The sequence below is a fragment of the Rattus rattus genome, chromosome 2, assembly GCF_011064425.1.
Source record: "Rattus rattus isolate New Zealand chromosome 2, Rrattus_CSIRO_v1, whole genome shotgun sequence".
In the NCBI taxonomy this organism is placed as follows: Eukaryota; Metazoa; Chordata; class Mammalia; order Rodentia; family Muridae; genus Rattus; species Rattus rattus.
In genome coordinates, this window is record NC_046155.1 from 153754120 (window position 1) to 153889595 (window position 135476).

General features: G+C 51.6%; 12 protein-coding genes across 23 annotated transcripts in view; 5 read left to right on the forward strand and 7 right to left on the reverse strand.

Moving 5' to 3' along the window:
- The first annotated feature begins 8901 nt into the window (after nucleotides 1–8901).
- On the forward strand, nucleotides 8902–37398 carry Sult2b1 (sulfotransferase family 2B member 1). The gene is made up of 7 exons (XM_032893614.1): nucleotides 8902–9071; nucleotides 24875–25017; nucleotides 31042–31250; nucleotides 32576–32702; nucleotides 32995–33089; nucleotides 36007–36187; nucleotides 37176–37398. The coding sequence occupies exons 1-7, from the start codon at nucleotides 9010–9012 to the stop codon at nucleotides 37379–37381; spliced, it is 1023 nt and encodes a 340-aa protein (XP_032749505.1). The 5' UTR covers nucleotides 8902–9009; the 3' UTR covers nucleotides 37382–37398.
- A 396-nt stretch (nucleotides 37399–37794) lies between these two features.
- Nucleotides 37795–45835, reverse strand: Fam83e (family with sequence similarity 83 member E). The gene is made up of 5 exons (XM_032893613.1): nucleotides 44486–45835; nucleotides 43563–43730; nucleotides 43190–43314; nucleotides 40112–40565; nucleotides 37795–38513 (listed from the first exon to the last, which is right to left on the reverse strand). Exons 1-5 carry the CDS (start codon nucleotides 44957–44959, stop codon nucleotides 38280–38282), a joined length of 1455 nt encoding a protein of 484 aa, XP_032749504.1. The 5' UTR covers nucleotides 44960–45835; the 3' UTR covers nucleotides 37795–38279.
- On the forward strand, nucleotides 41156–42083 carry Spaca4 (sperm acrosome associated 4). The gene has a single exon (XM_032893617.1). The coding sequence runs from the start codon at nucleotides 41621–41623 to the stop codon at nucleotides 42002–42004; it is 384 nt and encodes a 127-aa protein (XP_032749508.1). The 5' UTR covers nucleotides 41156–41620; the 3' UTR covers nucleotides 42005–42083.
- A 326-nt stretch (nucleotides 45836–46161) lies between the features above and the next one.
- On the reverse strand, nucleotides 46162–48950 carry Rpl18 (ribosomal protein L18). The gene is made up of 6 exons (XM_032893616.1): nucleotides 48819–48950; nucleotides 47643–47729; nucleotides 47338–47445; nucleotides 46939–47037; nucleotides 46504–46697; nucleotides 46162–46277 (listed from the first exon to the last, which is right to left on the reverse strand). The coding sequence occupies exons 1-6, from the start codon at nucleotides 48819–48821 to the stop codon at nucleotides 46202–46204; spliced, it is 567 nt and encodes a 188-aa protein (XP_032749507.1). The 5' UTR covers nucleotides 48822–48950; the 3' UTR covers nucleotides 46162–46201.
- Nucleotides 48951–49140: 190 nt separating this feature from the next.
- Nucleotides 49141–56776, forward strand: Sphk2 (sphingosine kinase 2). 4 transcript variants are annotated; one of them, XM_032893609.1, is made up of 6 exons: nucleotides 49141–49259; nucleotides 53292–53763; nucleotides 54423–54572; nucleotides 54679–54773; nucleotides 54856–54971; nucleotides 55253–56776. In XM_032893609.1, the coding sequence occupies exons 2-6, from the start codon at nucleotides 53358–53360 to the stop codon at nucleotides 56337–56339; spliced, it is 1854 nt and encodes a 617-aa protein (XP_032749500.1). In that variant the 5' UTR covers nucleotides 49141–49259; nucleotides 53292–53357; the 3' UTR covers nucleotides 56340–56776. The 4 variants fall into 4 exon arrangements, with proteins under 4 accessions (XP_032749500.1, XP_032749501.1, XP_032749499.1 ...); XM_032893610.1 differs by lacking the exon at nucleotides 49141–49259 and adding an exon at nucleotides 49795–49952; XM_032893608.1 differs by lacking the exon at nucleotides 49141–49259 and adding an exon at nucleotides 51841–52491.
- A 128-nt stretch (nucleotides 56777–56904) lies between these two features.
- Nucleotides 56905–61886, reverse strand: Dbp (D-box binding PAR bZIP transcription factor). The gene is made up of 4 exons (XM_032893615.1): nucleotides 61304–61886; nucleotides 60054–60464; nucleotides 58604–58815; nucleotides 56905–57399 (listed from the first exon to the last, which is right to left on the reverse strand). The coding sequence occupies exons 1-4, from the start codon at nucleotides 61440–61442 to the stop codon at nucleotides 57184–57186; spliced, it is 978 nt and encodes a 325-aa protein (XP_032749506.1). The 5' UTR covers nucleotides 61443–61886; the 3' UTR covers nucleotides 56905–57183.
- A 563-nt stretch (nucleotides 61887–62449) lies between these two features.
- On the reverse strand, nucleotides 62450–67599 carry Ca11 (carbonic anhydrase 11). Of its 4 annotated transcripts, none has more exons than XM_032893619.1 (9): nucleotides 67144–67599; nucleotides 66984–67058; nucleotides 66111–66253; nucleotides 64432–64617; nucleotides 64124–64219; nucleotides 63920–63992; nucleotides 63443–63597; nucleotides 63196–63361; nucleotides 62450–62578 (listed from the first exon to the last, which is right to left on the reverse strand). In XM_032893619.1, exons 1-9 carry the CDS (start codon nucleotides 67208–67210, stop codon nucleotides 62553–62555), a joined length of 987 nt encoding a protein of 328 aa, XP_032749510.1. In that variant the 5' UTR covers nucleotides 67211–67599; the 3' UTR covers nucleotides 62450–62552. The 4 variants fall into 4 exon arrangements, with proteins under 4 accessions (XP_032749510.1, XP_032749509.1, XP_032749512.1 ...); XM_032893618.1 differs by having other exon boundaries at nucleotides 64124–64252; XM_032893621.1 differs by lacking the exon at nucleotides 63196–63361 and having other exon boundaries at nucleotides 63428–63597.
- A 4452-nt stretch (nucleotides 67600–72051) lies between these two features.
- Nucleotides 72052–79033, reverse strand: Ntn5 (netrin 5; the record flags this gene model as incomplete). The annotated part of the gene is made up of 6 exons (XM_032895141.1): nucleotides 72052–72458; nucleotides 74099–74179; nucleotides 74572–74625; nucleotides 75060–75209; nucleotides 75380–75568; nucleotides 78364–79033. Coding segments are annotated over 6 exons (1551 nt in total), but the record flags the coding sequence as incomplete, so codon positions are not given.
- Nucleotides 79034–80827: 1794 nt separating this feature from the next.
- LOC116892133 (galactoside 2-alpha-L-fucosyltransferase 3-like) lies at nucleotides 80828–86515 on the forward strand. The gene is given in 3 exon segments (XM_032893622.1): nucleotides 80828–80924; nucleotides 85118–85336; nucleotides 85339–86515. Coding segments are annotated over 3 exon segments (1167 nt in total). The 3' UTR covers nucleotides 86190–86515.
- Nucleotides 86516–97118: 10603 nt separating this feature from the next.
- On the forward strand, nucleotides 97119–116511 carry LOC116892134 (galactoside 2-alpha-L-fucosyltransferase 2). 5 transcript variants are annotated; one of them, XR_004386917.1, is made up of 5 exons: nucleotides 97119–97850; nucleotides 106355–106462; nucleotides 106666–106725; nucleotides 107046–107084; nucleotides 109653–110316. XR_004386917.1 is itself a non-coding variant. In XM_032893623.1 (3 exons), exon 3 carries the CDS (start codon nucleotides 115140–115142, stop codon nucleotides 116202–116204), a length of 1065 nt encoding a protein of 354 aa, XP_032749514.1. In that variant the 5' UTR covers nucleotides 97518–97850; nucleotides 106355–106462; nucleotides 115138–115139; the 3' UTR covers nucleotides 116205–116511. The 5 variants fall into 5 exon arrangements, 1 of the variants encoding a protein (XP_032749514.1); XR_004386918.1 differs by having other exon boundaries at nucleotides 107049–107084; XR_004386916.1 differs by lacking the exons at nucleotides 106666–106725; nucleotides 107046–107084 and having other exon boundaries at nucleotides 97134–97850; nucleotides 106358–106462.
- A 4616-nt stretch (nucleotides 116512–121127) lies between these two features.
- Mamstr (MEF2 activating motif and SAP domain containing transcriptional regulator) lies at nucleotides 121128–125133 on the reverse strand. 2 transcript variants are annotated; one of them, XM_032893625.1, is made up of 8 exons: nucleotides 125096–125133; nucleotides 124448–124587; nucleotides 123971–124155; nucleotides 123569–123656; nucleotides 123206–123400; nucleotides 122456–122671; nucleotides 122310–122364; nucleotides 121128–122178 (listed from the first exon to the last, which is right to left on the reverse strand). In XM_032893625.1, exons 3-8 carry the CDS (start codon nucleotides 124084–124086, stop codon nucleotides 121895–121897), a joined length of 954 nt encoding a protein of 317 aa, XP_032749516.1. In that variant the 5' UTR covers nucleotides 124087–124155; nucleotides 124448–124587; nucleotides 125096–125133; the 3' UTR covers nucleotides 121128–121894. The 2 variants fall into 2 exon arrangements, with proteins under 2 accessions (XP_032749516.1, XP_032749515.1); XM_032893624.1 differs by lacking the exon at nucleotides 123206–123400 and having other exon boundaries at nucleotides 125096–125128.
- A 2707-nt stretch (nucleotides 125134–127840) lies between these two features.
- Rasip1 (Ras interacting protein 1) overlaps nucleotides 127841–135476 on the reverse strand; it is a 12279-nt gene continuing 4643 nt past the window's right edge. The window contains exons 5-12 of the mRNA XM_032893626.1: nucleotides 134138–134791; nucleotides 132229–132266; nucleotides 131912–132063; nucleotides 131692–131807; nucleotides 130462–130705; nucleotides 130168–130340; nucleotides 128965–129112; nucleotides 127841–128247 (exon numbers count right to left, since the gene is read on the reverse strand). Of these exons, the coding sequence (XP_032749517.1) occupies nucleotides 128048–128247; nucleotides 128965–129112; nucleotides 130168–130340; nucleotides 130462–130705; nucleotides 131692–131807; nucleotides 131912–132063; nucleotides 132229–132266; nucleotides 134138–134791 (1725 nt within the window). The 3' untranslated portion in view covers nucleotides 127841–128047. The remainder of the gene's footprint in view (nucleotides 128248–128964; nucleotides 129113–130167; nucleotides 130341–130461; nucleotides 130706–131691; nucleotides 131808–131911; nucleotides 132064–132228; nucleotides 132267–134137; nucleotides 134792–135476) is intronic.

A 135476-nucleotide genomic window follows, 5' to 3' on the forward strand; every position in this document is an offset into this window, starting at 1 on the left:
AATTGAACTCAGGATCTCTGGAAGAGCAGACAGTGCTTTTAACCTCTGAGCCATCTCTCCAGCCCCCCGGCCTTGATCTTAAGATATCCTGGCCTCAGCCTCCCAGGTGCTCCAGTCACCGCCATGCTCCACCATGCATCACTATTACAGGATCTGGGGAGATGGCTCAAGGGATAAGAGCGTGTAGCGTGTGTGCACTGCTCTCGCAGAGAACCTAAGCTTGGTTCCCAGCACCCATGTTCCGCACTGGTCTGTAACTCCAGCTCCAGGGGACCCAACAATCACTGACTTCTGGCTTCCGAAGGCACCTGCGCTCACATGCACATACACGGATGCATAATTTAGAAAAATAAAAATGTCTTTTAAAACATTATCATTAAGGAGCTCACTGTGTGGCCCTGGCTGGCCTTGAACCTGGGGAGATCCTCTGCCTCTGCGTTACAAGGCACGTGACACCCAGCCGAAGTAAAATCTTTACTTTTCTCTTTTTCATTTGAGAAATGGATGCCATCTGTAACGGACACACAGCTCTGTATGGAGTCGCAACTTCTCCATTTGTCCTCAGCCACAGCCACGCCAACACCCACTTTCCTTCAGTTCTCTGGGTCCCTCTAACCACAGGCCCTCCACACTGGTCGTTCCCTCTATACCTGTATCATGTCTCCAGTCAGCCACAGTCTATGTTCTGACTCCAAAAGTTGCCTTTTCCCAGATGCCCCCACCTAAAATTGTCTGGGTGCACAGCCCAGCCCACTCAGTCACCCTACGTCCTCTTCCACTATTGTCACGTGGTGTCAGTTTGTGTGACTGTCAGGTGTCATCTTTATCACCACTGCATCAGTAACGTGTGGCTGCCATAACAGGAGACATTTAAATTTAGTGAGGGTGGGTCTTTGGTTCTTTGTGTGGGGGGGGGAAGTTTGTTTACTTGCATCTGTGTTAGGTTATGTGCACATGAGTGCAGGTGTTCAAGAGGCCAGAAGAGGGCGCCAGACTCTTTCGGCTGGAGTCATGGGCAGCTAAGAGACACCTTACCCTTGCATGGACACTGGGAACTGAACTTGATTCCTCTGCTTTTAACTGTGGAGCCATCTCTCCAGCCTCACGGGTGGGGCTTTTGTTTTAAAGCAGGGTCTCATGTAGCTCAGACGGGCCTAGAAGTTTATGGAGCAGAGGATGACCTTGAACTCCTGATCCTTCTGCCTCTACCTCCTAGCTGGAAGTGTTTGAGTTTTTGAGATCAAGTCCTACTCCAGAGCTCTGCCTGGTATGGAATTTACTAAGTCACCCAGGGTGGCCTAGAATTTGCAGGGATCCTCCTGCCTCGGCCTTTCTGGGCCATCGTCCAATTCATTATCATTTCTTCCCCAGTCTGTCCAAGGGCCCTGGGCCAAGCACATAGCAGGTGCTCTGCAGAGCGTGCACTGAGTGCACAGTGAACAGGGAGAAGGAGGGAGGTGGAAGTTAGTATAACAGGTTTTGGGGAACCAAGGGCCAAGGAAGAAGTGGGGCTGCTGAAGGCGTGGGGGAGGGCGAGCAGGGATGGGCAGCCTAGGAGGCAAGAGGTGGAAGGCTGAGCCAGGAATTGGGGTGTCCTGTTCTCCCACTTGAGTCGCCTACGCATCTTTTTTTTTTTGGGCTGGGCCTTGCTGGAGACTCTGTAGGAAAAGAGAGGAGGAGGGGGAGGGGGAGGGGGAGGGGACACAGGGAGGGGGACAGAGGGAAGGGTGCGCCTAACTGGCAGGGCGGGTTTGGCTGGTCCCTCCATTTGGCAGAAGACAGGGCCAGGGAGAGGCAAGAATGGTACTGAGACAATTCCTGGGCCACAGAGTGGAGGAAGAATTAGCACCTTGATCACTTGTCCTGCTCGCAAACCCGAGTCCTCCCCCTACCCACCCCTGCGAAAATGCCACACCCACATCTGGAACAGGCTGAGCCAGTGTCATCTCTGGCACACAGGAAATTCCTCTCCCTCAGGCCTATGGATCTAGACCTGGCCTTTCCTGGTCAGATTCAGGAGTTCAAACCCTAGACCTCCTCCCTCAGACTAGACCCAGGCTCCCTGCTCTGCTCACACACTCACCTTTCAGTTAATCCTCACCTCTCCTGCTTTTGGCCTACCCGCCCACCTCTACCCATCTGCTCTGTGGCCAGGCAGCCTCTTGGGACCCAGGTTCTCTTGTTCTGAGACTCTCAGGGTTCACCAGCCCCGGTCCAAGCCATCCCTCTTGAGTAGTGACTCATGTGGGACTCCTATGTGGCCTTGAGCCCTGTGCCTCAGTGCTCAGGGAAGCAGAGCTGGGTGTGATCACTATGGAGCAATCAGGGTGGAGAGCAGGTGGGGTTTCTGCCGTACCCCAAGATGGACTGGCTGATTAGAGGAAGGACAGGAGGAAGAGGTGGGGAGGCCTAGCTTAGGGTGTCAGCTGCCTCCTCTTTCCCCACACGATGGATGTGAGGTCGTCATTTCCTCCCGTGAGGGACTGTGCAGTAGCTGTGGAGACAGTGGAATTCCCCCTTCCAGAGCTTGCCCTCTTCCCATCCATCTCCGGGATTGGGATGTTAAATGTCCCTTCTCATCTGTCTGAGTCCTGGGGCTTCAGATGCATCCCTCAGATCCAGGACCCAGACTCATTCCTGCCCTGTCCCACCCTCCCCCCCCACACCCCACTCAGATTCCTCCTCCCTGACTCAGGATTGGGGCCCCAGCCTCACCCTCTGGGGAGTCCCGCCTCTCATAGACTGAGCTCTCCTGGTATTTTTGGCAATTACTGGATTTTAATGGAAAGGCTGGGCTCTCTGAAGGTGACAATGGCCTGATTCTTTGGATACATGACCTCATGACCCAGTGACCTCCCTCTCCCACGTGTGAACTCCATCAGCAAAGTGGCACAATGGAGTGCTGGGGGAAGGGTCTGATGGCTCAACCAGAGGAAGTTAAGAAACAACACTGAGGTCTGTGCCAGGGCTGCCAACCCCACTGTCACTAGGGATGATCTGAGATGGATACCCAGGGCCCAGAATGACATCCCTCCCCAAGGCTCCCCTCTGTGACTGGAGGGACACCCCCTTCCCAGCATCTCTCCAGCCTTCACCTCAGCAGGTCTCACTCTGCTAAGCCAGTCAGTCTGTTCGAAGTTTCCCTCTACAGGCTGACTGTCCACACTGCTACCATCCTCAGTTGGTAAAAATAGCAGGGACACGGTGCGTGCTTGTTCAGGCGTCTACCCAACTTTACAGCCATGCATCTCCAGTGTTCACACTCACACGTGCACGTGTGTGTGTGTGTGTGTGTGTGTGTGTGTGTGTGTGTGTGTGTGGTGTGTGAGCTGTCTTCTCTCAGGAGCATCCACCTTTGTTTGGAGACAATCTCTGTCCCTATGACCTGGCGCTCACAGGTAAGAAGACTTGGCTGGCTGACTAGCAAGTCCAGTGTCTTATCTCTGTGTTGGGGTACACACCACCAACCCTGACTTTTTACCTGAGTTCTGAGGGCCCAAATTCAGGTCTTCATATGTGCCTAGCAGAAATGCTTTACACACTGAGCTATTTCCTAGCTGATCCATCACACAGCTTCTTCCTCCTCCTCCTCCTCCCCGTCCTCTTTTAAAGATGTATTTATTAGGGGTTGGGGATTTAGCTCAGTGGTAGAGAGCTTGCCTAAAAAAAAAAAGGTCCTGGGTTTGGTCCCCAGATCCGAAAAAAAAAAAAAAAAAAAAGAAAAGAAAAACAAAAACAAAAAAAAAAAAAAAAAAAAAAAACCAAAAAAAAAAGATGTATTTATTAGCTGAGCAGTTGTGGCCCACACTTTTAAAGCTAGGATTCCAAGGCAGAGGCAGGTAGATCTCTGTGGGTTCGAGGCCAGCCCGATCCCAGGACAGCCAGGGCTACACAGAGAAACCCTGTCATGAAAATGTCTTATTTTATTTTCTGTATATGAGTATTTTACCTGCATGTGAGTCTGTGTACCCCAATGTACCTGATGCCCACGGAAGTGCAAACAGAGGAGGAGGATCCCCAGAACTAGGGCTGCTGGTGGTTGTGAACGACCATGTCAGTGCTGAGGACTGAGTGAGCGGCTGGCTCCTCTTCAAGAGCAGCTTTTAACTGTGGAGCCATTTCTCTTCAGCTTGTCATATAACATTTAAAGCTCTGTGACCTTTTCGGAGACAGAGCCTCGCTCTGTACAGCCAAGACTGACTTCAAAGTCAAGAGGCTCCTGCTCCTGCCTCTGGAGTGTCAAATCACAAATGTGCAGCACTACGCCATGCTTCTAATTCCTTTTAAAATTATTTTATTTCTAGGCTTAGTTAGTTGTATTTGTGTGGCTTTGGACACATTCGTGCTTACCTCTGGAGGCCAGAAGAGGGTGTCAGATCCCCTAGAACTAGAGATAAAGGTAGTTGTGAACCACCTGACAGGTGTTGAGACCTGCACTCAGGTCCTCTGCAAGACCAGTTCCTTTCTTCCTTCCTCCCTCCCTCCCTTCCCTCCCTCCTCCCTCCCTCCCTCCCTCCCTTCCTTCCTTCCTTCTTTCCTTCTTTCCTTCTTCAATGCAGGGTTTCTGTGTGTAGTCCTGGAACTGGTGGTGGAGACAGTAGACAGGCTGATCCCGAACTCACAGAGTTCCACCGGTCTCTGCCCTCTGAACGCTGGATTGAAGGTGCACACCACCATACCTGCTGTCTGTGCTCTGACCAGTGAGCAGCCTCAGCCGTCACATCTGCTTTCTTAGAGGGGAGAGGTTGGAGGGAAAGCTCAGCAGTTAGGAGTCCATGCTGCTCTCACTGAGGACTGGGCGTCAGTCCCCAGCACTGGAGCCACTCACCATAGTGACTGTGTTCTAGAGGATCTAATGCTCTCCTGTCGCCCCCTTGATACTCCTGCACTCTGCACATATGGAATACCGGACATAGACGTACACATACAACTTAAAAATAAAATAAAAGTCTTAAAAAGTACTTCTGAAAATTGAAAGAAGATGGGTGGGGTTGGGGATTTAGCTCAGTGGTAGAGCGCTTGCCTAGCCATGGGTTCGGTCCCCAGCTCCGGAAAAAAAAAAAAAAAAAAAAAAAAAAAGATGGGTGAGGTTAATTTTGGAAACGTAATCTATTTAATCCAAAGTGTCTTGGATTAAGTCATCTCAACACGCAATCCATTTCAAATTTATCGAAGTAGTTTACAAGTCTTGTATTTTCAATTCCATTGCCTGATTTTCAGTAGTTTAACCAGCATATAATCTCACCAAGGTGCTCTGCTTTTTAAGTTACTTGAAAGGAATACGATGGAATATTTTTACTTTCTTAGCTGCATGAACTTCGGACCCAGGCTTAAACAGTCAGATTGCTCAAAGCCATGTCTCTCACCTGACTTGCTGTGGGCCTCTCCAACGATGAGCTGGAGTGGGGAGCAGTGACTGAATAAGGGATGGATCAATTTGGGTAACAGGTGGGTGATTAAGTGGATGAGATGTTGACGGATAGATGGATGGATAAGTCATGGAGATGGATGGATAGCTGTTGCATGTGGGTGGTTGAACTGATACATTGAAAGATAGATATCTCGGCCGGAGAGATGGCTCATCAGCAAAGAGCACTTGTTGCTCTTCCAGAGGACCCAGGTTCAATTCCCAGCACCCACATGATGGTTCACAAGCACCTGTAATCCCAGATCCAGGGAATCCGATGCTTTCTTCTGGCTTCCTTGGACACCAGGCATAGATGTGATGCCCAGACATACATGTAGGCAAAACACCAATGCACATAAAAAAATTTAAAGATCAACCTCTGAATGAATGGTGGTAGATCAATGATTAGGTGAATTAGTGCCCAGATGGGCAGGTAGATGGATGGATGGCAGGGGAGTGGATATGTGGATGGATGAATGAAGGGGTAGATGATGGATAGGTGAATGATTTATAAGTGGATGGATAGATGGAAGGCATGTGTGAATGGCTGAATGAAGTGGTAGGTGTGTACATGGTGGGTGGGTGTGTAAGTGAGTAGATAGGTGGACCGTGAGTGGCGAATGGATGTATGGATGGGTAGATGGATGGGTCAAAATATGTGGTTATCAGATGAATGGGTTGATGGATAAATAGATTATTAGATAGGTGGGTGGGTTCATTGGTTTATAAATAATTAGGTGGGTGGATGGATGGATGAGTGGGAGGATAGATGGGTGGGTAAGTCAGTGAGTAGATGGAGGGATTTTTTGATAGGTGGTTTAGTAAATGAATGGATGAATGGGCTTGGTAGGTATATTGGTGGGTAGATGAATGGGCACATGAGTAGAGAGATGCATCGAGGTAGGTAGGTAGATGAAGGGGTGGATAAATGGCTGCATTGGTCGGTGGGTGGGTGGATGGGTGGATGGATGGGTAGGTGGATGGGTGGGTGGATGGATGGATGGATGGATGGGTGGATGGGTGGATGGATGGATGGGGGGTTGGATGGATGGGGGGAGGGGTGGATGGGGGGATGGAGGGGGTGGGTGGATGGGTGGATGGATGGATGGGTGGATGGGTGGGGGGGTAGGGATGGGTGGGTGGGTGGATGAGTGGATGGGTGGGTGGATGGGTGGATGCATGAGTGGATGGGTGGATGGATGGGGGGTGGAGGGGGGGTTGGGTGGGGGGGGGGTGGGTGGGTGGATGGGTGGGGGGGGTGGATGGATGGATGGTGGGTGGATGGATGGATGGGTGGATGGGTGGGTGGATGGATGGGTGGATGGGTGGGTGGATGGATGGGTGGATGGGTGGGTGGATGGATGGGTGGATGGATGGATGGATGGATGGATGGGTGGGTGGATGGGTGGATGGGTGGATGGATGGTGGATGGGTGGGTGGATGGATGGATGGTGGATGGATGGGTGGGTGGATGGGTGAATGGATGGGTGGGTGGATGGTGGATGGATGGGTGGATGGGTAGGTGGGTGGATGGGTGGGGTGGTGGATGGGTAGATGGGTGGAGGTGGGTGGGTGGGTGATGGATGGGGGTGAGTGGATGGGTGGATGGGTGGGTCATGGATGAGTGGATGGATTGGTAGATGAGTGAGTATGAGGGGGTGGGTGCTTATGTGGATGTAATGTGCAGATAATGATGGGTGGACAGATGAGTAGGGGGTGGTTGTGTGGGTAGATGAGTGGATCCATATATGGACAGATGTGTGTACATAAATGAATGTGTGGATGGGTCAGGTGGGTTGATGAGTGGGAGGAATAAATGAGTAGGTGAATGGGTGTGTGTGAGCGGGTGGATTGTGAATGGATGAATGGATGGTTAGATGGATGGATATTAGTCAGCTTCCATTAATATAAGAAAATACTGGAGGCAGGCAATTAAAAAAAAAAAGGTTGGTTTGAGCTCCCAGGTCTGGAAGGGTCAGGTCTGAACAGTCATGCGTGTGGTTTCCTGCCTGCATCCCTCACTTCAAGTGTGAGCAGAGTTCTTTGTCCTGTTGATGTGTCTTCCTGTCCCAAAGCCACCTGGATGGGGGGGGGGGCTCCACCTCGGTGACCTAATCATTTCCCAAAGGCCCCACCTCTCTACACATTGAGGTTGGATTAAGTTTCCAGCCTCCTAATACCAATGACAAAAGACTTTGGGGCTTGAACTCTTCAAGAGAAGAAATTGTATTCGCACTGTTCGTTGGGGGTGCTCCTCCAACCAGGTGCTACTGTCTTCCCTGTGTCCAGATGCCCTCAACTGCCACTATGTCTGCGGCATAGTGGCCTCCCTCAGCGACCCTCCCATCTGTCACTGCTTGGCAAGTTCCTCTGTGTCCCTCTTGTAAGCTCCGAATCTGCCTACTGCCTTTCACTTGCTCAGACCCCTGCACCCATGCCCTGCCACTTGGCAGTGGGCGACTGCCCATCAGCAGGCCCACAACACTCTAATCCCTTCTTTGGGAAGGTAGTCAGAGCTGACACCCATGGGGCAGGCCTGTCCTTGTGAGGTAGGTGATAGACAAAGCATTTGGAAAAAGTATCTCTGCCTTCAGGTTCCCACTGTCTCTGTGTCTCTCCCTGTTTCTCCGTGTCTCTGTGGGCTTCTATCTGTCTCTATCTCACTATGTATCTTTGTATCCCTGACTCTCCCTGTCTCTGTGAGCTTCTGCCTCTCTCTCTCTCACCACGTGCATACCTCTATCTTTCTCGCTGTTTTCCCTCTTCCTGTCTTTGACTATCTCTGTGTGCCTGTGTCTCTCTGTCTCTCTCCCTCTTTCTCTCTGCCTCTCTCGTTCTCTCTCTGTGTCTCTCTCTGTGTCTCTCTCTGTGTCTCTCTCTGTGTCTCTCTCTCTCTGTGTCTCTCTCTCTCTGTGTCTCTCTGTCTCTCTGTCTCTCTCTCTCTGTCTCTCTCTCTCTGTCTCTCTCTCTGTCTCTCTCTCTCTCTGTCTCTCTCTCTCTCTGTGTTTGTCTCTCTCTCTGTCTCTCTCTGTCTGTCTCTCTCTCTCTGTCTCTGTCTCTGTCTCTGTCTCTGTCTCTCTCTCTCTCTCTCTCTCTCTCTCTCTCTCTCTCTCCCTGTCTCTTTTCTTATCTCTGACCCTAATCCCTTCGTCCTGCCCTGGCTGCATCTCTATGTCTGTCTTTTGTCTCTCCCTCTTACAAAATCAACCCACGAGGTGGATCCCGCTCTTCCCCAGCATGGCCAGTGCTCAACACAGCGGCACCGGGACAGGAGTTACTTGGCAAAAATTGCAAAAGAGAAGGAAGGAATGTGTGAGCCGCTGCCCTGAGGCGGACAGCCAAGCTGGGCTGTGGTGGCCACTCGGGGTACAACCGGAAGTCCCCACTGCTGGCCCTGGACTCTGGTCGTATGGAGCCTCCACCCTCGCCCTGGGAGGGCACCAGCCTCTCCCTCCCTGCCGCCGGCAGGAGGCGTGGGCAGCAGCTGGGAGAACCGGCTGTGCCCCTCCCCTGGGCCGGCCTGGTAGGCACCTGGCACTGGCGGGCGCGGCAGACGCTGCGCACCTGGCCCCGACGCCCGGCTAGCTCCTGCCCTGCCCGCCATGGACGGGCCACAGCCCCCGGCCCTATGGGGCTCATTGGAGAACAGTGTCTCCGAACTTAGGTGAGGTGGCCTGCTTGCCAGGACCTGGGGAGGGTGGGGACAGGCTCTGGCTGTGAAGGGACTCTCATTGGATATAGTGACGGGGATGCCTCTCTCATGCTCTGGTTCTTCTGTCTTGGGATGGGGGGCAGGGCCTTTGCTCACCTAAATTGGGTAAGGGTACCCGGGAAGTCTGGTCCAGAGAAGCTGCAAAAGGCTAAGGTTGCTGAGTCAGCTGAATCTCGTATGGCAACTCCACCTGGGAGACAGCAGGGAGCATGGGATGCTCAAAGACCGGAAAGTGACTCTTGGCCGCTGAGAGAGATTAGGGCCGACTTCTTTCCTCATGTAGCCAATGTGCATAGTTCCTCTGTTTCTGGAGATGAGTCACTCAGAATACCCACTTATCAGATGGAGAAACTGAGGCTGGGTAGGAAAGAGTCCTGATCACAGAGCTCTGTCTTCTGGCATCTTTGGGGCCTTTCCACACCCCACTCCTTGACTTCACTTCTCAGCTGAACAAGCAGAAACCCAGAAGGGAATGTAGCTCTCTCCTGTCTCACAGTTAGCTGCTGACCTCAACATCAGCCCTGGTATCTTACACTCTCACCCTGCCCTCCCATGACCTTCTGATACCCTGAGCTGTAAGGAAGGGGACAGCTAGGTCCTGTCCCCACCTGGGTTGCTTCATTCCAGTACTGTTCCAAGTCCTCCCTTCCCCTGCCTCAGCCAAGAGCCAGGGTGTGGAGAGGCACCCTGGAACTCAGACTCCAGGGACCAGTAGCTGAATCCCAATTGCTGTGTGACCTAGTCAAGCTTCCCAGGATCTCTGGGCCTCTCTGTAACCCTCACCTGACCTGACACCCTTCTCTGCCTACTTGTGCCACCAAGTCCCTGGAATGCCCTCTGCAAGTGACAGTCACTTGCTCTCTCTGCACCTCAGTATTGCCACCCAGGATTTAGGCTTAAGTTCAAACCTGTGACCCCCACAGTCCTGCTCGACACTTTCCCTCGTGTCTCTGCGGCCTGTCAGTCCCCACACGGACCTTCCCTATGCCAGACCTTCTCATGGCCGGCATCCCCTTCTAGAGCCACTCCCCTACCTCCCTGACCCCAGAGGTCCCAGAGCTGCCCCACCCATCCTGACAGCCATGCTGGGACTCCGTAGCACCCAGGTGCCTCCAGGCCCCACCCCTTTCCCCAGCACTCTCCTCCCCACCGGCATTCCATTCACCCCAGGACTTCAGGGTCACACCCCGCTCTTCCCTGCCCCAGTGCCTTCTGCCTTCGCACGTACAGTTTTTTGATTCTGTAGAGACTTAAGTAAGGTTCACTTCTAAACCCCAAACACCACTGACCCCAGCTGGAGCATCTTCTGTGGCTCCCCAGCACCCAGGGCAATGGCCCCCGAAGCTGTTTTAAGGTTCAGAAGAGTTTTGTTCAGAAGGAACGAATAAGTAATAGAAATTGGATCAGGATGGATCTGGTTTGAGGTAGAAGCAGGTCTGGGCTCCCCTCAGCCCTCTTTTGATGCATTTGAGCAATCTGAGCCCCTTGTGGCTCTCCTCGCCCTGCAGTGGGGCGTCCTCCTGTTTCTTCCTCTACCCGTGCCCACTACCCACCTCAGGCAGGGCCTGTGTGCTTTGCCCTTCCCCTTCCCTGGCAACCTCTGTCCTCTCTTTTATTGGCCAAATGTTTCTTGGGGCTGAAGATGTAAATGTGAATTTCAAACCTCAGTTGTTTATGGTTTCTGGATAGGATTGAGAGTGACGGCCCTTTGAGCCCAGATTGCTACGGTCCATCTTCAGATCTAGTCTGTCCTGGGCTCCATGACATCCTGTCATGGACAGGGGCCGGCATAGGAAACTCATTAGAGCAACGGCCAGGAATGAATGGAGAGAGATTAAGAAACCTTTGATCTTGGTGTGAGTCAGGTCTGCAGGTGGGGCGAGGTGTGGTGGGCAGAGGGCATCAGCAGAACCCCACAGGGCAAAGAACAGCACCTCATCCTACCACACCCCAGAGGCAACACGTGATTCCATTTTAAGTCTCCTAAACAAGAACAGGTGAGCCATTATCTGTTCCAGATTATGGGTCATGTGATGCAAACTGTCCAGGATTTAATTTGGGCTAAAGGACTGTCAGCAAGATTCAGCCCTTGGAATGTTCTAGATAATGGGGTTGGTTATGCAGCAGTGTGCTTTAAGTGAAGGTATCTCTCTCAGCCTCACGTGGACCTGGAGGACAGAATGGCCCGGGGCCATGGCTCAGGCTGAGTGCACGAGGCCCTTGATGCAGCCAGGCATCCCAGAACTCTGAGATAGAGGTTGGATGGAGAACATGGTCATCCTTGTCATAGTGAGGTCAAGGCCAGACTAGGTTACATGAGGACTTTATCCTTAAAAAACTAAAACAAGGTGGCTGGGCTGGGTGGTGGTAGTGGTGGATGCCTTTAATCCCAGCACCCAGGAGGCAGAGGCAGGCAGATCTCTGTGAGTTCAAGGTCAGCTTGGTCTACATAGGGAGTTCCAGGTCAGACAGGACTACACAGAGAAAGCCAGTTTCGGAGGTGGGGGTGGGAGAGACAGAGAGACAAAGAGAGAAAAGGAGGAGGAGGAGGGTTGCCTAAGGTCATTCAGATGTAATTAGTGTGAAGTCAAGATCTCAGTCACAGAAAGCAAAATGTCTCCTGCCCTAGATTTGGGTATGAAGAAGGCGGGAAGGAATGGGGCCTGGAAGGACAAAGGCCTCTCTGGCCAGGAGGCTCAGTGAGCATTCCGCTGGGAAGATCCATACATGTTGTGGAAAAGAACTGAGACAAGAACCAGAGAAGCCACTGGCTTGTGTGCCTGAGCTCAGAGAAAGCTTCCCGCCCAGTAATCTCTGTTGGCTGCTTTGGTTTTTTTCTGGTGCTGGGTATTGAACACACAAGCTACACAAGTGCCCTACCGCTGAGCCACACCCCCAGGCTGAGGGACTCTAGGTGGGGGCTCTGCCACTGAGCCACATCCCCTAGCCTTCTCTTTACAAAATTTGTACCATGTCTGTTTGTGCTCTTGTATGGGCTTGTGAATGTCACACCCATGTGAAGGTCAGAGGATGACTTTCTGGGTTGGTTCTCTCCTGTTATGCTGGTCCCAGGGATGGGACTCAGGTCATCAGATCGTGCCCCAAGGGCCTTATCCCCATAGCCACTCCACTGTCTTTTTACTTCTTAGTTTGGGACATAGTCTTAAGCTATTCAGGCTGGCCTTGTACATGGAATCCTCTTACCCCTACCTCTAGAACAGTTGGAATGTCAGGCCTTCTGGCTAGTTTTTATTATTTTTTTTTCCTGGAGCTGAGGACTGAACCCAGGGCCTTGCGCTTGCTAGGCAAGCACTCTACCACTGAGCTAAATCCCCAGCCCCTAGTTTTTTAATCTCCAGTTTTACATCTCAACATTGGGGAGATCTCACAGACCACATAGAACTGGGCTCTCTGCTCAAGGAGCTGTTAGAAAAGTTTTAAGCAATAAACACATGTCAGAGGTACCTACCTAGGGGTCGAGAGGCAAGTAGAGGCCCCTTGTTACCAAGGGTAAGAAGCAGGAGATGCTCATAGCCCAGATACCCAAGTCAGTCTCCTCTGTCATGCTTTATTGTCTCTCAGGGGACAGGGACTGGAGAGTGGGACATCCCAGTGTGAGGGCTCATGCTAGGAGGAAATGTGGGATCCAGCAGACCTTAGTAATCAAATGCTGAGCCAACAAGGGGTATCCTGGTAGCAATGAGATCTGAACCAGAAGCCTTAAAGAAGGGACCAGGGCCTAGGCACTAAGGACTGGGTGCTCTGAGCTCTGAGCTCTGACCAGACTCCAGGGATAGATGGCTCAGAGAAGCTGCAACTGCTGTTAAGTGGGTGACACATGCATGCATGCGCACACACACAAGAATGTGGGTGCCCGCAGAGGTCAGAAGACTTAGATTCCTCAGTCTGTAGCCATAGGAGGTTGTGATCTGCCCAGTGTGGATGCCCAGAGCTAAACTTGAATCCTCTGGGTGAGCAGTGTACTTCCAAGCACCGAGCCATCTCTCCATTCCCAGTTTGGGTTTTTTCCAACAGGGTCTCACTCTGTAGCCCAGGCTGGCCCTGAACTATGGCAATCCTCCTGCCTCAACCTCCCAAGTGTTCGGAAATAACAGCAGTGAGTTGCCATTCTTAGCTGGTTTTTCCTACTTCCTTTTCCAAATGCCGGTAAGCCCACTTGAGCCCAGAAATAGGAGGCAAGAGGAGAGAGAGAGAACCAGGAGCTGATTCGGAGCACACCCCAACCAGGCCTGCTCACCGGTTCACTCTGTCTGTGCAGGGCCAACAGGACCTTCCTCCACCTTTCCTTCTTCTCTTTCTTTCTTTCTTTCTTTCTTTCTTTCTTTCTTTCTTTCTTTCTTTCTCTTTTGTGTGCATTTCTGGATGTGATGTAGGCACATGTGTGCACATGTGTGCTGGCATGCCCACCTGTGCGTGTGAAGACTTGGAGACTACATCTTGGTAATAAGACTTTCCACGTGTCTATCTAAGCATGTGTGTGTGTGTCTGTGAGTGTATGTGCATGTGTTTGTGCAGGTGACATTGGATACCAGAAGAGGGCGCCAGATCCCTCATAGCTGAGTTATAAGAGGTAGCATCTGCCTGCTATAGGTTCTGGAATCCAAATTTATGTCCTTTTGCAAAAGCACTAAGTACTTTTTATTACTGAGCCATCTCTCTAACTCCACTATTTTATTTTTCGAGACAGAGTCTCTCTTACAGAAACTGGAGCTCTCCATGTCGATTAGATTGGTTGGTCAGAGAGTCCCAGGGATCTGTTTTTCTCTGCCCTACCACAGCAATGAGATAAGGACACACACCACAGTGGCTGAGATATGGACACACACCACAGCTCTGAGATACAGACATACACCACAGCTCTGAGATACGGACACACCACAGCTCTGAGATACAGACATACACCACAGCTCTGAGATACGGACACACCACAGCTCTGAGATACAGACATACACCACAGCTCTGAGATACGGACACACCACAGTGCCTGACTCATGGGGGCTGAGGATCTGAACTTAGATACTCATGCTTGGACACAAGCATGTTAGCCGGTGGGCTGTCTCCTTAGCTCCAACCGTCTTCCTCCCCTTTGCTATGTTAGGTGGGATGAAACCCAAGGCTTCCTGCACATCACTACCATTGAACCACACCCAGCCCCACACTCACGGATTTGAGGCAGGGGCATTGCCACTGAGCTTCCCCCGCAGTCCCTCACTATGAAATTCTGGTCAGTGCCTTTATCAACACCTTGCTTATTTAAACTCAGGTAACTGTCTCTTTGACACCAGGACTAAAAACGCGCTCTGAGAGCTCCCAGCTGTCATTGCAGCATATAGGAAGTGTAGGCAGAAGGAGTGCTGTAAGCGGAGGCTAGCCTGGGCTACAGAGACCCTGTCTTTAAAACAAACAAACAAACTAAACTATAAATTAGGTAGAGTTACTCCTTCCCACACTGAGCCCGAGCTCTGTAGTGTGTGCTTTCTCTGTCTAGTGACCTCTCAGGCATCTGCTCTGCATGGGGAGAGGTGCCATTTGCATTTTGATCTCATTGAGGTCACGGCTGACAAGTTGGCTAGGCCTTGGCTGTTCCCAGGCTGCTACTAGAGCTTCCCACTGTCAAAACTTTTGCTAAGTCAGTAAGGGGACGGGAAAGTCAGAGCCTCTGTCCCCTGTCCCTGTGGTCACATTTCCAACGCTCAGGAGTCACATGTGGCTGGCAGCTGTGGCTTTTGATGGTGTGCTGTGCCTGTGTGATGCTCTGTACAATCAAGGCACACAGTAGGGGTTGACATGGGAGAGCATATCAGAGAGAAGTGGAAAGAGCCCCGGGCAAGAGGCCACTAGGAGATCTGGGGAGGTAGAGCGTGGAGCATTAGGGAACAGACTGAGCCCGACAAAAGAGGGTGGGTAGGAGGCCTTGCAGGCCCTTCAAGGAGACCGAAGGTCTGAAAGGACAGAGCTGGGAGAACTTTGGACCAAAGGTATGTCTCTGTCATTTGTCACTCCGTATCTCGCAGCCTCTGTCCTCCTCTCTCAAATGGACCAACAATGTGAGGGTTGTACGTCAATCTAAAGGAAGTGTTCCGTGCGGCCAATCAGCTGCTGGAATTTAAAACACCATTTATAAATTTTTGTTTTGCTTTGTTTTATTTTGTGGCAGGTTCTATAGCCCTGGCTGTCCTCAAATTCAAAGCAATCCTCCTGCCTCAGTCTCCCGAGAACTGGGATTGAAGGCCTGTGTGACCCGGCCTATGACTATTCCCTTTTGTGTCTTTAACTAGAGTACCCTCACATTCTGGCATCTATACAGAGCCCTTCTACAGGTAAGGGCTGTAGAAATTTTAACAAATTTAGGAATTTCAATTACAAATTTACACCTTTCCCTGAGTAAAACCAGCCAGACACCAAGAAGTAGCTCTTAGGATGACATTCTATAAAGTCAGGGCCAGTCTCATTCACCCTGGAATGGAGAATAGAAAAACAGCAGGGGCCGTCAGGACTGGTGGGTAGGGAACCTACATGTTGCCTGGAACGTCCTGTCTCCTGACCCTGGCTTGTTAAATTTACTTTGATGGGTACCATTCTTCAAAATGAAAATGCTGTGTGTGTGTGTGTGTGTGTGTGTGTGTGTGTGTGTGTGTGTATTTATTTTTATTTCATATGTATGGGTGTTTTGCATGTATGTATGTCTATGTACCATATGTGCCTGGTACCTATAGAGGGCATCAGATCCCATGGAACTGAAGTTATAGATGGTTGTGAGCCACCATGTGCGTCCTGGGAATTGGACCTGGGTCCTCTGGAAGAGCAGCCACAGCTCTTAACCCCTGAGCCACCTCTTTAGCCTGGAAGAAAACTTTTAATTAAAAAAAGAAAATGACAGGTGTGAATGGGGTATACTTTGCACGGCTCAGTGGTAGAGCCCTGCTTAGAATCCCCCAGTGAGGCTGGAGTGTGACTCAGTGGTAGAGCTCTGGCATAACCAGAGCCCCGGGTTCAATCCCACTATTGCTTGCCAGTGGCACACACAAAGCATACAATACACATACACACAACACACACATGTACACATGCAAGTACCTACAAGCATGCATACATGCATGAACACACACAACACAGGCACATGTATGTACTCCACACACATGTATGCATGCACATGTGCACGCATGCATATAACACAAGCCCGTGCACACACAGCACACATGTGCACATATACACACACACACATATACCATGTATACACACAACACATACAGGTTTCTGTCCTGAAGCTCACGTGACGATGACCTCGGCAGTTGCTCGCTTATGAATGCATGGCTGTGGGCACGTGTGCGATCTGCAGTTAGATGTGTTTTACAACTTAAAGAGATTTGTCTATTTTGGGTAACACTGGGGATTGAACCCAGGACCTTGGCATGCCTGGCCAGTGCTTTACCATCAGCCATGCCCTGCCCTTCTTTTACTTTATGTTTTGTGTTTTGAGGCAGGGTCTCTCTATGTAGAGCAGGCTGTCCTAGAACTCTCAGGGATCTACCTGTCTCTGCCAGCCTGGAACTGGGATTAAATGTGAGTGCCACCGTGCTGGGTACACCATGCTGGCTCCTCCTCCTTCTTTTTGTTTTGCATCAGGATCTCTCTAAATTTCACAGGCTGGCCTTGAAATCAAGCTCCTCCTGCCTCGATCTCTCATGAGGCTGCTGTGGTAATAGGCTCGTCCCACCAGACCCAGCCTCATGCATTTTAACCTGAGGCACATGGGCCAAGACCTTTGACCCCCACACATTCCTGGCTGCGGGTGACTAAGGTCAGTTTGTTTCCCAGCTTCTTTACAGCAGACATTTATGTAGTGAATTTCAGAAATGGAAAGGGTGTCATCTGAGGATACTGACAAGATGGAAACACACCAGGAATGGTGGCACATGCCTTTAATCCCAGCACTCAGAAGTCAGACCTCTCAGTTCCAGACCAGCCTGGTCTACAGAGCTAGCTCCAGGCCAGCCAAAGCTACACAGAAAAAGTTATGTCTGGAAAACTAACGCACAAACAAACAAGATGAAAACCGGTTTCTGTGATGGACCGGCTGCAAGCGCTTTGCTGGGTGCTCATTTCCTCCTCTTGGCTCTGGCTGATCCCTGCTGCAGTCTAGATCTTGTGTGCTTCACTGGGTTCTTGCTCAAGGTCATCCGTGTGCCCCTACATTTCAGGGGTGGGGCCGTGGTTGTTTGTTCATGTAACAAACACTACTGCCCCTCACCCGACTCTCCACTCTCCCTGTCCGGAAGGTAGCACAGGTTCCCAGCTCCTTTATTATTGTGGAAGGTTCACTGAAAGAAGGAAAACACACAAAGAGAAAAGATACTAAGTGTCAAGTGGTGGCCAAAGAGTAAACAAGGTGGAGAACAGCCGGGTGGTGCTGTCTGAGCCGGCCATGCATCATAGAAAAACCGGGACTGAATCTCCCAGCGAGGGTAAGCCAATGTCGCTTCAGTAGATTTGCTCTGGCTCTGGCTAAGTGTGAGTCATCCTGCCGAGTGGAGTTGGGGACGCTGGCACAGATGCACTGGATGCAGAAGGCAGCGTGGAGGTGAGCAGGGATGTGAGGAAGGACGTCTGGCAGGCAAAGGCTGGGCGGCTGGACTTTGCTGTAAACACTGGCCATGATGTAACTGGAGCTGGCTCAGGCTGGGGGACTCTGCTGAGCTAACCCCAAGGTGAATCAGCAGAACAGCCTGGCAGCTGTGACAGTGGGGGCTGGCTGAGCTAGGGCTACAGTTCCCAGACATCAGATGCCACACATGGGTCCCTCTGAGACCCCACAGCTTCTTCCTCATCCTCTTAGGAGTTTCTATACATCACCGCCTCAGAGGGGTGCCTCTGACCTCCTGTGGCCAAAATGAAAATGTTCTGTTGCAGAGCTCCCTGTCTGAGATTAATCCTATCTCTGCTCCCTCCTCCTCTCCGTCCTCCTCCTCCTCTCCTCCCTCCTCCTCCTTCTCTCCCTCCTCCTCTCCTTCTTCCTCTATTCCCTCCTCTCTTTCCTCCTCCCCTCCTCATCTTCTCCCTCTTCCTCTCCCTCCTCCCTTTCCCCCTCACTCCTCCTCTCTCTCTTCTGTCTCCTCCTCTTTCTCATTTTCATTCTTCTCTTCTTCCACTTCCTTTATTATGAGACTGGGTCTGGATTTGTAGCTCAGGCTGTTCTTTTTTTTTTTTTTTCTTTTTTTCGGAGCTGGGGACCGAACCCAGGGCCTTGTGCTTGCTAGGCAAGCGCTCTACCTCTGAGCTAAATCCCCAACCCCTCTCAGGCTGTTCTTAAACTTGCAAAATTCTCCTGTCTCAGACCCACATCACTTTCTGCTCTTTATAGTGACATCGTTTGGAACTGTCTGAATCAATCCCAAGGACAGAAGGTGCCATTGGGATTTTCAGTGTTCTTAGAGCCCCTGACCTTTGGCCAGGGCTCATGATATATCAGTAGGTGACTGGCCACCCTCTGGTGCAGGAGCCTGACATATCTTTGGCCATTGCTCACATGAGGGGAGGTAGTGAGGTAGTGGTATGGTGAGGTCCCTTCTCAAGTATCCTGAATAGACAAGAGAGTCACAGGCAGGCACTGACCATCACTGTAGTAATGGATGTCGGGCGTCTTAATAGAGAGAACCACAAGCTCGGGATTTGGCTTAGCTGCCTAGCATACATGAGGCCTGGGTTCCATGTCCAGCAGCACATAGACCTGGTGTGCACCCCTGTAATCCCTGCATTAAGGAGCCAACAGCAGAAGGATTGCCAGGGATTTGAGTGGAACCTGGGCTACTTAGTGAGGCCTTGCCTCAAGAAACAAAACAGCCGTATAGTACAATCAATGTCGGAGGAAGTGTGTCACACCTCAGGAGATGTGACACACTCCTAAAGCCCTTCAAAGGCCTCGGGCTTACCCATCTTCTCCCGACTGCCTGCACTGTCCCATTGTGCCCTGCTTACCCGAGAATGTGGGTGCATTTGCCTCCTGTCCCTAGTGGTTCAGCCACTGGCTAGAAATCCTATGGAAATGGGTGTGCTCTGGTGGGAGCCGGCTCTGTGCAGAGCCATCTCACTCTGTGATTTCCAGAGCTGCTGTCTGTGGTTCACGGTTGCCTCCCCCAACACCTTAGCAGCACAGAGGCACCTTCTCATCTCCTGTTGTCCACTGCTGCTTCACTGGGAGTTCGTGCACGAGTGTTTGTGTGTGTGTGTGTGTGTGTGTGTGTGTGTGTGTGCATGTGTGTGTACCTGTGTGTGTCTCTGTGTCTCTCTGTGTGTGTATATATATCTGTGTGTGTATCTGTGTCTGTGTGTGTATGTGTGTATCTGTGTGTGTATTTGTGTGTGTGTCTGTGTGTGTGTCTGTGTGTGTTCAGGCGCACAGATGCATGGACAAATGTGAAAGCCAGAGGTTAAGTGTGGCTGTCAGAGGAGTCACCCACCATTTACATATTTACATACATATTCATGTGTGTGCCTGTGCGTGCAGCGGCTTGTGCTCATAGGTCAGAAGACAGCTTACAAGAGTCCGTACTCTCCTCCACAAGAGGTTCTGGGGATTAGACTCAGGTCCTTAGGCCTGGCAGGCGGTGGCTTTACCGCTGAGCCATTTTGCCAGGTGCATCTACCTTCTTTTGAGACAGGTTCTCTCAATGAACTGAAATACTGCTGATTAGAGTAGGTTGGTTGGCCAGTGAACTCCAGGGACTGCCCCTCCCAGTGCTGGGATTACATTACATGTGGCAACTGTCCCAGTTGGGGCTCTTATGGCAACGCTGGGAGTCAAATCCAAGTCCACATGCTTCTGAGGCAAGCTCTTTACTGGATGTTTTGTTTCTCGTGGTTAAACACCCAAGAAAAGACGGTGTTTTACAAGCTTTGCTTATGTTATACTTCATTATAACGTAAGTTATAGTGCATTATTATAGTGCATTAACTAGGAGATAATTATATTGATCCTTACATTGACCAGCTTGTGGCACTGACATTGTGGTGGGGCTGGATACAGTATGACCAGGGCTTCTCTGGACAGACTCGGTCAATTTTGTGTCATCCTAATCTGTTGGGTTCACATCCGCTCTGCCCTCCATGGCTGTGTGATGTTAGCCAGGTGGCTCAGCCTCTCTGAACCTCCATTGTCTCCTCTATAGGTCAGGGGGTCATCAGAAATCTCACAACATCGCTGAGTGAATCCACTAGGTCGGGGAGGACCATGTGCAGAAATTCCTTCCCTTCAGTGGACACTGATGTGCGGGTGGAAGTTTTCTCTCCCTAGTGCAGGCAGTGCTGGGAGCATTTTGGAGACATTAACGAAAGAGACAGAACCTAAATAAATAATTGAGTCTGGAGAGATGGCTCAGTGGGTAAGAACATGGCTGCTCTTGCTGAGGACCGGGGTTCAGTTCTCAGTGCCCCCCCCCCAGAGTAGCTCACAACCTTCTGTGATTTCAGCCCCAGGGGATCTGACGCCCTCTTGTGGCCTCTGCAGGCACTGCAAGTGGTGCTCAGCTAACACAGGAAGGCAAAACATCCATACATGTAAATCAATTAATATAAAGAAAAAGTTTCTTCACTGTAAAGCCCCTGGACAGAGAAGACATCCAGAATATATGGCTTGATTACCTCCACTCAGGAGATCTGAAGCCCCAAGCACTCCAAAATCCAAACCTCTCGTAGAGCTGGCATGATACCACGGGTAGAAGCTTTGGCTTGCCTGACCTCGTGGAACCTGTCAGAGCCAAAACATGGAGAAGTGATGATGTTGGATGTGACGCCTCTGAGGCTGGGGAAGGTGTGTGGGAAGTGTCTGTAACCAGAGTTTAGACTCAGGACCCTTTCCCAAGGCACCCAATGTGTGCTTTAGCAGGAAATACAAAAGCCTTAAAGTAAAGCCTCTGTGAGCCCCATCCATGGTTTGGGTGAGGTGAGACAATATTCAGCTTAAGCTGTGTGAACAGAAACAAATCAGAAGAGGACAAGTGTGTGTGTTAGTGGGGGGCAGCTGTGGAGCACATGTGGCCAGCCTGTTGTCCATCCGGTGGCCTCCATAATATGTGTAAAACCCTACAGCAGGATCGACCCAGCACAGGAGGGGAAACAAGGCCAGTGGGCTGGGCTGACAGAGATGGTGGCACAGAGGGACAGAGCAGATGGGGGTGCCTCGCGGGTTCTTGTAATAGCATGGTTACCTCCTGTCGGTAACCTGAGGTTTTGAACATGGGAAGAGCAGAAGCACCTGGTCCTGGACGGTCCCTCCAGGTGGGAAGGACCCTCCCTGGCCTGCAGGTGGGAAGAGCTGACTGTGGGAGCCTTGGCGGAGGCAGGATTATAACATGATGACGGCAGCAGACTAGGCCATAGGCCATGGTGGCTTTCCTTCCTTCCATCTGTCTCCTGACATGGAACCCTGTCCAAATTCAGCCCTCTCCCTTCTCTACCATAGGAACTGAGTTGCCTTCAGAGGATACCAGGGGAGACAGACGCATCTGTGACTGTTGGCACAGAGAATCAGGAAGGCACAAGACATGAAACCCAAAGAGGCTGTGTGACCCTAGGGGCGATAGGTGTTAGAGAAATGGACACAGCAGAGGGGAGAGGCCAGGTGGGGGGCAGAGCTGGCCTTAAGTAGGGGATGTGGGGGTCTCACAGGAGGCTCAAGAGTGCCACATCCTGGCTGGTGAAGTCCCCACAGTACCCAGGGTTGAGGGCACAGGAAAGGGAGGGGACACAAGCACTCAGGGACATTTCTCGACTCTGTCATTCATTTAGACATTCCTCTATCCGTTCTCAAATGTGTCTGTGTGTGGATTCATCCATTCCCTTGTTCTTTCATCCGCTCGTTCGCACATTCGGCCGTCACTCCCTCTCTCATTCATTGCCTCACATCTGACTTTGAGTGCCAGCAGCCCTGATTCCCTGCCGCTTGGCCTCTCAGGACCTGAGCTGCATTCAGAGATTTTTTTTTTTTTTTAAACTGGTGGAACAGTGGGCCAGGTGTCCATATTCATTTACTTACTTATCCAGGAATGATTTCAGGGTGCCTAAGGGCACAAGATCCTTCTGTGGAAGGTGACTCAGTTTCCCACTCCAGTAATGAGAAAGAAATAGCTCTCTCAAGGAGTTGGTGAGATCAAAGACTAAACCATACCTGGGGCTAACCACCGAGTATCTCTTAAAAGCCCAGCACTTAAGATGTACAAGCTCTTATAATCCTCATAGCACTGAAGGCTTGAAGTAGTAATTATTGCTGTCTGCTTGTGATAGGTGAGGAAACTGAGGCTCAAGGAGGCAAGGCAACGTAGGCTTTGCCATGGGCAGGCCTTCTCCATCTAATCTGCCTGGTAACCGTTGACCTCACTGCTCCTGTCTGTTCAGCCAAACTGCCTGGTAACTGGTGATGTCACAAATTCTACCTCGGGGTTCAACCTATGGAGAAAGAAACCTGATAACATCACTGAAGAAATGTAGTATCTAGAGAATTTACAACTTACAAGACACACTGCCCTGCAGGCTGGTCTGAACAGGGCCTTGCTAATACTGGTCCACTGCTGTACAAAATGGCTATTTCTCAGATATCTCAAGTTTATGGGATATGAGCTTCCAACCAGGCTGTATGCTGACCACTTACAGCCAGCCTCCTGCCTTTCTTCTCCATGAAATTTAACCAACTTTGATACAATGCTTTCTCCATGTTAGAAAATGCTATGAGGTGGAAGGTATTATACCCATATATACACCAAAAACAAACAAACAAAAAAAAAACCCAAAACCAAAAGAAAACAAAAAAAGCAAGGCATAGAGAGTGTCCCACGGTGAATATTCCTGAATGCTTATCCTCCATGTGTCTGAGTTTTACCTCAGAACCAAACTCTCATCACCAACATAGTTATTATTGCTGCTCTAGGGTCTAGTGACACACCACACAGTCATGCCCATCCCTCACTGGGGGTTCTAGGCAGGGGCTCTACCACTGAGCCACACCCCCAGCCCCTCACTGGGGGATTTTACACTGCAAACATTCCTGCTTTCTTTTTAAGATGCATCTTAATGTATTTATGGGCATATATGTCTGTGTGTGTGTCTGTATGTCTGTGTGTGTGTCTGTATGTCTGTGTGTCTGCATCTCTGTGTGTCTGTATGGGTGCTCACAAAGACTAGAAGAGAGCATCAGATCCCCTGGAACTGTAATTAAAGGCATTTGTGCCTTATATAGGTATTGTAATCAGAACTTGGGTTCTCTAAAATAACTGTAAGTGCTCTTAACTGCTGAGCCATCTCTCCAGCCCCTCCTTTTTGGGGGATGGGGTCAAGACAGGGTTTCTCTCTGTAGCCCTGGAACTCACTCTGTAGACTGGCCTTAAACTCAGAGATCTGCCTTGCCTCTGCCTCACAAATCCTGGGACAAACGGCAGGCAATGCCACCACTTACTTCCCAGGGTCTCCCTATACTTTTGGAGTTGGCCTTTAGCTTTCTGTCCTCCCGTCTCAGCCTTCTGAGTCTTGGGAATGACCATCGTGACCCACTGGTCTCTCTCATAGCAAGGTGTTTTAAGAGCAGTTGGTGACAACCACAGTTCTGTCCATCTTAACCTCCCTGGGAGAGGAGGGACCTGAGAAGGCCACATGCAGAGGGCTTTAGCGGGACACTGATGGCATTCAGTTACTACACAGTGGTGCAATGTGGGAGTTGCTCCCCAAGATAAGGTGACATGCATCCAGGGACAGAAGCCAGGACGCTAACCCGTGTCTGAGAACACTCGTCCCACCCGTCAAGGGAGTGAAGCAGATGCAGCAGCCAGAAGCCAGGCTGTTCTTAGGGGCTTCAGTGGGTGCTGCTTCTTTGAAATGAAGCAATGTGCTGTGGTTTCTTTTGCCCTCAAAACATGAAAGCAAGGGTTGTAGCTTGGTGGCAGGGCGATGGCCTAATGTGTCAGCGCCAAGACTCAAGCTCTGTCACTGAAGAAAAAAATCATTAGATAAAAATGTGTCCTAGATGAGCCTGGTGGCCCAAATCTGTCATCCTAGTTACTTAGGAGGCTGAGATACAAGAATCAAAAGTTCAAGACCAGCCAGAACAACTTAGAGAGACCCTGTCGCCAACAAATTAATAGAGGGTTGTGGGCGTGGCTCAGTGGTAGACCCCCTGCCTAGAATCCCCCAGTGAGGGGCTGGGGCATGGCTCACTGGTAGGACACTTCCTGTACCATTCTGAAAGGTCTCGGTTCAGCCTTCTCTTCGGAAACTCAGTTCCGTGGCTGCGTAAATGCGTCATGGCTTTGGGACAAGCAGCTAGATCGTTTTAGCTTCTCAGTGAGTCATCGTGGGCTCTCACATGGGCTCTGCAGCGTGCAGCGTTGGCGGGGCACCTGCCACCTTTGGCTTGGGTTCCTCATTCGGAAAATGGCCTGAAGACGTGGTGTCGCCCTCCAGGGTCGGGATGTGGAATAACACAAGGAGGAGAGTTAGCCCCACTTTGCAGACACGGAGTATCCTTCCTCCTACCAGCTGCGTGGCTTTGGGCCTCCCGCCGCTGCGCTCAGCTTCTACACCCATAGCGTGGGGATAGCAGACATGACATCATGGGATTGTTGTGGCGGAGTCGAAGCGGGTCCACTTTTCCGGTGGGCACATGAGGCTCAGAGAAAGGACACTCCTCCCTGGGGTGGAACTCCTGCTGACCTCCTTGTTCTTCCTTACACCTGCCCTTCCCTCTCTTACAGCCAGAAGCTGCAAGGTGAATACTTCAGGTACAAAGGCATCCCCTTTCCAGTCGGCATGTACACACCAGAGAGCCTCAGTCTGGCGGAGAACACTAGCAATGTGCAGGACGACGACATCTTCATCGTCACCTACCCCAAATCAGGTACCTGTGGTGCTAGCCTGGGCTCAGGGAAGAAGGGAGGAGGGAAGGGAGGAGCCTGCTTTGCAGAACCTGGGAGCTTGTCCTCTGCTGGGAGCACCTTCCTTTGCACTGCGCCCTAAGTCCCTGCTCCAGGGAGACTCTGAAGGTCTGCTAATCTAGGGCTGCAATAGTGTCCCCAGACCTTCTAGGTCCCCTAAGCCTTCACAGCATTGAGTGCCATCAGCCACGTGTGGTTTGGTGGGTAATTTGTTCGTTTTTGTCAAGACAGGTTTTCATGTAGCCCGGGGTTGGCCTCGAACCTCTGGTCCTGCTGCCTCAGTGTCTCAGGTTCTGGGATGGCAGTGTGTGCTGCCAGGCACAGCCTCATTGATTAAATCTCTGCTTGCCCACTGGAAGCTTGATCTGGCTCTCTCTCAGAGCTTTGTCTGCCTTGGCTATTGCTTGTTCTCTGAGCCTAGAACCATGCCTGCTGTGTAGCACGTTTGTGGAGGATGTCCCGCCTCTCCATTTCCTTCTGAACTCACACGCAGAACGCTACTCAGTCTTCACAGATAAGGAACGCGAGTGAGCTTCCTGCTTTTCTTTTTTGTTACTATAATAGATCACCTGACCAAAAGCAACTCAAAGAAGAAAGGCCTGGTATGGTTCGCACTTCCAGACCACAGCCTATCATAGAGTGAAGTCAGGCCAGGAACTCAATCAGGAATTGAAACAGAAGTCAAACAGGATCCTGCTGTGACTGCCTTGCTCCCTATAGCTTGCTCAGCTAACTGTTTATAAAACCCAGGCCCCCTGCCCAGGAGAGGCACTGCCCAGAGTGGGCTGGGACTTCTTATACCAATTAGCAATCAAGAATATGTCTTTAATCTAAGCACTAAGGAGGCAGGGGCGAGCCAGGTGAGCTTGATCTACATAGGAAATTCCAGGCCAGCCAGGGCTACATAGTGAGACAAATAGTAAATAAACAAGAAACATAGTTAAGGGGGCTGGAGAGATGGCTGAGTGGTTAAGAGCACCGACTGCTCTTCCAGAGGTCCTGAGTTCAAGTCCCAGCAACCACATGGTGACTCACAACCATCTGTAATGGGATCAGATGCCCTCTTCTGGTGTGTCTGAAGACAGCTACAGTGTATAAGAAAGAAAGAAAGAAAGAAAGAAAGAAAGAAAGAGACATAGTTAAATAAACAAAAAAAAAATATAAAAAGAAACTGTCAGAAACATGCCCTCAGACCAATGGACACAATTCCCCAGCAGAGACTCTGGGTAATTCCAGGCTGTGTTGGCAGCTGAGGGTAACTGGGAGAGCTGGCTACAGTGGTGCACATCTGTAATCCCAGCATGTTGGAGGAGGAAGAGGACCAGAAGTTAAAGTCACCCTCAGCTACAGACTGGGTTTGAAGCCAGCCTGAGGTAGTAAGACTCTGTCTTTAAAACAAAAAACAAGGGGCTGGAGAGATGGCTCAGAAGTTAAGAGCAATGTCTGCTCTTCCAGAGGTCCTGAGTTCAATTTCCAGCAACCACATGGTGGCTCACAACCATCTATAATCAGGTCTGGTGCCCTCTTCTGGCCTGCAGCCATACATGCAGGCAGAAAGCTGTATGATATATACATGATAAATAAATAAATAAGTAAATAAATAACAAAAAAGAACAAAGGGGCTGGAGAGATGGCTCAACAGTTAAGGGCACTGAGTTCAATTCCCAGCAACCACATGGTGGCTCACAACCATCTGTAATGGAATCTAGTGCCCTCTTGAAAGCTGTATGATGATACATAATAAATAAATATTCAAAACAAAAACAAAACCCTGACTCATCCTACCTGCCCCAAGTGTGAACCTTACAGACATCAGGCTGAGACACTAAAGGAATTACCTTGGGCCCTTAAAATAGCCATGCTTGGAGGAAAAAGCCACTAGGGAGGGTAAGTTAACAGGGGCTGCCTGAGGAGAGAAAGGAGGGCATTTGTTTAAGGATTACAGTTTCTGTTGGGAAAATGACAAGCTTTGGGGGGTGATTATTGCAAAACGATGTGGTTGTATTTAAATTAAATTTAGTGAAGTCACCACTAAAGGGCTCCAACTATAAACTGGTCCCAAGAGCATAGAGAGGCAATAGACACAGGAGTAACCCCCACCCTCTATAGGGAAAAATACGCACACGCACACGCACACGCACACGCACACGCACACGCACACGCACACGCAGTCATGAATTGGGGAGTGGGACTTCTTTGCCGTCTCCAGATTCCGCTTCACTGAGATGTCTTGGTGGAGGGTTCTTGTCATTGTGTATCCCCTAAAAGGCTCACAGGTCACCAGTGGTGACACATGCAGAACAATGCAGAACAATTATATTCCTCTGGCGCCCTCTCCTGGTCATTGATAACTGAGAACCGTAGCTAGAGCTAGGGAGAGCCCCAAGCCCACTGAGGCTGAGCCTCTGACTCCAACTCCTTTGCTGAAAGGAGGATTCAAGGGATTCAGACACAAGGCAGTGACATAGGCCTACTGTCTTTCCTAGGCCAGAGTCTGAGGAAGGAGGACCCCCAAGGCCAGTCTAGACAGTTTAATGTGAATATGTTGTTGTTGGTGGGTTTTTGAGACAGGGTTTCTCTGTGTGTAGCCCTGGCTGTCCTGGAATTCATTCTATAGACCAGGCTGGCCTCAAACTCAGAGATCTGCCTGCCTCTGCTTGCGGAGTGCTGGAATTAAAGGTGTGGGCCATCACCACCCAGCTACTTAATTTAATTTTAATGTTTCATGACAAAAAAGTCAAAAGAAATAAGATGTAGGGGTTGGGGGATTTAGCTCAGTGGTAGAGTGCTTGCCAAGCGCAAGGCCCTGGTTGGTCCCCAGCTCCAAGAAAAAAAAAAAAAAAAAAATAAGATGTAGCTCCAGACCCTGCCTAGAATCCCCCAGTGAGGGGGGTCTGGCTCAGTGGTAGAGCTCCTGCCTAGAATCCCCCAGTGAGGGGCTGAGGCATGGCTCAGTGGTTGAATACCTGCCTAGTATTTCTGAAATTCTCAACTCAATCCCTCTTAATATAGTCAGACAGATAAAAGACAAAACAAAACAAAAACCCCAAAAGTAATTGGTCAGGTGTACTGCATTTAATCTCAGGGCAGAGGAGGCAAAAGCAGGCGATTTCTATGAATTTGAGGCCAGCCCAGTTTGCATAGTGAGTTCCAGGACAGCCAAAGCTACATAGTAAGACCCTGTCTGGAAAAGAACAATGACAAAAATAACTAAATAAGGGCAGTTAAGTGTCTTACCAGGGAAATGCACTTGCTGCCACGGCCAACAACTCAAATTTGAGTCCCCAAACTCACAAAACGGGCTGAGGGGTAGAGACAAGTAGACCCTGGCGACTTTATGGCCAGCCAGTTTAACAGAAATGGTAAGGTCCATGATCACTAGGAGACCCTTTCTTTAAAAAGAAAGTAGAGAGTTATAGAATATACAGTGTTTCCTTATGACCCCCACACACTCAGAAGTGGGTAAATCTTAGAAAGGCATGCAGGTACCAGAAGCACGACACCTTCAAAGGCTGCAGCCTGTCTTTTGCTAGTTTGTGGGATCTTCTTTCTTCCACCCTTCTCCACTCCTTTACTTCCACTCTTTCAGCCCCTGACACTAGATAGGAGAGAGAAAAGGACAGAGAAGAAAGGAAAGAGCTCCCTGTATAAAGTCAGGGATCCGAAAGGGGTTATTAGTGTTAGACTACTTCCTGCTGATATGTAACATTCCTTGGGGCAAGTTAGATCTTTGCCATCAGAATATCTAATTTCTTCTTGTTTATAATTTGCACATGACTACTTAACAAACCACAAGTAGCAACCAGCAACCCAAACTGCCTCTCACAGCTCTAGAATTTATATACCCTCTAAAAAAGTCCACAGAATTCCAAATGTCACACAGTCTCAGAAACTATCTGCAGCTGGCAAAATCACACCCCTGCTAGAGCACGAGGCAAATCACAGTCAGCTGCTGTGAAGCAGCCCCACCCATGTCCTACACCTGGGATTAAAACAAAAACTCTCTCTCTCTCTCTCTCTCTCTCTCTCTCTCTCTCTCTCTCTCTCTCTCTCTCTCTCTCTCTCTGTGTGTGTGTGTGTCTGTGTGTGTGTGAATTACCTCTGTGAAAATTCCACCTGCTCATTGGGCTGCAGTCTGTCATGCAGATGAGCAGAGATAAGCAATAGGTGATACACAGGGCTGATACAGCAGTGTCTACTCTGCACATGCCCAGGGGCCCCACAAACAGCCAGCACTGGTGAGCAGAGTAATAGTTCTCCCAGAACTGGAGTTCCTGGTGGTTATATTTTTTAATTTTATGCATATGGGTGTTTTACTGCCATGGATGTCTGAGCATTATGTGTGCGTGCACGTTACCTGCAGAGGCCAGAAAAGGGCCAGAACATAGCCCGCCCTCTGCTCCCCCTGCCATAGTGTGTGTGTGTGTGTGTGTATCACAAAGCGTGCACGGGTCAGAGGACAACCTGTAGGAATTGGTTCTCTCCTTCTGCTATGTGAATCCTAGGACTGGAATTCAGGTCATCGCTTGGCCGCAAGTGCCTTTATCCTCTGTGCCATCTTGATGGCCCTAAACCTTTTTTTTTTTTTTTTTTTAAGACTTTATTTATTTATTATATATGAGGACAATGTAGCTGTCTTCAGACACACCAGAAGAGAGCATCAGATCCCATTACAGATGGTTGTGAGCCACCATGTGGTTGCTGGGATTTGAACTCAGGACCTCTGGAAGAGCAGTCGGTGCTCTTAACCACTGAGCCATCTCTCCAGCCCCAGCCTTCTTTCTTTTTAAAGAATTTATGTGGAGATGGCCAGAGTTAAACTCCAGCAACCACATGGTGCTCACAACCATCTGTAATGAGATCTGATGCCCTCTTCTGGTGTGTCTGAAGACAACTCAGTATATTTATATACATAAAATAAATAAATCTTTTTTTAAAAAAAGTAGTTTTTTTTCCCCCCTTCGGAGCTGGGGTCCGAACCCAGGGCCTCGCGCTTGCTAGGCAAGCGCTCTACCACTGAGCTAAATCACCAACCCCAAAAAAGTAGTTTTTAAAAAATAGAATTTATTTAAGGGATGCTAGAGAGATGGCTCAGTGCTTTAGAGCACTGACAGCTCTTTTCAATTCTGACCAACCACATGGTGGCTCATAAGTATCTGTGATGGGGTCCGATGCCCTCTTTTGGTGTGTCTGAAGAGAGCTACAGTGTACAGTGTACAGTGTACTGCATAAATTTTTTTATTTTATTTTTTATATGAATGGGTGTTTCACATACATTCATGTCTGTGCACTGTGTGTATGCATTGCCAACAGAGGCCATAAGAGGACGTCACATCCTCTGGAGCTGGAGTTACAGATGGTTTTGAGCTGCCGTGTGGGTGCTGGGAATTGAACCTGGGTCCTCTACAAGCATGGTCAGGTCTCTCATCCACGCAGCCATTTCTCCAGCCATTTCTCCAGCTCCCTTCGTCAGTGTTCTGTTGCTGTGAAGAGACAGCCTGACCAAGGCAACTCTGATGAAAGAAAGCATTCATTGGGGTTTGGTCCATTATCCTCATAGCATGGAGCACGGAGCATGGTAGCACGGAGGCCAACATGCTTGAGGAGAGTTCTACAGCCAAGTCCTCAGGCAGCAAGGAGAGAGAGACTCACACCGTGACACACCTCCTCCAACAAGCCGGCTTCTCCTAACCCTTTTGAATGGTGCCTTCAACTCTGTGAACCTATTGGGGGCCTTTCTTATTCAATCACCACACTCCTGGTCTTTTGCTTTCTGAGATAGGGTTTCAAACTGTAATTCAGACAGGCCCGGAATTCCAAGTGGTCCTCCTGCCTTAGCCTCCAGGGTGCTGGAATGACACTCATGACCACCACACCTGGCATGTCCCCTGCCTCGGGTCCTGCTCTCCTAGCTGGCTTCAGATTGCCACCCCCTCCCCGCCCTATCCCCTCTTTGCTCCCACCTAACCTTCCTGTTCTCCTGGTAGGCACCAACTGGATGATTGAGATCATCTGCTTAATCCTGAAAGATGGGGACCCCTCGTGGATCCGTTCGGAGCCCATCTGGCAACGTGCACCCTGGTGCGAGACCACCATAAGTGCCTTCAGCCTTCCAGAGCGGCCCAGCCCCCGCCTCATGTGCTCCCACCTCCCTATTGAACTGTTCACGAAGGCCGCCTTCAGCTCCAAGGCCAAGGTGAGGTGGGTGGGCTGTGGGTAGAGGTGTAGGATTAGCATGTGGCCCTTGGTAGGCCACCTTTTAAAAGGGAGCGGACTCTAGGCTAGGTGTGGTCATGCGTGCCTGTCCTTCTAGTATTTGCAAAGTGGAGGCAGGAGAGTGGCCATGATTTCCAGGTCCTCCAGGGTTACAAAACAATACCCTGTCAGACAAACAAATTAAGCTGGCCAGTGGGGGCTCACACCTTTAATCCCGGTGCTCCGGAGGCAGAGGCGGGGGATCTCTGAGTTTTAGGCCAACCTGAGCTTACAGAGTGAGTTCCAGGACAGCCAGGACTACACTGAGAAACCCTGTCTCAAAAAATAAAAAAGACAGCCAGTGGTAGAGCACTTGCCTAGAAACCCTGTCCCCAAAAAAATAAATAAAAAATAAATAAATAAAAAATAAATAAATAAATAAATAAATAAATAAAAAAAATAAAATAAAATAAATAAAATAAAAAAGTGGGCTGGAGATGGCTCAGTGGTTAAGAGCTGCAGCCCAGAGGTCCCCTGAGTTCAATTCCCAGCAACCACATGGTGGCTCATCTGGCTGTCTGATGCCCTGTTCTGGTTGGTCTGAAGACAGGGTAATTTTAAATAAATAAATCTTTAAAAAAAATAAAAAAAAAAAAAACCACAACTTGAGGGAAACAAACTGCTTTTGATACTGTTTTGTTTTTTGGGTTTTTTTTTTTTTTTTTTTTTTGGTTTTTTTTTTTTTTCTGTTTGCTGTTGTTTTCCTGTTTTTGTTTTTTTGTTTTTTGGGGGTTTTTTTTGTTTGTTTTTTTCAAGACAGGGTTTCTTTCTCTGTGTAGCCCTCCCTGGCTGTCCTGGAATTCATTTTATAGACCAGGCTGTCCTCAAACTCCCAGAGATTCCCCCTGCCTCTGTCCCCCCCAGTGCTGGGCTTAAATGTGTGCACCACCGCTGGCGCCAGGTTGATGCACACCTTCGATCTGAGTGCTCAGGAGATAGAAGCAAGAAGATCATCCTTGGCTAAGTAGTAAGTTCAAGGCCAGCCTGGGATAATACAGCAGTGTTTTTTTGTTTTTTTTTTTTTTTTTTTTTTTTTTTTTTTTTTTTTTTTGTTTTTGTTTGTGGGGACCGAACCCAGGGCCTTGCTCTTGCTAGGCAAGCACTCTACCACTGAGCTAAATCCCCAACCCCTACAGCAGTGTTTTAAAAAAACAACACAAAAGACTATGTTCTGCCTGCAGTCTCAGAAGAAGGGGGCGAGGCAGGCCGCCTCAGGGGCAGGATCCTACTGTATATGACTCTCCTCCACTGTCTGTCTGTATACAGGTGATTTACTTGGGCCGGAACCCCCGGGACGTTGTGGTCTCCCTCTATTATTACTCTAAGATTGCTGTACAATTAAAGGACCCTGGTACACCTGAACAGTTCCTTCAGAATTTCCTCAAAGGAGAAGGTGAGGATGAGGAAGGGAAGAGTCAGAAGAAAGAAAGCTGGGGAGGGATGGGATGAGCAGAGGTAGATGCAGGGGGCAGGAGACCAAGACAGAGACCAAGAGGCAGAAGAGCGGAGCTATGGTCCCTTCTCTGCTCGGGGATGGATGGGGCAGGGGTGGACTGCACAGACAGGAGCTGGCTAGGGTGGGTCTCTAGCCCTGGCTGAAAGGCTCCAGGCAGCCAGGACAGAGTGGCCTGCGCAGCCTGGTCCTGAGAGCCATGTGGCCCTCACACACCCTCCACTGCCTGCAGTGCAGTTTGGCTCCTGGTTTGACCACATCAAGGGCTGGATCCGGATGCGGGGCCGAGAGAACTTCCTGTTTATCACCTACGAGGAGCTGCAGCAGGTTTGTCTGGTGTCTGCCCTTGGCCCTCCTCCCTTACCGAAAGCTCCCGGACCCCTGCCAACTTCCTACCAGTCCGTGTACCGGGGGAAACAAAACGTGTGGAGGTCTGGGGATGGCGAAGGCAGTGACAATAGGCAGATGGAGCAAATGCACTCAAGATCAGATGGGATGGCCACAAGACAGCAACAGAGGAAAAGCAGCCAGGAGAGTCTGCAGCCAGAGCAGCCAGTGCAAAGGCACTGAGGAAGCCGCCTCCTCCCCCTCCCCCCTTCCTCTTCCTTCTCTTCCTCCTCCTGCTCCTCCTCCTCATCCTTCCTTCCTCCTCTCTTCCATCATGCTAAGTCTCATGTAGCCAAGTATCTGAAGACGACCTGTTTCCCACTCCTGAGATGGCATCAAACCCCGGCCTCCCTGACTGCTAAGCACTGTCTCAAGTGTGCTGTGCTCCAAGACCATCTCCCCGACTCAGCCTCCCCAAGTGCCCAAGTGCTGGTATTCCAGGCGTATTCCGTACATGTCACCCATTTACCCTTTTCAGTCTGGGGGACTGAACCCACATTAGGCAAATGCTCTACAAATGAGCCTCAACTCCAGGTCCTCACTGGGAGATTCTAGGCAAGACCTCTCCATCCTTAGCCCTTGTTTTGTTACGTTAGGGTCTTACTACGTCTCCCAGCTGACCTTGAACTGTCAACCCTCCTTCAGTCTCCAGGGACTGAGGTGACAGGCTTGTGTCGCCAAGTCTGACTTCTAGAGACCTGCATTTTGTAGTCTTGGAATTACAAACCGGTCACCACCTTAGGCTCTCAGTGTATAGGGCGTCTCCTCCTCAGAACCAGGGAAGAGGGTGGCCCTGAGCAGAGCGGTGAGGAGTGTGCCTAGCCCTGAGTACTGTGCCCACGCCAAGCCCGACCCGGCTTTGTCTCAGTGGGAATAACTAGCTGGGGTCTGAGTAAGGGCATATCACATTAGGAACAAGGAGAGCCAATACCTGGCACCTGCAGCTGAGTACCGGTGAGGGCCTGCAGGCCGCTGCTCCCAGAGGAGGGGAAGGAAGGGATCAGAGGCAGAAAGAGGCGGGTGGCACGTTCATAGCCAGCCAGAGCTACATAGAGAGTCCCTGCCTCAAACACATAAAAGACAAGACAAAACAAAAGGCAATAACAAAAACCCAAACAGTAAAAGAAAAAGGCCAGAGAGAGGGCTCCGCGGGCAAGAGCACAGCTGCTGTTGCAGAGGACTGGGCTAAGGTTCCAGGCACCTGCACGGTGGCTCACAACTGCCTGTAACTCCAGTTCCCGGGGATTTGGTGACCTTCTGTGGCCTCTGCAGGCCACATGGCACACATACATACCGGCAGGTAAAACACTCGTATGCGTAGTTCTTTTTAAAGATTAAAAGAGTTACACATTGACTCATGGTGAAGTCGCTTTGTACCAAGCTGGACAACCTGAGTTCAATCCCCAGGTGTGGAAGGAGGGAACTGACCCCTGCCGGTTGTGTCTGACCCCCACACGCACACATAAACAGAGCGTACACACACACACACACACACACACACACACACACACACACACTATTTTTTTCAAAAGTATATAAACATATATATTAAAGTGGCAGCAGATCGCCCACTCTGAGCTGTGCAAATTGTAACTTTTTTTAAGTTTACCCTGGTAAACTTGTTATCAGCAATGTTCAGAGGGAAGACTGGAACTTTAGCACTCTAGAGTGGACTGGTTGTTTGCCTAAGACAAGCACAGCCTGCAGCCCCCCCATTCTATCCTGATAAAGTTCTTCTGACAGCACGGTCTAGAAAAGGCTTTAGCGCCATGTCTCCCTCCCTACAGTTTCTCAGGTTTTATTCTCCAAACCAAAAACTGGGCCATGGAGCCAAGCACAGCTTCTGGGCCACTCCTGGGGTGCACGGCACCGCCCACATGTGTGTTTCTGGGACAGGCCTGCGGCTCAGAGAATAAAGGGTTATGAAACCAGGAATGGCCTGGAAAGGCAGGCTATGGGACTGTGCCGTGACCAGCTATGGAGGGCGCGGGATGCCGTGACCGGCTAAGAGCTGGATGCCGTGGATGGCTGTGAGGTTGAGGGGACCTGTGGGGCTCGGGGGTCAGAGCTTCCAGTCTGAGCGATGAGGCTTTGAACCTTGCTGTCTCTGGACCTCTCTGTTCTCTGACTAGGGTGGGACGTTTCTTACAGATGTGAAGACTTAGGTCCAGGGACTCGAGCCAAGTGTCATGAGGAAAGCAGCAATTGAGTTTATCAGTGACAAAGGGCAAATCAAGAAATCTTGTGCCAAGACCTGAGGGGAGGACAGCATGGGAACAGTGGTACGGGAGGAAGGGGTTCATACCAAACCACTCTTGAAAGCCAGGCCTGGGGCCACTCTGTCCCATGTCCTGGGAAGCCACTGGCTCATTAGAGCCAGGGAAGACTTGGTGGAACCAAGGAGGCAGAGGCAGATGGGCTAGGAAAGGGGCTGCAGAGGTGAGGGTCTCCCTTGCAGAGTGGCAAGGGAGAGTGTGATCCAGGATGGGGATGCTGGGGACACAGAGATGAGGACATACACAAGAAGACAGGCAGACGGGAAGGACAAGGATGATGATGGACAGGCATCCTGACTGAGGCAGACAGGGAAGGCTAGGCTCCAGAGACCAGTGCTGGGTGTACGGGAGGAGCAGAGCAGGTCTATCCACGGTGTCTGCTTCAGACACAGCGGCGTTCTCTGTAAGCTGATTCTGCCAACCTACACTCCCCCACCTCCTGCAGAACCCTCTAGAACCCTGGGGAACAGGGAGACCCAACACTTTGGCTTGGAGGTGGGGAAACTGAGGCAGAGTTGGGAACCACTCCAGGCCAAACAAAGTGGTTCCCACTCCACTGACAACCGCTCTTCCTACCCCAGGACCTGCGAGGCTCCGTGCAACTCATCTGTGAGTTCCTGGGCCGGCCACTGGGTGAAGAGGCCCTGAGCTCTGTGGTGGCCCATTCAGCTTTTGCTGCCATGAAGGCCAATAACATGTCCAACTACACGCTGCTGCCGGCCAGCCTGCTAGACCACCGCCAGGGGGCGTTCCTGCGCAAAGGTACCACTGTGTGCTTCTAGCCAACCTCACGGCTTCTCTGGGCCTCCATTTCCCCAGAAGCCATGTGGAGCGTATAGGGCCACCTAGACCTGTCTTCACTCTTAGCAGGAGGTCTGGTACCGCCCGCCGACCTGCCTCCATCTGGACTTCTCCCTGGAACAAAGCAGGGCTCCAACAGCATGAGTTTCAAGTCCCCAGAAACCTTTTATTAGCTAATGCCCAATGCAGAATAATTCAGTGCTTGCCTCTCAGTGCTAGACTTGAGGTCAGCCTGGGATACTAGAGACCCTGGCTCTAAACAGAACAGGACAACTACCACACAGGATCCCCAGATGATTCAAGTCAGTCCCTCGTCCCCAGATCCTTCTGCCACGTGATTTCATGTTCAAAATTCCAAGACTTGACAAGAGGTGACACAGCTAAAATCTAACACGCTATTCGAAAGAGCCTTTGCCACACAGGCGAGAGGCGGAGCCCCAGTAGTCACGAGACGTGAGGGACCAGTACTCAGGATTGTGTGCTGGGGGCGGGGGTACCTTGCTGAGGCAGCTCTCTGGCTATGAGGAACTCAGACTGGTCTGTTCATGAGAAGCCTCTAGATCGCCTGGCTGGGGTGGACTGGCCGTCAAGTCAGAAGAGTGCTGAGACCATGTTGGGTATCTGAAGGGAACTAGGGTAGAAGAGCCTTGTGCTGGCAGAGGCAGCTCCCAGAGGAGTCGATGAAGGTTGTCGAATGGGTCCTTGGGTGTCAAGAGGGAGGGGAGTTCTGAGAAAATATCTGGGAGGTCAGAGGTCAAAGGACAGGGCTGGCCTGGGGTCACCTAGGTGTAAGGGAAAGAGGCGGTAAGCATGGGGGACTCTGGTCAGCTGGCACAGGAAGTGTGGCTGGTCCTGATGAGGGAGGCTGAGGGAACATCCGACAAGGCTGGGAGGGGAGTAAGAAGGCACCCCAGCAGCTCCTTACTGGTCTCTTCCTCTGTCCCCTCAGGGATCAGTGGCGACTGGAAGAACCACTTCACTGTGGCGCAGAGTGAGGCTTTTGACCAGGTCTACCGAGAGCAAATGCACGGGCTGCCGAGCTTCCCCTGGGACAGGTCCGCAGAGGATGGCAGCCCTGATGGCGAGACTGAGCCCAGCCCTAGCCCCAGCCCTGGCCTAGCCTCCGATGACCCCAACTCAGGATCCTCACAATAAACTTGTCACTCCAGCCACCCCTTCCTCTGGGCTGCACTTTCAGGGGCAGGCAGGGGATGCCAGCAGGCAGAGCAGCCAGCCACACACCGTGCAGACAGAAAGCATTTGTGCTGCGGGAGACTCACAGTGACTCGATGCTTGGGAGGGAGAGGCCGTAGGATTGCAAATTCACGTCTAGCCTGGGCTCCTCAGTGTCACAGCAAGAACATGACACGATACAAGCGGCTGGGGACCCAGCCCTGAGCTGAGCCTTGAGCAGGGTGCCAGGTCCACTGTCCCACAGGCCTGGGTCCCTAAACCTGAGGGGAGCCCTAGGTCTGAAGAGAGCTTGGGAGGATGCTGGGGTCTGGACTCTGGAGCAGAGTGGGCAGGGAAGGCAACGGTTGGGGTTGGGAAGGCTGTGGAGGTACACGTCTGTGCTCTTGGAGTTTAATCTGAGCAGAAATACAGGAAAGCACTCTGAGGTCCTCCCTTAGCTCCCACAGAAAACTCCAGACATATTCCAGTGTCCCCAGGACTTTGCAGACCTTTTTTTTTTTTCAGCTTTGCCCATATCCCCTCTTAGCCTCCATTCCCATAATTCTCCTCTCCTGGACTCACTTTATCTATGTCTTCTCTGTCGTGGGCTTGCCCCACACTATGTCTTTACACAATACTTGGTGAGGCAGCTGTGCCTGTCTTTGCATCAATCTTGTCTGCTGCTCTGAAACTCTCTGCCCATTGTCCAGATGCTAACACTGAGCCCTTAGTTCTGATGAGCTCACCCAATTCTAGAGCAATAAAGGCCAATCCCTTCTGCTGCCAAGATCCTAGACTAGAGGCCGTAGACACAGCCAGCATCTGGTTGGGGCTGTACACTGACCCATGGCTGGCCAGCCACATCTGGCCAGGGTTCCTGTCAGCGTCGCCTTCCAGAACCTGAGTCAGAGGCCCAGTCTGATGTGGTGGCATTGTCTCCCAGTCTCCTTTGGGCTGGGGATAGATAACGCAGGCGGCGTTGGGCTGGAATCGGTAGGGGACCAACCCAGGGCTGTGATCGGAGATCCATCTCAGCTCTGGGCCCACCTCCAGTGCCCCGCTGCCTCATCAGGGCCCTGGCTGGAGTGTCCTTGGAGCCCCAAGACTTCTTGGGCTGTGAAGAGAAAAAAAGGTGAGGAGTTGCTGGGGCTCAGCTGGTGGAGTGCCAGCCTCTCATGCCCAGGCCCTGGGTTCAATCCTCAGCACTGCGGAGACCAGTCATCGTGGACACCCTTAACTGCAGCACTCAGGAGCGGGGACCACATAAAACCCCCTCTCAAAATAGGGGGGAAAGAGACTAAGAGATGGCTCAGTAGCTTTGGTGTTGAGACCATCAGTAAGAGTCTGTAACCTTAGTGCTTGGAGGCAGCGACAAGGGAATCCCGAGGTTCCTGAGGCTCCCTGGCAGCCAGGCTGCAACAGCCAGCTCTAAGAACAGAGATGTTTAAAAAAAAACAAGGTTGGAGAGTGACAGGAAGAACCCCAGGATTGACATCTGGCCTCAACAAGCACACACCAGCAAACACACCTACATACACAGGAGCACACATACATAAGAGGAGGAGCCAATATCTTGGGGCCCAGAGACAAAGGAAAAGGGATAAGGGGTGAGAGACGAGGAAGAAGTAAGAGAGAGGAAGATGGGAGGGGAAGGAGGAGATTTGGAGGTAGAGACATAGAAGTTAGAGGTGGAGGAGGGAGGTGTTGGAAATGGAAGGAGAGAGAAGGTAAGGGAGGAGGTGGATGGAGGTACCTGGGAGGAGACGGAAGAGGGGAGGGGAGGAAAGACAAAGGGGAGGAGGGGGTGACAGGTAGAGAGAGGCAGGAGGGACGCCAGTAGAGGAGATGAGGAAGACAAGGGAAGCCAGAAGGACCCAGAGTCTCCAGAGCCAGGGGGATATAAGTGGGAAGCCTGGAAGCCCAGACCCATGTGGGACGCCTTTCCTCTTGCCTTGCAGCTGTGGAAGAGCAGGAAGCAGCTGCAGCCATCCAGGGAACAAATATTTGCTGAGGGAGGAGAACCTTGAGGCGGCGAGGCGGGGACCTTGACCGGGTCACCCCACTCCTCTTCCTTTAGGTCTAACTTCATTGACAGACATGATAGGAAGTGATTCTGCTCTGGTTACCAAGGAACAGATTGGGAAACTGAGGCCAGCAGGGGTTAGCTCACTGAGGGGTGTAATCCCATCTGCCGGCATCCTGGCTAAGACTGCCTGTCTCTCCCACATGGCTCTGCTTCTTCTCATACAATATGCCTCACAGTGAGAGAAACTGAGGCGCAGAGACAGCCATTTCCAGCCCAGGACTATCCAAGCAGCTAAGCTGGACTGAGCCAGACCCTCACTCTCCATACAACAGCAGATGAGATTCTCAGTTCCCCTGACCCCCTCCATTTTCCCCAGCACCCTAAAGAAAGTCAGATGTAGAAAGTCAACAAGTCCTATGGGGAACAGAGCTAAGTTCCAACCCCTCTCAGGAGCCTCAGTTCCCACATCTGTAAAATAGGTTAAGTTTAATGGGCCTAGTCAGGCATGGTGGTGCACACCTGTCATCCCAATACAAGGAATGTGGAGGCAGGAGAATCAGTTAAAGGCCAGCCTCAGCTATACAACTGTCTTTCAAAATGAGAACCACTTCCTGCTTCTGATGTCCCAGCAGAGCCTTCCTATCACTTGGCTTCTGTGCCTCAGTCCTCATCAGGAGGGCTCTCACCTCATTTTCACCATCACTGGATCCAGAGAGCTGTGACAGGCGGCTGAGGTCCCATAAGGAGCGGCTGGGTCGGGTTGGGGGACCACTGGCAGTCCTGGTGCGCTGTACACTCCTCAAGATGTCACTGAGAGCTGGCCCTGTGGTGGTGGGGATCTCCCGTCTGTCCCTTTCAAGGATGTGACAGGCAGCCAGGCGGTGAGCCAAAGGCCCGTCAGACAACAATGGGGCCACAGGGGCCACAGGGGCCACAGGACAGCGTAGGGCCACACGGTGTGGGCTTCGGGGCAACTGTGGGCCCTCAGGAGGACTGAACAAAGGGCTTCGAGCTGGTGCTGGTGGGAGCGGTCTGGAGGCTGCGTACAGAACTCGGAACTCCTGGCTGAAGGCATCTGCAATTTCTCCTGTGAGCAGGGTCACCAGGCCCCGATGCAGGCGTGAGTCACTCCATGTGAAGCTAGGGATGTAAGGTGACAGTTAGGAGCTGTACAGGGTGGTACCCACCTTAGGTCCCAGGCCCCGTGATCCTAGGACATGATCACCCAGGCCTCAGCTCCTCTGGTGAATAGAACAATAAGTATCTACCTTGCTGCTAGTCACAACCAACCTGGGAACAGCATGGTAATAGAAGCCTGTAATCCTAGCACTCAGGAGGTTGAGGCAGGAGGATTAGGAGTTCAAACCCAGCCTCAGTTACATTGTTCCAGAAAAGCCTAGGCTACATGAGACCGCCTCAAAACAAACCACAAAACAAAACCCAGGAAAACCTTACGCTGATCACCTCAGGTTAGATGAGCGTAAACATGGGCTCTGCTCTGTCCCACTGAGAACATCGCAGAGCCCCAGTTTCTCATGCAGTCGATCTTCTAATGCCCACAGGACCGTTTCCACAGACTCGCCAGAAAGGCTGCATTTCCTAAGCGTGCACACTGCACACCAGGATCCAAGAAGCACATTTGCCACACAGAACAAGTGCCTTGCATGGGGCCCACTGGCTGCCAAGGGTGGTACCTGCCCTCAATGTCACATGACCATGGCTTTAACTCCTCCAGTGCAAATTTGAACATATGGGGGTCTTCCGTGCATCAAACGTTACCCTGTGGCCTCAGTGGGCCATTGGTAAAGTGAGATGGCCGAGGGCAGGCTGAGCTTGTCATAGCAGCAGTGAGTTGGCATTATGGGAGTGTCCTTCAAGTACCCTTACCTTGCCAGGTGACAGTTCTGGTCCCTTCAGCCTGTGGTGGGTCAGACTACAACCCCTCCCCCACCCCTAGCCATCAAGGAACCCTGAGTGTCTGTGAGGTCACTGAGTTCCATGGCCCAAAGGCTTGTGGGCAGGGGTGCTGGCCCATCTCCAACCCAAGGACTCAAGAGCTCCTGAGAAGGACACATTGAACCAGAAACACTCCAGGACGAGGGGCAGGAGGTGTTCCAGGAGGTCACACTCGGCTATCCAGGAGGTCGAGGAAGCTCCCGGCCTGGCTCGGGTGCTATTCCCGCCGCCAGGCCACCATGGTCTTTGGCTGGCTGCTGCTTCTGGTGTTGGTTCTTTGCCCAGGTGGGACAGGCATCAAGGACTGCGTCTTCTGTGAGCTGACTGATTCCGCTCGGTGCCCGGGCACACACATGCGCTGTGGGGATGATGAAGATTGCTTCATCGGCCACGGAGTAGCCCAGGGCGTGGGGCCCATCATCAACAAAGGTTGCGTGCACTCCACCAACTGCGGTCGTGAGGAGCCCATCAGCTACATGGGCCTGACATACAGCCTCACCACCACCTGCTGTTCTGGCCACCTTTGCAATGGGGGTGCTGGCCTTGCCACGGGGGCTACCAGCCTGTCACTGGGCCTGCAGCTGCTCCGGGGCCTATTGCTGCTGCTTCAATACTGGCCGTAATCCACAGGAACTGCAGGGCCTGGGGCTGTGCCCCGTGGCCCTATCTCCATCCCTTTTCCCCATTAAACGACCAGAGGTGCAGTCTACCTCCTGTGGCCCTGGCTTCCTCCACTTAGGACCCGTGGTTGGCAGGGTGGCAAAGCCCCTGGCGTGCCATCGTGTGGGGTGCGGTCCGTGGCTCTCACTGCTCAGCTGTGCCCCATTGGTCCTAAGAGGCACATCTTTTCAAGTTAACGCAGATACTTCTTTATGTTGGCATCACCTTAGGGTTGGTGAAATGCGGTAAAAAGCAGTAACACCAGATGGGGTTTCAGAGGACTTTTTTTTGGAATGATTTTTGAGGCAGAGTCCCCTGTATGCCAGGATGGCCTCCAATTCTCTACACAGCTAAGGATGGCTTTGGCCTTTGTGATCTTCCTTTCGTTGTGTGTCACCACATCCAGCCCTGAAGCACTTAGGTCATGTGTTGGCTACCGCTGTGCCCTCTGGCAATGCCAGGATGAGAGTGTCACTCCAAAGCACCGTGGTTTCGGGGGCTGGAGGCAGAGTCTCAAAGGGTGAACAGGACCGGCAGTGTCAGTGCCTAGTGGGAACTTGCCAGGCATGCATGTTCCCACCAATGGCCAGGTGAACGCAGGCAGCTGCATCCACATATCTGCTGAGTATACCCTTCGAGAATAGTGCTTCCTAGTTGGCACCTCTTACCCTGGGCGCCTGGCCATGTCTGGAGGATTCTAGCATTGCCGTGCTGTTGAGAATGGGTAAGGGACACACCACTGATATCTGCTGGCTGGAGGCAGGGATGAGGCTCAGAATGCACAATGGATGGGAGCCCACAATAGTCTGATCCCTACTGTCTGTCTCTGAGGGCAGCACAGAGAAGGGAAGTGAGTTGCCTGAAGTCACACAGCAAGTAGCTGGCTGTGGTTAGGATCTGAATCCAGCTATCTGGCACCCAGTTTACCAAGTTGAGATTCACAAGGCCACTCACCTGGCCAACAGCAGAGACAGCCCTAAGTGTTCACTGTGGCAGAGCGCCTCCTCCCGGATGAGTGCGTGAACCCGTTTTAGAGCTGAGTATGGAGCACAGAGACCCAGAAAGGATGCTCCACCATCATGACTCCTCCCCCATCATCTGAGCATGTCAAGAGTGGGCTGAGCACAGGGTGTCATGAGGGGACACACCTGTAGGATCCCGAGATGACCCTGTCACCGTCCAGCAGCAGGAACTTCTCCCGCACATGGCCGCTCACCTGCCGTCGCCTTCGGCTCTGGAAGGTGTGGCCCTGTACGGTCCGGATATCCAGGTTCTGGGAAAGGGCATATTCTATGATACCATGGATAATGTCCCAGCATCCCCAGGGCCACTCACTGATACCAAATCTTAGGAGCTCCGGGGATAACTAGCTATGGCTCAAGGATACCTACAGAGCAACCCCCACCCCCACCCCAGAGACATGGGTTTCAGATCTCAGGGAACCCCAGTGACCTAGCCACCCATGGAAATGTCCCCCTCTGAGGAAAAGGGGCGTTTAGATGGCTCTGGCCTGGTTCCTACCTCAGTGGTCCACAGGTTCACCCCTAACTGCTGGGCTAGTGCCAGGAAGGCTGGCAGATGCTGGTGGTCAAGCAGTAAGTAGACAGGAATCCATCGGCGGGTAGCAGCATCCACCATGTCTCTGAGCAGGTCGGGGTCGGTGAAGATGTCCATGACTACGGCCACCAGCTAGGGTGAAGGAAGGGTAGACAGAGGATGGGGGACTGCGGTACTGTGGGTAGGGTGCTCTGGAGACATTGGCTTCAAGGTCTGACTTCCATGGGATGCTCAGGGGCGGCAGGGAGACACCCTGAGTTTTTGTGGAGTACAAACCAGGCTGCCCTTTTAGAAGACCCATTTCCAGCTGCTCAAAATTCATCTTTAATCCCCACAGATTGTCCTTCAGAATGCCAAAGGTCCCTGACTCCCAGTTAGGGCTGGGTGCTGGGGACCAGGAAGCCTAGGCTATTAAGGTGTGCCTTACAGGCAGACGGTTATGGTGGCATGACTCATAACCAGGTCACTCAGAACAGTAAGGTTCAGCTGCATCGTGCCTGTTTCGCCATGGCCTCTAGTCTTAGAAGGCTGTACATATTAACCCGTGTAGACTACTTGGCATTGGAGCCACGGAAACCCCAAGATTATAACCTAAGGAATAGGACTTGGGGAAGGAGGCAGGGGGCTACATGGCAGGGAACTACCCCTGGGGCTTTCCTGGAGGAAGCTAGGTGTCTGGTTTGGTGTGAAAGGGGCATACTGACACAAATGGTCACAATTTAGCTCCAGAAGCATGGATACCAGGTCTCAGGGAGTGAGAGGCCTCTAGGTCTGAAGGGGAAAGGAGAAAGCCTGGGTTCCAGACCCGGAGGAGCAGGAGTCCAGCCTTGCAAATTCCGGGAGGATATGGGGAGAAGCCTAGGTACTAGTCACGGGGTGGCACCCACCTTGCGAGCAGCCTGGATTTCCTGGCGTACCAACTCTTTAATTGGTGGCTGGCCCTCGCCTGGTGGCTGGGTGTAGAGTTGCGCTCTGGTGATTCCCTTCCAGGTAGTGTCTTCAGGCCAGCCCAGCCGCAGCGAGGGTGCGGGCTCCTCAGACTGTCTAGGCCAGTAGGTCAGGCTGCCAAAGTCCCCATCAGCGATGCCTGCCCCTGTGCCTGCTGCACCAGGCTCCTGACTTGGTACTATCCAGTCTTCAGCAGTTGTAGCCAGGGTCTGAGCCTCATCTGCACTCAGAAACGGGGGCAGCCTCTCCTGCTGCACGCAGGCCCAGAAAGCCTCCTCACCACTGCTCAGCAGTGCTTCAAGGGCTAGCCTCTGGCCCTCCGAGTACAAGGAGGCAGGGCAGGCCTTGATCGGGGCTGGCTCGACAGCCCCCAACTCCTCTCCTTCCAGTGCGGCCAGCTGGGAGGCTGCCATTGGAGCCACACAAGGCCTCAAGAGGCCAGGTCCTGGAGGGTCTAGATTGCTTTTGGAGATTGACCATCTGGGGTCCTGTGATTATATGGCTACCCAAAGCCCTCGGGGTAGGTCTGTAAACATCCACAGCTCCCTGAAGCTGTCCCTGATTCAGTCCCTAAAGACTAACCACACCCTTACACCATCCATCTGATCACATATGCCTACTGACCACCTATCAGTCAGCCATGTCTCCCATTTTGCCTCTGCCAAACCACAGGACCACCTTCAACTTCAGGCACAGCAGCTTCAGGTGACTCTTGGCGGCTCGGGGGCAGTCAGGCAGGTCTGGCTACCAGTCTAACCATTTTCAGGTAAATGGTTGCTTGCCGTGTCCTTGGTCACCCTGCTTGTAACCAATGGCTCAATGGCCTGCCACTTTGCTTATCTATGCTATCTGACCCACTCTTTCCTCCTCCATTGCCGCATGGTAACTTCACTTCAGGTTTGAGTCTGAGTTTTTCTTGCCCACTGCCCCAGCTTCCACAGATCTACTCTCACCCCTCCCCCAAGGCACTCACCAGTCCTTTAGTGAGGGAAGTCAACCTTGGCTGTGACCCTCAAAACCAGTCTGAGACTGGTCTCTGACTGAGAGCCTAGCCTGGGTTTCTTACCAGTCCGACTCCTGCCTGTGCTCTACTTCCTGGACAGGAACCATGCACCCGTGAAGCCTGAAGTAGGTTCCAGCCAACTGGCACCACATAACCCAGAGGGGCTGGAATGAGGCCAGGTCTCCTCCATCTGCAGACTCCAGGCCCTACCGGGTCTGAGGCCGAGAGCTGCTGACAAGCTTCCTCTAGAGCTGCTCTCCACCCAACAGGGAGCAACTGTCAGGACACAGCCCCTTGGGCAAACATAGGGGAGGGACTACTAGGCATCCTGCTCAGAGACTGGCCAAGGCAGGGCCTCACCTGTTCCCACGCCCGCCCCCACATCCCCCAGAACCAAGTTCTAGGGAAAAACTAATCCTAGGAGGAAGCAGGTGAACACAATACCCAGAGGCGGGGCTGCAATCACAGGGGAAGGCTGCACAGGTGCAGGACAGCTTGCAGAGCAGGCACACCACCCATTCCCCAAGACGGGTCTGTACTGACTTCCAATCAAGTGCTGTCACCATTGGTGGCCCCATCCCACCCTCATAAACAAACACAGAGAGAGGACCATCAACATCCAAAGCTTTTTTATTAACAGTAAGAGCCAGGGTTAGTTTTTGTAGCCTCGGCTGGCCCTTCGGCCTCTGGCACGCTCGAACTTCCGGCCCTTGGAACGGACATAGGGTCTGTGGGGAAAGGAGGAAGGTGAGAGCTCAGCTCAGTGGCCACTGGGACCTGTTCCTCTAACACTGGGGAGCTCTTCTGAGCTGAGAGTCTTCCCAGTAACCACCCACCCCTCGGAAATGGTAAAGGCCCTGGTTAGCCCAGTCGTGACCACCCCCCACCAAGTGAACAACACCCTCGTGGCCACCAGGGCTAGCAGCTACCGAAGGACAAGGCCCCACTACTCACTTGGTGTGGCTGTGTGGAGTTCCTGGGGCCTTGCCAAAGTGTCGGTACACCTCTCGGCCCTTCCGAGGACCAGACAAGAGCACAGTGCCCCTGCCCTTGGGAGACTCCAGGGCCAGCTGGTCGAAGGTCAGGATCTTACCCCCAGCCTTGAGGATCCGACTTCGGGCCCGGCTGCTCACCCTCAGTGCACACACCTGAGGGCACACACCAGAAATAGGGGGACTGTCACACCCCTCAGGTAGTGGACTCTGATAAACTGCCACCAAAATCTTTCCAGTGGATGGCAAGCACCCTCAATCCTTCCTGTCCGAACGGATTCCAAAGCACCACTCCACAAAACAAAGAGCAGAGCAGTCTGACTACAGCTCACATGAAGGGAGCCACCCGCACACAGCAAGGCCAGAGACGTACCCTGGGCCCATGCTGGCCACTTACCTTCAGCTTGGGCACTTCCAGAATCCGCACATCATCTGTGATCGTCCCCACAACCACAGCAGTTTTGTTCTCCCGACCAGGAAGCTTCATCTTCCGGATCTGTCAGGGGCAAGCTGGTTACATCACTCTGTGTCCATACCAGTCACCCAGAAGACCAAAACAGCCAAGACTTCCAGTGGCTGAGGCCAACCTCCCTTCTCCCCAGTGACAGGTCCCTGAGGGCCTGCCAGCCATGGAATCTCTCTCCAATCCCAGGAGTAAGTAAACCAAGTCAGAGAAATCCCCAGGTAAAAGACACCGAGGGGTTGTCACCTGGGGAGGCCAAAGCACAGAGGTCTGTATTCCCTGCTGGTGTCAACACCCCAGAACACGTGAACTGACCCCTGCCCAACTACTAACCATTCGGGACAGGGACAGAGGTGGCCGGTTAGTGCGGCTCATAAATAACCTTTTCAGCACAACCTGATTGAAGGTGGAGTTGGTCCGTCTGGCCAGAAACCTGTACAGCTGGAAGGGAAAGGGAAGATTGAACATGTGAGTGTCTTCCTTCCCCGAAAGCCAGGACCCTTCCACAGTTCTCTCCCATCTGTCTGAACTCCTGGTGATGGAGGTGTGTGAGGGGCACTGCTCACATGTCCGGGTCCCTCCTCTCCCCACCCCACTTGCTGTGGGAGTTGTAAAAGGATGCAACAGCCCAGGCTTACCTTGACCAGCAGCCGCAGGTAGATATCCTGGCTCTTGGGCTCCTTGCGCCGAACCTTTCGGTCCTTGTTGTGGCGAATGTCAACACCCTGCATAAGGTGAACTAGGATGGAACCAATTCCCAAACAAGTGTCCCCTATCTTTGATGACTTTTTATACCTTCAACTGTTATTTATCTTTCAGGCTACTTAGTAAACAATTCAAATTCCCGAGGATGAAAATTAGAGACATTTTCCACCCACTGACAAATTCACTTAACACACACAAGTGAGATTTTTGTCTGGGCTTGGAACCATCCTCCCAGACTCCACTCACTGAAACCCAGGCTCAGAATAAAAACTAAGACACACAAGACATGCTGCTGGCTCAGCGCCTTAGAGCACTTGCTAATATGTGAAGGCCCTGGGTTCTGGGCCCAGGATGGGTGGGAATTCAAATCCCTGCAAAAATGTTAGGCTCTACTTATTTAGTCTAAACTGGCCCCCAATCCAGAAAGCAGCCAAAAGTACATTATCCACATGGAACTATGTTTAGGACAAAGCCAGACTTTTGCACTATCTACTTCAACCCTAGGAAGTGCTCAGGTTTATTTTATCCCCACTCACTTTCAAATCTGTTAGCATCCAAAAGTAATTACTGAAATACTAACAGCAGTTTCTTTGCACCTTCAAGACCCTACGGCAGGCATCTTCGCAATCACAAAACAGACAGGATTACTACACACCCTTCCGACCAAAGACACTGGGAGCACAGTTCCGGTAAATACGGAGGACTGACGTCCGCTTGTCCCCAAACCCAGCAATGTGGCGCTTCACTCCCCGTAGGACTCAACTTCCCAAATGCAAGTTAAGAACCACGGAAATCGGGCGTAGTGGTCCCGCCTGGAATCCTGGCACTCGAAAGATTGAGGCAAGGGAGCTGCCGTGGGTTCGAGGCCAGACTAGAGTCATTGAGAGCTGCAACTTGCTGGTTATCACAGAGCCAAACTTTGTAAAGAAAACGACGGGCCTCCGGAGGCTCCTGGGGCCGGCTATCGGCTCCGCAAGTCCCGGCTGAAGGCCCCAGACTATCCTCCAGTCTCCCATAGCACCACCCGCAACCCTCCGTCGCGCTGCGATCCGGTCTCGCTGAGGATGGCAACGGATGGGACACTCGTAGACGCTACTAAGCGCGCTTACCATGATGGCGCCTCCTGCTAGACCAGGTCCAGAAAGACGGAACCGTGCCGGAATGGGCGGGGAAAGACCGGCCTGCGAGACGCACTCGTGACGCAACACAGGACGTTCTATCCTGAACTGTGTGTCTCTATGGTACACTGGTGACGCCTCATGAGCGCGACGCGACGCTCTACCACAATTTGGGTTTCTCTATGGTCTGTTGGATGACCGACTAAACCAGGGCTTCTAGAATCAAAGAGAAACCAGCCAGAGGAAAGGGACGGGTCGCTGGGAGCCTCTCTAGCCTTTCCCAGTCCTTGTTCTCTATCTCTTCAGGGATAAAGGGACCTGAGAACGAGAGACATGCTTGGAGCCAGCGGGAGGAATCGCGTGGTGACTCTCTGGCCGCACACCGACCGCTTCTCGGTGGTCGCGGAGGACCCAGTGGGCTGTGAGTTGGAGGTGAGGCTTGTCGGGGCCTGAAGGAAAAAATCTCACACTTCCGGCACTTCCTTAAATTCACGGCTGCCTTTTCCTTATTCTCAGTTTACTAGACGGAACTGAAATTCAGGAAGTCCTACTAGATCTCTTACCCGAGACTTTCTTGTTGCGGTTCAACCTATAGTATCATTTTTTTTTTCAATATTTTGTGTTCAGCTTTTTCCCCTGCCCCTAAATGATCTCTTCCCGGATCTCTCCTTAGTTTTCTTCATTAGAGACGGCTCCTCCCTCCCCCCAAACCAGACTGGTTGAACCGGCCCAACATTTTCGATGTACATATTGATGTGCAGAGAAGGCACTCAGAGCTCCTGGGGCTGGAAAGCGGATAGATAGCAAGCTCTAGAGAGAATGAAATAGAGACCATGACGGTGGTTGGATGTGTGGAGGCCTGAGGGTCAGAAGGAAAAATGGTGAGGGAAACCCTGGCAGAAGGAGAGACAAAGATACAAAACTGGGCAGTTGGCACCTAGCCAGATAGTAAGCTACTTCTGGTGCCAGCTCTACCCACTCCCCACCCGCCCCCTTTAAGTTAAGGTTTCACAAAGTTGCCCAGCCTGGCTTTGACTCAGTCTTCCTGCCTCAGCCTCGGAAGTAACTGGGATCACAGTCTTTCAACACTTGGCCTGGCTCTGCCATTTAAAATTGTGATCTTGGGTAAGTCATTTTCTATGTTTTTTTTTTCCCCTTGTTTGGAATAAGAGAGTGATGAAAAGACACCTGTTTGGGTGCCTTCCCTGATGGTACAGGTCTGTAAGAGTCTTCAGTCAACACTTGGTACAGAGTGTTAGGTAGAATTACTTGAACTTGAGTATTACAAGACAGGCCAGCTGGATGGGAGATGCTGGCTCTGGGACACTGAGCCTGCAATGTGCCCTCCTCTTCAGAGCCCCTACCTGAGACTGTACAGTGAGTAAGCAAGACTCTTTACCTGGGGTTGGGGATTTAGCTCAGTGGTAGAGCGCTTGCGCAAGGCCCTGGATTCGGTCCCCAGCTCAGGGGCGGGGGGGGGACGGGGACGGACGACTCTTTACCCAAGCCACCTCTACATCCGGTTTGGGGCTCAGGCCCTACTGTGACAGAGCAGAGGTATGGGTGCCCACCAGACCCCTGAATCCAAGGGGCAGTGGAGCCTGGTAAGACTCTATCTACAGCCGTAGTTCTCACCTGTGGGTGGGGGCCCCTTCACAGAGTTGCATGTCAGCTGTCCTGTATATTACATTGCGATTCATAACAGCAAAATTACAGTTATAGCAATGAAATAATTTATGTTGGGGGGGTCACCACAACATGAGGAACTATATTAAAGGGTCACAGCATCACGAAGGTTGAGAACCACTGCTCTAGAGTCTGATTGTCAGACTATGGGTGAGAACATCTGCCAAGGCCCTTCAGCTGCTGGCCTCAGACTTCCCCCAGAGGCAGGATAAGTAGTCCTTTCTCTCACAGGCGGGCTGCTGAGGCTATCCAGGGCGAGGTCACTTGTCTTGGGTGAGTGAGCATTTCTCCTTTCCTGTTCCCCTTTCTCTGCTGAAAACTCCTTTGGTTGGGGTTTTCTTGGAGCTCAGCAGCTCTATCGCGCACGGGTTTCTGCATTTCACATGATCCTCCTCTCGTCATGGCTTGGCACCTTACCTGGGGTGGTTGCTGATTGGATCGGATGCAAGGTGTAATTTGGCAATAAGCAGACTACCTTCTCCACTTATTTTTTTCCCTGCCTTATGAGAGTGTAGCTTGGTGTGTGCATGCTTTGTCTAGCATGTGGGAGGTGCATTTAGACACCTGTACATTCCCGGTGCACACAAACCACACCCAATTGTGTCTCAAATTCTTCAGGTCTCCTGCCACCCTTTCCTCGCCTGTCTATGTCAACATTTTTTTTTCCCCTGGGCTCAGTTCCTTTCCAACTCTGGGTTTCCAACCTTTTCCCTTCTCTATGCTTTTTCCTGAAGCTGTTTTGTCACATGGTGGTTTCCTGGGATATTAATCACATTCCTCTCGAAGGCTATAGTCCAACGCAGTTCGTAAATCAATGAGCCTCCCAGACCTGGTTAGCGCTCCAGAATGGTCTCCACCTGTGTTGGTCATTTTCTGGGGTTTGTTTGTTTGGTACAGGGTGTCACATAACTGGTTAGAAGCAGCAGAGGCAGATTCTGCACTTCCCGATGCTTCTGCCTCAGCCTCCCAAGTTTTAAGATTACAAGATACCACCACACTCACCTCAGTTTCTATCTCTGCCTTGCTCTGTTACCACTGTTACCAATGTTGGAGAGTTGGTTGAAGAACTCCTCCTCCACACCCCTTTTCTTTTTATTGACTCTGTTGGGGAGGGCCTGTTTTGACCTCACCAAAGATGGCGGGCTAAGCTTTGCCTTCGACTACGTCCTTCCCTCTGCTGCGTGTGTGCCCTCACTTATGATGGGGGCTTAAGCCCCGCCCAGTTTCCGTCGTCATCCGTCCGGCCCTGGCGCGTAGTTATGAAGGCGTATGCCTCCGCCCCTCTACTCTCTCATTGGTGCGGTTTGGACTCAGTGCAGCCATTGGCTGGCGGATGCACACCCTTCCCCCACCCCTGATGGGGGGGGTGGTAGTGCAGACTCTGGAGGGGCTGCCGGGACGTCGCAGCGTGCACGCAGGTTGTGGGGTTCGGGGTGACCCTAGAGGGGCGGACACTCAGGCCCAGTGTGGAACACTGGGTGAAATCTGGAAACTGCAACCAGGTCCGGCCCTGGGATAGAAACTCAAACTCAGACCTGGTGTTGCGTTGCAGCCCTGGAGTGGGTTGTACAGGCTAGGGATACGGGGACAAACGGTGCTCGGTCCGCAACCTGTGGGTGGAGCCAAGATCTGGGGCCTTGGGAGTCCGAGACCCAGACTAAGATGGAGCATTTATAAGGCTCTGTGTTGTCTGATTTGAGGGCCTCATACGGGTCCCTACAGCTTTTAAGGGTGGGGCAGATACATGGGCATTAAAGGAGCGGCCAAGAGCAGCGGGCAGAGGTAGCTCCTGAGGGACAGTATTCATGGGGGCGTGTCCCAGGCTGCTGTGGGCCTGGGAAAGGTGACAAACTAGTCAGGCGACTGGGTTGAACTGCCAAAGGTGAGCAATTAGGAGGTTGGAACCCTTCGCTGAGCGGGAGAAGGGGCTCAGTCCTGGCTCACCTTCTTCCTGGAGAGAACTTGGCCAGACACCCAGGTTAGTGCTTCCAGTCAGATAGGCTGGTGACCACTCCCTTGGGCTCCCACAGGTTGCTCCCTCTCTGACCTCTCTGTCACGTTCTTTTTCTTTATTGGAGTGAGAAACTTAAGTTCCTCTCCCCAGTTAAGTTCTTCTCCCCCCCGCCCCACAGTGTTTAGATAAAAGGGCATAGTCCTGACTGGAACTCACTCTGTACACTAGGCTGTCCTCCAACTCAGAGATCTGCCTGCCTCTCCCTCCAGGGCAGGGATTAAAGGCGTGAACCACCACTGCTCAGCTCCTTTTAAGTATTTTAGCAGCCTGTACTTCCACAGCTGCTGTCTTCGATCGGTGTTCCTCTGCTTTCCAGAGCTGTCCCTTTCTTCCTTGTGCCTGTGTGTCTACATGGTACTCCCCTCTCCACTGGGCAATGACTCAGTGTGTGGAAGGGGACAGCCTCTTCCTGTCTCAGCCTTTTTTTCTTCTGCCTTGTCATCCAGTCTTTCCCCGAAGCCTTTGCCATCATCTGGTATACTAGGGATTTTACCCTTTGGTCCCTTTTTCTGTCTTCTGATTGACATGGGTTTTGTTGCTGTTTTTAAACAAGGTATCCCCTGGCTGTCCTCAAACCTGTGTTTTGACTCCTTGGTGCTGCCCGTATGCACTACTCTGCCTAACCTTCAGGGGCTATTAACTAGTCATTGCAACAGAGTTAAAGTGTCCTTTCCCACACTCTGACTGTCCCCTTTTCAAGGCCTCTCTTGTCCCCCAACTACTATGGGGATCCTGGATTCTGACTGTTGTCTTCCTCCCCACAGAGGCTGGATCAGGAGCTGACCACAAGCCAAGAGTCTAGAAGTGCTTGGGACTGAACCAAGGTCGTCATGGCCCCACCACCACTCCTGCCAGTGGCTGCCAGCACTCCGATCCTGCACGGCGAGTTTGGTTCCTACCCAGCCCATGGCCCCAGGTTTGCCCTCACCCTCACGACACAAGCCCTACACATACAGCGACTGCGCCCAAAGCCAGAAGCCCGGCCCCGAGATGGTCTAGTCCCTCTGGACGAGGTCTCAGGCTGTGGCACTCTGCAGAGCCGTAGCCCCGAAGACACTGCAGCCTACTTCTGCATCTACACCTACCCACGTGGCCGGCGCGGGGGCCGGCGCAGAGCTACTCGTACCTTCCGGGCCGACGGGGCCGCCACTTATGTGGAGAATCGTGCAGAGGCCCAGCGTTGGGCAACTGCTCTCATGTGTCTCCTCCGAGGAGTGCCTCTGTCTGGGGACCAGGGTAAGATGGTGGGCCAGAGCCATGTGGTGTTCCCGTGTGTTCCTGTGTGTTGTACTTTGTGTCTCTTTGGGTCTCTCAGAAGAATGAGAGACAGCAGAAAGAAGCCTAGTGAGTTCTCTGCTGTTGGCTCCATTGTCTGTCCCTCCCTTGACAATATAGCGTCTGGACAACAGCTGAGTAAGACTCCCAGGCATGTGGCAGCAGGCCGCTGAGAATGCTGAGAAGTACAATATAGGTCTCAAGGACCTTCAGGCAGCTCAGAGGTGTCCTGTGGCTCCACTCTACACAGAGAGGAGGCTTCCCAGCACAGCCTCCCTCACCCAGGTTGCCTGCCTCCCATAGGAGCCTCACTGTTTAGGGGCTCACAGTTGTTCAGGGATCGTGCCTTCTTTCCCCACTGCTACACACAGGTTCAAAGGGCACATATTTTCGTTCACAACCAACCCTTTGTCTTAGCACCTGTGAGAAAAAACTGGTCTGACCTTACTAGCCAGGTGACAGCAGGGAGGCAGAAGCTCCCAGCAGGCCCTGGGTTCCTGCCCTTTACTTATCAAGTCGCCTTGGGACCCATTTACAGATACTGTTGCTAGGGAGGAGGCCAGGTCTCCAACCTCTCCAAGATTCATCCCTTCCTTTCTCTCTCCTCCCATCTGCTTTAGAAATCACCCCTGAATTGCTGCCCCGGAAGCCCAGGCTGCTCCTATTGGTCAATCCTTTTGGGGGGCGGGGCCTGGCCTGGCAGCGCTGTATGGACCACGTGGTGCCCATGATCTCTGAAGCTGGGCTGTCCTTCAACCTCATACAGACAGGTAGGGGACCGCTGGCGGTAGGAGAAGGAGGGATACTCCTGGGTCTTCTGGAGGGTGTGATAGCATGAGACCGCTTCCTGACTAACCTTTCAATTTGCCCCCCTAGAACGACAAAACCATGCACGTGAGCTGGTGCAGGGGTTGAGCCTGAGTGAGTGGGAAGGCATTGTCACTGTGTCCGGAGATGGGCTGCTTTATGAGGTAGAGCTACAGACACCCTAACCCTGCCCTGGGGGAACTGAAGAGGGAGGCCAGGACTCAGGCAGCCCTATCCCAACTGCAGGTGCTGAATGGGCTCCTCGACCGCCCAGATTGGGAAGACGCTGTGCGGATGCCCATTGGTGTCCTCCCCTGTGGTTCGGGCAATGCACTAGCTGGGGCAGTTAACCATCATGGCGGGTATGTTGACTGCTGCTGAGACAGCTAGGGATACCTGCTAAAGAGAGGGATGAGTCTTTGGGACTTCAGGGTCTGATATCTTATCATCCAGCACCCACTACCCCTTACCCAAGAGCAAGTTCTGTGGCTGGCCTGCAGAATACCTTCAGTCAGGGGTGCTTATGGGGGGCTCCGGGTTATGCCTCCTGGTGGCAGGCATTGCTGCACCTGCCACCCTTTCCCCTCTGTGTCTCACTCCTCATTGCCCTTTCCCACTGTGACACCTCTCTCTGATTGTGAAGGTTTGAGCAGACTGTTGGTGTTGACCTGTTGCTCAACTGCTCGCTTCTTCTCTGCCGGGGTGGCAGCCATCCTCTGGACCTGCTCTCTGTGACGCTAGCCTCAGGATCCCGCTGTTTTTCCTTCCTGTCAGTTGCCTGGGGATTCTTGTCAGATGTGGACATTCACAGCGAGCGCTTCAGAGCCCTGGGCAGTGCTCGATTCACACTGGGTGCAGTGCTAGGCCTGGCCACATTGCATACCTACCGTGGACGTCTCTCCTACCTCCCTGCTACCACAGAACCAGCCTTGCCCGTCCCAGGCCATGGTCTGCCAAGAGCCAAGTCAGAACTAGCCTTGGCCCCGGCCCCAGCCCCAGCCACCACCCACTCACCTCTTCATCGATCTGTGTCTGACCTGCCCCTGCCCCTTCCCCAGCCTGCTCTGGCCTCCCCTGGCTCCCCTGAGCCCCTGCCTGACCTGTCCCTCAATGGTGGTGGTCCAGAGCTGACTGGAGACTGGGGGGGAGCTGGGGATGCACCTTTGTCCCCAGACCCATTGCTGCCTTCATCCCCCAACGCTTTCAAAACAGCTCAGCTTTCACCCATCGCCGAAGGGCCCCCAGAAATGCCAGCATCCTCAGGGCTGCTGCCTCCCATCCACAGTGCTCCAGAAGCCTCTACCTGGGGCCCAGCGGACCACCTGCTCCCTCCCCTGGGCTCTCCACTGCCCCAAGACTGGGTGACAATAGAGGGGGAGTTTGTACTCATGTTGGCCATCTTGCCAAGCCACCTCTGCGCAGACCTGATGGCAGCCCCACACGCACGTTTTGACGATGGCGTGGTGCACCTGTGCTGGGTGCGGAGCGGCATCTCACGGGCCGCACTTCTGCGCATTTTGCTGGCCATGGAACATGGAAACCACTTCAGCCTGGGCTGCCCACATCTGGGCTATGCTGCAGCACGTGCCTTCCGCCTTGAGCCACTCACGCCTCGTGGGGTGCTCACTGTAGATGGGGAATTAGTAGAGTATGGGCCAATACAGGCACAGGTGCATCCAAGTCTCGCCACACTGCTCACTGGGCCTGCAGGTCAAAAGCCTCGAGCCTGAATGAGCCGAAAGCATGCCAAGTTGGTGGGACCAGAACCCCATAGGCTAAGGTCTACCTTTTATAGGTAGAAGTGGGGCCTGAACTCAGAACTGCAAGGGTAGAGAGTGCTCCAGACCCTCAGTTCCCAGAGGACCCTAGAGGCTTGAGGGTGGGATCTGCCTTTCTTGATGTCCAATGATGGGGCCTGGAATGTATGAGCTAGCAAGGCTTCTTCAGCTTACTGTCCAGCCAGGGTTTCTTCTTGCCTATTTCGGTGCCTCTACTTGACTGGCCAATCAGCCCTTGAGGGGCAGGTTCCCCCAGGTGGTCCCCAGATTTGCACTAATGTTCTCCTGGCCAGTTAGGGGTGGGATGTTCTGTGTCTTGTGTGTCCCTGTCCCTAGTCTAAAAAGCAATTGAAAAGGTCTATGCAATAAAGGTGTTGCTTTCCTCTGGACCTGCACCCTTCCGTCTGACATCCCTTTCAGTTATTGTGGTCCTATAAGGAGAGCAGTAGCAGCACCCACTCTGATGCAGCCTTGAGTCAGAGCCAGTAGCTGCTTTGTCCGCCACAACAGCTGGCTCCTGGGTTCTCAAGATTTATTCAGGATTGTGTTGATGGAGGCGGTTGGATGGATGGGTTCCCCGACGTGCTAAAAGTGCACACAGGACCCTCCCCACCCCCACAAGGGAGGTGGGGGAAGGCTAGCTTTTTCTTAAAAATATAAATGTATTTGTCTGCATCATGACGTTCCTGGGCACCTAGCTGGCCAGACCATTGGCCATGGGACAAGGAGGAAGGGGGGTGTCAGGTGTAAGTCTGAACAAGGAACAGGACTCTGCCCTGGCAGGGTGGAAGTGGCCTCACAGTGTCCCGTGCTGGGCCTGGTATCGTGAAAGCACAGCACGGTAGTGGGACAGCTCCTGCCGCACAGCCACCACCTCCTGCCGCAACAGGGCGTTTTCCTTCTCCAGGAAGGCTGCCCGCACAGATATCTGGTTCTCCTTGAGTCGTCTTGCATCTCTCGACCTCTTGGCTGCTTCATTGTTCTTGTACCTCCGGCTCCAATACTTCTCATCCTGGGGATGAGGGATGGAAGGGCACTGAGATACAGCAAAAGGAACCTGTGTATCCGACTCTGCATAGCAGTGAGGGAGGCCTAAGGGCTACTGCTTCTTGCTGGGATGGATACCCAGACTTCTGCTGCCCTGGTTGCTAAGAACAGGTCTCTGGCAGAAAGCTAGAGATAGGTAGATTCCAGGTACACATATGTAAAAAGCTGGTCTTCAAATTCTCCACTGTACAGAGCAAGACTTGACAAGGACCTATGGAAAGCTGGTTGCTATGGATGTGTTACTTAGCAACAAGGCCTTCAGGGTCTGAGGGCTTATTGAAAAGCACATTGCCCTAGACATCACCTTTCCAGATCCTGGTTGCTAAGGATAGCTCCCCTAGTGATGGTGTTTGGTGTCCTGGTTGCCAAGGCAACCTCATCTCATCAGAAAGTAAACACGAGCTGTAAGTAGATGCAGTCTCTTTCCTTCCACCCTTGAACTGAGGTCAGGGAGCTATCTGCATCCCTTCCCTCTGGTACCTGACTGATGGAAGAACTAGGGGCTGTAGCTTCCTGTGAGGATTAGACCCTGGGTCCTTCACTCAGGTGGAAAAGGTCCTTCCCTAGGCTTCCTCTTAATTAAGGGCTCCAGCTTGCTAGGACACATCCACTCCCTAGCAACAGCTGAGCTCTGCAGCAGGAAAACCACTCATGGAATAGGTTTCTCAGGTGGAACTAGATGCTGGAATAGCAATGTTGCACACAAGGCCATGACAGAGATATGAGAGACCTCAGTAGCAAGAAAAGCAGAACTCTGGAAAAATGCATTTGCCATTAAAATTGCCACACGTCAGAAGATGGCTGGTAGAGGATGGCTTCCAGGCCCAAGGGTGGCCATGTCCGCACCCAGGCAGAAGCAGTTCTGCGGATGTTTCAGGCCGAAAGCCAAAGACCAGGCCAGCTGCTGAGAAGCAGGCTGATGGGGCAACCACTGAAAACTGGAATTGGTGACAGAGCCTCTTGAAACTTGAGCCCCTGTCCACAGGAGGACTGGTTTATGGGTCCAAGTGACTGGAGGTCACAATGAATGACACCATCTTTGTGACTCTCAGGATAAAATCTGTCCCCAGAAGCCTCGTGAACGAAGGCCACGAAGCTCTGAGACCTCCCAGAGAGAGAAGCTTCCCACAGCTTTGAGCAGGGCCAAGCCCACACCTGGTCATGCTCACCTTCTGTTCCTCGGGCACCTGGACTTTCCTTGCCTTCTTCATGATTGGCTGAGGCTTCAATTCCTCCTCTGAGAAGCGGTGCCTCCGAGGGTCAAAAGTCTCATGGCCTGGAATGCTTGACAGGGCAAGATCAGCCGGATCAGGTTCAAAGGTCATTAGCACCTCCACGGTGTCTGGGTCCACAGGACTGGGTGTGTCCCTAGAGGTCAAGCCTAGAGAAATACGTATCACTTGAATGGGTGAGTATTTAGTTTGGGGACTGCGTCCTCAGAGCCCCCCGCCCCCCAATCTTATCCACCACAGGGCAGGCTTTTCTGCTGTCTTAACACAAATCCTGTCAGCATTAATCCTGTGACAAAGAACCACCGAAGGCAATTCTATCATTATGAGTAAGGCAGAAATGACTGGCCTTAAACATCCCGTGAGTCTTCTAAAACCCAAAACTTAAAATTCAGCGTTATTTTTGTTCCCACTGCCTTGTCTGAGTCCTACTTACTGAATCCTTGTTCAGAGCTTAGACTTGTTAGACTCACTACTAAGAGTGATAGAGGTTCCAGGAGCTTGGCTAAAAAAGGTTGACTCCTGTGTCTTTAAGAACAAAAAAGACGGGGCCAGCCGAGGACACCAGTTCAGGGCCGCGTCACGTGTGGCCTACAGCTTCCCCTTTCCCCTCCTCCCCACCAAGCACCCGCACGTTCCCGGGCCCCGCCTCCTCGCGCGTGAGAGCGCGTGCGCGCAGTAAGGAGGGAGGACTCACGTGGCGAGGGAATGTGCAGCACTGGTTTTGCCTGGAGGTCGGATCAGGGACAGGTGTACCCAGGCGTCCCACATCGAGACTCCTTGTCTTGATAGGGATCGCCTCCCTTCTTGTTCCTTTTGGTCTCAGCTCCAACAGCTACAATGATTCTACCCACCCACCCCACGCTATGGGGGGGGGCGGATCGTGGGAGAACCGGCCTGTCAAGCTCTTGGCCATCCAGATTCCCACAGTTCTGAGATACTAGGTCCCCAACGCAGGAATATGGGGAGCTCCTCTGGAGAATCCAGAATCGGGATCCCGACATTCTCTGCTGCAAGACTCTGGGAGGCAGGATGCAACACCCTCCACTTGGGGGTTGGGGGCAGAATCCGGGAACCTAGTACCCCGCTCTGGCCTGCTCGCTCCCATTTTAGGTGTCCTTGAAGTCCAGTCCTATCTGGTTTCCCAAAATTCTGGACCCAGACTCTGGAGTTAGTACTTTCCAGGTAACTAAGGTGTTCTGAGTTTCTAGTCTTGGCTCCAGGAACATGAGGAAACTTTTGTATTAGAGAAAAATACATCCTCTCACTGAATAATCCTCTCGCATTTGGGGACCCAAGTCCCCTAAAGGATCGCAGCATCTCATTGGGCAGACTTCCAAAAGTGTCGCGAGGCCCCTCCCTGCCCGCCAGCCCCGCCCCTTCGCCGCACCTGCGCGGTGGCCGCCGGCGGCTCCCAGAGTGGCCCGCGCGGGGGCGTGCCCGGGCGAGGAGCGGGGGGAAGAGGAGCTGCAAGAGCCGGGCCCAGGGGAGGGCGCGGGAGTGCGCGCTGGAGAGGGTGCCGGCGACAGGCCCCCGGGGGGCGGCGGGCTCGGCGGTAGCCCGTGCTCCAGCAAGAAGGCGTCCAGGTCCACGTATTCCACGTCCCCGAAAGGCAAAGTGCGTTCCCACAGCAGCGGCGCAAAAAGACTCGGGCCAGCCACAGGCCCTGAGCGCCCCCGAGGGGACCCACCGCCACTAACCGCCCCAGTTGGGGCATCCGCTGGGCCCGCCGTTTCCAGGACGGGTCCCGGGACGGGGGCTGAGGGCAGAGTTGCCTTGCGCTCCTTTTCCTTCAGGAGACCTGTAGGCCAGGGAGAGACCGGATGGGGTGGAGGGACACAGGAGGGACCCCAAGTCAGAGATATGGCGGAGATACAGAGAAGTGAGACGGGAGACGTAGGGTAAAGACCCAGGGAGGTGGGTACAGGCAGGGAGAGAACCCAGAAAAAGAAGACAGGGATGAAGACGGGGCTTGGGGAGACCCAGAGAGAGAAGAGGAAGAAGGCCCCAGCAATAGAGACGGTCAGGAAGACCGGGACCCAGAGAGGGGTAAAATACAAAAGTATACAGAAGGATAGGGTTAGAGACCCGGGAGGGGATTAAGAGACACAAGAAAGCGACCCAGAGAGCGAGGATGGGAGTTTAGAAAGAAGGGTTTAGTGACAAGGTGGGTGAAAGGTTGGGCAGGTGAGAGAGAAAAAAAGTGACAGCTCAGTAATTCCCCCACCCCCGGTATCCTCATCCCCTCCCCCACAATCTGTTAGCGCTGGAAGGGGCTCCATTGCTCAGGCACATTCCTCACCCCTACTTTCCATGTGACCCTGTGAGGCCCCGCCCAAGCCCGTGTCTGCACCGTGTGAGCATCCGACACACCCCCTCCCTTCCCCTAGGACTCCAGGGGTCCAGATTAGGAGGCCAAAGGGAAGAAAGAGGGTCTGGCACCTAAACTCTGTCCTCATTGAGGAACACTCTGGGGACTTGACCCTTAGGCCCTCCAAGCGTCATATTTGGTCCTGGACCCTGAAGGACTGGAAGATCTAAGTGACCAAATAAAGACTAGCAAAGATGGGACACCTAGCTGATAGGTGCCGTATACCACCACCCCAACAGTAGTCTCTAAACAGTGGGACTAGAACTCACAGCTGGCCGGTTCTTTGGGCTTGCTGTTTCCCTGCAGAAGGCTCCTCAGCCCAAGCAGCGCTCCCCCGCCAGGGGGGGCCCCAGCCGGGCCACCCAGCAGCAGGGGGCCCGGGGTCCTGTCGCTCAGAGGCCGCGCCATTGCCGGGCACCTGCTCCCAGGTTCATGAGCTCATGGAGAGTCGAAGAGATGATATGTCAGTCACCCGCACACTCCTGTGGCTCGGACGAATGTGTCCCAGAGTCGGGCGAGCGCGGCGAGCAAGCCTCCAGTATCAGAACGCTTCAAATCCTACGAGCGCTGCGGGGGCTCAAACAGTCTGCTCTGCAGAAAGGTGCAACTCAAGAGTGTCCCGGGAGGCTCCTATAGTCTGGGCGAGTGGGTGACCAAATCAAGCAGCTGTCTCTTTGCAACTGTGGGTCCCCAAGGGACACAGGCGCGCGCTCCTTCTGTACCAGGTGGGCGAGACTCTGGCTCTAGCCAATTTTGCACTTCTCGCAAAGAAAGGAGCTTTGCAATCTGCACCCAGAGGTGTGCACCCAGGGGCGGAGGAGGGGGCAGGAGGAGGCGGCAGCCTTGAGGCGTGGCCAAAGCAAACTTCTTTCGCGGAAAAAAAAAAAAAAATCCAAACCAAAACACCCGACGCCAGAGCGCGCGCCCCTCCTCCGGGCCCCCTCCCTTCTCTTGGGCCATGCACCCCAGCCGCGTGCCTCCCTCCGGCTGCTAGCAAGAGCCAATCGTGTCTCGAGCCCTTGAGACGCTCAGCCAATGAAATTAAGGGATCTGCCAAGGCCCTGGAGGCGCGTGAGGGGCTGAACTTGTGGAATTGCCTCGCCTTTTGGAAGAAGGCGGGACACTGACCTACATATGGCCAATGGGATGAGGCGCTGGAGGCGGGACCGTGACCCACTTCGAGCCAATGAGACAGGAAGACGGGGGAAGCACATGGCTCTGCGCGTGCTACCGGATGCGGGTGTTGGGCAAGAGGGGTGCCCCTTAAAGGAGCCGCGTGTTCACAGACTCATTGTTTGAGGAAAAAAGCTTAACCAATTAGAGTAGGTTAAGGCAGAAAGACCTGGGCTTCGGGAAGGATTATTTTTTAATATCTAGATATTTCTCAATCGCAGCTGATAATCAAACCACCGAGAAACTGGAAACATTCACTCCCTTTAATAGCTTTGTTTTGGGGTGAATTCCCCTCCCCTGGTGAGGAAACTCAGAACAGGCGGGCGTAATCCTCGTTGGGGAGTCTCAGCGACCATGAGGACCACCATCCACTGCAAAAGAAAGCACCGGCTTGAGGGGTGTGGGAATTGAGCGCATAGGGCTGTACTACAGTCAGGCTGCTAAGGGGGAATGGAATATACCAAGTTGGTGAAAATGGTCAGCTCCTGGACCGGACCATATAGGGAGGGAAGAAGGCCACGTGGGACGTGCAGATTAGGCTGGTTTGCATAAGGGTAGTAATACATGAAGGGGATATGGTCATTTGAGCCGTACCATGTTGAGAAACCAGACAAGAGGCCAACAGATTTCCCCGGGGCACAACCACCTTCAGGAAGACGGAGGGATTGTACCACACTGATTCTCAGAAAGGGGATAGCTGTCAAGACTATAGCCCTTAAGTAGGGTCATACCATTTGTAAGCAGGTGACTTGGACCGTACCATCTTGGAAAGTGACAATATTGCAGAGAGCATGGACCAGTATGTAATTGTACCACAAGGAAATCAGAGGGTGTCAGGCCTTAGCACTAAGCTGCGAAGAGGGGTGGGCTGCACTACTGTTCCATACTGAGAGGTGAGAAAGTACGAGGGACATGTCACACTGAGACACAACTGGGAATGAGTGCAGACTATCAAGACATGGAGAAGGGGGGTACACACGAAGCATACCATGCAGGCGGTAGTTGGGGCCTCGGCAGCGCCTCTCGGGGTGCCGGGGGTCCCTGTTGCCCCTCAAGGCTCTGTGGGCCAGGGGCTGCAAGGGCCGGCCATTACCACTGAGGCTCTGGAAGATCTGGGAGGGGGGATTCTGGCTCAGGAGTCTCAGGGAGTGCATCTGCCTCAAGAGAAACCACGGGTGAGTGGAAAGGGAGGGTGCTCAGGCTAGGGGTAGCATGCACACGTGGAGGTCAGTCACCTGGAGGGAGGTAATATTGAGAGCCCTGTCGATGAGGATCCAGGTGACAGTCTCAGAGCAGGGAGGAGTGCTGAGAGATCCCTGATAGGTGATGAAGCCAAAGGATTCCGGGAACAGGAGCTCCAGGCTCAGGTCTTGAAGAAAGTAGGCATCATCTGTGTAGATATCAAGCCAATGTGAAAGGGGGTCCCTTGGGAGCCCACATGTACAACCAATACATAGGGACTTAGTTATTTTTGTTGCCATGTGGAGACTGAACCCAAGGCTTCAGACATGTTAAGCAGGTACCACTGAACCAGGACCCCAGCCCCTCACTGGGTGATTCTAACCAGGCCCTCATCACTGAGCTGCATCTCCAGCCACTCCTCCCTTTCTGTCTTCACACTGGATCTTGCTAAGTAGCCCAGGCTGGCCTTGTCACTCTCCTTCCTCAGCCTCCCTCGTAGCTGGGACTCCACCCCCAGCTTGGGGACTTACTTTTGTAGGAGATTCGGGTAATAGTGTCCCGGTTGAGGAGGCGACTAAGGAACGGATTGGAGCTGCCAGCCACCTATGCAGGAGGCACGAGGCGAGGAAGACAGCAGCCCAGGGCTCCACAGAGACCCACCACCCCAGGTTAGCCTCCCAGCCTCCCTTGTCCCTCACACCCTGGAAGCCAGTTGCCCATCATGCCTCCCTCACGTTGACAAAGAGGCTGAGAATGGCCAGGCCGTTGGGGCCCCTTGAGGCAGCACTGAGATTCCCATAGAGTTCTTGGTTGAAGTGGATTAGCTGCACCTGGGTAGGAAGAGGAAGCACAGAGAAGGGCTCCTTAGCGGAAGGGCCAGAGAAGATGGATGGTTTCAACTCTCAGGCCTTCGGTGTCCAGGACTGCACCAGGGATTAGTACGTAGGGTAGGGAGAGGCAGCCCTGTGTAGAAGGATGGGGCGAACCGTAAGCTAAGAAACCAGGGTGATCTAGTGTGGAGGGTCAGGTTAGGGGTCGCCACCTCAGCAGAGAAGCCTTGATGGTTGATCTGGTGTTCGGAGCCGGCACCATCTCGAGCTCCAAACAGCAGCCGCAGTTCACTGAGTCGGTGGCTATAGAGAAGGGGACCCCCAGACACGTTGACCACAGGCCGGGATGCAGGTAGGAAGGAGACATGGCGGCCAGTGTTGTATAAGGTTCCCCGGAGCTGCGGGAGAAGTGTAAGCTATTGGGAGACACAGGGAGATGAACCTCTCCCATCCTCCACTCATCTCGTTCCCCGAGTCTGATTATCTAATACAGCGTGGACATGAGCTGTTCCCCAGGCTCAGTATCTTCTGAGGTGCTCAACAATGATGACTTAATTCAGTGAACAAGTACTGAACCATGACTGCTGTTTCAGGCTTGTAATCCCAGCCCCGAGGAAGCTGAGGCAGGAGGCTTGCCCTAAGTTCAAGTCCAAACAGGGCTATAGAGTGAGTTTTTCCAAAAAACAGAACAAGAAAAACGCATAAAGGCCTGCGATATAGCTCAGTGCGTGAAGTGCTTGCTGTGTAAACCTAATGGCCTGAACGCGACCCCTGGGACCCACATAAAGGCAAAAGGAGAAAACATATGACAAAATTACCCTCTGACCTTCTCATAGGCTTCTCCCCCCAACATACACAAGGGTATTTTGAGGCTTTTTTAAAAAATAAAATAAAATAAAAATATTGAGTTGCTACAATCTGCAGTGAACACTAAAAATAAAGCACTGGGCGAAGAGAGAGGAGACGTGGGGATGGGGAACTACAAAACTGGCTGCTTGGTGGTGACACCTGCACTCAACTAGGAGGAATAGAGACTGGTGACACGGTCTAATGGGGCACCAGCTTAGTTGGAGAAGTCAGGGAAGTCATCCCTGAGGAGGTAACACTTGGACGATGGAAGGATAAACAGTGGGGAAAGGTATTCCAGGAAGAGGGAAGAGCACGGGCCAAGCCAGGAGCCGACCTGTGGAACTGGATGGAATCTAGTGAACAACGAAAGAATAGGTAAATGCTCCCGGGGCCTGATGCAAGGTCCTGCAGGCAGTCACGGGGATTCACCACAGTTTATTTTTTGTTGGCTTTTTTGAGACAGGCTGGCTTTGAACTGTCCCGCCCCCTGCTTCAGCTTCCTGGGTGTACTCCACATGGGGGTGGGGGCTTTGGTCTGACAGACTGCAGAGCTGAAGGCCTAGCAGGAGGACTGGATGAGGGCGGACCCCGCGAGCCTAGTGAGAAAGCGCGTCCGAGGCACCGAGGTACAGCCTAGAAAATGAGTCTGAGGCGCTACCACAGAAAAGGTGCAGCAGAGTCCTTAGACAGACACTGAGACCAGGGCACTTGGTGGGATGGCTGTGTGACCCCAGGCGAGTAACGTCAACTCTCTGGGCCATAAAAGGAGGCTACTAAGATAGTAGCTACTTTGGAGGTCATTGTGAAGATTAGTGGGTTTGTTCAGCCTTTTCAAATCCTTGGCATGAGTTGTCTTCTGTTTTCACTGCTTGGGTAAACATGGGAGGTCGAGGAAAGGAGTGGGAAAAGGCAGGGCGGGTGATCTTCAGAGACTAAGGAGCATTCTCTCCATCTTGCCAGTATCTTTTATACCCCATAATTCACCATCCAACTCAGCACACACGTCCCTCTGCTTAGACCCACTCTATTCAAAGCTCCTTACCTTCTCTCCCCCGGTGCTGAGCCTGAGCGGGGGCAGAAAAGGGTCATAAAGAACCCGCTTCAGCTCCACATCCACAGGGCTCTGCCGCTTCCCCACAGCGCACAGGCTCCAGGCAGCGTTCACCAGGCCCCAGAAGGGAGGCCCTGTGGGAACAAAAATAGGCTGGATTCCAGGCAGGACCTGCTGTGTGGATTGGGGCAGGGATAACCCCAGCTGAAGGAAGTAAGAGGGAGGAAATCTGGAGCTTGGGGTCTAAGAGAGAAAGGACATGAGAGCCAGAATCCTGATTCCTAGAAGAATTTTGGAATCCTTTCCTAGGAACTCATAATACCTCCAAGCCTTTCCTATATTGTTCTCATCTTTAAAAGGGCTATGTAAAAACAGAACTACAACTCCCAGTAGGCCTCGGAGGTGAAAACAACTCATCAATCTCCGGTTTGCCCCGTAGCCCCATGGGACTTGTAGTTCTTTTAGTCTCCCAGGTCCCACAGCTGGATAAGAATATTAGGGGAGAAGAGTTATAAAAGAGGACTTCGAAGCCCCGGGCGAGGGGGCGGGACAGGGACCTGAGCTACCGAGTCTGTGCCTTCCAGCAGGAATAGGACCTGTCTATGGCTGCAAACACACACATTTCTCCACCCCCACACTTTCCTTGCACTCACTCCCACTCACTACTTGAAATGCGCATGTATAATGTCCCATGGTGAGCCGCTGAGGTTCAGAGGCTGGGCCCCACTCCTGAGGGAAGAAGGCAGGGGCTGGGAGCATTAGTCCGGTGGAAGATGAGAGGATCGAGGACCCAGGCTCCCGAAACTGGGGAAAACGGCGCCTAGGGATATGGGGTCGGACTCTGGGTCTCCACCCTGTTTGCACCTGGCACGAAGTTTCCCTGGAGATTCTCCTTGTAGCTCCACCAGTCCTCCGGATCAGGTGCGGGTCCGATGTGAGCTGGGAAGAGAGCAGCTGCATCCCTCTCCTAGGCACCCCACCCGCCCCTCCCTCAGAGGATGCTGCCAGCACCCCCAGGTCTTACCTGCCGCTCCCAGTGCGGCCCAGAGTACCAGCGCTTGAGGGGCGCTCAGGCGAGCGGCACCCCCCATCCAAGAGGCCTCGGAGCGACCCTTTCCCAGCGCCCGACCCCCTAGCTCTTCCCTCCCCTTCTCCTGGGACTTCCAGCCTGGCTGTCCCCAGAACGGGAGCCCCAGCTCCCGAGATGCAAGGGCTGGGACCGTGCACCCCAGAGCCCGTTTGACGCTCACTCCTTCGCCCGCCTGGGCCCGCGCCCTGCACTCTTTCTACCTCCCGAAGCTGCGATCGCCCTCGCCGGCCCCGGGTCCCTCTCGGTGCCAATGCACACCCCCTCTTCGCTCTCAACCAGCGAACCCGGCCGCGCACTCGCCGCGTGCGCTCCTCTCCCTCCGCCTCCTCCCTCACCCTGCCTTCTCTTCTTCCCTCCGTCCTATTCCTCCTCCCTATTCGGCTCTGCCTTCCCTTCTTCCTTCTATCTCACCTCCTCCCTCGCCCTGCACTGCCTCTCCCTCTTTCCATCTCCACCTCCCCTCTTCCTCCCCACCCCCTCCTCCATCACCTCTGGTCCTGCTTTCCTCTTACCCACCCACTTGCTCCCACTGGTTTGATGTTTGGCTGGGGGTCTCAGCGCTAGAAAGAGCGGCACCCCTGGGCCCAGCCCTGGAAAGGGAGGTGCAGTGCAGCCGACGGAGCCGAGGCCCCCAGCTCTATGTGCCAAGGCTAGAAAGGACCAGGCGCTGGGGGCCTGGCGGGCAGAAAGCCTGCTGGGCAGGACTGGGAGGAAGAGGCTTGGGGGGCTGGAGGGTGAGGAGAAAGGCTGGAGGTGAGCTGATGCTGGGAAGGAGGGACAGGGTGCACTGAAGGGGGAGGGGGAAGCAAGATGTCAAGAAGCAGGGAAAGACAGAGAGATAGACACAGGTCAGAACCAGGCAAGGAGAGACAAATAAAGAGACATATACAGAGTTACAGAGACACAGAGAGATGTGCTTAGAAGCAAGTGTGCAAGATGCTATGCAGAAAGGAAAGAGAGACAGAGAGACTAGAAGGCATGATGTCAGGTCATAGGAAAAGAGACAAAGACATATACATTCATAGACCAGGCATGGTGGCTCACACTTTCCATCCCAGTATTCAGGAGACTGATTTGAAGGCATCCTATGCTACAGAGAAAGACCCTGTCTAAACAAAACAGCTCACAGAAAACAAGAATGACTAAGTCACAGAAGAACAGAGAGGTGGAGAGAGATAAGCACTGAGAAATACATTAGAGACAGAAGCAGGGAGACCCGCCTATGAGATTAGAGGAGCCAGGTGGGCCAGCAAGGATGGATGCAGATACAGAGACAGAGAGAGAGCGCGCATTCAGGCAGGAAATGAAGGACAGACAGGATCCAAAGATACACAGACACCAAGTATAAAAGGTCAGAGAAAGAGACCTGGAGTCTCACACCAGGGGCCCTATATACAGGGTCACTTGTGCACAGAGCAAAACCAAAGGATAGAAACCCAGGCAGAGGAGAGGGCTCAGTCATAGACCAAATGACTTGAGGAGAGCACCTAGGAGAGGCAGGCAGGCAGGCAGGCAGGCAGATGTGGTGACTTGGAGAAGCTCATGTTGGAGACCACCATGTTTCCAAATGCAAGACAACACAGACAAGGAGAGTAGGGAGTGGGGAACACGCAGGGAAGAGAGAGAAAACACAGCCATGAGGGCATTGGCAGAAAGATCTGGCTGTGTGGGCTTCTCTCGGCCCTGAAGCTGTCCATACTGCAGGGTCAGCCTCAGTCCTGTTCCACAGAGTTAGGGAGCAACACCTACTGTAGTGGACTGACTAGTGTTCACTCTGCTGGGAAAATAAGACATCCCCTGGAACCCAGGAATGGGCTTTATTTGACAAAGGAGTTTTAGCTTATGTAATTAAGGTGTTGTTTGTTTCCCCCCATTATTGAGGATGAAGCCAAGACACTATATGTTAGGCAAGCATTTTATAGCTGAGCCACATCCCAGCCCCTCACTGGGTGAGTCTAGGCAGGGGCTTACCACTGAGCCACGCCCCCAGCCCCTCACTGGGGGATTCTAGGCAGGGGCTCTACCACTGAGCCACGCCCCCAGCCCCTCACTGGAGGATTTTAGGCTGGGGCTCTACCACTGAGCCATGCCCCCAGCCCCTCGCTGGAGGATTTTAGGCAGGGGCTCTACCACTGAGCCACGCCCCCAGCCCCTCACTGGGGGATTCTAGGCATGTCAAGGATTCTACTGTCAAGTCAGGTCTCCAGGCCCTGACCAGGGGATTCTAGAGTGGCAGTCTTCAGAGAATGTACATCACCAGACTTCCTGTAACTTTTCCTTTTGACAGTTCCTCACTGTGTGACAGAAATGGAGCTTGAACTCATTCTAGTTCAGGGGAGCCGTGAACTTTCCATCCTCCATGTTCCATGTAGATGGGATGACAATCCACCATACTGAGGTATCATTTGAGATGAAATCACTCTCATTATTAGGATGTATCTACATCAAAGAACAAGTACCCTTAACAGCCAAGGCAGGAAGATTCAAGACAGAAAACTGGGGCTGGAGAGATGGCTCAGTGGTTAAGGGCACTGACTGCTCTTCCAGAGGTCCTGAGTTCAATTCCCAGCAACCACATGGTAGCTCATAACCATCTGTAAAGGAACCTGATGCCCTCTTCTGGTGTGTCTGAAGACCGCTACAGTGTACTTATATATAATAAATAAATAAATCTTAAAAAGAAAAAAAGAAGACGAAGAAGACAGAAGCCTGTGAGGAAGAGGCAGATACTGGAATTAGAGGGCCACAAGCCAGGAAGCTCCAAATTCTGGAAGAGGCGGGATGATCCTTTCTAACACCTCAGTGTGATCCTACCAACATCCTGATCCTCAATTTTAAATTCTAAAATGTGAGGTGGCTCGCCTCTTTAATCTCAGCACCCCAGAGGTAGAGGCAAGCAGTCTGTGAGTTTAAGATTAGCCTGGTCTACAGAGTGAATTCTGGGATAACCAGAGCTAAACAGAGAAATTCTGTCTCAAAAAACCCAAAGCCAACTATATACATACATATATATATATATATATATATATATGTACACAATTCTAGAATGTGGGACAAGTGTCTGTCTTCTTAAGCCATATAGTGCAGTGTTTTGAGACAAGGTCTCCCTGTATAGTCCAGGACGGCCTTGAGCTCCAACTACAGCCGTTCCTGTCTCACCGTCCCAAGTGCTGAGATAACAAGTGTGCAACAGACCTTGCTTGACTCTCTCTGCTACACCAGGCCTTTAACCACTGTTCATTTTGAGATAGGGTGTCTGGTAGACCGGGCTAGCCTCTAACTCATTATGTGGCTGAAAATCAACTTCCGATCCTCCTGCTCTGTAACTATTCAACGCTGGGTTGATAGACATTTACCACCACACCTGTTTTATAGTGGGCTTGCAGGGGACCGAACCCAGAGCCACATGCACACTAGACAAGCACTGTATGAGTTAGGCTCCAGCCCAGCCTGTTTCTGGATCTTTCCAAAAACTTTCCACTCCATCTGGAGTTTCCTGTCTCCTCTTTCTTATAGGCAAATTCCTACTAGAACAAATATAGACTTCAGGAGGTACACCACCACCACCACCACCACAATGAAGTCATTTGGTTATGCTAGTGAGGTGGACAGAATCTGTCTCCTTTGAGGTCTGCTGGCCACCTGTGCCACCCCCACTACTGTGCACAGACAGGCATGGCTGACGACTGGAGGGAGGGAAGGGAAGGGCCTGGTCGGCAAGTGGTACAGATGTGGATTTCACACCAATTTGCTTCGGTCCCAAGAAACAAAGTTTGAGTCACAAGGAACACATGAGGCTTGCCCTGCTCTGGGCTTTCATCTCCTACATGCAGGCTCTTGGGAGGGAGGAGGCAAAGCCAGAGCCCTAGAAGCTAGGGTAGTTCCCACAACCCCTGTGAACTTCCTTAACCCTCTCTCCCTGCCCTCAACGCCCACTACCTTGGGATCTTAGCAAGGTCCTCCCCATCAGAGTACTCACAGACGGATGGAGGCCTCTGGGTATTCAAATAGTAACAGGAAACTCAGAGGGTGCTTGCTCTGGGCCAGGCCTGTTCCAAAGCCTTAATGTAGATTGAGAGGTTTTAGCTTCAGACTCCACTTGTTAGGTAAGTCCGGGACTCCTGATCCTTCACCTCCTAAGTGCTGAGAAGTGGGCCACCAAGGTTCTAGACTGTATTTCAAGACTAGGTGGTGGGGTTGGGGATTTAGCTCAGTGGTAGAGCGCTTGCCTAGTAAGCGCAAGGTCCTGGGTTCGGCCCCCAGCTCCGAAAAAAAGAAAAAAGAAAAAAGAAAAAAAAAAAAAAGACTAGGTGGTATTCAAAGCCTCCCCCTCCCCCATCGGAATAATAAAGTATTTAAGTGCTAGACTTTCTGGATCTGAGACTACTGGGCACCTTTTTCAAATTTCTTGCCTTTCGCAGCCATACCTAGTCTATTGTCTTTTGGCTAATCATCAAACCGCACAAATCTAACTAGAACCCAGTGACTCCACTCGAGTCCTTTCACTTCCAAGTACATTGGCCACTTTCTCCCAGGCAACTTATTTAGAACCTAAGCTTGGCATACCAAGGCCTTTTTCAGTTGCCTTCGAAAGACTCTCCCAACATGGATGGGAGGTCTGTTGACACAATTCCACAAGACACGAGACTTTATTGTGACAAATAACCTTTAAGGCTCACAGGCCAAAGCAGTAACTTCTGGTCCCAAAGGTCGGCTTGCGGCTTCCAGCCTTTTGCTCAATATCCCTCGCGTCCACGTGGCAGAGGCGCATGCGGAGTGGCGTCACGAGCGCTGCTGCTTCTGATTGGCTCTGCTGACTCACACCTTACAGAGTAGCTCACGTTAGTTCCTAGGCCGGGGGCTCTGAGTGGGCGGCAGCAGACCTCGGCAGGCGCCACTGCGCTCCTTCTGTTGCAGCCGACGCAGCGGCCCGGCCCAACGTGGCCTCCAGGGCAGCGCGAGGCCGTGGCGGTTCAGGACGAGGCGCGCCGGGTCAGTGTGGTTCTCCGCAGCTCTGCCCAGGAGGAGGTAGTCAGCGCCAGGGCGCAGGCGCAGGCAGCCGCAGGACAGGTCAGCACGGGGCACCCAGGCCTCCTGGCTGCCGCGGCGCACGGGCCACGCACGCTGCTTGAACACAGCCAGCACGTGCACGGCCAGCCGCCACCATTCGGGTCCTACCGCCTCGGACAACGAGGACAACGACGATGATGCTGAAACCTGTGCGGACTCTGCAACCCGGGCGTGCAGAACTGAGGGAAGACACCGTGTCAGGCAAGTGGGAGGCTGGCCCTGAGGAGTGAGGGCAGGCCTGATGGAGATGACACCACCATGTGGCAGTGGGAAGGGGCAGCCAAGGGCCTAGATCGGTGGTTAGATCGGTGATTCTCAACGTGTGAGTCGCGACCCCCTTGTGGGACTACCGATCTTTTCGCAGTGGCCTCCTTAGACCAGCGGAAAGCACAGATACTTGCATCGCGATTCGTAACAGTAGTAAAATTACAGTTATGAAGTAACAACGACCAGCTCCGAAAAAAAGAAAAGAAAAAAAAAGTAACAACGAGAACAATTTCATGGTTAAGGGGTCACCACATTTGGAAGGTTGACAACCACTGGTCTAGATGTATGAAAGGGAGGCCAGGTTCGAAGTTGGGAAGAACATACGCTGTGGTCTAGGGTGGTGGATGTCAATGGTATGTGAGGTGGGGGGAGTGGAGAAATTCAGGATCATGGTTGTAAGGGCCCTGTGAGTTGCAGAACCTGGGGGTGAGGCTGGGGGTGAGGGTGGGGGTAGTGGGGATAGGGTGTGCCCAAAAATGGAATCAGGAAGAGTATATGAAGCAGGGTTTCAGGGTTGTGGTTAAGAAGGGTGAGGGAAGAGGAGGTTCAGAGTGATGCTCACTAGAGATCAGGGAGAACATTCTAGGAGCTTCAGATAATGCTGGCTGGAACTATTGGAGTCATGTTACTACTAACAGTAGCCTCAAGAGTCCAGGGTTCCTTTTTGGGCAACAAGGTCTCACTAAAATGTTGAGGCTGGTCTAGAACTTACTCTTTAGCCCAAGCAGATATCCAGAACTCATGCAGTCTTTCTGCCTCAGTTTCTTGGGAACTGGAGATTTTGAGCCTGCACCAGCATGCTAAGCTAAGTCCAGAGCATTAGTGTAACAGAGTGAGAAGATTCCCAGCACTGGGGGCCTCAGGAGAGGTGGGTCTTGCCAGAAAGGCTCTGGGGGGTGAAGTGGCGGTCCAAAGAATGAATTGAGTGCTAAGGCCTGAGACTTGACGGATGCCATGCTACCATGAATCAGTGCTGTGGTCGGGGAGGGTCAGGAAGACCTGGGGGCTAGGCTTTGGCTGGCAAGGCAGATCTGTGGGGTCAATGCCCCTGAGAAGAGGGTGGGAGAAGCCCCACCTCACGTGTGACACTTAAGCAAGTGATGATACTGCAGGCAAGGGGGCCCATGCTCCGGGACAGGAGGAGGGGACCAGGAGTGGTTTGTACTTTCTGGCTAGGCCTGGTCCCTGAGATGTGAGAGCTGAGCTCATGGGCCTCAGGATTGGGCGCTGCTGTGCATGGGTGGGGAGGGAGGCAAGGGCTCAGATGTGAGACTGGGGGGAAAACAGCAAATGACAAGGCCTTCGCTTCATCCCCATCCCTCGTCTCCTTCCAGCTCTCAGAGGAGGTAAGGCTAAAGGGCAGGATGCACAGCAAGTGGGAGAGAATGAGGGACAAAAAGGCACAGGAAGCAGGGGCATTCCTCCCACTGTCTCCCACCATTGTCTTCTGTTGTGTCTCATCCTGGTGGAGAGCAGTCCCTTAGGGTCTAACATCCTTTCCCATTTACAGTGAGGATGGGGGAGAGGGCAGGCTTGTTCTCCTCTCACTTACCGTAGTCCTGCTGACAGTACTTCTGAAGGTTCATGTGCACACTGCTGACGGAGACATTGCAGTAGCCTTGACACTGTGGGTCTGGAGAGGGCCATGCTCTCTGCAGTGGGCTCCCACGGTCTGGGTCGCAGCCCATTTCCCCACCCCATTTCCACAGACAGCTGGACTGTCTGCACCCTCAAGAAGGCCTGGAGGCCAGCTATAGTGGCGCATGTCTTTGATCCTTGGGAGGCAAAGGCAGGCCAGTCTCTGAGTTCAAAGCCAGCCTGGTCTACAGACCAAGTTCCACCAGGGCTGCCCAGAAAAACCCTGTCTATAGATAGATAGATAGATAGATAGATAGATAGATAGATAGATAGATAGATAAAATAAAGCAAACCAAAACCAACAGAGATGGGCTTGGTGCCCTCTGGACCCAGTCATCCCACCCTGAACACCCTTTGCTGCTGGGAATGTCTCTGCCAACCTCTTACCCGATCGAGATGCAACAGGAGTAGTAGCAAGGGCGGTTGTTGCTTCTGGAATTCCTGTCAGAGGAGAGGAGAAACGAAATTTTTTTTTTTTTTTTTTTTTTTTTTGGACCTGGGGACCGAACCCAGGACCTTGCGCTTCCTAGGCAAGCGCTCTACCACTGAGCTAAATCCCCAACCCCTTGGAGAAACGCATCTTAAACTCTAGGAATCACCACTAGGAATCCGGGCAAACAACTCTCAAGGGTACAACCATCCTTCATCCTCACCAGGACCCTCCCCTCCCCTCATAAGAACAGGAGTCCAGAACCTCAGCCTTCTTCCCAAGACTGAAGAGTCTGTAGTTCCCAGCCCGAATTCTTGGAGGATTCAGGGTTCATCCATTGCCACCCCAAAACCAAAGCCACACACTTCAGTTGTCCCCTGAGACCTGGACTGTCATTCCCCCCACCCCAGTTCAGGACTGATGGCTTTACGTGCTATAGACTCACGTTGACAGGGCATCCTGGGTGAGCGGCTCTGCTGGTACCCAGGACCACAGCGATTGCATGTCAGGCCCGTGACCCCTAACTTGCAGGAGCACTGGCCACTGGTCTGGTTGCACATCCCTCCTGTTGCTCCAATTGGGTGACACTGGCAGGCTTCATGACAAAGTGAATGAGTTACTTGGGGCCAATAGGCTCCTTACAAAATCCATGTCCCCTTCCCCAAACCTGACATTCTAAATTCCTTCGCTCCCACCTCTGTACCTGCCGTTTCAGAATGCCAGCTTTGCCCTTTCCCTTTTGGCTTGGCTTCAGGCCACACTCACCCCTGCATGCCTTGGGACTAGTGATGGGCTGGCTTGGGTCCCTCCAGAACCCCGGCTGGCAGTAGTGACAGTGCCGCCCGGCTGTGTGGTGGCGGCACCGCTCGCACACACCCCCGCTGCGGCCACCTGACAACCTGAATAGCTCGGAGTTGAACCGGCAGCGCCTGGCATGCTGATTGCAGGAGCATGCTGGGAACAAGACGAGGTCAGAAACGGTCACTCAGGCACGTTAGGGCCAGGTCCGTCTCCCGTCCCCAGCTTTCGTCCTGCCACCCTGTCCTCAGGAAAGGATGGCGCTCTGTGGTTTTAGAGACTGCCTGTGGCTCATTCCTGGGATATCTTAATTCTCACGATAAACTGTGGTATCCCAAGGGTCACCAGTTAGCGGGTGACCCTCCCGAGAGGTCACGGTGCTGAAAGAATGGGCTGGGTTGGGGCAGTCCCTGCCTCTGCCCAAAGGGGACCACTCTGTCCTATAGCTCTGTGCCCTAGACTGCAGGGTAAGGAGGTAAGATGACCGGGTAGCTGGTGCTGGTTCAAACATGGAGAGTCTGACCCTCAATTAGCTTATTTCAGGCAGAGTTAATAAAGCACAGCGCAGTCTGGTGACGTTTCCTAATGACAATGAACCTAATCCTGTGTGCAAAACAGCTTAGGACATTGAAACTCCTTTTAAAGTACAAGTGACATCTTTCGTAAAGATTGAACGGAGAAAAAAGCCCGAGATGTAGGGGAGGATCTGGTGTGGTCTGAGCCACAGGGATAGTGCGAAGGTCACCAAGATATTAAACATGTCCATTCCCAACCTTCTGAGTGGGAACCACGTGACATCTCAAGAGACAACCCCGTGTTTTAAACATTCCTGGCTCCCCTCGTGCTCATCCATGAGCACAAGGACCTCTGTGCCTCCCACACACTGCTTATCAGAAACACTAGGAAACATCATACATCTGTTTGTTTGATCCGGGGGAGAACCAGGTCAGGAAAGATCTCCTTCCTCGGGAAGCCCCGACTGAGCTAGACCTTTCGGTCTTCTTGCTTCTGTTTCCTGAGTGCTGACAGGTAGGAGAGCCTACCATGCCTGGCGGTTCTTGAAAACCACATAAACTGCTGGGCATGGTGGGCACACTTTTAATCCCAGCACTCAAGCGGCAACTCTATGCTATGTAGGCTAGCCTAGTCTATGCTATGTAGGCTAGCCTAGTCTACATAGCAAGTTCCAGGCAGTGACGACTGCATAGTGAGACATTGTCAGAAAGGAAAGGAAGGAAGGAGAGAGAGAGAGAGAGAGAGAGAGAGAGAGAGAGAGAGAAAGCTAAAACAAACAACAGAACCCATCCACATAAATCAAGAGCTCATCCAGCATCCCCAGGCCCGAGGTCCTGTACTTCTACCAGGAATTCCAGAGAGAGGTTAGAGCAGAGGACCCGGTCACTCTCTGAAAGGACTTGACTTAGAGGCTGAGAGCCTGGCCTGTAGCTCCCTGGAGCCGCACCGAGCAGAGGAGTCATGCGGTAAGGGTAGAGGCGGCTCTGTGTTCTTGAGAACATGAGTCCTTTCTTGAGCCCCTGTTGGTCCCTGTCCAGGGAGGCTCTCTGCTGTCTCCCAGAGGTTCGGGTGGTTCTAAGTGGCAGGGTTGCTCCAGTGCCTCTGTGCATATGCAGACTTTAGCTCCTTTCTGACCCAGAGTAGGGTAATGGCTTTGCCTCACGTCAGCTTCTCAAGCAACATGGCGGACAGAGGACAGTCAAGCTACCTCTCTGTAAAGCCCCAGGAATGTGTCACTGCCTCTCATCCAGGTCCCCAGGGCCACATTTCTCTTAGCTGTGGTCATACTCATGGATACAGCCTCCCTAACACCCAAGCCCTGTCCAAGCCCTGCGTGAAGCCTGCCCCAGCATCAGGACAGGTGAGTCTCCCCTGCTGGTCCCTGAGGTAGGGTTGGGGGTGGGGCAGAAGACCAGGACACTGCTTTCCCTGAAAGCTGAGGAATGTGTATCCGTCTGCATCTGTCTGTCAGTAGATCGATTGTCCACGGGCCTGAAGGTATTCAGGCCTCCTTCTGAGGTCATAGACAGAGGTGGGAATGGAGCCGATAGTGTGGCTAGAGGAAGAGAGGCCAGAGCGCGCTCTGGGGGTGGCTGCATCTAGGAAGACAAACCCCTAAGAATCACCTCAGCTCTGTGTTCTTTCTACCTGGCAACGTCATCATAGTGGGTGCTCAGTGGAGGGGCAGAGCTCTGCTCCCAGGGCTCCAGCTCACTGGCTTCTCTGTAGCCTTAGGGACAGTGTCACTGTCCACACTTTATTGAATAAGAAAACAGGCACAGAGAGATCAGATCCCTTGCCTGAGACCACATAACTGTGAGCAGAGGAGCTGAAACTGGGCCAGGCCATCTGCTGAAGCTGCTCATAATTGTGTTTGGGGTCGCCTAGTATGGCAGCACCTACTGGGAGCTGGGCAGATGGTCATAGCAGGTCACGCAATGTGGCTTTGTGTTAGTGAATGATGGCTGCAGTCTCCTCATCCAGACAGTAGGTGGTCCATCAGAATGTTTCTTCATTTACTCTCCCCTGTGCCGTGTCTCCCGGGAGTCAGGAAGTATGTCTGCCTATCCCCTTGCCCAAACCCAGTGCTATACCAGACGCTGGGATATGATCTGCCCAGGACTTCATTGGTGTGCCCACTGGTTAAAACTGGTGGGTCAAGGTCCCTGACAGAGGGCTCTCTCTCTCTCTCTCTCTCTCTCTCTTCTCTCTCTCTCTCTGTTTCTGTGTGTGTGTGTGTGTGTTTCTGTGTGTGTCTGTGTGTCTGGCAAACAAAGAGAACCAGGCTACAGCACAGTGTGACAGCAAGCAACTAAAAGCATTTCTGAAGGGAAGAGAGCACGCCGCATGCTTTGGAACAAGGGGCTAATGTGTGTTGGCATGTTTCCCAGGGGTCCAAGTGGTGGCAAGGATTGGGGGCAAGACCCACGACTTACGCAAGCACGGGTGAGGGTGCTGGGGTGTGGCAGGTCTCCAGGGCCAGTCTCGATGGGATGGGCGACAGCTCTCACACCCTGGGCCAGTGGTGTGGTGGCGGCAGCGGCAGCGTGGGGGCTGGGCCCGAGCAGCACAGCGGGCAGCATGGCCATGGCACTGGCAGCGGCCTCTTACTCCAGTGGTCACCAGCCCTGCTTTCCCCCCGAGCTCCACACGGAGGTAGCTGGCCACTATCCTGGTCTTGGGGCCTGGTGGGGAGTGAAAGGTTACCTTCTTGGGACCCCCCAAAACCCCAGGCCAGGCAGGCCTGCGCCATAGTGGCCTCCAGGGGCCTCCAATGGCCCAGGCAGCAGAAAGAACCAGGGCTGGAGGTCCTGCAGTGCAGAAACGCAGGGTGACAGACGTCAAGAGGAAGGAGCCGTCCAGGTCCAGGGTCAGAGTGCCATTGCAGACAGGGTCAGGGCTGTCTGCAGGAAGAGCACAGGTCTGAGAGCAGGGGGCTGCTGCCTTGCCAACCAACTGGGTCACTGGTGGGAGGCAAAAGCGAGGACGCCCTCCTGGGTCATAACATGGGTCTGAGGTGGCCTGGCTAAGGAGGAGCAAGAGGCTGAGGGCAACGAGCACGGTCACAGCAGAGCCGGCACCTGTAGACAGAGGTGGCAGATGGGATCAGTCGGTCTCCACCCTGCTGAGGATTCTTGTGGACCCTGCATTCCTCCCAGTCCTTCCTGAGCCCCCTCCCCAGCTGCCCTGAAGCGAGGAAAATAGTTCCATCTGGGGAGAATTACTGTTTATATAACCCACAGGGAAAGAACGCAAGCAAAATCGAGAATTTTGCCTGAACTAATCCAGAGCTTAACACCCCAAAGTTATCCATCAGTGTCGAGGGGTAGAGGCCCCGGGGAGAGGGTGAGGGTAGATGAGGAGCCAGCACGGCCAACAGATGTGAAAGCCTAGGAGAGCAAGTCAAGGAGGAGATGGGGAGCCTGGCTGAGGGAAGAAACTGAAGAGGAGCAGAGACCAACGGAGGCCCCAGGGGAAGCCAGAGGGCTCGGGAGGGTGGAGGAAGTCTGGGATGGATGGCATGAAGCTAGGAGCTTCTGGGGCTGGGAGGGAAGAGCAGGTAGGCTCAGAGACACTCACGACACCCAAGCACTAGACAGGAAGCAACAGCCTTTGCCCACGTGGGTCAGAGTGGAAACCTTTCCCACATGGGGCTCTAACCCTGTTCTCCACACCCGGGGCACGGAGGAGGATTATTGCCAAAGTGTGGACTTTCTGCCACCTACCCCAACCCTCCATCCTTAACCCTTTCCCCTCCAGGCGTATAGCCAGAAAACAGAGCTGAGGGGAGGTCGTGGTGAGGGAGCTGGAAACAACAATGCCTTGGAGTTGAAGAGCAGACCCCTCAGGTACTGGGAAGGCAGAGCCTGGCCTGCCTTTACCGCTCAGGGTGTTGGGACCCTGCACTTGCATTTCTGGGACTTGCTGGGAGGTGGCCCCACTTGCTACCCCAAATCTCAGACCTAGATCCAAATCCCTACAGTCTCCACAGCGCTCAGGCCCCCGGAGCAGATGGGGGAGCTGATGCTGGAGTATAGATAATATGAGAGGAAAGAAAGAAAGCAGGAGGTGACATAAGGTGTGTGCCCGATGCCAAGACACTTAGAAACCAGAAATCCAGAGCCCAGGGAGTGTTAGAAGCCACAGGACTAAGGCTCTCAATTTCCCCTTCATAGCACTGGGATTTTGGGACCTCCTGAGCCCCCTGCATGTGCCCTTAGCTCTGAACTTCACAGCCCTGTGTTCCACTCACATTTCCCATGCAGGGTGCCTGCCTCACCCAATTCATGGGCCTGGTCCCTGCCCCCAAGAGTCTGGAGCCATTATGCACCCATAACGTAGCATTAACGAACCCCCCCACCTCCAGCCCCAGCCCCAGCCACTCCTGTAAACACATTTCTTGCTTAGGTAATTTCAAGGTCCCACCTTCCGGCTCTAAACACTGTGAAGCACAAGGCTGTAAGTTCTCTGTGTCCTTGGGGGGCCGGCGGGAACTGGCCCCTGCCCATTTGGGCCTACAGCCTTCCTACATCTCAGCAGCAGGCCCAGCCAAAGTCGGTAGCTCATAGCCTTGCTGGGCCAGTGGGGACATAAGGGACTCCCCTGCCTGCCCGAGTCGGCATGCACCTCCTACCTGGCTGTTAGGGCCCAGCCATTGGTCAAACCTGCCTGAAGGCGAGAAGAGTGTCCTGTAGTCTGCCATCCCCACCCTCTTCTGTAGCCGCAGCACTTGGTAGGCTCTCAGGAGGAATGAGAGTGGCTGTCCTCAGGCCCAGGCCAGTGGGGGTTCTGGGCGGGAGCTGAAAACAGAGCCCGCAGAATCCCACACTACCTCCCGCCTGCCCGCCCCAAACCCTAGCCAGCAGCAGCCATGCCTTCCCACAGAGGCCCCTGCCAGCCATGCCACCCGAGACTGCGTGGGACAGGAGCACTGTCGCCCCCAACAGGCTTGCAGCCTGGTGGTCCCGGACAAACTGGCCTAGAAGGATCCAAGCAGGTAGGGGTACAGCTGCCGCTGGGGGTCCTGGGATGGGGGGCCCAGCCTGTTCCCACTTGCTCCACTTCCTCCTACCTTAAGAATTTAGCTTGCCAGCCCCTGCTTCTGGCTGACCCCAAGCCAGCCAGCCCCTCCCCATCCTTCCAAGCTCCTGCCACGAGTGAGTGTGTTAATTCAGTGTTAAGGTCAGTTGCTTTCAAGCTCTAAAATTCCAAGCCTCCCGACCAGCTGCAGGGGAAACCAGAGGCCAGTGCTGTCTGCAAGGAGGGCAACGGAGAATACTTAAAGCCTGGTTGAACTTGGGGAGGAAAAGAAGGTAGCCAAGGCCAAAGGCAGCTCCCCCAACCCCCTCCGCCCACCAGTGATTGGTGGTTAAGGCCCCAGGGCTTTTAGCCTGAAACGCTTACCCAACTGTTGTATTCTGAACATCTGAGTGTTATGGCTTCCCTCTGAGCAAGGCAAGAGTATGTGGGGTTTGTCCTTGAGCACCCGTCCCATTTATAGCTACCATCTTGCCAGTGTGTAGAACTGGCCCAGGACAAGACTCAAGGACCTTGTTGCCCTGGGAATAAGAGATCCCTCTAGACTGCCAGGTGACCCTCGAGGCTAGGATCTTAGAGGAGCAAGGACAGGGACGAATGAGAGCTACAAGACCCATGGAGGCAGGAGGAGTAAGCTTTAAGAGAAGGTTCAGGCCAGCAGACCTCACATCGGAGAACCATGTCCCAGCAAGGGCTGTGTGAGCATTAGGGTGACACATGGGGTTCGTGGATCCAGCAAGTCTTCCCAGGTCTCTGCTCTAGCCTCAGCACCATCAGGCTACCGTCAGACAGAGGCGGGAAGCTGGTCTGTTCTGTAGCTGGTTGGGAGTGACTTGCTGTGGAGCAGGGACAGGTGGGCTTTGGAAGGGTGGCTGCTGGGACACCCAGAGAGGGTCTGGGTCTGCTGTAGGACACTGCCTGCCCAGCATCACAAGTCCCTAAATTGTTTCCGAGGAACCTCTCTTCCTTACTTTGTTTTGGGCGTCTGGACTACCCCCAGAAGGCATCCACTGTGGGACTGCAAGCCGTCCAGGGAATGGCTGGTCCTCAGTTCAGAGGTGGATGTGTTCCCCAAGTATCGAGACCTTAACCCTCACAGGACCTGGCTTCAGGAGCGCTCAAGCCTCTGCTCTCCACAGTAACTGGTGGAGGGTCTCTGTCAGCAGCCTCAGTTTGGAAAGGAGGTGGGTAGCACAGCCACCACCCTTGCTGTGGAACAGCCTCTAGAGGGCACTCTCGGCATAGCCTGATGAAGTCTGGGCTTCTCCTCAGGATGGCAGCAGTAGGGCGCGTCCCAAAGCAGCTGTGTCCACTCCCTCTCCTGAAGCTGCACACTGCCTTGAACCCTTTCTCCTCTCTGGCCCAGGTTGTCTGGCCCAGCTCTCCTCCATGGTGCTCTGGCTGGGCTGGGCTGGGCTATCTGCTTCGAGTCGGGTGGAGAGCCAGGAGACAAGAGAGAAAATGACTGGGATGAAATGAGAGAAAATGAGCTGGGGTGGGGGAGAGGATGGATTTGCTTTTCAGCAAGTGAAGCAGAGCCAGGAGGTGTATTTCTGTCAGACCTGGTGTGTGTGTGATGTCCTGTGTGTGATCAGAGCTGGGCCTGACCTTTCTGGGAACCTGAGTTAAACTTGAATGTCCAGACTTCCAGAAATGATCCGGTTACTAATAAAGTTAGGCTCTGGGATACAGGAGTGGCGGAGCTGCCTGCCCGACACTGAGGCTTGTCCAGAGAGTAAGCAGGAGCGAGCAGATGTCAGGAGGGTGGAGCAGAGGTGACACAGCCCATGGTGAGGTCCTACCTCCCATACTAATCCATCAGGAAAGTGCCCCCGTAAGCTTCTCTACAGGCCATCTGAAGGTGTCTGCTCAGCCGCAAAGGTCCCAGGTAACTTGTGTCAAGTTGATGAGAAGAACTCACCAGCATAGCTGAGTTGCCCGGCGGTGCCAAGGCAGAGCCTGCAGGCTAAACACGTGGTCTCCTCAGTGAGGGCCCACTGCACTCTGCCCACCACAGCCAGTCAACAGCAAAGAAAAGCAGATGGAGAAATGGAACTCTAACTGCTGGTGGTTCCTGAAAGCAGCAACCACAGGGCCACAATCAACCCAGCAATGCCCCCCCCAGACAGGTGCTCAAGGGAACCAAAGAGCATCCACGTGGATACCTTGTGAATCATGACAACAGTGTCCATCACAGGTGGGAAATGAAAATAACCCATACGAGGTGGTGGTGACAGCCAAAGACCAATGCTGTACACGTCTACTCACTAACCAAGTGGCTCAGCAAGCCATGGGGACAAAACCAGCTTAGCTAAATAAGGTAGCCGGTGGGACACGAGCCAGGGTTGTAGACCCACAGTCTTTGGGATGAGGCGGGTATTAGGCAGCTCTGAGCGCACTAGAAGCCACACTAGTGGAACTAGGGGAACACTGACCTGGGTGGATTCTTAGGTATGCAAATTCTATCCCAGCGAAGTGAGGCTAAACACAGACCTACATGTAAAGGCCGAATGATAAGGCCTAACTACATTATAGAATGCTTCAGAAACAGGAAGTTGGCACTGCCCATCCCCCGAGCCCTGGCCCAGGAGCAGGTGCTTGCCTCACTTGCTATATTTGACTGATCTTGGCAGGCACAGGTCTACCCAGAGCTGCAGAGTCAGGAACTCTGCATAGCCTGACTCTGACACAGACAATGAGAGAACGCAGTGCTCATGGGTGCTACTGCCAGTCTCATCTTATCTCACAGGAGAAGAAACCGAGGCAGAGATTAAGCTGAACACTGAGCCCGAGCCCACAGAAAGCAAAACCACATACGGCACGTCTGGTCTGTGCAGTCACAGCCTGCTCCGGCCTCTGTAATGCCCACGTGGAGAATTCCCTCTGCCCCTCCCGTGTCATCCTAGCCCACTAGCAGCTGGCATGTAGTAGAAGCAATCATTCCTTGTGGGCTGGGCATGACGGGAAGATATTAGAAGCACAGCCATTAGGGGTGTGGGTATACTGCAGGGCCACCGTGGCCCTGAAACCGGAGACTGTGCACAGCCCTGGACGCTTCCCACGTCCATAATTCCTGTAGAGCTTATGAGTCCCACACAGTAAGAAACAGTGCAAGCAGGGTAACCGTAACAGTGCTGCACCAAGAGCTCTGTGGGTGGGAGTGTGCGCACCCCGTACCTGATGTACCCTCAGAGTTGCTCTGTTTGTGTTTTCTCAAGGCAGGGTTTCTCTGTGGAGCTCGGGCCATCCTAGAACTCTCTCTGACTGGCCTCTGACTCAGAGATCCACCTGTTTCTGCCTCCCAAGTGCTGGGATTAAAGGATTAAAGGATTAAACCACTGCTCAGGCCCCTGTTAGTCGTTTTATTTAAAGGAGCCTTTTATAGAGCCTCTCTGACAGATCAAATCTCCGTGATTATTATTCTTGCCCTTTGGAGCCATTATGAAGTGAGGTAAGGGTTACTTGAGCATAGCACTGCAAATCTCTTCAGAGGAAAGTCAACTTTCAGGAGCTGATTGTCCCCTGCCACTTTGTGGCATCTAAGCAGTGAGCACAGGACATCAGGGCTGCCTGGAGGCCTCTACTGGCTGAGTCATCTTGCTAGCGCTAGCCGGAGCACAATGGGCCGGATAACAGCTAAGTGACCCAGGCATGCAGAGCACTGGGCCTGGTACCCTGGACAAGGATGGGTCACCAGAGCTGGGGGCGGGGTGGGGCAGGGTGGGCGGTAAAAGAGTTCATCACCCTCAGCATAAAACTTAGAACTTACAGGTAATTTACTTCTGGAAATTTCCACTTATATTTTCAAGCCGCACTTGACCCTGAGTAATTGAAACTCTAGGTCAGACTGTGAATGATGAGGGGCTTCTGTATCACACCAGATTTCCATGTCCTCCCTGAAGTAACTGTTGGATCATACAGTGGCTGCAGTCAGGTAAGAGATGGCGATCCGGTTGTTTTCAGTGATTACGCCTAGTCGTGCTCATTGAACAGAAGATGAAAAGATTCAGAGAGGTACAGTGAGACCCAACACACTGCTAGGAAAGGGTGGGGCTGGCCTCAGAGCCAGGCAGAAACACTTCCTGAATGACTGCTGGATAAGAGACTCCCACCCCCTACTCCGACCCTCCTGACTCCAGTCTTCTCTTACAGCTCTCCAAGGACTCAAGGCCATCTGCCCACCTCTCTCCACCTTTTACCTCCTCTTTGTGATCTTCGTGTTGTCTACCATTTTCCACTGCCACCGGCGCCTCAGTCTGGTGCCTGCCCCCTGGGCCTCGTCAGCCCTTGTGGTCTTATCCCCAAGACACCTGCCCCGGGAAGGCATGTTCACCATCAATGTCAGAGGCCGGCTGGGGAACCAGATGGGCGAATCGCCACATTGTTTGCACTGGCCAGGATGAATGGACGGCTTGCGTTCATCCCCGCATCCATGCACAGCACTCTAGCGCCCATCTTCAGGATCAGCCTCCCGGTGTTACACAGCGACACGGCCAGAAGGATACCGTGGCAGAAATACCATCTCAACGACTGGATGGAGGAGCGTTACCGCCACATTCCGGGACACTATGTGCGCTTCACGGGCTACCCGTGCTCCTGGACCTTCTACCACCACCTGCGCCCGGAGATCCTGAAGGAGTTCACCCTGCATGACCACGTGCGGGAGGAGGCCCAGGCCTTCCTGCGTGGTCTGCGGGTGAATGGGAGCCAGCCGAGTACTTTTGTGGCTGTCCATGTGCGTCGAGGGGACTATGTGCATGTCATGCCCAAGGTGTGGAAGGGCGTGGTGGCTGACCGGGGTTACCTGGAAAAGGCCCTGGATATGTTCCGGGCACGCTATTCATCTCCAGTCTTCGTGGTCACCAGTGATGACATGTCCTGGTGCCGGAAGAGCATCATTGCTTCCCGAGGGGACGTGGCATTTGCTGGCAATGGCCTTCGAGGATCGCCTGCCAAGGACATTGCATTACTCATGCAGTGCAACCACACCGTCATCACCTTGGGTACCTTTGGTATCTGGGCTGCCTATCTCACAGGTGGGGATACTGTTTACCTGGCTAACTTTACCCAGCCCAGCTCCCCTTTCCATAAGGTTTTCAAGCCAGAAGCAGCTTATCTGCCTGAGTGGGTGGGCATTGCTGCTGATCTGGGACACCCAAACAGAGGAGCCCCTGGCCATGCCTCAGCCAGAGCCCCCAAGAGTCACCGGAGGACCTTGCTGTAGTACACATGCTCAGAGGGGCGGGCGGGGGGAGGGTATGTTGTCCTTGTGCTCGTGCTTGGGACCTCACAGGGATTCCCAGTTCTGTTTTGCATGCTTCTCAGCTGAGTGATTGCAGGTCAATGATGTCACCTCACTGCCTTCCTGAAACTCTGAGCACAGCCTGGACTTAGCTCAGCAGCAACAGCACAGGTACTTTGAGCTCCTCCATGCCCACACTGTTAGCCGCCATAGGCCTAACATTGGCTGCATCTGGAGTGCTGTGTCACGGAGGCCAGTGTGTAGTTAGGGTTTCTGTGGCTCTGATAAAACACCGTGGCCATGGACAAGTTGAGGAGTGAAGAGCCTACTTCAGCTCACACTTCCACATCACAGCACATCACTGAGGGAAGTCACGGCAGGAACCTGGAGACAGGAGCTGGTACGGGGGCTACGGAGGGGTGCTGCTTACTGGCTTGCTCTTTGTGCCTTGCTCAGCCTGCTGCCTCAGACCACCCAGAGGGTGTAGGAGGACATTTCCAGGACACTTTCCTGGAGCACAAAGCCTCTGAGGCTATCTCAGCCCCGGCTGGGGACTTGGTTACTGTTCCCTGCTCTGGTCTCCTCAGGTGTGATGGGACACAGAGGCTCTTTAGGAGGTGAGCAGATGGCAGTGGGAACCGTGAGATGAAGGGCGCCCTGCCCAGCTTCGTGTTTGCTCGGCCTTGCTTGAACAAAGATACAAACGGCCTTTTCTTTGCAAAAGCCCCAGGAAAGGCTGGTAATATGCCAGTGGCAATAAATGGCACATCCATCAGCAAATATTTACTCAGCTCTTGAGTGGGTTGAAGATGCCCCAGTCCCTCAACAGTGGCGAGGAGGAGGAAGCCAAGTAAGCAGACACTCACTGCCTAGGCTAAAGGTGGCCTAGCCCGTAGCGTCTGCTCCTCAGACTCTCGGGTGATATGAAATAACGTCACCATGACTGTGACTGGTTAGGATGGGGAGGTCCTTGACACATTGGAGCTAGTGACTACAGACGCACACACACAAAAGGTGACATAATGGCAGAGTGGAGACCGAGTTCTAAGAGTAGGCAATGTTCTGCAGCCCTGACTACCCCATTGGCCTTGCCCCATCCCATCACACAGGCACTAAGGGAAAACACAGTGGAGAACACACCGCATGAATGACAGGCGCACAGCGCAAACACCTATTGTGCTCTGGCTGACAGGCTGGGTACGTCTGCCGTGTGTTTAGCTCTTAGAGGCCTTGGCTTCCATTCTCAGTAATACGCACACAGACACAGACACACACACAGACACAGACACACACACACACACACAGACACACACACACACACACACACAAAGTTAATTTCCTGTTGACCTTGGCAGAAGTTTTTCAATCAGTGTGTGAGTCAAGTGATAGGGGAATATTGGGGTGAGTCAGGCAGGGTGTGATCCTCACTATACCGGGAAGCAGTCAGAGCCTGACAAGAAATGCCAAGGACCCAAGAACTTTTGCTTATGTGTAAGTGACCTCAATCTTTGTGCCCATGCACTCAGGATTGTGAGCCTTCTGGAAGAAAGATGCCCACCTCTCACTGCATCTGAGAAAGTACCTGATGGCTCAGCCCAAGTGAGCTCAATCAGAAGTAGGCTCATGACTGAACAGCCCTCTCCACCCTCCTCAGCCGGAGAGCAGAGGCTGTGGCTGGATCGATCCTGAGTTGTGCTGCGCAGTACACAAGCTCTGCATACCAGCTGTCGCGTCCGGCTGCACCCTTCTTAGCTGTGTGCTTCTGGGAAAATGGCTGCACTTAGGAGCATGGATATGACCCAGGCAAAGAGACATGAATTAGATGCTCCAGTAGAGCAGATTCATAGGGGCAGAAAGGTCTGTGGGCTTCGAGCAGGTCAGGCAGGAGTTGTTTCTTGGGCACAGGGTTTTGGTTTTTATAAGACGGTTCTAGAGGGCTGGTTGGACCACGGTGTGAACACCACCCCCAGTGAATGGCATGCTTAAAAAATGTCCCAGAACACCAGACCTGGTGGAACATGCCTACACTCTCAGCAACTGGTCAGAAGAAGCGGGAAGATGGCCAAGAATTCAGGGACTAAAAAGTGAGACCCCTGGGCCAGTGAGACTACTCCGTGGGAAAAGATGCTTGCCACTAAGCTTATCAACCTGAGCTTAATTCCCTGGGGTCCATTCGACAACAGAACTGGGGCTTTTCCTGTGGCCTCCACTCACATACTTTGTGAGGCATGCACATGCACATGTGCACAGACACACACACACACACACACACACACACACACACACACACACACACACACACACTGGTTCAAGAAAAGAATGGCTAAGATTTGCAACAATCAGAAACTACAGACTGGCCCAGAGTTTGACTCCCACTTCACTGTTACTGACTTAGGCGGGTAACAAATCTCTCTGGGCCTCAGCTTCCTTCTCTGTCTAGTGTTAGAATTTTTTTTTAGTGCTTTTATTCAAGGTACAGTGTAGGTATGGAACAGTTCTGGAGAAAGAATTGCAGGACTATGGTCTCTGGAGAAGTCTCCAGAGGCACCAGGAGCAGGGGAACAGGGTATCGAGAGTGAACGAGTTAGCTTTCCCTCCCTCCCTGTGTTCTCAGCTTCTCAGTGGCCTTCAGTGGCTTCCCTGCCTTGATGCCTAGAGAGGGCACAGGCAGTGAGTAGCTCACATCACTGGGATCTGGGGTGAAGGAATGGCAAACACATTTCCAAAAGAAAACTAAGCCCTGGCTTCCATGTCTGTGCCAGGTTGGGGCTTCTAGGCTGCGCTGGGGACGCAGTGGGTTCCTAGGAGCCAGAATCTGGAGGGAGGAGCCAGATTTGGGAACAGAGCTTTCAGCAGGAAGATGCCAAGGGTCGACCTCGAGGAATCAAAGCTAGGCAGGGCCTGAGACTTTGAGAGACCTAGGAAGGCTCCTGGGGGCCACAGGAGCCATGGGGATGCATGATAGAGGGAGGACAGGGAAGGCGCTTGGGTCCAGGTGGGAGATGAGGCCAGGAGATCCCAGGTGGGACCTGGGACAGATCAGGTGATAAAAGATACGCTGTTGGGGCCGGACTCAAATTTACCCAGACCCAGCAATAACTCAGGGTGGCTTAGAACCAAGGCTTTCATTTCCAGGAGCTCCAATACCCTTCCCTGGCCTTGGCAGGCATCTTCACACTCATGCGCGCAGACCCACACGTGTACACACACCTAAAATCTATAAAAAGTTATTTTTATCATACATACTTTTCCTGAGATGAAATTCACATATTATAAAGTTCATTACCTTGAAATGCTAAGTACAGCCATTTCTATTACATTCATATTAGGCAAACATTATTTTCAAGTTCTAGAACTTTGCCATTTTACACATCCCAAGGAAACCTGCAGGTCTTCCCTCCCTGCTCCTCTCTGCCCTTGCACCGAGATATGTTTCTATGGGTTTGCCTGGCTGGGATTTCTGCTTCAGTGGAATCAGACAATAGCATCTTTTTGTGTCAGACTCTGTTCAAGGTTCATCACCCAGGAGTGCATGTGTTTCACGTCCTTGTATTGCACAGTATCCGATGGTCATGTGCAAAACCACAGTACCACCCACACTCGTTATTACCAGGTCATTACACATAGAGGTGGAATGGGTACGGTGCTGTGTCCTGGGAAGCAGAGTCATCAGGCTCCCCCATTCAACAAAGACAAGAGAAAGCACACAAGCTGGGCACTGTGTTTCCTAAATCAGAGGTCCCTGGCACTGCTCCCATGACACCTAGCACACAACAAATGCTATTGAGTGACCAGAGGAGCCACTCAAGGAAGCAGAGGCTGAGGACGGTGTGACCTGTGGGCAGAGAGAGTGACAGAGCTGTCCCTCCCCTTCTGTGAGCCTTTGTCTGGGGCCTGAGAACAGAGCCCCAGCTGGGGCACTTGGCATCAGCATTGTGGTGTTGGAAGCTGTGGTTTAATCATAACCAAGATCTACAGGAAATGTTACACGGCCCAATCTGATCCCAGTACTTTAGAGACAGGCAGGAGGACTCCAAGTCTAAGGTCAGCCTGGACTCCCTAAGGTGATTACAGAGGACTACGCTATTACATATATAATGTGATATGTATGTAATACATATGGGATATGTATTTGTCTGAGATGTACATATACTCATATCCCAAACCAAGGAGTCTGAGGTGGTTCCGTGCCCTGGTTAGTATCTGCATCCTGGTTATTGTCTCTCTCACACCAAGGCAGCTCCAGGTTGTTTAGCTCTGCCCTCAGGCTCCTTTTTGTTTTCATGTTTTTTTAGAGACAGGGTTTCTCTGTGTAGCCCTGGCTGTCTAAGAACTTGTTCTGTATACCTAGCTGTTCTTGAGCTCAGAGTTCTGCCTCTGAGAGCTGGGATTAAATGCATGGGCCATGCCTGGCATGTCCTTGGGCTCCTTAGATACTCTGTGCAGCTCTTGTCCCTCCCATGTTCTCTGATCCGAGGTCTGTGGTTTTGGGTGAGCCACACAGGGTGTGCTCCTAAAGTCAGACGTGGCTGACAGGTTCCATGTCTGTGGAGAAGCATTTCTTGGTGTTTACCAGCTCAGCCCTGGTTTGAACACAGAAGAACAAAAGGGGTTGGACAAGAACTCTAAACCAGAGCATTGGCCCATGGGGCACAGTGGGTCATTTTGTTTTCATAACCCTAACCAAGCATTCTGGTGGATGGAAGCAGGATGCCCAACACCACACCATAGGCACATATTTTCTCAACCAACTTTTTTTTTTTTCTTTTTTTTTTTGGATGGGGACTAACCCAGGGGCCTTGTGCTTATGCTAGGCAGTGCCCTACCACTGAAAAATCCCCAACCCCTCAACCAACTTTTAATAAGGTTCAACCTCCCTCTAGCCTACCACCTACCAAAAGGTAGTGGAAAAGAAAAGTTATTAGGGGGTTGGGGATTTAGCTCAGTGGTAGAGCTGCCTTTGGGAAGGCCCTGGGTTGTCCCCAAAAAAAAAAAAAAAAAAACAAAAAAACCAGTTTAGAAATAGTTCTTTGGGGGCAATTCCTGTCTTCGTTGTTTGTGGAGGGAAGTTGTGATACTAATGTCCTGTTCCTCAATTGGTTCTTGATTTGTCAGTAAAGAAAGTCGGGGGCCAATTGCTGGGTGGAAGGTACAGGTGGGACTTCCAGGTCCCAGGAAGAAAAGGCAGATGCAAGGAAGGAGGGAGGAGTTTCTGCCATGCTTCGGAGAAAGAAGAATGCAGCAATGGTGTGAAGCCTCAGGGGGAGCTAGAGCCTGAGGCCTCCACTACAGGGGGCTGGCCAAGGATGTTTGGCAGAGGCTAGGTGGGACTAGCCACTGAAGTTTAGGGCAAGTGGAGAGACAGAGGTAATAGATTGTTAAGGGCCCTCATCCAGGCGGGAGATAGTAACACCCAGCAATTGTGCCAAGAAGGCAAATTGTAAAGGAATTAACTGTGTCTTTAATTCATGAATTCCAGGGGCTCAGGTGGGTGGGCGCTCCTGGGGCTAAAGGTGGGCAGAACAAAAGGGAAGACAGGAGGGGCTGGGCTGCTAACAAGGCCAATCCAGGCAAAGGTTGTAGCACATAGAACCACACGCAACAGTTGTTCTCAGTCCAGTCCACTAGCAAAGGCTGAACACAAATCAGCAGCTTCAGTTCAGCCCACTCGGCAGGCACCACACAGGAACCAGCAAGGCAGTTCAATCCAGAAGAAACCCCGAGGCTCACCAACTGACCCAAGTCTACAGAAGCTGCAAGAAGCTGCAGGAACCTCACAGGAAGTTCTTCGGTGAGTTTCTCTCCATTGAGTCACTACAAGCGGAGCTCAGCACTGCAGGGTAAGGCGAACCATGCAAAGTCAACGATGACTAGTGAGGCAGAGCAAAGCAACCCCAAACTCCAGCTCCCGCTGTCTGTGAGGTCATAATTGCATCCCTTCCGAACATCATGTGTCCTAAGCATCCTCTCACATGCGTCTGCTTCAGCAAAACATCGTTCAACATAACTGACTTGCTAAAGAAACAGATGTTTTCACTTCATTACACAGTGAAGAGTTCCAAATCTCGATGGCTTTGCATTTGGGGGTCTTGTTTGTTTTCTTCTGCACAGCCCAGGCAGGCCTTCAACTCCCAGCAATCCTGCCCCTGCCTCCTCACCGGGATTGCAGACAAAACCACCACACCTGGCTTTCCCCGTGCCTTTGAGCAGTCGGTGTATGGCAGCACAAAGCAAACCCTGCTGGTCTCTCAGCCCAGAATCAGGTTTGCACACCTGCTAAGTACCTGTTTCTCTTCTCCGTGACGTGAATGGATGAGGGAAAATGGCCTTTTGTACTTCCACTGCCTCACATTCTGGACTTGGCAGATGTCATGATGTCCACTCACCCTTCCATTGTTCCAAACTGAGGAGCCAGGGTGGAAAGGCAGCTCTGATAAGAACTTTTTATGTTTGGGTTTTATTTGTTTGTTTGCAATGTGGTGGCGTGGACCCGAGGCCTCTGGCATTGTAGGCAGGCACTTTGCAACCGAGCCATGCCTGCTGCCCTATCTTTTAGGTATTACTGTTGTACGTTTACTTTTGAGATTGTTGTGAACGCATGTGTACATGTTCCTGTTTGTGTGTGCACAGGCACATATGGAGCCAGAGCGGTTAACGTTTAGTGTCAGTTGTCAACTGTGTTGGCACAAGTTCAGAGTAATTTTGGAAGACTGCACCTCCATTGGGAAAATGTCCCACCAGATTAGCCTGTGTGCAAACCTGTGGTAAATTTTCTTGATGTAAGAGGGCCCACATCCCTGGGGTGGTGCTGACACTTCTGGGCAGTCAGGCCTGGAGGGCATAAGAAAGCAGGCTGAGCAAGCCATAGGGAGCAAGACAGTCAGCAGCATCCCTCCATGGCCTCTGCTTCCAGGGTCCTGCCTTGAGTTCCTGCCCAAACTGCCCTGGATAACGAACTATAAGCTATAAAGTGAAATACACTCTTTCCTCACCAGCTCGCTTTTGGTTGTGGTAGTTTTCACAGTAATGGCTAGTGTCGGGAGTCATCTAGGAAACACAAGTGACATTCTGGAGATGACACATCGTATTGCATTGTCTGGAATGAATAATTCTGAATTGTAAAGCTTTCAGAAATCTCATCTCAGGATTGATTATTGCAGCTAATATGCCTTTCCTGTCCTTATAAAATTAATCTAACGATCCCTGGGCCTATTGGGCATATTTTCTGCAGATCACCAAAGATGTACTGTCTTGTAGTGATGCTATATAGACAGATGAATTCTTAATTCCTACTAATTACTCTGTAGAATTTCTAAATTTATACTAGTAATTATTGAATCCTTTATAGAAAGGGCAGCGATTAAGGCCCCGCAAAACTTCATGTGTCTCAAGCTAATTGCACTAGGATAGAAATCGAGAGTGTAATGGATTTACAATCAAACATCCCTTTAGGTGAACTGTGAAGCCATTATCTGGTAACTAAAGTTTGTAAAAGGGAATGAAAATTTTATTGTAGGTCCAAGGACAGAAGATAAAATATTGTTTATCTCTACAAAACTTAAATACTAATGAGAAACAAGGATTTGCCTCATGAAAAAAAATACTTAGACTTAAGAGTTATTGTTTTAAACTTTTTTTTTTTCCGGAGCTGGGGACCGAACCCAGGGCCTTGTGCTTGTTAGGCAAGCGCTCTACCACTGAGCTAAATCCCCAGCCCCTGATTTAAACTTTTACTAAACCCGTGGAGCTGGTGGCAGCTAAGGAAGTTTAGTGATAACCAGTCTTACTGGGAACACGTGAGCATCTCTATTGAATTCCTTATTCAATTTATGATTTAATTTATGTCTGAACTTGTTACAAACTTTTGAAAAAAGGTGCTTAGACTACCATGTGGTCATGTGTCCTGAGAAAATACGAGAACCAGGAACAATGACAATAAGAAAGCAGAGAGAGCAGAGGAAGAGCGGGCAAGGTTTTTCTTACCATGAGACAGGATTTCTCTTAGTAGCAGGTTTCTTCCTACTGACAAGAACAGGGCTTTTTCATACGCAATAAAAAGCTGGACTTTTTTTTTCCCTTTCTCTGAGTAATAAAGGTTGGAGTTTAATGTTCATCCAGAATGAGTGAGTTCCTTCTGCACAGGCGCTTGCACAAAGAAACCTGCTCATGGGGTTGGGGGGTGGGGTTGCTCCATCCACCAAACTTTGTGTGTGTGTGTGTGTGTGTGTGTGTGTGTGTGTGTGTGTGTGTGTGTGTGTACACATAAGTATGCATGAATACTTGTGCAATGGATGAGACCAGTGGTTGGGCCCCACAAAAATGTCAGTGTGTTAATGTGTAAGTGAGAATGCAAACAAAAGTGTGAGAGTGCGTATGAAGGGATGTGTGTCTATATATATTTGCTTGTATGAAAGTTTTTTATTCTGTGGGAGTGACTTTCTTTTCCTGGTTCACTAAAAGTTAATTGCTCCAGTCCTCCCTCTCGCCTGGCCAGTGAGAGGCGAGGCTTCCGGGCAAGAGAGATAGGATTAGCAATATCCTTTACCGGATTCCTCGCTGCTTTACAGCCAGTGTTCATAGCCAGGGGGTTATAAAGGAAGAGTTAAGTTTTCCAGCACTATTCAAACAGAATTATAAAGTAGATAAGAAAGATAAAGAGTTAACTTTCCCCAGCACTTAATAACTCACATAACATAATAGTTATAAAATAAAGATACAGTGTTAAAGCACAGAGATAAAACAGAGTTAATAAAGAGTTAAGTCTTCAGTGTTTAATAAAGCACAGAGATTTATAAAGTAAAGATAAAGCACAGAGAGGTAAAAAGAAAAAAGGCAGTTTTCAGCCACAGAATAAACGTGTGTGTGTGTGTGTGTGTGTGTGTGTGTGTGTGTGTGCACATTCCGTACAGTTAGAGAAAGTCGCAGGGCCAGAGATCATCAGTCTTCTGACCTGCATCCGAAGCTGTGTTCCACTTCAACCTATTCCAGCTGGGGCGGTACCCCCCACCCCCGGCAGCCAGTTAGGCTTAGCAGCTGGGCAGTGAGCCCCAAGGATCTTCCCAATTCTGTCTCTGCCCAGCTCTAGGACTGCAAGCACACACTGCCATGCCTGGCTTTTACGTGGGTGCTAAGGACTGAACTAGGCCTCCATGTTTGTGCAGTGAACTCTTTACCAACTGAGCTCTCTCCCCAGGCCGGACTTTCAAAAAAGAAAGATTTATTTTTATTATTTTTAATTATGTGTCTGTCGTGGATATGTGTGTGAGTGCAGATGCACATAGAGGTCTGAGGATTTGGATTCCCTGGAAGCTGGAGTTACAGAGTTGTGGACACCTGAAGTAGGTGCTAGGAATCAAACCCTGGTCCCCTATAAGAGCAATGAGTGCACTTACTGCTCTCCAATCCCTAGTTTTATTATTTTAGGTTACATGTTTGTGTGTATGTTGTGTGCACATGAGTGCAGGTGCCTGTGAGGGCCAGCAGAGGGCACTAGATCCTCTGTATCTGGAGTTACAGTTGGGAGCTGCCCAAGGTAAAAGCTGGTTACTGAACCGTGGTCATGCTCTTATCCCTTGAGCCATCTTTTCGGGCCCTCCAAACATATTTTAAAATTAATTTTTTAGGTTATCATTTAAATAGTTTCATACCTATATATAATTGCATTTGTTCCTGAGAGGTTTTTTGTTTTATTTTTTAATTTTGCTTTGAATTTGGTGTTAATTTTTTTTTTTTTTTTTTTTGTTTTTTTGAGCTAGGGTTTCTCTGTGTATCCCTGGCTGTCCTAGAACTTGCTGTCCATCACCAGGCTAGCCTCAAATCTAGAGATTGTCCTGTGTCTGCTTCCCCAGAGCTGGGATTAAAGGCATATGTCACCACTGCTGGGCTAGTTTTTTGTTGTTTTAAATTTGTTTTGTTTATGTGTATGGAGCTAGAGTTACAGTTAACTCTGAGGCTGCCCTTCCCCACCCCCAACCCACAAAATACATGCTGGGAACTGCATGCAGGTCCTCCGCACGAGCAGCCTGAACTCTCAAACGCGGAGCCATCTCTCCATCACAGACTCACAGGTTTTTGAGACAGAGTCTCCCTCCGTAGCCCTGGTTTGCCTGGAACTCAGTATGGAAGGCCAGCCTCAAACTTGGGGGTGTCACTGCTTCTGCCACCTGAGTCTGTGCTTACAGGACGGACCATTCATTATGTAACTCAGTGGACAGAAATTTAAAAAACAAATAAATAAAGGAAACTAGGATTGGTGATGTGGGTAACTTGGTAATTCAACCGATCAGCACAAACGGGTCCCATTCAACCCCTTGTAGCAAAAATAAAAATTACAAGTAGCAACACAATTGCTGGGTGCGGTTGTTGGAAATCTGGCAGCCTGCCAGCCTGGCTCTGAGTAACTCAGTGGCAGCGGCTTATGTCGTCACCTGCCAAAGACAGGTGCAGCACATCTCCCATGCTGCAGCACGGAGAGTTGCATAGCAACAAGCGCCCCTTTCAAAGCGCTCTCTCTCTCTCTCTGTCAGCCTTGAACGGAAGTGACAATTGTTTCTTGTGTGACCTTTGCCTAGCCTCAGCTTGCCTGGCTTCGGACGGCTGTGTGACTTCAGGAAAGTTACTTTCACTCTCCGTACTTTGCTTGCTCCTGTGCACAGAGATCAATTGAGGGAGAATAGTATTAGGGCGCATACTGCAGTCATCTTCGTACTCGGGAGGCAGAAACAGGTAGATCTTTAATTTCAAGGCCATCCAGGGTTATATAAGGTCCAGTGCCTTTCCAGGCACTGAACACAAAAGACACACATAAATAAAAATAAAATATTCCTTTTTTTTTTTTTTTAAAGAAAATAAGCTTCAAAACAAAGAACTGAAGAGAACATTCAGTTGGAATATGCGCTGTATACACCCGAGGGCCCCAGTTCAATTCCCAGCACACGCACAAAAGGAGGTGAAGAAGAGAGACAGTAAAATGGCTTCGCCGATGAAAGCACCTACCGCCCAAACCTGACTCGGGTGACACTGCAATACTAGCTCTCATACAGTGAGGGAGCAGGCAGAGAGAGGAGACTCATGCAAAAGCTCTCAAGTCATCCAGCTGGAGGCACACAGCGTGGCAGGAACAGAGGAGAGCCGGACCAAGTCGGATGTGAGGACTTCCAAATGTCGTCCTCGGAACTCCACGCATGCGCACTTTTTTCTTTTTAAGTTGAGAATCAACTGCTAACAGATTGGATGGCCCTCTACACACACGTGTGCACTCACACGCGCACGCGTACAAAAGCAAAAAGTCTTTGTTGAACGAGGTTGGGGCTCTCGGGGGTCTGCAGTATTGCAGGGGGAGGCAGGCTGAACTTGGCCAACTTCTTCAGACTGCCCCTCTTGGCTGTCATCCTGGCAGGCACCTGAGAGGAAGCTAACCTTTGACCTCCCTCCTCTAGGCCCAGCCTCTCTGGTTCTAGGATGTCAGCAGGTACACCCTGGGTGGAGTTTCTATCCAGGGCTGTAGTTAGACTCAGGAAGCTTCCTTGGTTCTGAATGAAGAGCCAAACTGGAAGGTACCCTGAGCCACCAGTCTGCAGAGCCACCCTGCCGTCCATTCGAAGGTCATTTCCCTGTTACCACAGCCAGAAGAGGTGCGTACAGGTGAGGAGGGATCCAGGAACGGGGCCCCAACCCAGGGCTCTCTGGAAAGATGTCATTTCGAGAAGCAGGACGCAGACCCCGATTCTCCCAGACTCTGGGTTCCCATCCTGAGTCCCAGCCTCAAGTCCCTTCAGCCCTTGAGTCCTCCAGATCCTGAGTTCCCAGACGTTAGTTTTTCCAATCCCTGGGTCTCCCAAGCTCCTGGTTCACCAGCCCTGTGTTCCCCCAGCACGGCCGGCCGTAGCCCGACTTCCTGCATACCGTCTGCCACCTGGCCTGCTGGTTGGATTCTTAGTTCCAATCTCCCCTTCACCTCTCGGGTCCTCAGCTCTCTCCCTGCTGCTGACTCCAGTAACAAACGTGGATAGAAGGCAGAATTGGGCTGGATGCAACCGGATTTTCCTGTTCCCATAGCCTTGGCTTTCACATCAGCCTAGGGGCCCTAAGAAACCGCAGCTGCCCCCTGTCGTGTGGAAAGGTTTAGATCCCGGCTCCATCCATCTCAGAACCCCGATCCTCTGTTGGAGATTTCAATGTGGCAGCTACTCTGATAAAGTACCCCGAGACTCCTACTGCCAGTGTTCCTTGGCACAGCAACAGAACAGGGTGAAAGCAGTGCCAGTTACAGGAATGGCACTGATGGGGTGGAGCCAGCCTTGGGCCTGACTCCTGTCTCTGAGCTGATGTAAAGGGATGCAGGGGTGGGGTGGGGGGGGGGGGGGCAGGGGGGGGCGGTGACAAGGCGCTCTCTGGATGGGAAAGGGAAGCTGAGGACGCTGAGCCGGCTGAGCCAAAGGGCACAGGGTAGAAAGAGGCGAGCGAAGCAGCTTCTGCCTGTCACACTAGTACTCAGGAGGTTGAGGCAGGAGGATTGCTGTAAGTTAGATGTCAGCCTGGACTACATCTAGAGAGCTTATCCCCCTGCTTCTAGGAAACTGGGGAAAGGTTCCTCCTTCAAAGCTGGGACCTCTTTCTGGCATAGGACACCCCTCAAACCGAAGGCAAACTGAGGCTGGGCACGTGATGATTGGTCTTCCTGATCACAGAGAACAAAGAGTCTAGGCTCCTCCCATTGCCACCTCAACCTCCCGCTGGAGCCAAACTGCTGCTCTTCAGTCTTCCCTGGCTTCAGCTTCCTGTCCTCCCTCCCCACAGTCGTTGGTCTTCCCAAACTCACCCAAGCGCCTCCCCTAGCTTTTGGATCACGAGTCTTGTGAATCCAGCTCCCTTTCTTAGCTGTCTGATGTCCCCGTGAGAAGACAGCAAAGGCAACACGAGCATGAGTTTGTGGTACCGGTCGGAGCAGCTCCGGGTATCAGTGCTGTGGTCCTACCGTTCTAGGAACTGTGCAGTTCTACAAACTGTCTGAAGCAAAGGTCAAGGCCACCCTTTTTTGCTTTTCTAGCCAGGGTTTCCCTGTGTAACCCTGGCTGTCCTAGAACTCACTCTGTAGACCAGGCTGGTCTTGAACTCTGAGATCCACCTGCCTCCTGAGTGCTGGGATTAAAGGTGTGAACCTGTGAGCCCCACAATCCCGTCTTCTCCCCAAAGCTAGACGTTCCTTCACAGCAGGCTCCGGGCCTCTCTTCGCCCCTTGGTCTCTATGCCAATGCTTCCCTTCTTGAGGAATGGGAAGCGGCAGGGAGGCAGCCTGAAATCATTATTCCAAAATGCCCTACTTTCCTTTCTCTCACAAACCAAACAAGCCTTCCTGTGTTCCTGCTTGCAGTAGGAGACTCCGAGCCCTCAGATCAAAAGCCCATAGATTAACAGGTTTGATTTCAAAGTGTGTTTTTCCAGTATTTTCCCACAGTAGGATTGGTGCCAAAATGAACCTAGTGGAGCAGGCCTGACATCCTAGTTACCTCAGAGGCTGAAAAGAAAAGGCGAATGTCCAAGGCCAGGCTGGGTAAGTGAATGAATTCAGCCTGGGCAACTTAGTGAGACCTTGTCTATAAAGCGAGGGCATGAGAACTCCAAGGTATGGTTAAGTGGAAGGTTTTTATTGTAAATATGAGGTAGAACAGCCAAAGGCATGTGGAAGAGTCCAGGACAGGGAGAGAAAGTAGATAGGAAAGGTGACTGGCGGAGAGGAGGCCGGGAGAAGAGAGGGTGTAGGGGGCAGAGTGAAGATCAAGGAGACTAAGAGAGAAAAGCCAAAGAGGAATGCGATGAACAGAATTAAGTGTCTTCTAGGCATATAGAATGCTCAGCTGGGAACCCCACTGCAGCAACGCTGCCTGGAAACCAGAACCCAGTTAGATTAAAAACGAGAGCATAACTACTTCAAGGTGTGGTTGAGACAGTTTTAGATACAAGGGCTAAAACAGCCAGAGGAATCTGGAAGGGTCCGGACTGAACGTAGTCATGGGGGAAGGGGGCATGGAGAGCGAAAGGGGAGGAGAAATGGGAGGGAAAAAAAATGGCAAAGGGACAAAGAGAGGTCCAGGAGCAGCGGCGAGAGCCAAGCCGTGTATATACAGGAGTCGAAGGGGCTGGGGGAAGGGAAGGGAAGGAAGGAAGCTGGGGCTGGAGAGCTTTAGGGCCAACCAGGATGACTGTAGCAAGTGCTTGCAATGCTCAGAGCCAGGGTCCACTTTGATACATTCACCAGACCCTTCAGCCATTGGTCCCGGGTTCCTCTGAGACTTAACATTTCAGCCTCTGTTGATGATGGGGGGGGGGAGTTAATCTCCTCCATAACTACTTCCTGCTGAAACTGGGGTGTTGTCAGGCTCCAGGAAGGCGGGGATGATATTCAAAAGACAAGAAGAGAAAGAAGTGGAGGCTGGGGGACATCTGTTTTGCTCCCTGCCCAGGTTCTGTGGGACTACCTGGGGCTATTGTAGCGCAGATTCCTTTCCTGCAGCCTAGGATGCAGGGGCTCAGGCTGGTCAGAAATTCCAGTCAGAAGCATCTCTGGCTAACATGGTTGGAAATCTGCTGGGACAGATAGACAAGGGACAGAAAGTAAAGTTAAAGAGTTTATGGGGAAAATTTTTATCTTGAGTGTACATTTGAAACTTCCAGGCCTGTCATCAGGGAGAGGGGAGGCCCAAGACCAGGGAATGGGAGTGGGGGAGTGGGGGTGGGGGTGGGGGGGGGGGGTGGGGGGGGGGGGGGGGGGGGTGGGGGGGGGGGGGGGGGGGGGTGGGGTGGGGGTCCACATTGAGGACCGTTCAGGTGTGGAAACTTAGGAGCATTTATCTGGAGTCTATTTGACCTGTGATGGGTGGATACAAGTTAGGACTTCCTGAAGCTTACAAAAATTTTGTAAGTTTACAAAAAGAGATATAAGGACCTCACCAAGGTTTATAATCTGTAGTGAAGTCCACATTAAGTGGACATAGCAACAGCTTGGGGACCCAAAAATGATTCTGAGGTAAAAGCATTAACACGCTTCTGTCTGTCCAGAGGGTTCGGAAAACAGATTGGACACACATGTTTTTAGCATGTTTGAGACACACTTTTTGTTATGAAATATAATGTGGCACAGGGTGAGGGGGTATCTTTAGGGGGACCATGCCAAGGTGTACCCCCTGAGAAATTATGCCATGTAACAGATCTGGGGCACAGGAGGTTTACTGGGGGGAGGGGAGAGGAGTGAAGACCTAGGGGAGGGATAGAGGCAGATGATTGAACATGTGGACAGATGGAGGGGGAGCAGAGCAGTGAGGGCAGAGATGAGGGGGGCGTGTACAGAGAACGGGGAGAGGGAGCACAGAGAACAGAGAGAACTGGGATGGCTGGAGGGGGAGAAGAGAGGAGGGGAGGGGGAATGGGAGGGGAAGGAGGAGGGGAGGGGGAATGAGAGGGGGAAGGAAGAGGGAGGGGAAAGCGGAAGGGGAGGGGAAAGAGGAAGGGGAGGGGAAGGGGGAGGAGTCTTTAATTGGCTCCACACACCTGATGGCAGTTATCACACTAGTGGCTGGTGTAGTAGAAAGCTTTACCAGAGTTGAGACCAATTACTTAACACAACTCATATTGATTAACCCTGGACTTTTAAAGTCTTAATACAACAGCAGCATAGCAAGGGGGAAGCCATCTGAAGCATTTCCCATTCCTTTTATGCTCCTTAAATCACTTTCCTATCACCATTTAAGCGTTCACGTCCTCCAACCTTCATCACTTGATTCACCAACCTTAAAACACCTCAGACCCTCAACTTCCTTAGCTCCTTACAATTTATGCTTCTGTATACCCAGACCCCATATAAACTTTACATTTTTTTCCTATCAAGTTATTCACCTTGAGACAAGGTGGTTGGTTACTGGGAGCAGCCATTGTAGAGCAAATCTCTTTAGAAGGAAAAGTCAAAAGTTACTTTGAAACCCATCTCCTGAGTCTGGTAACAAGGTAGACTGTGGCTCTTTGAGAGTAAGGGCTGTGGCCTGACTTTTACCATGAAGACAGCTAAGAAGGCATCTGAAACCTTGGTCTCTGCTGCAAAACGGATAAATTGTTCACTGGTCTAGTATTCAAATCCATCAGAGACCTGAGAAGGACAAATCCTGAGAAGCAGGAAGTACAGACTAAGCAGCTTCCAAGTCTATAAAAATGACAGGGACTACTGGCAACCTGGATAGCCACCCAGGGGTCCTCTGTGGTTGGTGGGCATACATACATCACCAGGCCCACCAGGCCCAGGAGAGTTGACAGACTCTCCTGGGAAGCAGGAAGGTTTTGGAGGGTTGTCCTACGTTGGTCCAGGCAGTGAAGCAGTCAACTTCCCAGTGTCCTGCCTGTCCACAGTGCGCTGTTAGCAGTTGAAACAAAAGGCAGTTTGTAACCCAGTGGCCAGCTTTGCCACATTTAAAGCAAGTTCCAAGTTCTTCTGGGCCTTTGGGGAAGGTTTGAGGTGATCTCAGGAGCTGGCACGTATTACAAAAAGCTTTTTCTATTAGACATTTTAATCTGCAGATCTCTGAAGAGCTTCAGGACAACATGTCTATCTAAAGTAAATCTAACTAGACAAACTTGGCTTGTTTCTACTGACTTTGAAAGCGTACACAGGAAGCTTAATAAAGCTTGTTTCAGAATTAATTGCACCAGTTCTTAGCATGACTACAAATATATTCCTGAACGCATTGAAGAATTCAGTTATTTATAAGGTGACTGACTACCAACTTCTATTTCTTAATTATCCTTTACAGTTTGTAGTAATTTAGTAGCTTTTATAAGACCAGGACTTTATGTTCCTCCCCCCTATTAATTTTGAGCCTTAAAAATTATGATTTTGGGGCTGGAGAGATGGCTCAAATGTTAAGAGCACTGTGTGCTCTTCCAGAGGTCCTGAGTTCAATTCCCAGCAACCACATGGTGGCTCACAACTTTCTGTAATGGGATCTGATGACCTCTTCTGGTGTGCTTTATCACAATACATAAATAAATAAATAAATAAATAAATAAATAAATAAATCTTTAAAAAAAGGAAGCCCAATGCTGCCCTTGTTTTTTTGCTTTTTTTTTTTTCAATTACAATTTTGACCTGATGCTCTTCTAGTATCAAAACAAAACTTTTAACTCATATAGTCCACAGAAAGACTGGCAACTTTGCTGAGCCTACTGTATGGCATCATTACGGAATATTGAAGATTTCTGTATGGCTTAGTTTATCTAAACAGCTAAAGCTTAAAAGACAAAGAAGCTAGACAAATATTACTGTGAAACTGAGTAGACCTTAGGAGTTTATAAACCTTGATCAAAGACATAGAATCTAGGTAAATGTTGTTGTGGACCTGACTAGACCTTAGGAGTTTATAAACCTTGATTATCAAATATATCTTATTTATTAAACATGTGGTTACTTATCTACATTTCCTAGCAGCCCATTGTTGAGCATTAGCAAAGACATAAAGATTACACAGACATTTAAATTAGCTTTTGTTAATCTGAATAGAACTTTGTAACCTCAAAATATTATCATATACAAAATATTTTAAGCCGGAGTTGAATCACATATACAGAATGTTGTAGCAAATATAATCTTGAGTTTCTATCATCATACAAAAATCCAGATCAATTTAAAATATTTGAGGCTTGTTGCTGCTTTCTTGGTCTAAAAGGAGAGACAGTGATAAACTATGGGCTCAGTAGGACTGAGAAGTTTTATGATTGTTGCTTAAGTTGGTGAAATCACATGGCAGGTTGCAAGCCATGTGGCCAAGTTCACATGCACACACATGGCCAACATTTGTTTTCCTAATTACATGGATTTTTTAGACCATACCCAATGAGCAACTTACAAATCCTTCCTTTGATAAGAGTTTACAGTATGATATTAATATTTTTTAGAGAAGATTGCAAAGTAAGCCCAGATAAAGAGTTTTAAGAATGAGGAAGGAGGGCTGGAGAGATGGCTCAGCGGTTAAGAGCACCCGACTGCTCTTCCAGAGGTCCTGAGTTCAATTCCCAGCAACCACATGGTGGCTCACAACCATCTGTAAGGAGATCCAGTGCCCTCTTCTGGTGTGTCTGAAGACAGCTACAGTGTACTTAAATGTAATAAATGAATAAATCTTTAAAAAAAAAAAAAAAAAAGAATGAGGAAGGAGAACCTAAGGCCTAGAGCAGAGCAAGTTTAGACATATGACACCTGGGACATTTGTCCACGGCAGTGAGAATTAGGAAATCAGGTGTGGTAATTTGTGGCCTTTGAATGGGCCAAGTTGTAACGAAATCTGAGTCCTTGAAGGAAGAGAGAGCACTCTTAGCTTAGTGCAGGCTGGCCTCAGAAAGCCAGGAGCAAGGAGGGGCCCGTGGTCCAGGCCGGCAGGCTCGTAGGAGCCAGAGGCATGGGGCGGACACAGGTGGATTCTGCAGTTTGGATTCAGAGTCACAGACAAATGATCCCCACATACCTTAGGAGTGGTTCTGAGCAGATACTACAGGGGCAAAGAGTGTGTTACAGTTTCTGCTCCTATCTGTCTCCAACTCCCAGTTGTTACAAACTTAAAGGCAAGACATTTACTCAATCAGGGGACACCAGCCAGAAGCAAGTAGGGCTTGGAGCGAGGAAAAGGGAATATGGAAAAGAGAAAATTGTCTCACACCCCCCACCACACACACACCCCGTTGCTTGGGCAATATATTGGGCAGGTTTGATTAGAAAAGCAACGTGTAAAAGGAGCAGTTCCCACGGATGAGAAGAGGAGTCCCAGGCCTGGGTCTGCAGCGAGACACAAAGGACCCAAGGGAGACCAAACTGAGAAGGCAAAAGCTGCCCACTGAATTGTCATTCAGTGGACAGGGCTAGGGCTAAGCCCAAGCAGACCCGGTTTACCTGATCTCAGGATTTTCAAGAGAAACCAAGAAGGCAAGAGAAACCGTGCTGGAGAAAGGAAGCCTCCTCCAGGGAAATGGTCAGACTCAGAGAAGCATTTAAAGCAAGTTAAAGAGAGAACTCGCCAATTGCTGGTGTTGGATGGCGGGCCTGACGGTCTGTGGACCAGAAAGCAGACCTATTACAGGTGTAGCAGGCAGGTGGGATCCCAGCGTGCCAGACACCAGGAGAGTCCCTTCAAGGTCATGGCACCAATGTTATAAAATATATCATGCTGGGGGGGAGGGGGGTTTGCGGGTGGCTGGGGTATTTTTGGTGAGGCCATGCCAAGGCCTGAGAAATTACACCAGGCAACAGATTTGGTGCAAAAGAGATGTATTGGGGGAGGGGAAAGGAGTGTGAATTTAGGGAAGGAACAATGCCAGACCAGTGGACACATAGACGGGCAGCCATAAGGGCAGAGAGAGGGGGCAGGGAGGGGACAGATGCGGGGACCAGAGACAGGGAACGCAAGGCACAGAGAGATAGCTGGGGTGGCAGGAGGCTTCTTTTATCTGACACACACATCTGGCACGCCTGGCAGTGGCAGTGATGTCGTGAGCAACTGCAGGTCCCCGAGAGCAGGTCAGTGAAGTTGCCTGTACACCCACACTTTTGAGTCTGCACTTACAAGACGACCAAAGGAAATTCAAAGATTTGAGCTTATGACTATGGTAGTTAGCGGCAGTAGATTTCCTGCCTTACCAGAGTTAGATTAGCAGCTTATCAGACCTTCACTGACTGACGTTAAGACTCTGAACTTTTGAAATCTTCCTATAGCAATAAATAGCACAGAGTAGGAACGAAATCCAAAACATTTTTTATTTTATTTTAATTTTTTACATGCCTTGAATCACTCACTTAGCCCTTTGGAACTTGGCGTTTGCACGCCTTACTTAAAACACTGTCTTAGACACAGCTTGTTCAAACGTTTTTCGAAATAAAGCTTGTCCCTGTAAACATTTAAACGTTTTTCTTCTATCCAGTGGTTTACCACAAGACACAAGTGGTTGATTCCTGAACCAGTCAATGTAAAGCAAGTTTCTTCAAATAAAAGAAGAGGTTTTTTTTTTTTTTTTTTTTTTTTTTAAAAAGCTGTATTGAAATCTGTCTTGTGAGTTTATCCCTAGCAGGGTGAAGTCTGTTCGCAAGATAAACTGTCTGTGTTCGTCTTTCTCGGCAGCAGACCCAGAACTCTGGAAAAGTAAGACCCCGACTTTCTGTATGGAATGAACTCACCAAGCAGCGGCAGCCCTGAGGTGGGAGCTGGCTTGCTGCTCTCAGCATAAAGGTACAGTCAGTCAGTGTCCTCAGAGACTTCAGAGGATGGATTAGAGAGGGAAGTATAATCCAGATGGCCTCTGCGTCGGTTAAAATGACAAAACGGCTACCCTAGATGGCTACCCTAGGACCCCATGGTCTCCATGCCTTTGTTGGGGTCACAGAAGTCAGTCTCTGGCCGCCACACTGGCCAGCATTTCATCTGTTGCGCAGGACAGCACTGGCCTTTTTCTGCCACACCGAGAAGGTCTGAGAGATCTTCCTAGAGAGAAGGTACTTGGGAAAATGGACTTTACTAAGAGGAGGTAGAGTCCACAGTTTGGGCAGAGTCCCCACGGTGGGAGAGGCGCGGGGCAGTTCCTTCTTGTGGTTAGAGTCACCACGATCCAGGCAGCATTTGGCTTCTTTGGAGACCTTAGGGTGGTCTGTAGAAGCTGGCACCTCTGTCTGTTGTGGGAAGGCCTCCCCCCTCCCCGGAGCTGGGGACCAACCCAGGGCCTTGCGCTTCCCTAGGCAAGAGCTCTACCACTGAGCTAAATCCCCAAACCCGTGGGAAGGTTTTTTTAAATTAAGCATTTTAAATTTAAATTCAGCAGATCTCTGAAGAGTTTGATGACCATCTATCTATTAAGGTTAGCTGAATTAAAATCATTTGTTTTTAGTTACTTGCTTTAGGCTTAACCTTGAAAAACACATACAGGAGGCTAAATAAAGCTCGTCCCTGTGGATGACTTGCACTTAGCATGACTACAAACATACTTCTGAGCACATTTAAACATGTGATCTTGTATAAGGTGATTGGACATAACTTGCGTGTCTTCATTATCTTTAAGAGTTTACAACAAGGAACAGGTTTGCCGCAAAGATTTAGCAAAGCCACATGGTTTTTCTTTCCATCCTGATTAAGTCGTCAGCCAAGATGGAGGTTAGCCATGTGGTGTAAATAGATTTTAAAATATCTATATCATCAATATATTATACATATATGTGTGTACATAGGTATATATACCTATATATATGTATATATAGGTATATATACATATAAATGTATAATATATGCATATATACATATGTGTATATATGTATGTGTGTGTGTATGTATGTGTGTGTATGTATATATAATATATCTATATATATGTTTTGGTTTTCAAAACAGGGTTTCTATATGTTGCCCTGGCTATCCTGGGTTTTTGGCTCTTTTTATTTTATTTTTTTTTTCAAAAAAGAGTTTCTTTGTATAGCCCTGGCTGTCCTGGAATTCTCTTTGAAGACCAGGCTGCCCCAGAACTCACAGAGATCTGTCTGCCTCCCGAGTGCTGGGACTAAAAGTGTGTACTACCTCGCCAGATGGTAAAGGGCTTTTATGGGAGTGGAAAGTAGAGAATGTGGAGATGAGAGACCTTTTGGAAATGTGGTGCAGTTTAGCTGTATGAAATGTGGGGGTCACCTTAGTCAGTGTTTCTACTGCTGTGACAAAACACCGTGACCAAAAGCAAGCTGGGGAGGAAAGGGTTTATTTGGCTAACACGTCCACGTCACTGCTCATTATTGAAGGAAGTCAGGCAGGAACAGGGCAGGACAGATCCCGGAGGCAGGAGCTGATGGTGAGGCCTTATAGGGTGCTGCTCACTGGCTTGCATCCCAAAGCTTCACTCACTGAGAAAAGGCCCTACAACTAGGTTTCATGGAGGCATTTCTCCAAGTGAGACTTCCTCCTGATGACTCTAGCATGTGTCAAGATGACACGTAAAACCAGTTGGTGCAGGGATCATGTGTGGGTTACGAATTTATTTACTTATTTATTTTTAAATGCATGAGTGCTCTATCTGCTTGTATACCTGCAGGCCAGAAGAAAACATCAGATCCCTTTACAGATGGTTGTGAGCCACCCTGTGGTTCCTGGGAATTGAACACGGGACCTCTGGAAGAGCAGCCAGTGTTCCTAACCACTGAGCCATCCCTCCAGCCTAGGATCATTTGCTTGTGCAGTGGCAGAGGTTGTTACCATATGAGAGACTTTAGAAGTCAAGTGTGTTGTCTTTGGCCAAGCAGTTTGCAGGAAGACAATGAGGTTCTGATAACATCTCTGTGTCTGAGTAAGAAAGAGAAAAGGTTCTGTGTGGCTCAGGAGGATGTAAGGAAGCTAAAGGAGAGGACAGAACGCCCCAGGGAGGAACATCAAACATGTCTGAGTGAGAGGCTAGGAAAGGTACAGGACAGCTTAAAGGAGCTGAGGGACAAGTAGGCGGTTCCGAGAGGGACTCAGAGAAGAGCTAGGAAGGCCGCCAAAGAGGCAAACTTGGGAAGGCTTTGGGGAAAAGGAAGTGTTCTGATAGAGGAAGTCTGTAGTAGAGAAGCTCACATGGGTGCAGCAGGTCAGAGAGAGGCCCAGATGGCATCTGGAGGGCATGGTAGATTGTGCTCCAAGAGGCACATTGAGGGGCCAGGAGGCACAGCAGGCTGCAGGAGCCAGAGAGACGCTTATGGAATAGACAAGGAGAGGGGGATAGTGAGGGTGAGTGGAGGGAAGAAGCATCTGGAGAATTCACAGTCAAGTGTGCTAAGCGACAGAAGCCAGCAGAAACAAATGGCCTGGATATACCTTAGACGAACCAAGTCAGTGGCTTGGCTTGGAGAATCGGAGTCCCTTGGAAAGGAAATCATATGTCCCCTCCCGCAGGTTTCAGCTCAAGATAAAGGGAATCCTGAGAATGCGGAACCTCCCAGGTGTGGCTGAGAAGGTCTGTTGTAGATCTGAGACAAACAGCCTGAGGCGTCAAGAAGATGCAGAGCAATCGAGGAAGAAAGGAGAGAGGGAAGAGGAGAAAGGACAAATGGAGGAGAGAGGTCCAGGAGCAGAGCCAAGAGGACTGGTAGCCAAAATGGCTGCGTCGTATAGGAATCAGCAAAGCTGAGGGCAGGGGGTGGAAGGTCAGAGCTGGAGAGGTTCAGGGGAGATAAGCCAGCCAGAATGACTGTGTAATAAGTACTTACAGCGCTGAGAGCCTGCCAGTCTACTTTGATATGTTAAAGAGGCACCTCAGCCATTTGTCCCAGATTTTTTTTTTCTTTTTGAAACCTAATACCAGCGATACACTTACTTGAGACAACAGACACACAGCTTCTAGCGAGTCCACAAGGCTTACCGGACGGTGTAGAAACAGAGACCAAGAGTAATGCATTGCTCCTCATGTCTCCAGGACTGCTGGAGACCCTGGAGAGAGGCCACCTTGATCTCCCCTGAGACTGGAGAGTCTCCCGGAATCCTTACCTGCGAACTCTCAGCTAAGTTACATCCAGCAGGTGAGCAGCCTTGGGGTGACAGGCTTAGGACTCTAGTAAGGATAGCTTTTATTATGCCAACTGTGGGCACCTACCTTCTTGCTCATGACAAGGACCAAGGGAACCATGGCTGAAAATGCAGGGGTTTTATGGGAATGAGAAGCTGGCAGAAGGAAAACCCACGAGCTGGAGAGGTTTAGGGGAGGGGTGGGGTGAGAGGAGTTGAGAGGAGCCCAGGTACTGAGTGAGCCTGGAGACAGGATGCACTTTGATGGGCTAAAAGATGACACCTATAGCCTGTGTCCCTTTAGACATTGGTAAGTAAAGCTCCTGTGGTAGAGGGAAGGGGGCCACTAGAATCTGCGAAAGTTTCCTTTGGACCTGACAAAAGGCAAAAGCAAAAAGACCGGAAGTATTGACTCAGCCTAATATAATGACAGCAGCCTATGATCTCAGTACTCCAGAGCTGAAGCACCTTACCTTGGGAATGAATTCAAGGTCAACCTAAGCAACTCTGTGAGACTCTCTCAAAGTTAAAACAACAACAAAGCAACAAATAAGGCTGGGGGGCGTGGCTCAGTGGTAGAGAACATGCCTAGAATCCCCCAGTGAGGGGCTGGGGGCGTGGCTCAGTGGTAGAGCACATGCCTAGAATCCCCCAGTGAGGGGCTGGAGGCGTGGCTCAGTGGTAGAACCCCTGCCTAGAATCCCCCATGAGGGGCTGGAGGCGTGGCTCAGTGGTAGAGCCCCTGCCTAGAATCCCCCATGAGGGGCTGGGGGTGTGGCTCAGTGGTAGAGCCCCTGTCTGGAATCCCCCAGTGAGGGGCTGGGGTGTGGCTCAATAGCAAAGTGCTTGCTAAGCATGATGGGCACCCTGAATTCCATCTCCAGTAGCATCGAAGAAGAAAAAAAAGGGAAAAAGAAAAAGACTAATCCTGCAAGGAGACAGAGTCGGTAGGATGAAGCCATCACCACTTGTCCCCTCCAGCCCTGCTCTGTCCTTCCCTTTTGCTCTCTGGTGACCTGCCTCTGATCTCATGCACACTATGGCCCAGGCTTGTGGGATCCTCCTGCCTCAGCCTTTCAAGTGCTGGCATTAGGGACCTCCACTCTTGCTACCAGCAGGCTCTGTAGCTGTGGGGAATTTCCCATGTGCTTACTTCCAGAGGTTGGAAACCTGTCCTAGATTTTCTGTGGCTCACACCTGTCACCCCTAGCACTCGAGGGGCGGGCAGGGCGGGCGGGGCAGGGGGCAGGACAGGTGCTGAGACAGGAGGATTGCTGTAATTTAAGGCCAGCCTTGGCAACGTAGTGTGTTATAGAGGCCAGTCTGGGCTATGGAGTGAGACTCAGTCTAATAAAAGCAAAAAAAAATAATATCAAGAGTCTGGCTGAGCTGGGAAGCAAACACGATCGAGCAAGGCCTTTCGGTGAATCTTAGGGGACTGGACAGGCACGTCCCGACCGGGCGGGCGGGTGTTGATTTGACACCTGGAAATGACCTGGTGAGCCAACATTCTAGACTCACGCAGTTCACGTCCAAGCATTGAGTCAACAGGCCTGAATGTGTGTGTGTGTGTGTGTGTGTGTGTGTGTGTGTGCATGTGTGTGTGTGCATGTGTGTGTGCACGCGCACTCGTGTGTTAACACATGCATGCATGCCTCTACAAGCACTTACCTGTGCATGTGGAGACCAGATCAGCAATCATTGTCTTCAATGTGATGTCAGGTGTCTTCCTGTATCGTCGTTTTCTGCCTTAGTTTGAGAAAGAGTCTTTCAGGGTTGGTGATTTAGCTCAGTGGTAGAGCACTTGCCTAGCAAGCACAAGGCCCTGGGTTCAGTCCTCAGGTTCGGTCCTCAGGGAAAAAAAAAAGGGGGGGGAAGAGAAAAGAGAGAGAGAGAGAGAGAGAGAGAGAGAGAGAGAGAGAGTCTTTCATTGAACCCAGAGCTCACAGTCAGGCTGCACTGGCTGGCTGGCAGGCTCGGAGGATGTTCCCGTTCTGACCCAGCCCCCAATGCTGGGATTACAGACTCCCTCTGCCAGGCTTCTCCATGGTGCTGGGTGGGACTGAGGAGCTAACACATGTGCTGCAGGCACCTTACCCACTGAGCCATCTGCTTAGAGCTTCCTTAATTTTATTTTTAATCCGTGTGCCTGAGTCTGAGCCTGAGTCTGAGTCTGTGTGATGTGCATCACATTTGTGCAGGTACCCACGGAGGACAGACAGAGGGTGTCAGGATTTCCCAGAACTGGAGATGCAGGTGTTCGTGAGCCGCCTATTGTGGGTGCTGTGGTCCTCTACAAGAGCAGCTAGTGCTCTTAACCGCTGAACCAGCCATCAGTTCCTCTATCTTATTTTTTTTTTTTTAAAGATTTATTTATTTATTACATATAAGTACACTGTAGCTGTCTTCTACAGATACACCAGAAGAGGGCATCAGATCTCTTTACAGATGGTTTGTGAGCCACCATGTGTTGCTGGGAATTGGACTCCTGAAAGAGCCAACCCTGAGCCATCTCCAGCCCTTCCTCTATCTTATTTTTGAGACAAGGTCTCTCACTGAACCTACAGCTCACTGGTTAGTCTAGACTGGCTAGCAATTCCCCAATATCTCCTTATCTCTGCACCAGCTGTTGGGGTACAGAGACAGGTTGCCCTGTGGCCTGCCAAGCTATCGTGTCGGTGCTGGAGATTCAAGTGCAAGTGCTCACGTTTGCACGGCAAGACCTTTAACTGCTGGGTTATGTCTCCAATCCGTATTTATGAAGCACTTCACACAGCGCAGACTAGCTCCAAACTCACAGCCATTCCACTGCCTCAGCCTCCTGAGTATCGAGATAGCCTCCTGAGTACTGAGATAGCCTCCTGAGTACTGAGAGAGCAGAAAAGTGCGCCCTGCCTGAGGACTGTATTTCTGCCTGCAGTTCTATGCTAAGTTGACTTTGTAAGCACACGCCCGTGCAGCATTCAGCCTCTAAGCTTTGATCTGTTTACAAGCTGCTTGATTTAATGCCAAAATCCTCTTGACTCAGAGTCTCCGAGCCTAAGCCTGTGGTCAGGGTTACAGGCCTGGAGCCAAGGAAGCCAGAACTTTTGTCTCTTACCTGGAGGTGCACAACGCCTCCTTTGGAGGCCGGTAGCAGAGCACGCTCAGTGTTCCCAACCACACATCCTCCAGGATGAGGTGACGTAAGACTTCTGAAGAACTTGGGGAACCTGAAGACCTTGAGCCCCCCCCCAAATTTTCTTTCCCGTCACTCAGGTCTGGATCTGAAGTTACTGGTCTCACCTGGACTTTGCTTAACTAATTCTTGGCATGCATGTTGGTCCCACCCTGGCTGCAAGTGACAAGGTTCACCTTCCTCTAGAATCTGTGGGTGGCAACCCCTTTGGGGTCTAATGACCTTTTCACAGAGGTCACCTAAGACCACAGAAAACACAGATATTTATTTACATTACAATTCATACCAGGAGCAAAATTACAGTCATGAAATAGCAATGAAGATAATTTTATGGTGTGTGGGGGGGTTGGAGAGGGGTCCCCACATAAGAATCTTTATTTTATTAAAAGATTTATTAAAGGATCACGGCATTAGGAAGGTTGAGAAGTACTGCTCTAGACATAGCCTTCAGTGTACAGAGGCTCCTGAACCTGATTGGGGGCACGGGACAGTACCAGAGTCCAATCAAACCCCACTTAGAGTTTCCTATTTTGTTTTGTAGTGTTTTCTTTGTTTTTGTTGTTTTATTCTGAGACTGGTTCTTACCCTGTAGGCCAGGCTGGCCTTGAATCCATGCAGATCTGTCAGCCTCCAGAGATCTCAGATCGAAGGTGTCCCACTGTATACAGATTGGTTTTGGGTTTGTTTTTTTTTGTTTTTTTTGTGTTTGTTTTTATTTTTTTTTCTTTTGGTTTTTTTTTTTTACATGCATGTTTGTGCAGTTTGCAAAGGCCAATGAAACATCTAATCTTGAGCTGGAGTTACAGGGAGCTCTGAGCTCCCAAATATGGGTGCCAGAAACTAAACTCCAGTCCTCTGAAAAGCAGCAGCAAGGGCTTTTTTTTTTTTTTTTTTTTTTTTGTCCCCGAATCATTTTTTCTTTATTAACTTGAGTATTTCTTATTTACATTTCGAATGTTATTCCCTTTCCCGGTTTCTGGGCCAACATCCCCCTAACCCCTCCCCTCCCCTTCTATCTGGGTGTTCCCCTCCCCATCCTCCCCCCATTACCGCCCTCCCCCCAACAATCATGTTCACTGGGGGTTCAGTCTTGGCAGGACCAAGGGCTTCCCCTTCCACTGCTGCTCTTACTATGATATTCATTGCTACCTATGAGGTTGGAGCCCAGGGTCAGTCCATGTATAATCTTTGGGTAGGGACTTAGTCCCTGGAAGCTCTGGTTGGTGGGCATTGTTGTTCATATGGGGTCTCAAGCCCCTTCAAGCTCTTCCAGTCCTTTCTCTGATTCCTTCAATGGGGGTCCCGTTCTCAGTTCAGTGGTTCGCTGCTGGCATTCGCCTATGTATTTGCTGTATTCTGGCTGTGTCTCTCAGGAGAGATCTACATCCATTTCCTGTCGGCCTGCACTTCTTTGCAGCAAGGGCTTTTAAGCACTGGGTCATCTCCCCAACCATTCTGTTACTTTTGTTTCTTTCTGTTTTTTGTTTGTTTGTTTGAGACAGTTTCTCTTTGTAGCATTGGTTGGCTTGGAACTCACTTTGTAGACCAGGCTGGACTCCAGTTGTAGTCCTCCAGCTTCAGTCTTCCCAGTAGCTGGGATCTCAGGCCTGTACCACTATGCCAAGCTGGAACTAATTTCTATCAACTAGTGGAGAAAAGAGGGATCTGTGATAAAGTAGAAGATGCCCTGGGATATTTTCAGGCAATGTGGAATGAAGCCAGCCACTGGCCATATACATTCAGGCCTTAAGCCTGGTGTACTGTTACTTAGGCTAAAATATGTATATATAAAAGGGCTATTATTACCTATAGACCCTCAGCACAGGGTACTAATTACGCTGGAATTCTTCTGAGATTGTGAGAGGCTTTGGACTCTGGAATGAGGACCTCCCTCCCCTTCCTATGTCTCCCATAATGCCTCTGATTTTTCTATTGTTGTGGGGTTTTTTCCCCATCATTCCTCATTTGAGAACTTAAAGCACATTTTCCCTCTAAAGGAACATCAAGTAAGGCATATTGGCTCACTCCGTAATCCCAACACCAAAACAGAAAGATTGGGCCACACAGTTTCTGGCTAGATTGAACTATAGGGTGAAATCATGTATCAAACAAACCCGAAAGAACCCGATGGGTGTTAGTTATTTATGCATACATGGTTGCAAGCATGCACCTAAGCTGCTGCCCTCCGGGTAACCTGTTGTGGTTTCTTTCCTGGTAGCCATGGCCAGCGCCCAGGTTCCTTTCTCCTTTCCTCTGGCCCACTTCCTCATCTTTGTCTTCGTGACTTCCACCATCATCCACCTCCAGCAGCGAATAGTGAAGCTCCAACCCCTGTCAGAGAAGGTATTACCGATGACGACTCAAATGTCCTCGGGAAACACAGAAAGCCCAGAGATGCCGCGGGACAGCGAGCAGCATGGGAATGGCGAGCTGCGGGGCATGTTCACGATCAATTCCATTGGCCGGCTGGGGAACCAGATGGGCGAATATGCTACATTGTTTGCACTGGCCAGGATGAACGGACGGCTTGCGTTCATCCCCCCATCCATGCACAACGCTCTAGCGCCCATCTTCAGGATCAGCCTCCCGGTGTTACACAGCGACACGGCCAAAAAGATCCCGTGGCAGAATTACCATCTCAACGACTGGATGGAGGAGCGTTACCGCCACATTCCGGGACACTATGTGCGCTTCACGGGCTACCCGTGCTCCTGGACCTTCTACCACCACCTGCGCCCGGAGATCCTGAAGGAGTTCACCCTGCATGACCACGTGCGGGAGGAAGCCCAGGCCTTCCTGCGTGGTCTGCGGGTGAATGGGAGCCAGCCGAGTACTTTTGTGGGTGTCCATGTGCGCCGAGGGGACTATGTGCATGTCATGCCTAATGTGTGGAAGGGCGTGGTGGCTGACCGGGGTTACCTGGAAAAGGCCCTGGATATGTTCCGGGCACGCTATTCATCTCCAGTCTTCGTGGTTACAAGCAACGGTATGGCCTGGTGCCGGGAGAACATCAATGCTTCCCGAGGAGACGTGGTGTTCGCGGGCAATGGTATTGAGGGGTCGCCAGCCAAGGACTTCGCGCTGCTCACCCAGTGCAACCACACCATCATGACTATTGGGACCTTTGGGATTTGGGCTGCCTACCTGGCAGGTGGTGATACCATCTACTTAGCCAACTACACCCTTCCGGATTCTCCGTTCCTCAAAGTCTTTAAGCCAGAGGCAGCCTTCCTACCCGAATGGGTGGGCATCCCTGCCGATCTGTCCCCACTCCTTAAGCACTAACACCAGCCTGTCCTCGGTCCCACTTCCACCTCAAGGCAAAAGGAGTCACTTGTTACGTCGCAGGAAGAGCCTTCTGATGGGAAGAAGTGTGCCTTGGGCTGCCAACGAGAAGTACTAACATGTTCAGAAAGCATATTTACATGTTAGATGCGACCAGCTCAGCTCCAACATTCGTTAACAGCTCAGACATCATCAGTGGCCCCTGTTCCTGAAGACTCCTAGCAGTGCCATCACCGTTGTTCAGCACAGCTGACCCACGGGGCCAGACGGGCTGCTACCCGCAGACAGCCACTTCCAGAGGCAGCAAGAAAAGACCATAACGCGCCTTTTCTTGCTGCCTCTGAAGAAGAAAAGGCGCGTTATGGTCTTTTCTTTGGGTTCCTTTTGAAGGGTGAGACAAACTCGCGTCTGCCTACTTTTTTTTTCTTCCACGGTGGGGCAGCATGTGTCAGGCAAGAGTCAGATAGGGAGCCTGAGCAAGGAGAGGAGGCCAGCTTGTCTTTTTATAGCAACTGCCTTCCCCCGACTGACTGGAGTCTGCTAAGAACTGTTAACCCCTTTGAAGGTGGTGACCTAGGAACTTCTCATAGTCTCTTAAGATTCTTTCTCTTTTTAAATTATGGGTGTATGTGTGGACGTGTGGAGTACCTTCAGAGGCCAGAGCTGGGTGTCGGATCCCTGGAAGTGGAGTCATAGGCAGCTGGCGCTGCGAGAGGCAGGTCTCACCAGCAGCACACAGAGGACCAAAGGCAAGTCCAGTGAAAGCCACCCCTCTACAAGCATCCAGCTAGCTCCTCTGTCCCCTTGACAAGAGTTGTGTCACTGTGTGCCCTCATGGCTCGTTATGAGTCAAGGGGAGGAAGAATGCTGGGATTGGTTTACCCTGGGATCCAAAGTAGGAATTATTCACTGCACAAAGGCACTTGATCAAAAGGGATGTGGGAGCTACCGTGAGCCCACAGTCCCCTCACCCAGTTGCTTGCCCTTGGGACTGGGTCCGCCAAGGGCTCCTTCTTCACCTACTCTGTCCATCTGAGAAGACCTGTGTGGGCGGAATTCAGATGCACCGGTTGTATGTCTGCCTCTGCAGCCCTGGTGGGACACCTCCAATCCTAGGGAACCCCTCCAGATGTTTCAGAGTTATCTTACCATCTTGTTACACTTCAAGTGTGAGCACACACAATGCATCCCTCTCACAATTAAAAAATACAACCTATGCAGCTACCATTATGAAAACAGCCAGGGTGATCTGGAGGGAAGAGGCCTCGGAATGGTGTTCTTTCTGGACAGCAGAAACCCAAGGTGTCTCTCCAGAACCCCTGCTAAGTTGGTAGTGCTGATCCCATGCATGAGAAGTAGCCTGGAGTGGCCGTGGTAACACCTGACTTTCTTTTTTTTTTTTTTTTTGGTTCTTTTTTTTCCCGGAGCTGGGGACCGAACCCAGGGCCTTGCGCTTCCTAGGCAAGCGCTCTACCACTGAGCTAAATCCCCAACCCCAACACCTGACTTTCATCTTTGTACTGTGAAGGCTAAGGCAGGAGGCCCTACATCCTCAGGCCCTCTCTCAACAAAGAAAATTCTCAAACTGGGTATAGCAATGCACACCTGTGATCCTAGCATCAGGATCAGGAGTTGGAAGTCATCCCCAGCCACACAGGGAATGCAGATCAGTCTGAGCTGCATGAGATCCCCATCTCAGAAGTAGAAAGAAAATTGCAAAAATCTAGGCTCAACAGTGGTGGCATACACTTAAGGAGACAGAGGCCAGTAGATCTCTGAGTTTGAGGCTAGCCTGGGCTACACAGAAATCTTATTTTTTTTTAAAAAAAATATTTTTTCAAAATCCAAAACAAATAAAAATGTGCCTTTCCATCACAATTTCATGGTGTTTGTTTGTTTGTTTGGTCTTTTGAGACAGTATCTCTACAAAGCCCTGGCTGTCCTGAAACCTACAATGTAGACCAGGCTGGTCTTGATAAAATCAACGATGTATGCCAGTCATGCCCAGCCCAAGTTTACATTCTTGAAAGTGATAAGAGTGGGTTTGAGTCATTCCTCATGTGCCTAGGTGAGATGTGAGTGCCTCACCTGCTTAAGCCCAGTGCTCTGGAGGTAGGCAGGCAGATCTCCGTGAATTCTGGGCTAGCCTGGTCTACATAGTGAATTCCAGGGCAGCCAGTGTTATAAAGAAACCCTGCCTCAAAAAAAATCAAAACAAATAAAAAAAATAACAACAACAACACACACACACACACATACCCCAGAAAATGAATTAAAATTTTTAAATTTTTAAATTGACTACCTGGTAGATGAACTGAGCTCGGCCTATCAACGGGTGGTTCATTTGGAATGTGAATTCTATCTCCAAATGATGTTGGCACAGACCATCTCTATATCCACTGATTTTTGACAGCCATCTACATTTAAGATTTAAAAAAAGGTCGTGAGTAGTAGCCTGTGCATCCAATTTGAGCACACTAGAAACCGAAGCCTGACGATGTCCCATTTGAGGGCAGCCTGGGCTGCATAGGGAGATTTTTGTCCTGGAGGAGGAGGAAGTAAGGGAGAAGGAAGAGGAGGAAGAAGTAAGGGAGAAGGAAGAGGAGGAGGAAGTAAAGGAGAAGGAAGAAGAGGAGGAAGTAAGGGAGAAGGAAGAGGAGGAGGAAGTAAAGGAGAAAGAAAAGGAGGAGGAAATAAGGGAGAAGGAAGAGGAGGAGGGAGTAAGGGAGAAGGAAGAAGAGGAGGAAGTAAAGGAGGAGGAGGAAGTAAGGGGAGGAGGAGGCGAAGGGAATGAAAGGAAACCAGACACCTCCCCCTCTATGAAGTTCAAGGGTGGCATGTGGGTAAAAGCGGAGGCCCCCAGGGACACTGAAGCCACCGGAGGGACTGAACACATGTGAAGTTGGGGTCGCAGTGATGAGGAGTACACCACACTCAAGTCAACACCCATGCCAAACCCGCACCAGCCTTCCAAATGTCCACCTTCTAGAGAATTCCTTGGCCATCCAACCCTACCTTTCCCAGGGCTGTCAGGGCTCCTCACTGCTCTCCCTCACCCCAAGGCTGATTGGCTGAGGATAGATGGGGACAGTGTGCAGGAGACAGGAATAAGACTTGGTTGGAAATTGGTATCCTGGGGCCCAAGACACCAGGGCCAGAGAGATGGCAGAGAGATAGGTGGAGATTAGGTAGGCAAAGGCCACAGAGGGCTAGGGATAGGGAGAGACGGACATGGCAGTGAGTACAGTCAGATGCTGTCTCAAAAAACAAAACAAAACAAAACAAAAAACAAAACAAAACCGAGAACAACAGACTGGAGATGGCTTGCTGCTCTTACAGGCACTGTTGCAGTACCTAGCATTCATGTCAGGTTAGACCAACAGGTTCCTCTGGCTTCCAAGGACCTCAGTACATACATATGTGGTGTGCCTGAACACCAAAAATGTAAAAATACAAGAAATAAGAAGGACAATGTCTAGCACCCGAAGAGGCACCCACTACACCCTGTTGACCCTCCAGGCCCGGGAACCCCTGTGTTAGCTTCCAGCTCATCCCAGGACAGCTCTGTGCGCCTCTAGCCTGGGCCAGGCACCCTCTTTCTGTTGTCTTGCTCAGAGCACTGAGCCTCACCGGCTTCCTGAGAGCAGCTTCTTCACACGTCCCCTTTCCTCTTCCAGGACGCTATCTTCCAGAGTTCTCGACCAGCACCCCCCACCCCTGGAGGCTCAGCTACTTCTCTGACCTCTGTTCCACGCCTGAGAGTTTCTGTCTGTTTCAGCTCCATGACCCCACGTAGCATAGTCACAGCAGTGGCAGTGTGCACTTGGATTGTGACCTGAGCCTCACCACAGTAGAAACTCAGTGTTGTTCTTCCTTAACTCTGAGGGCCCAGGCTGTGCACGGATACATCTGATTGACATCCCACGTATGGACTCCTGTCCCTTTAACACTAGTCCCATCTTTCCCAATAACCTGACCTCAACGGAAAAGGGAAATGAGACAAAATTTACTGTCAGGCCCAAAGACATAGGAGATGGCCCCGTGTCTGGTGGTCTTGTGTGTTCAGCTCCAGTGCCCCACCCCCACCCCAGGTTTGTTGCTATACCGGTTCATTCTTGTTTGTGACACAGGGTCTCATGTAGCCCAGGCTGGTCTTGGACTTTCTATATAGTTGAAGTTGATATTGGGCTTCTGATTCTCCTGCCTCAGCTCTTCATGTCTACTGCCCTAAGTGTTAGGATTACAGGTGTGCGCTACCACTCCAAGCTGAACTTTCACACTTGAATGTCCCAGGCTACCACACAAGAAGTCCAGTGAGCCTAGCAGAGAGAGCACGTGGAGAACAAGACATGTCCCGACATCCAGGGACCCAGCTGGGGTCAGCCTTCCGCCATCTCCATCACTGTACCAACACAGCTGAATGAGCTCTATTGGATATGCTTGCCCATCTGGGCTTAGGGATGAGCACATCTCCACCCCCCCACCATCTTGTGGGGCCAAATAACTGCCCTGCAGAGGCCAGGAAACCATAGCCACTTATGGTTACGCTTTGAATATACACTGTCCCGCACTGGCTCATGTGTAGCTGGTGGTGGTGCTATTGGAGAGGTCTGGAAACTGCAGGACTAGTAGGTCATTGGTGGATAGGTCTTAGGGGTATCGCATCCTAGCTCCTTTCCCTCTCTACTCCCCCCTCCCCACCATGCTCATCCACCATGAGGTAAAGAATCTGCTCCATATATTTGGCCACCACGGTGTCCCCTCAAGGCACATGAAGCCAATCAGGTTCTGAAAACCTGGGCAAATTAAGTCCCTCTCCCTCCCTACTCTCTCTGGAGTACGTTGGTCACAGCCAGCTCTGTGACAGTAACTAATGCAGCTGTGTTTTGTGGGTTTGTTAATAAGCGCAAACAGAGATGCAGATGCCAGTCTCGTGAGCCTCAGACCACGTGAGAGCCACAGTTTAATTCACCAGCCAGACACGGTCCCAGCATGAGGGAGGGAGGCAGAGGCTCACCTGAGAATCGTTCTATCTCCTCTCCCCACCTCATGGCTCCTGGAAGCTCTCCAATAAACCATGAGAGCTGGGTAGAATGGCTCACATCTGTAATCTCAGCACCCAGGAGGATGAAGCAGAAGGATTGTCACAAGTCTCAGGCCAGCTTGACACTACACAGCAAGACTTGCTCTCCAAACAAAACAAAACAAAACAACAACCAAGAAAGCTAGTTTTGAGCACAGCACTGGGTTGGGGGCGGAGTCATAAGTTCAAGGTCACAGGGCGGTTATAATCACCTCCTACTAGTAGCTTCTGGTCCTCTCATCTCTAACTAGAACTTGGGGTACCTTTCTTCTACCCTCACCTGGTCCTTTCCTGAACCCAAACAGCACAAAGACCCAGATCCCCGGATGGCAGGCAGCCTCCAGTGTCCAGAGGAAGGGGCACACACAACCCGCAGGTCTCTGAAGGAGGCAGCAAGCTTGTTTGCACCGGCCAGCAGCAAATGAACCCCCAACCCCAATTACAGGGCTTGGGGAGGGGTCAGACAGAGGCTGGGTAGGCAGGTCCAGGTGCATAACATGTCAGCAGCAGTGAGCCAGCCGGGAGGGGATGAGGGCATCTAGAGTCCTCTGTAGTTGGAGGGTCTCTGTGGGTGCAGATGACCTCTCCTTAGAAACCCAAGGGTCTGTCACCATGGATCTGGCAGCAGTTCCCAGAGCCGACTGCCACTGGGGTCAGATAGGTCCGCGGAGAAGATGCTGGGGCCTGGAGGCCCAGAGCCCAGTGGTGGACCCCCACTCAAGGCTTCCAGCCAGTCCAAAGAATCGGTGAGGGCCCTTGGAGAAGGGGACAGGGAGCTTGTGGGGGACGGTAGTGAAGAAGAGAAGACGGAAGAGAAGCCTTCCGAGTCCGGGGAGGGAGACAGCAGGTCAAATGAGCCAGGGAAGTCCAAGGGGATGGGAGGCAGCAGTTCTGCAGGAGGAGTGTGAGCTTTAGGGGGATGGGTTCTGCTTACTGTGCTGTTCCCAACCCACTTTGCTTGCCCTCAACCCAGGAGTTCCCAAGTTCAGTTCCTCCCCTAAATGCTGGAGCTAATCTCCTACCATCTGGCTCCACTTGGTCTTCCAAGATGTCATCGATGTCGCGGTTTGGAAGCAGCTGTGGATAAGCACAAGCCATGTGACCCTAGGTCCTGCTTAGGTCTACCGCCCAGTCCCTGAGCACTCCCCAGCCACGCATCTCTTTCCACCTGTGCCCTACGGATCGCTTCCTGCAGCTCCTCCTCCAGAGTCAGGCTAGCTGGAGAAGGTGTTGGGAAGGGAGCTGGAGCTGGAACTGGAGCTGGAGACGGAGCTGGAGCCAAAGCTGGAGAGGGAGCGGGATCGGGAACAGGAGCGGGAGCTGACCCTAGGGGCTCCGCAGCTCCAGAAAACTTCAGCTTACGATTTGTCGCGCTTGCCTTCACCTAGAACCAGGGAAGGTGGGAGTTCAATAAGCCTGGCACACCAGACAAGGCTCTGCTCCCTGGCCCTGACCCGGCCCTTCCTGGCTTTACCCAATTCTTTAAAAAACAGACAAACAAACAAAAAACACTTTATTTACTCTGTGTGTGTGTGTGTGTGTGTGTGTGTGTGTGTGTGTGTGTGCATGAGGAGCATAGCTTTCAGAGTCAGCCCTCACCTTTCAACTTACATTGCAGAAAGACCTCAAGAAACAGGTGCTCTTACTACTTAAGTAAGATTACAGGCCCCGCCCCTATCCTTTCATTGGTTTTTCTCCCTTAAACCACGCCCTCCTTGTTCTCAACTACATCCTCGGACCAATCAATGATTGGCCACACCCCCAAGCTTTAGGGGGCCTCTCTTATTGAGACCCTCCCCTTAAGTGCAAATCACGCTTCCTTTCCAACATTTCATTGGCTATTTTTTCCAAGGTCTCTCCCTATTTGTCTTTCTCGTCTCTTTATTGGTCCATGTGTACACAGCCCCACCCCCCTCACCGTGCCGGGCAGCCGGGTAGTTCCCAGCGCCTTGGGCCTGAGGCGCGGCCAGGGAGCTGCGGCCTCTTTGTCCTCGCGCCTTGGCTTCTGCCGTTCTCTGGGCGGGGTGCCACCACGCATGCGCTCCAGAAGCATCGCTTTGGTCCCGGACACCGGGAGTCCCCGCAGGCGCAGCTGCTGCCTAAGCTCTGAGACCTGAGTAGGGGGCAGGGAGAGGAGGTGCTGAGCTAGCTCTGGGAAGGGATGACTAGGAAATCAAGAGGAGGAACCACAATCTGAACCGACAGAGGCCTTGAGTTTACGAGATCTGGGGCCAGCTCTGAAGAAGAGGGCCAGCCCTGGGACACTGTACCCTAAACTCACCGTCAGCTCTTCCAGTTTAAGGGTCTGAAGTTCCAGCTTGTGTGAAGGGGGCGAGGGACTGGAGACTCTTGGTGAGGAAGGCTTCATCCTAGCGACAGGCATGAGGGGGTGGTGTAAAGATAGGACAGAGAGAGAAAGGCATTTAGGGACCTTAAAACGGGCTTCGGAGAATGCAGGAAAACGAGGAATTCTGGACTTCCACTGGAGCAAGCACAGGGCTGATTTTGTGGGTGTGGAAGATAAGCAACTGGGGTATCTCCGCAGGTGACTGGGAGCACGCACAGCCTGGGTTCTGGGGGAGGAGGTTCCAGTGCAAGCTCCTCTCCTTTGCACTTTGGGTTTGAGGGAGGAGGATGGGGCCTGAGTTTCTGGTCCCCTGGAGAATAGAAATGAGAATCCTACCGAGGGTGTGGTCTCTGTGAGTTTTTCTTTTCCCACAGAGGTGGTTCCGGGGGACCCAGAGTTGACCTCTCCACTTGGAGATCTGCCCTGGGCCCTTGTCTCTGTTCTGGAGGCATGTACAGGTGATATGTCAAGTTCCCCCTGACCTTAGGCTCCTTCCAGTGTTGGGAGTTCTTAGGGGATTCCTGAAAGAGCAAGTAAAGCCAGGTTTGGTGGTTTGGTGGTTTGGTGGCTTACCACACCTGTCATCCCAGCTCCAGGGAGTCTGGGGCAGGATGGGGAGTTCAAAGACAGCCTTGGCATATAGGGTGAATTTGCTCAACAAACAAAGAGAAAAGGTCAGGATGTTGCTTCAGGGTGGTCACCACTTTCCTGGCCCGTGAAATGTATAGTGTCAGCTTGGCGACGCCAGAAAGACAAGGGAGCAGCTAGGAGAGCTACACGGTCTTGGGCACTTGTCCTTCTGTCTAAACTTACCTTCTTTGGAGATCTCCAAGGACAATATGCTGGCTCAGGGGACAAGACGCCAGGGCCGACAAGGAAAGAGGCAGGAACAGGGGGCAAAGCTGGAGCCAGAGCTGGGCCCGAGGCTGAGATCCACGGATCTGAATCAGAGGCTGAGGAGATAGTGGAGGAGCCTGAAAGGGCCAACAGACAGCCGGCACTCGCTAGAGTGCCAGGGACAAAGGGGCTGGCCTGAAGCATAACCCCAGCTCTCAGCTGGCTCCTGGGTACCCAGATTTTCACATTTTTGAGAAAGGAAGAGAGTTGTCTACGTAGTCAGCAAAGCGCCTGTTTGTTTAGGACCAAAGATATCTGGCTTATTCCTGGGACAGGACCAGGTGGTGTCTGTATCTCCCAACTCCAGGGAAATGGACAAGTCAAAAGGCTCGACTCAGACACTGCGCATGGAAGGGGCCGGGATACCTGACTCCACCCAGGAAACATTAGGGTATCTGGGGAGGGATAGCTGAGCAATAGGAAACAGCTCAAGGGGTGGGGTGGCTCCACTGACTCCTGCGTCCTGTGAAAATGACAGGCTGGGCTTTCGCTCCTGTGGGGTAGGCATGCATGCTCCTCGGGGACTGAGGCCACGATCCCGTCCCTTTGGGGGCCCACACTTACTGCAGTCTTGATTCCGTCTGTGGATCCGAAGCTGCAGAACTGAGGAAGGAAAAGGGAGGTGGGACAGGGAAGGCGGGAAGGGAGTGTCCAAAGCCCGACTTGGCTGGTGGGTGGGAGCTGCAGTTGTTGGCGGGACACACACGTGCCCAGCCCCTTCACGCTCCCCGGGCGGGTGGGCAGGCAGCCTGCTCCCTCTCCCTTCCCAGGGCCTCTTGCCTGCTCCTGCCAGCTAAGCATCTTGGGCCAGAGCCACTCCTGAGACCGTAAGCTAGCCAGCCTGCAGCGGAGAGGCAGTCAAGCTCCTGGCTCCACCTGCCACTTCGGGAGTCTGTGACTACCCTGGTATAGTCGCCATCTTGCCAAACTGACTCCACACCTCACTTCCTTTTATCCATAACACCCCTTTCTGTCTTGCCCCTGGCATTCCCCACAGCCAGCATCCCGCCAACGGAACCCTGAAGCTCAGATCTCTCTGGACTCTAGTTTGCACCTACGCTGCTTTTGTTTTCACAAGGCTTTATGTGACTTCTCACTCCAACTGACTCTTGCTGGCATGCACCCACATGAGTGCCATTCACACTCAAGACTTGACCCTCAGTTTGGGGGCAAAGATTTCCCAGTGCACATTTCTGCTCCTCTCTGAGTGTGCAGACAGCTCTTCATGCATTCAGTCAACAAATCATGACTAATGACACTTTGAAGGCTTGTTAGCTCTTGGTCCCCCTGCCACACACACACATGCAACTCAGGTCCCATTTTGATCTTCTGCTTTGCCTAGCAGTCAGTTTAAGTCCTTTGCAACAGATGCACCCTTGGGCATCCCACCTATGGCTCAGCAAGGCATCTGAACGTTCATCTACTACTTCACTTTTAGCACAAATGGCATTGCCCGTGGGCATCACCAGTCGATTCACGCACTCATGCCAGACAATAGTGTTACTGGGACCCCGGGCCCTGGCTCCAGGACCCCTTCCCACATGCACAGAGACAAGCAACCTCTCACCAGAGCGGAACTTGGAACGGATGATTTGTGAGCGCTGGGAGGAGGCTGCCAGGGTCATTGCCAAGGCTGGGGTGGAGACCTGGACAGAGGAAGTCACAGCCACCAAAGCGCGGGGTCAAAGTGGATAACAGGAGGCTGCCATTCGGGGGAAATTTGGGGACGGCGTGAAAGATTAGAGACAAAGGTACTGGGCCAGATCAGATCTTTTGGGGGATGACTGGTCTCTGGGCCCCTGGGTCTGAGAAAGGAGAGCTGGTCCCGAACCCCAGCGAACTGGGGCCTGGACCCCTAGGACTGAGGAAAGCCTGGGGCCTGGAGTTCTGACTTGAGGGAGAAGTACTTGGGTATGAACTACTGTGCCTGAAGAAGGCTTTGGGCCTGAAGTTCTGAGTCTGAAGCAAGAGGGCTGGGTCTCAATCCCTGGACCTTGGTGGTACAGGAAGGACCTGAGTCATGGGCTCCTGCATCCTAAGGGGGAGAGCATTGGAATCTGGAGCTCTGGGTCTTTGAAAATGCAGGAGGCAGTCGTCTGGATTCTGAACCCTGAAGGAGAAGGAGATTAAGGACTAGAACTGCATGCTGTTAGGGACTAGAATCCAAGATTCTGGGTCAGAAGGGAATCAGGGAATATGACAGGTGTCTGGGAAACACAGGGGTCCCTGAGACAGAATGGGTTGACTGTCATGCACCAGGCTCTGTGGGAAAGATATTGGGACCAGAAAGGGGAACCAGAGCGGAGAATGAAGGGTAATAAAGAGGATCCCCGTATCTACCCCAGGGGCTTCTCACCAGGTAGGCTCCGCTCAGCTACTCAGCAGTGCCTTGAAGCGGGTGGAGTCTCACGGACTAGGCTGGAGGCCTTAGGCTCCACCCCGCAAGCCTAGGGCGGCCCTCAACTCCCCTTTCTAGGGTGAGTGGGAGCCAAGAGAGCGAGCTTTGGATCAGAAACCCTGCTAGGACCCAGAAAAGGGGCGGGGCACACGCTCCTGGAGGACTGGCCAGGCTCACTTCGAGGGTTCCCTTTCTATCTCCTCCCCCGCGTCCTGAACTGTGGGTTGGGTGGAGCGGTCACTGGCGACAGACAGGAGCAGGTGCAGAGAGAGGGACCCGGGTGAGCAACAGCGGCAGGTGGTCGTGTTCAGACCCTGCCGGCAGGTGCCACCTGTTGGTTCTTTTTTCCTGACACAGCAGTAGGAGTCAAGTTCAGAGGAGGGGAAAGTTCAAACATGAGGCCCAGACCCCCTAGTTCTAAGAAAGGAAGGGGGCAGAAATCAGGACTCTAGGTTGAGGGAAGAGGATTGAGGCTTAGACCTCTGGTATAGGGAGAGGAGAGCCGAGGTTTGTGTTCTTGGATCTGATGGAACAGGACTAATACCCGAGGGTTTCTGAGTGTAAGAGCTGCTGGACGTTGGAATTCAGCGGTGTACACAGTAGGCGAACAGCATCAGAAGGATTGGGGGAGAAGGCTAGAATTTGGACTTTGTGAGTAGGAGGGAGATGGTGGTGACCTGTTCCCACTGGTAGTACACGGGGTCTGATACTCAGAAGAACACGGTCCGGGCTGTGTTCCGAGTCGTGTGGCAGTGCTCAGTACTCCAGCGTCACATTTCGTGCTAGAGGGCAAGCTGAGGCCATGGCTAGAAATATCTCCCCAAACTCGGCAGACGCCCAACGTTCCAAACACAGTCCCTGGCACCTTAAAAAACAATCTTTGCTAATGTCCCCAAGTCTTGACAAGCGAGGTCAATACCACAGATACTTTTATTACTTCTTGGAATTCACATCCCAAGCCCATCTTCCCATTGTCCGCTCATCTACCAACCCAACAAGTCAAACTCTCAGCTGTCTGCTCGGGGAAAACTACAACTCCCAAAATGCTCTACACCCAGGAGGGCTCCCTTAAAAACCGGTGCAATTTCAAGCTGCGCGCGTTTCTTTGTCATTGGTTTTCAAGGTGTCGCAGCCACCGGCGGTCCATGGCGATGATTGGCTGGCAGCTCCTGCTGCTCAAGATCCCAGAGGAGGCGACGGAGCCTGCGTAGTTCTCGGTGTAATGCATCATCTGTCACTGGGCCCGTGAGGCGCAGGCGTGAGCTACCCAGGGGTAGGATGAGAGGAGGATGCGAGGAAAAACTTTCAAAGATATCCCCTGTGAGTATAAGGAAAACCGAGTTAAAGACTCAGCAAAAGGGTGAGGCGGCTTGTCGCCGTAAGAAAAAACTACAAATCCCAGCATGAAACGTGGTTCTCTGCGTTCCAAGGCATGATGGGAATTTTAGTTAAAACTAGGGGGTAAAAAGGTCAAGGAGGTGACACATGATCCCAGCACTCAGGAGGAAGAGGCAGGCAGATCTCTTTGAATTCGAGGCCAGCCTGATCTACAGAGTGAATTACATGACAGCCAGGGCTACAGAGAGAATTTCTCGAAAACCCCAAAAAACTAGGGCAAAAAGGCCCATTACCAGGAAAATAGTGTCCCAGGTTCCCCAGATCCTTGAGGATGGGCTGGGCTAATCTTGGGAGATTACGGAGGATGGAGAAACCTATTCCTATGTTAATTGGGTTAGAGTTAAGGTTAGAGTTGTGGAGAGAAGAGGCTAGGGGATTAAGTCTAAGTGAAAACACAAATGTTTGAACTCTTCTTAGCTCATTGATGGAGACCCCAAAGTAAGCCAGCCCTACTACTGTTATAATTGCAGCCATTCTTTAAACCCTGTGGGAGAGGGCGTCTGAATCCTGCCACATCAAAGGGTCCAGATTCTCATCCAGAATTCCGGGTAGGAAAGAGGGGAGGTCTGGGAACAAGGACTCTTGGGTCTCAAGTAAAAAAGACATCTCAATTGTTTGTTGACCCATTTTTGCACACCTGTGTCCACAGCATCTCGCTCTGCAGGTGGTGGGTCCCAAGCTGGTGGTGGTCCGCGGCCAGGACCCAACTGGTAGTGGCTGAGGAGATGGTGGAGCTGAGCAGGAGTCAAGGTGGGGTAGTCAGTCCGTAAGCTGCTCCATGAAGCCTAGAGAAAACCCCCAAGTTAGACATCTATCACGACAGCTGGGTCTCACTGGGCAAGCTAGCCATCCCGGTTTCTTAGGAGGCTGATGCAAGAAGATTCAAAGTACAGGCCAGGATTAGGAAACACGGTGAGATTCTATCTCAAGATTAAAGAGCAGGGCTGGAGGGATGGCTCAGTGGTTAAGAGCACTGACTGCTCTTCCGGAGATCCTGAGTTCAAATTCCATCAACCACATGGTGGCTCACAACCATGTGTAATGGGATCTGATGCCCTCTTCTGGTGCTGTCTGAGGACAGCTACAGTGTATTCATACATAAAATAAAAGAAGTAAACCTTTAAAAAAAAAAAAGATTAAAAAGTAAAAAGAGGTCTGGAGATGCAGGTTGGCAGCAGTGTTTGCCTGACGTGCAACTCCCTGGGCTCAACCCCCAGTACTGTAATAAGCTAGACATAAGTGAAATTAAGGATCTGGAGTGGAGACTCAGCAGGAGGGAACAACTGCTGCTCTTGCAGAGGACCCATCTGGGAACTGGGTGTGGTTGTGACCACCTTTAATCCCAGCATCTCAGACAGGGCCAGGTGAATCATTTGTGAGCTCAAGGCCAGACTAGTGGATTCCAGGTCAACCAGAGCCACATAGCAAGATCTCAAAAAAAAAAGGGTAAGATTATGTGATCTACCTGATTCCCTTTTCAATCTACTTTGAATGGGGTGTTTGTTGACATGATTGTCACAGTTCCCAGCATACAGCTTATGTTCAACAAATGCTTAACCATCATTTCCCTCTGTCTCAAACCAGAATTTCTGACTCAACCTGTCTAAGACATGGGGCATAGAAAACTATTTCTAGCAAGTTCCACCAGCATTCAGAAGCATCAAGACATCCATGTTCAGTCACACTTGACACTGACTTCTGTACCTGCCAGTGGACCATCATGGTGTCTAAGTCATCTCCCGGGCTGGAGATGACTTGGGGTCAAAGAGAGGCTGAATACAGAGGATGGCTGAGCTGGGCTATCAACAGTCAAAGCCACACAAAGCTGACCAGTAGTCACCTTGAGCAGGGAGGTACGGGGCACACACAGCAGGTTCACGGCAATGGAGAGCTTCCGGAAGAACTCAGTGGCAATGTCACCCAGCCCGGCCCCCTGCAGCCAATCCAAAACGAGATCCAAGTTGGTTCTGATTTGGACGGCTCGAGACCACTGATAGAAAGGTCGGCCTTGACCTGTGTAGGAAGAGATGGGAGGCGATGAGTCAACCTCCTTCCAAAGCTGAAGTCTGAGCCTCAGTATGTCTGCCTAGATTAGGTGTAGGTAGTTCCTGGCTGTTCCCAGCACAACCCTCACCTCGTTCCATCAGCGAGTTGAGAAGGGATGCATTGGAGAAGAAGAACAAGTAGCCAAAAGTCTGGGACACGAGGTCGGGATGCAGCTCACACTGACTGGTCAGTTCTAGAGCTGCCTGGAACACACCCAGGGTAGGCCTGAGTCCAGGTGGCATGGCCTCCAGCTCTGCACCAGGCCCCGGCAACTCTGCCCCGGCAGTGAAAGGGTTACTGTCCAGGAGAGCTGGCAGTGTTGAATAGAGAGTCTGGGGAGGAAACAGAAGCAACAACTTGAGAAGAGTGACAGTCAATGAAGATAATGGGGAATTCCATGAAGGGCTTCAGGGAATTGTAGTCCATTCTATCTTCACCATTCCCAGGGTACTCTGTGATCAAATTTCTATTTCATAGATGGGTTTCTAGCAGGAATTAGGCTCCCTGAAAGGACCTGTCCTAAGAAATGTCTTCGGGAAGTATCTTAGATATTTTAAGAGCATCTCTCCTGCATTATGTAATTTGTAGTTCTCATGTAGGACAGGACACTGGACAAAAAGGGGACCTTCTTCAGTTAAGGAAACGTTTGAACAGAATTTCCAAAGGAAATTAAAAGAATGGAGAGTCCATAAGTAGGAGTTGGGTGGCAGCCAGCCATTGGGAGGTTCGAGCAAGCCAAGGACAGGAAATGAAGGCAATGACAAAGAAAACAGAAGAGTGTACTTGTCAAGAACATACAAGAAAGGAACCCTCAGAGGAAAGGGTTTCACAGTCAAGGCTACTCCCAGAGCATACAGGTTACATATTTTGGGAGATTCCCTCTTATTTCACCGATAAGAGAACCCAGTATTATTCCATGACCAAAACCCGATCAGCAATAGTAAGGTCAAAGGTGGTAGAAGGGGAAATCAAGCCCCACAAGAATACTTCAGTGCCAAAAAGGACCAAGGCTCAGAAAAGGGAAGTGAAGTCAGATGCAGGAAGTGATGTCAGCAAACACACACACAACAGTAAACTTCACAAGTGTGAGCTTTAAAAAAAAAAAAAAAAGTGATTGAAACAGAGGAAACCAGCTCAGTTGGATAAGACATAAGGAGAGCAAAGACAGGAAATGAACCAGAAAGACGGTGATGTCAGAGGGTAAAATGGGAAGTGACTCCAAGGAGCTAGAATTCTTAGGTCGAGAAGGAAGTGACGTCAGTCAGAGCAACGCTGTCAGTTAAATGGAAAGCGAGAGTATTTCAGAGGGGAGCAGCACCTTGGTGAGGTAGTAGACGGACTGCTGGAAGGTACACATGATGACCTCATCCAGGAGGGCCAAGGCCTCGTCACACAATTCCAAATCATTGCAGAGCTGAGGGTCCGAGGACAGGCCTGGGGGGGAGGGGTGAGAGGAGGAACAGGATGGCTGCTAGAGCCTAGCTCTCCAGGTTCAGGGCATGACGGCAGGACAAAGCAGGCCCCCGGCCTCAGCTCACCCTCCTGGTCAGCCTCTTTCTCCATCTCTAGCACTTTCTCCTGAACAAAGCTCAGAAGCTCTGTGGTATTGGCCATCCACAGTATGAGCGGTCTCAGCTCCACAGACACAGCCTCTGGGGTCAGAGGCACCTCAGGAACTCCCTCTGGGTGGCTACGGGAAGAAGAGGAGGAGGCTCAACACAAAGACCAAACTCCAAGGCCTGCGTTTTCCCCCACCCAAGGAGTCACAGGACTTGCTCTAAGGCACCATGGGAGAGCTGAGCTCTAGACCCAACCCTGTGGCTCTCCAGACCTGTGCACCCCAGCTTTCTCTTACTTCTCTGGCTGGCGGTCTCCAATTTCTTTAATTTTTTCCTGTAGAACAGTAAGATAAGAATCAATGTAAGGGGCTGGATTGAGGGGATCGAGACGATGCAAATTAGTTCGCCTAAATGGACCTTTCTTGAGCACAAGCACATGTATGCTCACACATGTGTCTCTCTGTGTGTGCATGTATGGTGCAGAGCTGACTCTGTGTTTGCATACGTATGGGTACACACGTGTGTGGAGGCCTAAAGGTTGATGTTGATGTCTCCCTTGGCGACTTTCCACTTTAATGAGGTAGGAGCTGTCTCTGAATTTGGAACCCATTAATCCAGCTAATCCAGCCAGTCTGCTCCAGGGAACGCTGCCACTGCTCCCTGGGTGCTGGGATGGCAGGTGGTCACCATGTCTGCCCAGCTTTTACACGGGTCCGTGGACTTCCGGCATATAAGACAAGCACTTTACTCCGTGAGTCATCTTCCCAGTTACACACACACACACACACACACACACACACACACACACACCACCCACTCACGCACACACCTCTCTGTTGGTAAGACTTCCATTAGCATTGACTGGCTTCCAGTTTAGTGCAATCCTTCTAGCCTTGCCCCCTCCAAGTGCTGGAATTACAAAAATATGTCACACGCATCCAGCTTCAGGCCGTTTAACTTTTTGTTTTTAAGGTTTTTGTTTGGTTGACTTTTGTTGTTTTTGTTTGTTTTGAGACACAGCTTCTCTGTGTGGCCCTGGCTGTCCTGGAATTCACTCTGTAGATCAGGCTGGTCTTGAACTCACAGAGATCCACCTGCCTCTGTCTCCTGAGTGCTTGGGATTAAAAGTGATGGAACCACTACTGCCTGGTGGCTTTCCACGTTTTATTTCAAGACAGTGTCTGACTAAGTTGCCCAGGCACAGGTCTTAAACTTTCTCAGCCAGACCTTGAGCTTGTAATCCTCCTGCCTCAGCCGCTTTTGTAGGTGGGATGACAGGTCTGTGCCACCAGGCGTGTTCCTCCCGTTCTAACACTGATCACCCTAACAAGCGATCTGTTTACTTCCTTCCCTTCGGCTCAAATGGAGTTTCTTCTTACTACCATGAAAGTCTCTGGCCCCTCTAGGACCTCACTCCATGAGACTGGCCCCCCTCATCCTGAATTATCCCTTCCAGTCACTTCTACAGTGTTGGTCCCACTGACAGATCCACTGGGGATTTTTGATGATTTTACTGTTCCCTGCCCCATGCCCAAAGGGCTGACCAACTCAATCCCCACAATGACTTCTTCTGGCTTCTCACGCTTCTCATCCTATGGTGCCTCCTCCCACATTCTAGAGTGGTTTTCCTCCATGAATCCACAGCTCCAAAGACAGAGGCAGGAAGATCTCAAGTTCAAGGTCAGCCTAGGCAACTTAGTGAAACCTTTCCTCCAAAATAAAAACTAAAAAGAGGGCTGGGATGTGGCTCCGCAATGCAGTGCCGAGAATCCTCAGGGACAGGTCATGTATAAGGCTCTACTCAGCACTAGAGCACCTGCCCAGAATCCACCAGTAAGGGACTGGGGAGATGTCTCTGCAGTAGAGCACCTGTCTGGCATACTAAGAGATCCGGGTTCCATCCCAAGCACTACTAAACAAACCTAAAAATTTAAAAGTAGTCACTTCTTGGGGCCCACCCATGTACCCACCATTCCCAGGACCCTACGTGTATCCTTAGCTGAGCCCATCTCAAAGCATCATGGGAAAAGTAGTTTCCTCTTCCCTGAGGCTTGAACAGGGAGCTAGCTGGTAGAGGTAGAAGAGATACTGTGGGAAACTTATATAGGGGACCGCAGGAATGTGGCAGAAATGACTCAGATGGGTGGCTATTGATGGAAAAGAGAGGGGGCAACCGAAAGACTTGTGGGACAAGGGGGCGCTCACCCAAACGGCCTCTTTGATCAGCCGGGCCAGGCGGCCCAGCAAGCGAGGCAGGTGGCCCAGCTCTAGCTCCCTCGCCGAATGCTGCACACACAGCGCCAGCAGAGTGGCGGGCCCGAGTGGTGGCAGGTCTCCTGCGCCCGAGGCTGCAGCGCGCACGATCTCTCCCAACAGCGCCTCTTCCTCTCGTGGTCTAAATCGCAGCACCGGCTCGCGGCCGTCCAGGTAGGCAGCCAGTGCCTCGCCGCGCTCCTGCAGGCCACGGCCACACAGGCGACAAGAAAAGGCCCAGCCCGGACCCGGTGGCGCGGCCCCGGGGCGCGCAGGCAGCCAGGGTGGCCGAGCGGGACCAGAGCCCCCGGCGCGGGGGTCCTTATACATGAACAGGAAATGCTCTCCCAGGCCTAGCAGGTCTCCGGGATGCAGCTCTGCCTCGCGCAGCAAAAGGCAGCCATTGTGTGTGACCGGGGCGCCCCGGGATGGGCGCACCATAGCTGGGGGCTCAGGACCCGCGCGCACCGTGCAATGTCGAGGCAGGATGTCTGGGGCGTTGAGGAAGGTGTCCACATATGGGGCAGGGGATCCGCCGCGGGACGACGAGGGCCCACCCCGGCCGAACACGTGCTGCTCTCGTGTCATCACATACACCACGAAGTCCTAAAGCAAAGCAGAAGTTGCTATTGTGGGGATGAATGTGTCCAAACAGCATCCTTCACCCACACTATATTCTTTCACCCCACATCCCCTTTAAATGATGATAACCTCCGGGATGTCTCCTGGGTTCTCAAAGGATTCTTTGAGCATTCTTTGCCCATGAATACCCTCTTCCAAAAACACCTTGTGGTTCCTTCCCCTTTTTTGGGGGGGGGCGTGGTAATGGGGAAGAGGGTAGCAGCACCATGGCATTTATGTAGAGGTCAAAGGAAACTCGTGAATTGGTTCTCTCCTTCCACCATGTGAGATCTGGGTGTAGAATTCGGGTCTTTTACCTGCAGAGGCATCTCTCTAGCCCCGGGTCCACCCTTTAATAAATATCATTTGCATGGCCTCTACTGGCCCCCCCCAAAAAGAGAGATTTCCAAACAGTGTTCTCCAGCGAATCGCCTTCTCGACTCTTCTGAATGAACAGTGCGGTTCCTTTAGTGAACGCTTCTGTACCACCCAGCCCGGGGAACGGGGGCTTCCACAGACATCCTACCGCCTTCCTAAAACGGTCTGTCAGTACCATCACTCTGGAACCCTACTTGTCAATTCTCCAGTGTGTTTTCCTGTCGAGTAACAGTTTCTCTTGCAATCATCCCAAAGCAAGCAATGAACGGACGTCTTTCTGGAGACACCCCAT

Coding starts and splice junctions, on each gene's coding strand:
- Dbp (XM_032893615.1), bottom strand. CDS start 61,442: ATGGCGCGGCCTCTGAGCGACAGGACCCCGGGCCCCCTGCTGCTGGGT. Junction 60,465..61,303: donor GCCCAAAGAACCGGCCAGCT/GTGAGTTCTAGT, acceptor CCTGGCCTACAG/GTCTCCTGAAGGAAAAGGAG. Junction 57,400..58,603: donor AGGTGCCCGAGGAACAGAAG/GTGAGCATGACC, acceptor CCTCATCCCCAG/GATGAGAAGTATTGGAGCCG.
- Ca11 (XM_032893618.1), bottom strand. CDS start 67,210: ATGGGGGGTGCCGCTCGCCTGAGCGCCCCTCAAGCGCTGGTACTCTGG. Junction 66,254..66,983: donor CCAGGGAAACTTCGTGCCAG/GTGCAAACAGGG, acceptor TTGTTCCCACAG/GGCCTCCCTTCTGGGGCCTG. Junction 62,579..63,195: donor CCCCAACTACCGCCTGCATG/GTATGCTTCGTG, acceptor TTTCTTTTGCAG/TGGATGGTGGTCCTCATGGT.
- Sult2b1 (XM_032893614.1), top strand. CDS start 9,010: ATGGACGGGCCACAGCCCCCGGCCCTATGGGGCTCATTGGAGAACAGT. Junction 9,072..24,874: donor AACAGTGTCTCCGAACTTAG/GTGAGGTGGCCT, acceptor CCTCTCTTACAG/CCAGAAGCTGCAAGGTGAAT. Junction 25,018..31,041: donor CGTCACCTACCCCAAATCAG/GTACCTGTGGTG, acceptor TTCTCCTGGTAG/GCACCAACTGGATGATTGAG.
- Spaca4 (XM_032893617.1), top strand. CDS start 41,621: ATGGTCTTTGGCTGGCTGCTGCTTCTGGTGTTGGTTCTTTGCCCAGGT.
- Fam83e (XM_032893613.1), bottom strand. CDS start 44,959: ATGGCAGCCTCCCAGCTGGCCGCACTGGAAGGAGAGGAGTTGGGGGCT. Junction 43,731..44,485: donor AAATCCAGGCTGCTCGCAAG/GTGGGTGCCACC, acceptor CCTTCACCCTAG/CTGGTGGCCGTAGTCATGGA. Junction 40,566..43,189: donor GTCATCTCGGGATCCTACAG/GTGTGTCCCCTC, acceptor TTACATCCCTAG/CTTCACATGGAGTGACTCAC.
- LOC116892134 (XM_032893623.1), top strand. CDS start 115,140: ATGGCCAGCGCCCAGGTTCCTTTCTCCTTTCCTCTGGCCCACTTCCTC.
- Rpl18 (XM_032893616.1), bottom strand. Junction 47,038..47,337: donor CTCTGTCCCTGTCCCGAATG/GTTAGTAGTTGG, acceptor TGCCCCTGACAG/ATCCGGAAGATGAAGCTTCC. Junction 46,278..46,503: donor ACTCCACACAGCCACACCAA/GTGAGTAGTGGG, acceptor CTTTCCCCACAG/ACCCTATGTCCGTTCCAAGG.
- Sphk2 (XM_032893609.1), top strand. CDS start 53,358: ATGGCCCCACCACCACTCCTGCCAGTGGCTGCCAGCACTCCGATCCTG. Junction 54,573..54,678: donor CTTCAACCTCATACAGACAG/GTAGGGGACCGC, acceptor TTGCCCCCCTAG/AACGACAAAACCATGCACGT. Junction 54,972..55,252: donor GCAGTTAACCATCATGGCGG/GTATGTTGACTG, acceptor CTGATTGTGAAG/GTTTGAGCAGACTGTTGGTG.
- Mamstr (XM_032893625.1), bottom strand. CDS start 124,086: ATGCCTCCAGAACAGAGACAAGGGCCCAGGGCAGATCTCCAAGTGGAG. Junction 123,401..123,568: donor TTAAACTGGAAGAGCTGACG/GTGAGTTTAGGG, acceptor CCCCCTACTCAG/GTCTCAGAGCTTAGGCAGCA. Junction 122,179..122,309: donor AGACCAAGTGGAGCCAGATG/GTAGGAGATTAG, acceptor CTCCTCCTGCAG/AACTGCTGCCTCCCATCCCC.